We start from the raw sequence: 139742 nt of genomic DNA, 5'->3' as shown, positions 1-139742 counted from the left end.
AAAAGGTTACAAAAAGGTTAATAGACTTTGACGTACTCCGGACTTTAATATGTACCAGCAGGTTCCACCTAGCTAGTTAGTTTAGCCATAGTCTAACTCTGGCTAGATTCACTTCCCCAGCTGGCTCTGAACTGTGTGTAGAAAAGCCCTTCTTGAACGAACAGGCCATCACTGTAGCCGTCAATAGGACATATGTGTGCACGCGCATACCCTGTGTGCGTGCAGTAGTTCTGCATTTACCCAGAATGCGCTTGACTCATTTAGTGGCTGTAAACCTGTGCTGATGCCAGAAAGAGTATGTGCTGGTTGGAGAGAGAAATAGAGAGAGACACAGAGAGAGGGAGAGACACAGCAAGCCTGATTCTCGTTTTAACTAACTCTACATCTTCTCTTTGAGTGGGAGATGGAAATCCCGGCATGAGGAGACACGAGGCTTTGCTCTTGGTGGAGCTAGTGTGCTAAATATAATGGGTAGCCAGAGCAGCATGATGGGCTAGCTCTTCCAAGACGTGCCTAGCAGCTCAGCTGGGACTGTACTCAGTTAGCCCCTGCCACCACTCCCACCACCATGTCTGCACGCTATTATTAGCGCCTGGACTAGCGCTGCTTGAGCTAGAGTGCCTCTCCTCAAGCTGGAATTTACACCCCAGCTGGAAGCGTAGACATACCTGTAGGCCCCTTTACAGCCGTCTGGCTGAAGAAAAGGCCCTTAATGTTGTGTAGCTATAATTTGCACTCGCCCCCTTAAGCCCCTTTACACTGCCTGAGTGATGTAAAGTGGTTTTCGTGTCAATCAGAATTAGGCCCAGAGTGTAATACACACAAAAGGGTGTGTTTATTCTAGGCGTACGAAGGACATAAGTACCTGCAGAACTGGTTCTGGAATGCATCCTGAATGCATATAATGGTCATGGATGACTATTTGCTATACGATAGGTATAGATGTATTTGGAAACAGAACGCATAAGGGTCACAAGTACTTGGACCACAGAGGAAATCAAATATTAGCATCATGCTGTGAAGAGTGTGCAGGACTTGATCCTCCAAAATTGCCACAGATGTTGTATGGGTGCTCATCACATTTAGCTAAATGATGGTTGATTTTGGTGCGTTGCAAGAGGCAAACTTCCACTGATGTGAGAAAGTGAAGTCACTGAATCCTGCTATAGGCCGTGTCCTCACTACAGTGATCTGTTGACAGACATTACCGTCTTCTGACAAAACTTATGTTGACAGATCATGTTCACACACAAAAATGGACTGGAAAAGTAATCCACTCCATCAGCAAAGAGCGGCCAGACTGCCTAGCTGCTCTCTCAACAGAACAGCCAACTGGATGCTCAGCAGACAGGGCTACGCGGTGAACCAGAAGCCCTGTCTGTCGACAGAGGGCCCCCGCAGAGCATCTACACGGCCTTTTTGTCAACAGAAACTGTCGACAAAAGTGTTATTGCTCAGTGTGGAGAGGCAGAACACTGTCGGCAGAAGTGCCAGGTTTTGTCGACGGAGTGTTTACAAAACGCATTTTGTGTGTGGACGCTCCAGAAGTTTTGTTGACAAAACCCCAGTTTTGTCAGCAAAACTTTCCAGTGTAGATGTAGCCATAATGTGATCTGTGTATTTACACCATGACCATCTTTGTATTTGCACTTTGTACAAGACCCCAGTGAACCTCAAACTGAGACAAACTCAACTGCACTCAGGCAATGCCAGAAACTCCTGCTTAATAAGTGCCAGCCACCAAGAACAGCTGCCTTTGCTGCGCTATCTCCAGTTTTCCCATCATCCCCTTGCACTAGGGAAGAAATCAGAAGATCATCATCAGTAGGTTCCAAGCACTGCAGCGAATGCAGACTTAGCCTATCCATTTTCTCGAGGGCTTTTTGTGCTGCTTTCTCTGTAGTATTTGTGTGCTTTGCAGACATTTATTGTGGTTGTCCTCAATTCTACCAGAGACTTTCCCACTTAAAAAAATTTTAGTTCAAGTTTTTTTCTGCTCCATTTTGTTTCCCTATTCCTCTTTGAAATGAACTTACAGCTGCTAAACGAAAAATAAAAGTGACCAAGTTTTAAAATTGTGCTAATTCCAAAAGCTGTGATTTGTAGAACTTACTAACATTGGTCAAAATGCAGAACGCTGCCTGCAAAGTGGATATTAATCTCATTCCCTGTAGGTGAGACACAGGGAGAGTAAAGCTAAAATCGTCAGAAATGCCAGCTAATTTTGAATGTACAGTTTTAAACAGTTAGGTCCTGATTTTTCAACATACTTGTCTCATCGTTCAATCAGTCACCTTGGTCAGCTTTTCCCCTCTGCTAATTTTCATGCCCCCGGCATCTCTTTTCTTTTAAGGTCCTCAAAAGGGAGTGATGGTTGGATAACCCAGCCCCACCTTATTTTGGCCACTACCTAGATCTAATTGCCAACATACCAATTTTGGTTCATCGATTACTAGTCCTCTATTACTCTTGTTTACCAGTCATCGCAACACGGTGGTATTAGTAAAACCCGTTTCGTTTCAATTTGTTGTCTTTCTGTCTCCTTCAGACATGTTTTTTAAACAATTTTATGTCAGAGGGGTCCTTGTGACAATTTATTAACTCGCTCTGTTCTCTTGTTGGTCTTATAGTTAGGGTGAATGTATAGGGCCATTTTCACAACACCTTTGACCACATCCTTGCTGTTCATCAGCTAGCTAACAAACTGGTCAACTGCAAAATGAGATGGAAATATTGCTTGCTTCACAGATTTTTAGTAAGCTTTTCACATAATCTGGCTGCGATGGAAGAGAGGAACTGCCACAGGAGCTAGGGAGGGCCTTTGGGCCCAGCCAGTGGCAGGCTGGATGCGGAGGGTGGAGTGAGGAAGGAGCAAGCCCGATTTAGTTTGGTACTGACTGGTGAAGAGACGAAAGGTCACTAGCCTGCCAGCTGAGGTGGCCACCAGGAAATAAATGCTGCTACAGAGACCTAGGAGCCTCTGGCAACTGAGGTAACTGGGTGCCTGAAGCCCAGAGACATGGTGGGCTTGGATCACACCAAATAAATTGCTGCCCCACCGGAAGGAACTTGGGACTGTGACAGGATGCTGCCCAAGGTCTGTGAGTGAATGCAATTGGAGCCAAGCCGCCAGTGGATTGGGCTCCAGGGGCCATGCCCCAACATGAAGTGGCAGTGCTAGGATGTAGCTCAGGACCCTGGGTTTACACTCTCTGCTGCGAGGGGTCCTGATTCAGGAGTCAATTTTCACAAGGCCCTGGGCTGGGAACTGGGTGAGAGGGAGGGGCTAGTTCCCCCGTCCTACTGCCTAAAAGACTGAGGCACCTTGCACAGGAAAACAAGGTCATTCAGCTAATAGCCAGGAAATGACCTTGTGATTAAGTGGGTTTTTATTCACCTTGTAATGTTTCATGTAAGTCTTCAGCTATGTCTACCCGACAGCCTAAATGCCAAATAAGCTACGAGTCCATTTCAAACGAGGTTATTTCAGCACGTGGCGCTGTTTCAATGGCACCACATGTCGAAATAAAGTGTTATTTCAAAGCATCCCTTACTCCTCCTGAGGGTACAGGGATGCTGAAAGAGAATGTCTGTTACTTTGAACGATATTTCAAAATTACTAGTGCATTGCATAGACATGGGGCAGCTACTCCAGGGTACAGCAGTATCCTAAAATAGCTCCCCCTGGGTAGGCATAGCCTTACTGTCCTATACTAATAATGTGCGTGCCTCAGTTTCCCTGAGTACTGAACCAACATCTAGCTCCCACGGATGCCTGGAGTGGTGCCTAGAGCCTTCATGTCCTGGGGACCACATCCAGCTGGCCAGACCCTTCTGTCCAAGCTCCCACCTGGGGAAGCTAGCCCCCGGTCCTCCTCTTCTATCCCTGCCACTCCCCAGCCTGAGCTGCCCCAGAGCCTGGGCAACGTGCTCATTGTGTCAGCCGCTCCAGTGCTCTGGGCAGTGTGGTTGGGTGGCTGGGAGCAGCAGTGGTCCCGTGGGGGTGATCGGGGAAGGGGAGCAAGGGGCAAGGGGTTCAATAGGGCTGGGGGCTCCTGGGAGGTGGCCACGGAGCTGGGGGAGATGTTGGATGGGGGCAGGGGACCAGTGTCCCCCTAATTTTTCCCATCCAAAGTAAATTTTGTTATATGCACTGAGGCACGTGCAGATGTTTAGCGCCACTCGAACCCTACACTGCCGGCTGTGGGCCCTCCGGTAGCCAGCTGGGCAGTACCCGAATCTCTCCTGCGCAGCCACCTAAGAGCTCAACTTACAGGGAGCGCTGCTGGAGACCCTGGGGGAGGGGAGTGGGCTGGGAGCAGGCAGCTGAGAGCTTGGAGGGTTGGATGGGGTTGGAGGTCCCCAGGAGATGGTCAGGGCAGGCAGCGGGGGGGCTGGATAGTGGGCAGGTGCTAGGCCAGATCAGGCTGTTTGAGGAGGCACAACCTCCACTAGCCTGCCCTACCTTGTCCTCCGTACAATTTCCAAACCCCACGTGGCCCTCAGGCCAAAAAGTTTGCCCACACCTGGCCTAGGTCCCAGGCAATGCATGAGGGGCACGTGAGGGGGCACATGCCCCCCTCCCCATGCGATGGGCAAGAGCCCAGCCAGAAGCCATTAGGGCCAGAGCCTTTGGGGGGCTGGGGCCTAGCAGGAGGTCCTGGTGCCTGCAGCACGCTCTGGAAGCAGCAGGACAAATGGGACAATGTGGTCCCAGCTCGCTCTGCTCCTCTGGCTGCTCTCCGGAGGCGGGGAGGGGTTGGGACTGCCCTGAACCCCCCAGGGGCAGTGGAGCCATGCGGGTAGGGGAGCAGAGCGAGTTTGGGTCATGTTCTTCTGCTTCCCCCATCGCTGCTGGTGAGTGTGGGGAAGGCTGGACCTCTCCCCCACCAGTGCCAGACCCCCAGCCTCACTACTGCCCCCGGGGTGGGCTGGAGTAAGGTTTGTGAAACGGAGGCAGGAGCGGGCAGAGCAGGCATGGGGAAAGGCGCAGCCTGGGGCAGAAGGGGTTATCCATGCCCTTCCCCGGGGGGCGGGGGGAGGAGGGGTCGTGTGGCCAGAAGCGCCCTGTGTTCCCCTTCATCAGTCAGCCCTGGCCTAGGCAGTGATGGGAACTGGGTCCCTTCGGGGCAGGTTACGCTGCAGGTATTCCTTTCATACGTGGAGCCCCAGGAGGGGGTTGCAACAAGGTGACATCTTTGCTCAGCATCAGGGCAAAGGCTGGACGCGGAGCAATGGGCATGTCTGGGGCCAGGCAGCTGACAGTGGGTCAGTCTTGGCTGGCTTGAGGTGCAGTGGGGGAGGGCCAGGGCCCTGGCTCTGGGCTTCCCTCTCTCCAAGACAGATTTTACTGAACGCTCCTGTTGTCTGCGCTAACAAGCGCTGTTCTATGCAGCGTCTCTAGCGACAGATAAACCTTCTGTTCTACAATGTTGGCTGAGGCACTGCAGAACTGGGGTGCAGGACCTCTGGCTTCCCCAGCAGGCTGCCCGAGGGAACTCGTTCCAAGAAGTGCATAGTGTGGAAGGGAACGGTGAATACTCTGAGGTCAGACCCAGTAAAGTCAAACCAGAGAGGAAGCCGTGCTAGTCTATACACTATCAAAACAAAAAGCAGTCAAGTAGCACTTTAAAGACTAGCAAAATAGTTTATTAGGTGAGCTTTCGTGGGACAGACCCACTTCTTCAGAAGAAGTGGGTCTGTCCCACGAAAGCTCACCTAAGCTGTGTCTACACGTGCACGCTACTTCGAAGTAGCGGCACTAACTTCGAAATAGCGCCCGTCGCGGCTACACACGTCGGGCGCTATTTCGAAGTTAACTTCGACATTAGGCGGCGAGACGTCGAAGTCGCTAACCTCATGAGGGGATTGGAATAGCGCCCTACTTCGACGTTCAACGTCGAAGTAGGGACCGTGTAGATGATCCACGTCCCGCAACGTCGAAATTGCCGGGTCCTCCATGGCGGCCATCAGCTGGGGGGTTGAGAGATGCTCTCTCTCCAGCCCCTGCGGGGCTCTATGGTCACCGTGGGCAGCAGCCCTTAGCCCAGGGCTTCTGGCTGCTGCTGCGGCAGCTGGGGATCCATGCTGCAGGCACAGGGTCTGCAACCAGTTGTCGGCTCTGTGGATCTTGTGTTGTTTAGTGCAACTGTGTCTGGGAGGGGCCCTTTAAGGGAGCGGCTTGCTGTTGAGTCCGCCCTGTGACCCTGTCTGCAGCTGTGCCTGGCACCCTTAGTTCGATGTGTGCTACTTTGGCGTGTAGACGTACCCTCGCAGCGCCTATTTCGATGTGGTGCCGCGCAACGTCGAAGTTGAACATCGACGTTGCCAGCCCTGGAGGACGTGTAGACGTTATTCATCGAAATAGCCTATTTTGATGTTGCTACATCGAAATAAGCTATTTCGATGTTGGCTTCACTTGTAGACGTAGCCCTAATGTAGGGAATGTGGCAGAAGGAATGCAGTGCTGCTGAAGGCTGGGAGGAATAAGTCTCCCAGAGGTCATCTGCATGCGAATGCAAAAGGTGTGCATGTGTGATACCTTTTCAGGCAAAGCCTAATGGGTAGCAAGTAAGCCCTGAGATTTGGTCTATTGTAAACATGTAGTTGTAAAATCACAATTTAAGCTGACACTTAATGCGGGAGTTGTGAGATCTCACCAATGCTCTGGGTTGTTGTGGGGGACAGGGCAGTCGCCTTAGCTGTGTAAGACATTGATTACACAGGGCTCCCTGGTTTAAAGCATTGTAAGAGAAAAGGGAGGGGAGGGGTACTGGTTGAGCCAGCTTGCTGAGTGCCTTGGCCCTGCCTATGCCTTGGCCATATAGCTGTAAGCCTGGCTTGACTAACCCTCCCCATGTGTTAAAAGATAGAGCTGGATACTAGGGTGTTTATGAAACCCCACACTAGAGATACCAAGAGCTGAAATCACAGAGTGGCAGCTGAGGCCACACAGAGCTGAAATCACTGGGTTCTGCCTTAGGGCAGTCCCAAGCAGTGGGGTTAGGACCGGTGGACAACAGCAGGACCAGCGGGTGGCCGGCAGGAGGGGTGCTGGTAGACAACGGCGGGTGGCTGGTAGGAGCGGCGCTGGTAGACAACGGCGGGTGGCTGGTAGGAGCGGCGCTGGTAGACAACGGTGGGTGGCTGGTAGGAGCGGCGCTGGTAGACGGCGGTGGGTGGCTGGTAGGAGCGGCGGCAGCAGACGATGACGGGCGGCTGGTAGGAGCGGCAGCGGACAATGGCGACTGGCAGACGGCTGGTGACAGCAAGGGGAGGCTACAGACAAGTGGACAGCTAGTACTGCCCTGGTGATGTATGTGTGGGCTTTGAGTTTGGGACTGCACCGCAGAGAGTACACCCTGTAACTGTGTGTGTGTGTGTGTGTGTGTGTGGAAAAGGGCCAAGAGCCCCAGCAAGAGACTGCGTTCTGCTGCATATGGGGATGGTATCTGGGTAAAAGGGGTTTTGTCTCTTCTGTGCTGAGATATACTGCATCTGTCGCTGTAACCTTGGGGTAGGTTACGGTCATTAAACAAGCCATTTCTATCTCAGACTCTGTGCTTGCGAGGCCGGGGGCGGCAGAGGGGAGAACTGCCTTACAGGCACCCAGCACAGGGGTGAAATTGTCCCAGGCCACTGGGTGGGGGCTCGAGCCGGTTGGTTGTATCCTTGATAGGAAAACCCCACAAGAGTTGAACCCGGCCCTTCTGGCAGGCATCTGGCATTAACAGAAGGGTTACACTAATAAACTATTTTGCTAGTCTTTAAAGTGCTACTTGACTGCTTTTTGTTTTGATAAAGTCAAACCAGTGTAGGCATCTTGCCCTGGAGACAGCGTGCTCAGAGAGAGGAGCCGTGCTACTCTGAAGCCACTCAGGATTTGAGACAGAGCAGTCCCAAAGCATTGCCCAGTGGCTCGGAGACAGGCCTCGCCTCCGTCAGCTTATCTAAGTCTTTTCTTTAAACCCGGTGACAGTCTCAACCTTCACAACATCTGCTGACGATGCGCTCCAAAGGTCAAGTGTACATTGTGAAGAAGTACTTCCTTATGTTAGCTTTTAATCTGTTATCTATGATTTCATTGGGTGATCCCCGGCTTGTAAATTATGCGACAAGTAAATAACACCTTCTTCACACAATTCATCAATTTTTTAGAGCCCTGGAATTTAGTCTTTCTTAATTGTCTTTTTCCAAAACTGAACCGTCCCAGCCTTTCTAATGTCTCCCTATCCCCAAATCATTTTGTTTCCCTTTGTTTTACTTTTCCCAATTCTAACATAGTTCAAGATGTGGTGGGGAGAACCACATGCAGTGTTCAAGGTGTGGGTGTATCATGGATTTCTCTAGTGGCATTATGCCACTTTCTGTCTTTCTGATCCCCTTCACAATGGCTTCTAACATTCTCTTTCGTGTTCTGCCTGCTGCTCCACACTGAGCGTGTTGGCCTCCTCCGTCTCTCCTGCTGGGGCTGTTCCACTTCATATAAATAATTGAACATTTATTGGTTCAAATTCTGAACCAGGCTCTATCAAGGCAATTTCTTGCTTTTTCTCCCTATTTGAAAATGTCGTTCAACTACTTATTGAGCCACAGTGGTGGCAGGTCTAGAAGCAGAGACTGAGAGAACCCGCCCACCCCTACCTATGGTGCCCAATAGCCCCACTGGTTCAGGCGTTCACCACAGAAGTGAGTTCAAGTCTCTCCTACTGCACGTCAGGCAGATCAGAGACGTGGTCCTGAGTCCCCTGCGTTCTGTGGGAGTGCCCTACCTACTGCTACCCTTTGCGAAAGGGCTGCCTTGGGTTAAGCCTCTAACGCCAGGAGAGAACTGATTGCTGAGAATCCAGAGCAGGGGGAGAGGCTGTCCTTCAGCCCATCGTTTGGATGCCTGTGGCCCAGATCAACGGGAGTTAGGTGCCTAGGAACCTTCATAGAATCATAGAACACTAGAAGTGGAAGGGACCTCATTGAATCCAATCCCCTGCTCTCATGGCAGGACCAAGCACCATCTAGACCATCCCCAACAGGTATCTATCTAATGTGCTCTTCAATATCTCCACAGCCTCCCTAGGTAACTTATTCAACTGTCATGTTGCCCACATAGCACTTTCAGATTCCACAAAGTCAGTTACTTTTTAAGAATGTTTCTAACCCACATGGTTGTAGATTTAACTTTCCAGATGTAAGCTGTGCTGCATTGTCTCCCTGAACAGGCAAGCAGCTGAAGCAATGAGAGGTGTGAAATCCCCATTCTCCCATTACTATCCGAAGAAGGTGAGAACTAATAACAATGCTTCATATCTCAGCACTGACTATACCTAACTGATCATTTTACCAGGTTAGGTTGGGAGAGGGAGGGACACTGAAAACAAAGGAGAATGGGAAAGGGGGGAAAAAAGAGTGGAGCTAATTGGCAGTGGGCCTCAAGGTGAGCTTATTTTACTGGGTTTTGCTATATGCAATACATGAAAGTGTTTTTTCAATGGCAACTAAAATCATATTCTTACCCTTGATCTTTATACAAGCCTTCCATTGACTACAGTGGGAGGTCACATGTATCTGAGAGGAGTACGTGGTCCTAAAACTACATCTTGGTCTATTGACCATAATTAAATGTGGAACTGAATCCTCCTCACAGCATGAATGTGACACCCTTGAACTAGATACCTTTCAGTAAAACTATTCAACGGTCTAGTCCAACCTATTCTACCAGAGGAGAGTGAAGAATGGGGGCAATTATATTTACTAGAACAGAACCTCAATAGAAAGCCTACACCTGTACTTCTTCCAACTATTGCTTCAATACTCAGGAACCTCAACAATAACAGAACAGAGCTGGGTAGCATCTCCCTGCTAAGAAATAAATGAGACTCCTCTTGGTATCAACTCAGCCAAAGAGCCTAACCTGCCTCCATTCCAAAACATTAGAAGATCCAAAATTAAATTCTAGCGAAAGCATGATCCACTACTATGTATAATCTCTCCCCAGGCCCAACAATTCTAATCTCTTAGAACAAACAACACAAAACTGAACAATTCTCAAGATAGCACCTTAAATAACAATATGAGTCACTGGAAAGAAAAAAATCAGTAACAAAATCAGAATGGACTGGCTTAGATCCATGCATGATAGCAGATACATCACTACATTGTGATGTACCAAAGCTAAGGAATATTCTCACAAACCATAGAAACAGTGAATGACTGACTATAAGCTAGAAATGGAACTGGGAAGTAGCATAGTCCAAATCTACAACCACTAGGTGACAGAAGTGAGTAAGACAGACTTTCTTGATCCTTCATATTTCAGAGACTGGAGTGGAAAGTGACTTTGTTTCTGAGAATCTGACTATCAGACACTTAATTTCAAAGGGATATGGAGAGACAGTTCCTCAGTCCGGGAGACAGACAGAAATGATAGAGACTACATCACTCTATAGGGCAATCTGCCACTGTACCAGGGATGGATACTGACAACAAATGGACACACAGGATCAAACCCAAAGAACAGCACGAGGCCTAGAATAGGCAGTATGCAAACTGATGGACAACTGAATGATCTATTACACATTGCCAACATTACTTTATTGTCATGCCCATGAAGTATACCTAGATCTAGCTATCAGAGGGGCATCCAAGTTAGTTTGTATCTTCAGATACAACAAGAAGTCCTGCGACACCTTAGAGATTAACAGATACTTTGGAGCATAAAGGATTTTGATCAAGTGATTCCTCAGTTTCTTAGAGAGTGTGTTGCATAGATGCTTGCTGTAGTTGGTGTAGTACGTTGATTGTAATGGGTTTTTTTTTACTGTCAGTCCCTTGGGTACATAAGCTTTCACATTATCTATTATCTGTTAGTCTATAAGGTGCCGCAGGACTTCTTGTTGTTTTTTTCTGAGCTAGCTGAAAGTTTTCATTTAAGCTTTATTTTAATAAAAAAATTAATCTTGACCAAAAATGAACCTTTTCATTAAATCCAAATTGTCTTCAAATTTCCATTTATTTTTTGTAAAAATCTTGAAAAAAAAAACCTGAACGTTTAATTTATAAAAAAATCTGGCTTTGGTTTAGAAAAAAGGTGGAGAAACATTTTCATGGGTAACTTAGAAAAAGATAAAAACATGATAAATTTTCTGTCACAAAAATAATGGGCATTTTTGATCACGTCTTCCAATGCCACACAGACAGCACACACAATTATCAGAGAAAAGACACATTGATTTTTCCCAGGAAACTAAGGGGATAGGAAGAAATGTTTTAAGGTTAATATTTATCTGCTTTTCCTTTAGAGCAAGTATCGGAGGGGTAGCCATGTTAGTCTGGATCTGTAACAGCAACGATGAAGTGAGTCTGCGCTCACGAAAGCTCATGCTCAAAACTTTTCTGTTAGTCTATAAGGTGCCACAGGACCCTTCGTTGCTCCTTTAGAGCAGTGTTTCCACAGTGGAGTTCTGTGGAATCCCTGGGGTTCTGTGAAGTGAAAGTACGGGTTCTGCAAGAAAATTCCATTACAGTAGCTGACTCCTCTGTGGCTCCCTGCCCTGCCACTGCTGAAACAGCAGAACTAAATTTAATTGGTTTTACAGCTGGCAGGGCGGAGGAAGGGATTCAGCCGTTAAACCAATTGAATTAAGTTCTATTATTTCAGCAGCAGCAGGGCAGGGAGCCGCAGAGAGCCCCTCATTTGCCCCACTACCTGAGCAGCCACAACCCTTCAGTGGGTGTGGCTTGGCTCACCCCACCAACAGAACACCTCTGTGCCAGCCTTCCTGCCGCTGGGTGCACATGGCCACCCAGCACAGGCTCACCAGCCAGCGCCATGGATGGGTTAGTCCTGGGGGCCTGTTTGGGGCTGAGGTGGGCTAATCCTGGGGATGTGTGCGCAAGTTTAGAGCTGAGAGGGGTGAAGCCTGAGAATGTGGGGGTGGGTTTGGGGCTGATGAAGGGTAAAGCTTGGGGGATGGGGATTGGATTTGTGGGATGGGAGGTAAAGCTTGGGGATAGGAGGGCACATTTGGATCCTGACAAAAGGTGAGCGGTAACATACACACCCTCGATTTCAAAAGAGCAAACTTCGACTCCCTGAGAGAATTGATGGGCAGGATCCCCTGGGAAATGAAGATGAAGGGGAAAGGAGTTCAAGAGAACTGGCAGTATTTTAAAGAAGTCTTACCGAAGGCACAGGAACAAACTATCCTTCTGCATAGTAAGAAATGCAAATATGGTAGGCAACCAGCTTGGCTTAACAGGGAAATCCTTGGAAACGTGGACGGTTGACTAAGGAGGAATATAAACATGTGGCTGGAGAATGCTGGGGAGTAATCAGGAAAAGGAGAGCACAATTGGAACTGCAGCTGGCAAGAGATGTGAAGGGTAACAAGGATTTCTACAGGCATGTTAACAATAAGAGGGTGATCATGGAAGGTGGGGGCCGTTACTGGATGAGGGAGGTGACCTGGTTTCAGATGATGTAAGAAAAGATGAAGTACTCAATGCTTTTTTTGCCTCAGTCTTCACAGACAAGGACAGCTCCCATACCACAGCGCTAGACAATGCAATATGGGAAGGCGGAGGACAGGGAAGGAACTAATTAAGAGCTACCTAGAAAAATGAGATGTACACAAATCCATGGGTCTGGATTTAATGCACCCAAGGGTATTGAGGGAATTGGCAGATGTCATTGCTGAGACTTTGGCCATTATTTCTGAAGACTCATGGAGATAGGGAGAGATCCCGGGTGACTGGAAAAAGGCAAACATAATGCCCATCTTTAAAAAAGGAAAGAAGGACAATCCATGGAACTATCAACCGGTCAGCTTTACCTCAGTCCCTGGGAAAATAATGGAGAGGGTCCTCAAGGAATCCATTTTGGAGCACTTGGAAGAGGGGAGAGTGATCAAGAGTAGTCAATGTGGAGTCAGCAAGGGCCAGTCATGCTTGAACAATCTCCTTAACTTCTATGACAAGGTAATAGGCTCTGTGGACATGGGGAAGTCAGTGGATGTGATATACCTTGACTTCAGCAAAGCTTTTGATACAGTCTCACATAACATTCTTGCCCATAAGTTAAGGAAGTACGGATTGGATGCATGGACTATAAGATGGATAGAAAGCTGGCTTGATGGTCGGGCCTAATGGGTAGTGGTCAATGGCTCAATATCTGGATGGCAGTCGGTTTCAAGCAGAGTGCCTCAAGACTCGGTTCTGGGGCCGGTGTTGTTCAACATCTTTATTAATGACCTGGATGAGGGACTGGATTGTACCCTCAGCAAGTTTGCAGATGACACTAAGCTAGGGAGAGAGGTAGATATGTTGGAGGTCAGAGATAGGATCCAGAGTGACCTGGATAAAATTGGAGGATTGGGCCAAAAGAAATCTGATGCAGTTCAACAAGTAGAAGTGTAGAGTCCTGCACTTGGGACGGAAGAATCCCAAGCATTGTTATAGGCTGGGGACTGATTGGCTAAGCAGCAGTACAGTGGAAAGGGACCTAAGTGTTATGGTGGATGAAAGGCTGGATATGAGTAAACAGTGTGCCCTTTTAGCTCAGAAGGCTAATGGCATATTAGGGTGCATTAGAAGGAGTATTGCGAGCAGATCTAGAGAAGTGGTTGTTCCCCTCTATTCGGCACTGGTGAAGCCACGTCTGGAATATTGTTTCCAGTTTTGGGCCTCCCAATATTAAAAGGATGTGGCTGTGCTGGAACAGGTTCAGCGGAGGGCACAAAAATGATTAAGGGGCTGGAGCACGTGACCTATGAGGAGAGTCTGAGGGATTTGAGCTTATGTAGTTTAAAGAAGAGAAGACTGAGGGGTGATTTAATAGCAGCCTTCAACTTCCTGAAGGGGAGCTCCAAAGCGGATGGAAAGAAACAGTTCTCAGTGATAACAGATGGCAGAGCAAAGAGCAAAGGTCTGAAGTTACAGGTGGAGAGGTGTAGGCTGGATATTAGGAAAAACTACTTCACCAGGAGGGTGGTGAAGCATTGAAATGCGTTGCCTAGAGAGGTGATAGATTCTCCATCCTTAGAGGTTTTGAAGTCCCAGCTTGATAAGATCCTGGCTGGGATGACTTAGTTGGGTTGATCCTGCTTTAGGCAGGGAGCTGGACTAGAAGACCTCCTGAGTCCCTTCCAGCCCTAGGATTCTATCATTCTATGATTTGGAGTCTGAGGTAGGTAAAGCCTGGAGATGGGGGATGAGCTTGGGGCTGAGGGGAGGTAGAGCCTGGGAATGGGGTTCTGCAAAATTCTTTCGAGTTTAAAAGGGTTCCATGGCCAAAAAAATGGGAAACACTGCTTTAGAGAGTGAGAGATTCCTTTTTCTGTCCTCCCCTGAGCCACCTGTATGAACTGGGACTACAAAGAGAGACACAGGCAGACAAGACAGAGCAAAAGAAAGGTTTCCTACACAGAAACCTTCCTCATAAAGGGGCCTGTCTTTGGCCTCTGTTCCAGATGCTGATGTAAGTGACTCCTCAGGTTGTGAAAAACAAAAGTTCAATTAGTTCTAAATTTACTGTCTTCCCACTTCAACATACCCTTGGGACCTGAGTGGTCCCACACAAGGAATTTTGCCAGACCAGGGGAGGTCAATGCTCTCCTGCTGTCCATTGGCCCCACTCCGCTGCTCCACTTTCGGTGTCAACACGCTCCCAGCCACCAGCCCTGCTGGCCCTCCAGCCTCTGGCTTCCTGGCCCAGGTGAGGCTCCTGTTCCTGGCCCTGAGGTGCCCCAGCTCCCAACCCCCTGGCTGCTGCTCCCTGGCCGTGGCTCCTGCTCCCCTGCTGTGACTCTCCAGCCATGGCTGAGGCTCCAGCTCTCTGCTGTGCTTGCAGCTCCCACTCCCCAGCTGTGCCAGCAGCCTGGCCCTGCCTGGCCCAGCCCTGGCTCCTCAGAGGCTTCCCAGCTGCTGTGGACTGGCTCCCACTGGTTTCCTGGCCCCAATCAGGTTCCCAGCTGTGGCTGGCAGCCTGCCCCTGCTGGCTTGCTGGCACTTGCCAGCTTCCTGCCCCAGTTGCAGCTGCACAACAGGTAACCACTCAGAGCCCCTGGAACTTCCTAGTCCAGCAACATCTGTGGTTCTGCTGGCCCACAGATGTTGCCAGACCCCAGAGAGTTCTAGATTTCAGAGGCTGAACCTATAGCATGCAATGAGGGAGCGGCAGGCAGCTCAGGACAGGAGGGATGGGAATTGGCGTTTTCTGTGTTCTGACCAATCCGAAGCTTCCAGTTAGGGATGTTGTAGGTCACATCATGTGTTTCAGCATCTAGTGTCTCCAAAACTAAGGAAGTGGAAAAGCAGCAAAAGGCCGTTTCTTCCCTCACCCTCCTCAAAAGTGACACAGCTCAGCATGCTGAGTATACAGCCCAGAATCCTTTACTCATGCTGCAGGCTCTTTTGTTGTTTATATCCTAAATCAAAGGACAGGAGGGTGGGTTTCTCCTCACCCTACCGCCCCACACTGGAGTTAGAACTGTGGCAAACAGGAGCAGCGGCTTGGCTTTTGCATGCTTGTGTGTGATATGTGTGAGCTTTACGGGAACAAAATGACCTCTAGTGGCCAGACTTAGTAACCTTCTTGTTGTTCTTGAAGCTACAGACTAACGGCCGTCTCTCTGATACCTGTTAAATTCTGTGGCAACACAGCCTTTCCTCCAGGTGTTGAATTGAGCCACGTTGTGATGGGTTGGCCACCAGTTTTTTTGTTTTAAAGGCTTCCGTTGTGTTCTTCATAATGTCAGGTTGCATTGAAGACAATTAAGTTTCTATCCTTTATGTGTAGGAAGTAACCTTCAATGTCAGCCAGTGCAAGTGACGCAGTGATGGCCGTCTGGGCTTACCATCTTGGTCCTGTCTTTTCTGCTCACCTCAGCCTTTGTCACACAACCACCCCAGTAAGGAAGAACATTCTTCATCCCAGTTCCTCCCTCCCACACCCACCCACACCTTCTTGTCCCAATCTCCACTGCTCAAGCCCTGGTCCAGCAAGAGCTAATCTCTCCCTGGTCAGTTGTCCACCCACAACACAGACATCAGCCCCGGCTCCTCAGCCAGTCTCTCACCCACAATTTTGTCTCAGTCTCTCTGTGTAGCTCCCCCTGAATTCTCCCAGTCTCTCCCAGCTCCCCCTGAATTCCTTTTCTGGCCTGTCTTCTTCATTCCACTAGCTCCCAGTTCCTCACTCACACCTCTGCCCTCCCCAGCTCCTGCTTCTCATGCCCAGTCAGCCCCAATCTTTGCCCACCGCTTAGCACCCAGTCCCGGTTTCTCCACCTCTGGCTCCTTGTCCCAATCTATTCCCTCCGCCAGTGTCCCCTCTCCTCCCTCCAGCCAGGTGGCTTCCAACGTCTCACTGCCTGGGAACTAGTAGGGGGAGGACAGAGAGCACAGTTTCCCTGCCCAGCACCACAACATCCCTCCAGCAGTGGGGAAGACAAACTGCAGTCAGTCCCAGAATTTAAGGGCAAAAGGAGCCGCCAAATCATCTAGCCTGACTTCCCCTTACATCATAAGCCACCACCACCAGCTCTAGCACATTAAACCCACTGTCCCTGGACTGCAGCATGCTCAGTACAGACAGACTCTTTGGAGAATTTAGCTTGCAAACGCTACCAAGTCTCTATGGAGCATGTGGGAATTGTAATTTCAAGTGCTTAGAACCCAGCCAGCATTGGGTAACTTTTCACAGGAGCAGCAAACAGCACATCCCTGACACCAAGGCAACCTCCCTGACAAACACTACAACCCTAAGAGCTACAGCTTCTCAACATGATGGTTGTGAGCATGTAACATGGCAGAATAGCATTTCCCCTTAACACCCTCTGAGAAGCAACTGAACCAATTTTTTTTTCTGAATCTGTTCAGACAAATTCAGTCCGAGGCACACAACTGGCATGCGAAATTTCAGCCAGAAAGGTTTTAGTTAAGTAACATTACAGGCAACTGAAACCAGGTTTTTACCACTGGAAATGTCAGGGAACCTTAATGAACCTTAACACCACCAGCTCTGCCTATAAGAAGCATCTCCCTGATGCACTCTGTGCTGGCCGCCATGGATGTTTGAGCACCACCACTGTCATGAACCTTTGGGAAATCTGGGAGCCTGTGGGGAGCTAACATATGTTGACCATGGCCTGGACGCTCCGGTGTCTGTTACATGCTTCAGCACCAGCGTACAGCATGGTGTAGTGACTGTGTTGAAATTGTACACTATCACTTTAAGACTGTTTTTAAGAATGTATGGGTCAGCAGGGGGCGGGCTTGGTGCTTAGATCTGCTTGCAGGCTGGAGGGGTGCTGTAGCAAAGCATGCCCCCAGGTCAGAGTGGCTTGGAAAGGGATGGTTTAAAAGAAGCAGGAGGGAGTTAGGCCTTGCTGCCTCACGGAGCAGGCTGTTTTGGGGCTTTTGTGTATTGTTGATCTGAGTTCTAGCCTTCCAGCAAGAGTGTTTATGCTTATATGTAACTTGCTGGTGTGTTACATTCACGCAAGGGAGCTTTTGGCATTGCACCACACGATCCAGAACTCCCTGGAGGGCACTGAGTCGCTGACCCCAAACTGCTCCCCTAGCTCTGCAGCTGACTTTGGTTCAGACGGAATGGGAAGGCAAAGGCAGAAATCCAAGCATGAGCCTGCGTGACAGTAACACAAGGCATCCAGCCTCTCTGAGCCTATGTCTACAGTACCACTGAAGGTCGTCCACTTGTGCTACCCAACTCCAGCCATGTGAATAATGTAGCTGGGGTCAATATACCTTAGGCTGAGTTACCTCAGGGTCTACATCACAAGGGGCATTGATGGGAAAACCCTCCCTTGCTCTTCTCATTGGGACAGAGGAAGAGGCTGGACTGAACAGTCCATTTGGCAGGTCTTAACTCTAGCGATCACAGAGCGCGGATCTCTGCTGTAGTATAGAACCCTGCTGGGGTTCTAAGACACCTTATCGCTGCAGACAATACGCATTGCTCCCATATGCCCCTGGGTGGGAAGACCTGCCTTTTGGGGTCATCTAACTCCATGGAAGTAGATCCCTTCCCCCATCAGCACCTAGTTCAGGTCATGCTCATAGGCTAAGATGTGGAAGCCCAGAGTGATGGGACTCTCTGGATGGACAAGTAATTAGAATATTTAAATGAGTCCCTGAATAAGGGAGCAATCTCCCTGTGTGTTCGATGCCGAGACCCAGACCAAATCCCCGCTACGAAACCCAGCCAGGATAATGCCCGCCCAGGTAAGTTTCTGGACTCCGCCCTGAGCCTCCTGGAAAGGAGTAGCTAGCAGGAACAATGAGACAAGGACAAGGGTGAAAGGACCAAAACAAAGTAACTAAGATTTTTATTAAGGAACATAACAAGATTAAAACTATAACAAGTAACAGTTTCTTAAATGCAAACTTTTTTATGCTCTATTGATACCTACATTTACTTTTGCAACTGTATCCCTTTGGTAACTTGTTTTCAGATCTTGAATTGATTTTATTTTACCTCAAGATAAAAGGATTTAGTCACTGGAATAAGGGAGGAAGGATAGAGGGATTTAGGGATGAGGGTTGTCAGGGTTTTAGAAATCCCTGCTGTCTCCTTCCAGAGCCGGGGTGGGGGTGCTAATCCCCACCTCCGTGCAGGGTCGGGTTGCTAGCCCGACCCAAGAGGTTGGTACCCGAAGGCCAGTTGGGACTGTCCCTTTATGTTGTGGGGGTCCCTGGTACCCTCTTAATGGGCCCAACTAAGTGATCCCGGGAGGCTTATGCTCTTCCTCAGGTCACTGGGGTAGGATTGACAGTTAGGGAGGCAGGGTGGCAATGCCTTCTCCTGCAGTTTATTGAGAGGAGGTGGGCAAGGGTAAGAGGAAAAGGTTAGTTAGAGTATTTTACCTTATTGTTAGAACGTCGAGGGTAAGACAACTATAGCATCTATAACAATTTAAACTTACTAATGAATATTAATTATTAATTACACATGCCGAAGTTTGGCTACTATAGTAAACCCTGCCTGGGATGTCCAGGCCCGGCCTCAGGGGGTCGGGCCCCCGGACACTTCCCTCCTCTTGTCAGGGGAAGGAACAACGAAGGAGCTACCCCCCATTCCTCCGTAGAGGGTCCCGATTACCCAGGTGGGAGTAGATATGGATTAGGTATTAAAGTAAGTTTACGTGTCCAGTCCGGTTATGTGAGGTCCAGTCCAGTTAAATTCCAGTCCGGTGGTAGTGAAGTGATGACAAGATGGCGGGCGGCGGGAGTGTAGGTGCTGCAGTGGTGGCAGGCCCTGGGCTTCAACAGTCGTGCATGCAGTACCTCACCCTAGGGGTGAGGCCAGTTCGCTGCTCGCCAGATTCACCTCAGAGCTGCTTGTTGGCGGCGGGATCGAGGCTGCCGCTGTAATGGCAGGCTCTGGGCTTCAACAGGCGAGCACGCAGTACCTCACCCTAGGGGTGAGGCCAGTTCGCCGCTCGCCAGATTCACCTCAGAGCTGCTTTTGCTCTTTTAGTGCTGAGGTAAGGCTGTCACCACAGCAGGCAAGCCCTGCTGGGCGATGCTGGCGTTGACTCTGGAGCTCTTCACAAAGTCTTCGCTGCTTGTAAGGCAGCTAGCCTAGGGGCTGGTGGATGCCTCAGGGGCCAGCACCTCCCGGTACAGGTAGCGGAGCCATATCCGTGCCAAGGGCCGGCAAGCGCTGTCCGGCGCCGCCTTATATTCTGTGATCTTATGCATGATTCACGAAGCTATTTACATATGAGAGTTCTAAGTGCATGCTTTCAAACAGGTCCTCCGGGCCAGGGAAGCTTCTAGAAGCTGCTTCACCTGCATCCAATGAGCAGCCTGGATTTCAAATCCACGATTCTGAGGTGTTTGTGAGTTCAGGTTACCGGGGAAACCAACTGACACAGAGTGACCGTTACAGGGGACTGCTAACTGGCAGCCTATGTACCTTTTAGAGTCTACCTGCCCCTGTAATGATGTTTAATGGCCAAAGGCTTGTTTCCCCTGGCCCACGGGGACAATTATGCCCCAGGGGTGAAAAATCCCTGACACAGAGGAGATCTGTCCCCTTAAGACCCAAGGCCCTAGGGGATAGTGAATGCCAGCAGAGAATACCTGGGACTTTTACCGCCAAAGCAAAGCCTTCTCCTGGGAGAGCAACTTCACAAGCAGCCTAAAACAGGGCATGAAGCAGACTGTGCCTTCCGATTTCACCAGCTGACCCCTCCTCTGCCTTCCTGGGTTCCATCATCCTGAATTGGAGGGGCTCCGCGTCATCTCAGGACCCTTCCAGCCTGGGCTTGGCATGAAGACAGTGTGGAGGCTGCTGATAAATAGGCCTATGGTTTAGCTGCACTGCACTCCTGCTTATGGAACTGAGCTGAGCTAGCTGGGGCCAGGCTAGGTTTGACGGACAACTGCTGTTCCTGCCCAGACATTTCCCCAGTCTGCTGAGTCCTGCAAGACAGTCTGGTTACTTCTCCTGTTTACCATGTCACATGGCTGAGATGTCAGACTACAATGCTATTGACGTGCCGGTGATGCCCGACTCAACATATATTTCTCAGCAAGGGCTGAACATTAATGTCGTTATTCAGGTAAAGTTTCCTTCCATCCCAGTACCTGAGGGAAATGGACTCAACCTCCTGGGCAAACTGCAGAGGATGTTGCTCAGTTGGGCTGAACAGTCAGAGAAGCGGGAATTGTGACTCTCCATAGACGGCAAGATTGTCCCGGCCATGTCTCTGTCCAGGGTAGCTGGTTAGAGGCAGTAGCCAGAAATGCATGGAGCCCTTCTCCTGGCTGTGTCCTGCATGATATCTGGGAAGCAAAGGGAGAAATATTTCCACTTTGAGTAGGAAGATGGTGGAGATGGAGCGGCTGTTCGCTGTCCTGAGCAGCCACAAAGCAGGGCTATCAGAATTGCTCAGTGTGGAGCTATTCCGCTCAGGGAGGCTGTGAAGAAGCATTTTAATAGTGAGCTGGAATAGTGCATGTTGCTGCAATGTGCTTGTGCTCTATCTGGCCTTCCTCTTTTACTGCCCCGTATGAACACTTTAAGAGCTATGTGTGCAGTAATACAATATTGCCAATGCAGACGTTAATACTGCATGTGAGTGTCATCACCACCCGGTATGTTGTGCTCTAATAAAGATGAATTATTTTCAAGAACAGATCTCTACTGCATAACAGCACAAATAGTAAAACACTAATAGCTTGAGGGGAAAGAACCTCTAGCCAGAAAAGAAGTCATTTCCATTTCAGATACTCGGACACCAAGTGTGCCTTTCTCAGGCCAGCGTGTGCATGAATGTCTTGAATGGCCCCAGGGAGTGCAGTGCCCTCTGATGCCACGCAGAATGTCTGTGGGGCAGGGGAGATCCTGGCAGAGGGAGGTGTGCAGGAGCTTGTTGAAGATCCACTAAAGCATGGGTGTCCAACCTTTTGGCTTGCCTGGGCCGCATTGAGTGAAGATAGTCTTGGGCCGCATACAAAATATATAATATAGTTAATGTGTATAAATCACATAATAATGTTAAAAGTTTACGATCTTGTGGGGCCGCATTACTAGCTGTCCAGGGCTGCATGCGGCCCGCGGGCCGCAGGTTGGACATGCCTGCACTAGAGTCTGCTTGTTTCCTCATCCCGCATCTTTTCCCCTTTCTGCTCCACCTTTGTACATGGTGTCTGCCAGGCTGATCCTCCAAGCCTATCCTCATTATCTGAAGCACTGGAGACTTGCAGGATCTCTGGGAATATGTTATCCTCAGTCCTCCTTCTCCTTATCTGGCTCAGCTGCTCCAATGGCAGGCACTGACCTAGCCTCTTCCCTGGGGGTGTTTGACTCCGTCCCCATTCCATCGCTTCTCTCAAATCCCCAACCTGCCTCTTTCCCACCTCCGCCTCCTCCCTGAGTGCTCCCTGTTTCCCTCCCCCTGGAGCCTTCTGAATACTGCCAGTCACCTGTTAGCAACACACTAGAAGCACTGGGAGGATGATGGAGGAGGTGGTAAGTGGGGCTGCAAGCACCCAGGGGGGAGGCTTGGCTAATGGGGGTGGGCGGGAGTCCTCCACACCCACTAATTTTCCCTGGGGTGCTCCAACCTGAGTGTGCCCATGGAGCCTGCACCTAGGGTGTGTCTATGGACAGACTCTCCAGGCCCCGTTTGCAGCCCTGAAGATACAATACACAACGGTGTCATTGTCAGTGTATTCATGAGAAATGGAAACTCGAGGATACTGAACTCACTGCCCTTGATCCACACAAGCTGTAAGCACACTATTTTCCCTTCTCCTCGGGATCTGTACAGCACAGCGGCTGTTACCGTATCAGCTATGGTTTGTATGACCTAGTGCAGGAGGTAAGTGAGAGGGGATAGTTCATGGGCACGAATATATGTGCCCAGAGCTACTGAACTGCGTACTGGCCCTGGTTTCCAGAGGCCAGGGTGCTTTAGCCAATATCTCATTTCTGAGGGTAATGGCTGAAAGGGAACAGCTCCTGTATACATGTGGTTACCTCCCAGAACTATGTGCTCCTAGCCTGTGCGCTGCAGTGCTTCCTGTGAAAGTAATTACCCAGTGGCACAGGAAAATGCCTTACTGCCTCACGTCTGGTGCACAGAGGGAAATAGTGAGTGCTTAGCCCCACTGGAAGCCCCCCGCCAAGTCAGTCCCTCATGCCTTCTGCCCATTGGCAGCCCTGCCAGTCAACTCCTCCCCCTTCTTCCCAGAGCTTCCTGCCTACTGCGACCAGCTGTTCTATGGCATGCACCAGGTGAGGGGGAGGAGGGAAGGTGAGAGGGGTGGTATAACTGGCCAGGAAGTAGCAGGGCAGGGGTAGACTGGGGAGTGGGGAGGGAAGGGCATGGGGGTTAGAGAAGGGTGGAAGTAGCAGGACCTGGTGTAGAACATAGAATCACAGGGCTGGAAGGGACCTCAGGAGGTCATCTAGTCCAGCCCCCTGCTTCAAGCAGGATCAACCCCAAGTAAATCATCCCAGCCAGGACTTCGAGTTTCCCCAGCAACTAAGAAAGGTGGTGCCTCACTGCAGCAAAGTTATAAGGCAGCCTTTCCCAGACACCTTTGGCAGAGGACTGCAGAATACCCGAAGGAGAGTTTAACTGAGATCTCTGTAAAGGCTGTACAGGAATCCTGAGGCAGATGAACAGTGTTCTGCAGGGCCCGCTCTGCCTAACTCCAGAGGAGGATGCCAAGCAGATAGCAACTCTGAGTCTATTACTCATGTCACTACCTCTTCTAGCATTAGTACAGAAGTCCAGCCCTGTAATTTCAGGGCAAACGGTATTTACCAGAGGGACCTTCCCCTGCACCAGGCTTGCTCATGCTGAACGGTAGGGACTGGCTCAACTGCTCTGGAGTCAAAAGCAGGTTGTGGCCTGCCAGGCAGTTGCATCCCCTGGTCACCTGTCCCCCATATGCCTCTTCCTCTTCTTCCTGGGTCTACACCTCCTGGCTGTTCACAGTAGAGGCCTCTGACTCAGGCTCTCCCAAAGTACCCACAGGCTATTGGGAGTGGCAGCTCAGCCAGGGATGGTATGCAGCCCTGTCTGAAAGCAGCAAGTCTGGCAGAAGGGTTTCCAGGTGGTGGGTTTTCACTAGAATGCCCAGTCAACTTGGGACACTGGCGGCTCCACTAAAAGTCCAGTTGGTGGTGCAGCAGGCTAAGGCAAACGCCCTGTCTGCTCTGGCTCCATGAGGCTCACAGGAAGGGTGGCATGTCCCTGTGGCCCCTAGGTGGAGGGGCTGCCGGGGAGGCCCTGTGTGCTGTCCCCACCCTGAGCACCAGCTCTGCTGCTTTCATTGGCTGGGGTCCAGGGCCAAGCAGCTCTGTGAGTGCATCATCTGTGGGCAAGGGCAGCGTGTGCAGAGCCTCCGTGTCCACTTCTGTGCCTAGGAGGCAGAGGACATGTTGCTGATTTCAGAGGCCGACTCAGGTAAGTGCTGGTTAGAGCCCATCCCACACTTTGAACACCTGCCCGCAGCCAAACCCCCTCCCAAAGCCTGCCTCCTGCCCCCTGAACTCCTCAGTTCTGGCCCCACCCCAGAGCCTGCACCCCTAGCTGAAGCCCTCACCCTCTCCTGCATGCCTGTCCCAGCCCAGTGACAATGAGTGAGTGTGGGGAGAGTGAGTGACAGAGAAAGGGGGATGGAGTGAGTAGGAGTGGGGCCTCAGAGATAGGGCAGGGGGTGGGGCAAGAGTGTTCAACTTTCTGTAATCAGAAAGTGGCAAACCTAGGCTCTGCATGAGAGTGACTGTTAACCTCCCTTGCCTTCTGGTACATCTACTTGCAGCTCCTTGGCATCCATGCGGTGCGGCTGCTGGTCTCTTGTAGCCCTTCTCCTCCACGACCCAAGCCAACAGCTCGGAGGTGACAGGTTTCTGCAGCTGGACTGGAACTGTGTCTGCACAGCCTTTTTTCCCTACAGACTGAAGAGATCCACCACCTCCTGTGTATTCCAGGCAGGAGCAAGTCCGCAGTGGGTAGCTGTTGTGGTCAGCTGGGCCATGCTCTCAGGTTGCTAGGAGTACTTTTAAACCCAGTAACCAAGAAATGGGATTTCAAAAACTGTCAGGGCTTTAGGTGGAAGGGGAGGTTTCCTGATGAGATGATGGCAACCAGAACAGTCATTGTGGGACATCTTCTGGAGGCCAAAACAGTTGATGTAAGTAGTGCAGCGTTTACACTGACCTTGCTTTAGCCAGACTGCATTGACCTTCACTCTGCTGCTCGTGGAGATAGAGTAGTCATATCAGCATCGTAGGGCGGTCAAGTCAAGGGTAAAATTTAAGACACTTCCGTAGTTAAGCCAACATATTCTGCCTTCCGTTGACCTAACCCTGTAGGTGAGATCGAGCTTATGGCCAAAAGGGATCTTCAAGAATGTATAGTCTGAGCTGCACATCAAGACTACAGAACTTACAGAAGGAAGGGAAAAAGGAAAGAAAATGTATGGAAGCAGAGACATACTTGCATGAATTGACATTGTATCTCTAGTAAAACTATACAGACACAAAGAGAGCAGATAGCAAACATCTGAAAGGACTACAGTAACCCTGTAAAGAAGCAGAAAAGCACTGACATGAGCAGCGACTAAATCTTAAGCAAAAACCCTGTACAGAAATACAAAAATAATGTGAGCCGATAGTAAGATTAGAGTAATTTTTTCTAGCAGAAGCCTAGTAATAAAGATGTGAGCAGATACTAAATGTCTACTAAAGCTATAGTGACCCAGCAGGCAGTACTTTCAACTACACTGATGTGAGAAGACAAAATACTACAAGTAATAGCTAAATATAAAAGTTGCAGGCCTTTTGTAAGAGGGTAGAGGTGCTGCGCATGTTATGGATGTCTTGCAGTCAGAGCAAAGTGCACCCAAATGTCAGTGGTAAGAAATGGGGTCGGTATCACACCCAAACAGGAGGAATGCATGGAATTTATAGACGATAAGCATAGCATAAAGCTCTAGTTAAGTCTAAACTCTAGCTTGGAGCCATCTAGAGCTTTTTTTGTGAAGAATATAACAATAAATTCAAATAAATTATCCAGCCCAAAATTTTAGCGCCTTATGGAATTGATGTGGTTGAAATGCTATGGAGAAGGTGTGTATCAAATAATCCATAGCCCATCACTAAAAGGACAGAACCAAAAGGAATGTCAGAAAGCGAGCAAGAAAAAGAGACAGCGAGCACAGGAAAAGAGAGACAAAGAAAATGTGAAAGGAAGAGAGTGAGAGAGGGACAGGCAGAAAGGAAAGAAATGAAGCCAGGGAAAAGAAGATATAAACAGATGGAACAGTAGAGTGATATAGCCTGGCCAGTGCCGGGAGGGTTTAGTGCTTGGAGGCAGACTCAGCCACTTAGGAAATATCTGAGCTAAGCTGGCTAGGGTTCGGCCCACAGGGTCAGGCCTCTGCTGCTGTTATTATGGGATAGGGAGACCTTGGGGGGGGAGGGGAAGGAGAAAAGTATTATGGGATGGTGAGGCCTTCTGTGGCGGGGGAGGGACAGCAATGAATATTATGGGATAGCAAGGACTTATGTGACCAGAGGGGGGCAGGTGGGTGGCAGGGAGTATTATGGGATGGCAAGTCCTTCTACAGCAGAGGGAGTATTATGGGATGATGATGATGCCCTGTAAGAAGGGGAAATATTATGGGATGGTAAGGCCTTCTGCAGCCTGTGCGGTGTATGTGAGCGAGAGGGAGTAATATTATGGTCTGGCATGAGTCTCAATGCATGTGACACATGGGAGATTATTATGGGATATCTCTCTGTATCTGCTGCAGGTTGCCTCCCCGTGAAATATTATGGGATGTCAGGGGTGGGAGGAGGGAAAGAATTATTATGGGATGTCAGTGCAGATGGGCAGGCTACAGCCAGAACCATGCTCCCTAGCTGTGCCTGTTGGGACCCTTTCTGAGCTGCTGCCTGGCTCTCTCTCCTGCTGGTTTGACTCTTTCCCTGCCTCGCCACTGTCCCTTTCTTACGCCTGCCTGCTCCCATACACCATAGGGGCTCCCTCCCGTTTCTCAACAGTCATAACCAATGTAGCAGGCATATTATGGGATGGCTGCTCCACAGTGTGGGGGTGGGGGTGGTTGCTAAGGAACGTTTCCTGTGGGTGGCTATTATGGGATGGACTCGCCTTTGTGGACTATTATGGGATGTGCCTGGCTCTGCAGGGTGGGGCTGCCCAGGAGGGTTATGCAGGGACCTTAACAGTGCTTCTGGTAAGGGGGAGGGGAGAGAAGTGGGAAAGAGAGGGAGGGAGAGAATAACAGACATACATGCAAACGCACTGACATCTATTTAAGAGATACACACAGACAGTTAGATAGGCATAAAGGGACACACATACAGAGATAGAGACTCAGTGTTGCCATCCCAGCTGTTCAAAAATCAAGGGTCAGGCCCCCAAAAGCCAGGAGACTAAAAAGGGGCAAAGGTTTTTGTCTTTTGGTTTTGAAGCTTTTGGATGCGCTGGGGTTGTGTTTTTTGAAGCTTTTCTCTATAACCATGAGGGCTAGAAACTTACTTAATAAAAAAAAAAGCAAGAAAAAAAAAGCTGAGATTCTCAAATTGTGCACCTATTTAGATGATTCCAGAAAGTGAGGCTTAAAGAAAAAATGTCAAATAACACAAAACTTGCAAAAAATTGAGATCTGGAAACACCCGAAGGCGTGTGTGTCCATCCGTCTGTCTGTCTGAGAGAGAGAGAAAAACAGCTAGAAAGAGAGAAATTCACAGCGATACAAACAGGTTATTTTCCCTAAGTCCCACTTAGCAGCAGTTTATGCCTTGAAGCATGTGAGTTTTTTGATCGTGGCTGGTTCCTTGTGTTTCAATGAAACGTTTGTGTCCCCCTGCCTCTTTCCCCCATGCACCTGGTATGTTATCACCAAAGGTGCATAGGAACATATCACACACACCCCACCCCCCGCTTCCTGACACTACTGTCTCTTGGAAGCACTTACAAAACTCTGGCAGTTTGTGCCCTGACCTGTGAGCTGGGGCTGGCTCCTCAGAAACAGTAGAAATCACTCAGAGTAGGCACGAATAACCAACGTCCTGGGATTAACCACTCTCACCAAAATGACAAGGGACCTTTAATGCCCAGGAGAGGTAAGGAGGACTTCAGACTTACATCCCATTTAAGAGATTGCACAGACGAGCCCTCAGTGCTGACACCAATGGAAGCACAACCCTTACTGAGTCATCCTACACCACTCCTGCAGCAAACTCCCCCCATAGTTCCAGCTCGATGTAGATTCCTTCTTCGCTCCATCTTAATGTGTTGTGTATTATTATCTATTACTGTAACACCTAGTGGCTCCAGTCATGAAGCAGGATCCCGTTGTGCTAGTCTCTCTGCAACCACAAACTAAAAGAAGGGTGTGTCTACACTTAACTGGGAGATTGACCCGTTCAGGGTTGATCTTCCAGAGTTTGATTGTGCACCTCTGGTAAAGACATGCAAAATCAATCTCTCTGGGGTCAGCAGTCGACCCCCTGTACTCCTCCTCTTGCAAGGAGTAAGGAAGGCTGACAGGAGACACGCTCTCATCAACCTCCTTCAGTGAGGACAGACCTTACAGTTGACTGCAAATACGTCGATTCTAGCTATGCAATTGCTGTAGCTGGAATTGCTTAACTGCAGTCGACTGTAAGGTACCAAGCCTTACAGTGACACTGTTAATCAGCTGTAAGAGGGGCGGCATTTCAATGTGTTTTGTCCTAGGTTTAGTATAGGGCACTGAGGCAACTAATACAGTGGCATCATTGCAGCCTCTGACACTGAGCTCACACTGTCTGCACGTATCTCGGGGGTCTAATGTATCTGAAAATAGGACATTATAATGGAATGTGTTAAAGAATCAAAACTGCTGGTTGGTATCAGCTTTGCTGATAATTACATACAACCAATTAGGATAAAAGACTTAAGGTTGCAAAGTCAAGCCCATGAAAGTTAGAGAAAGCAGAATTAAGGTTGCCTGTACAACCTTAATTCAGCCCCATTGTGTAGATGCATTATGATACAGTCTGACAGTAAACTCTTTTATATCCAGCAGCCCTGGGACTGGGAGGCTGCTGGATATTCAAATATTCTGGATAATAGAGAGGTATACCAAGCAATGCATAACACTAAAAAAAAAACAAGATTAGATATTAAGAACCAAACAAAAATGCATGCAGCATACTTTATTTACCAACAACAGTAGTATTGTACACTGTAAGCTTGTATTGCATTTGCTGTATTTATTTGAATTTACTTTCACTATTCTGTACTTATGGAAAATGTAATTAAAATTTACTTAGGGTTAAAATGTCAGTTATTTGAGAGTTTACTGTAATTACATTCAGGACCATCCCTAGGGGAAGAGGGACTGAGGCCCTGTGTCACCCCCGACCTCTGCCCCAAGCCCTACCCCATCTGGCCCTGCTCTGCTCCCGCCCCATCCCCACTCCATCCCTTCCCCAAGCGCTCACTCCAGCTCTGCCCTGCCTCTTTCTGCCCCTGGCCCCCATTCATTCTGCCCCTTCCCCAAAACTCCCAACTTCTCTCCTGAGCAACACCGGGTCTGGTGAGGTGGGACAAAGCAGGAAGGCGGCAATACCAGCAGCACCTGCACCATGAAGCAGGTAGGGAGTGGAACAGAGTGGGGCTGGTCTCACAGCGGCCAGCCCCTGCGCTGTCCAGGCTCCATGTCCTCATGAAGTGCAGAGTCCCGCAAAATGCTGGGCCTGGTTAAATTACCCCAAACAGTCCAATGGATGAGACAGCTCTGATTACATGATTGCTTACTGATTTTTCCACATCCCCTACCTTGCCTCATTCAGTGCAGGATGGACAGCGCTCACTGCACATATACATACTGAATGTATGGCCCTGTACATTATTTATTGCCCACCATCCAAACCCTGCACGAATATGAAATTAATTTCCATGATGGCTTTTTATGGTGCTTCTTACCATAGGTTATAAGTCCTGTAGAAAATTAATGAATTTATCATCATAGCCTCCTTGAGAGGTAAAGTAATGTTTATAATTTCCATTTTGCAGGTGGGGAAACAGGTAAAAAGATATTATGGCCAAAATAGTCAAAATTTCTGTCAATGTTGGGTGTGGTAAATAAAATATAGGTTATGTATTTGTTTGGGTTTCACAAGGACAGCAAAATATACCTGTGACCCTGGGACAAGCCCTCAACCAAATTTCCAATCTCTGGTCACGAAAGCTTCTCCATGAAATGGTTGTAAGATTTTTGTAACATTAGCAAAAAAAAAAAAAATCATACTTTTCCTTATCACATTCTCTGAGATTCTCTGGCTCAATAGTGTTTGCCAAATATTTCATATATACAAAAATGCAGACACGAGGCATGCGAAATTTCAATCCAAGTGGTCAAAGTTTGGTAAAGTTTTAAGCAACTGAAAACAGAATGTTATAAAGGAAAGTGTCTGTCAATCTTAACTACAGGAGCTGTTGCCAACAATACCTGTAATATATTTTATAATGATTAGTTAAACTTTCAAACATATAACTCAACAAGTAATGCATATGGGGTTAGAGGTTACCACTGCGTTACACACCATGGGGAGCAGTCTTTGCCATGGCCCCTTTATTGCGTATTAGCCCTGTAGTCATGCTGGCAAATAAATAGTTACACAGGGGATGTTGTTTGAATCACAGAAATCTCTGCCTCAATTAGTACATTATCCCAGCACTGTACCCCTTAGGATCTGTCTACACTACAGCAATCCTTTGGAAGACGTTCTTCCAGAAGAGATTTTCTGAAAAAAATTCTTTCAAAAGATCGTGTGCACACACAAAAAAGCAGATAGCAAAACCGATCTGCTCTTTCGATAGAGAGCGACTACCCAGCCCCTTCTCTTTGGAAAGAACGGGCCAGGAATCAGAAAATCAGGCGCTATGAAGACTGCCCTTTCGAAAAAATGGCCCGCAGAGCGTCTACACACACTTTTTTTTAAAGAAGCTTTTGAAAGAAGGCACTATTTCTGATCTGGGAGTGGAAGAAGAGCCGTGTTCTCTTGATTTTGGAGTGAAAGAGCACATTTTGTGTGTAGATGCTCCACATCTTTTGAAACAGGGCCAGATTTTCTGAAAGAACTTGCTAGTGTAGACGCAGCGTTAGAGGCACCAAATGGTTCTTGGTTGCACCTTACTATATATTGTACGTGTCATACTAGAGGTTTGCAAATATCTCTTACTTTAGTAGAATTTGTTTCCTGCAGAAATAAACACTCGACATGACCTGAGGTTCTCACAGCTTTTCTCCACAAGAGTAGGCCATGCCTGATGCCAACCAACAACCTTATGAAGTGTTAGAAATGCCTCACTGAGACAGTGAGGGTGGAGGAGAGGGAAGAAAAAAATGCAACAGAGAAATAAAGAAAATGGATGATTTAAAATCCCTAGCCTAAGGTGGAAACTATGCAGGAAACTGTGCATAGCAGGATCAATGTTTCAAGCTCTCCTTGGCAGCATCTGGACCCTAGGCAAAACCCCAGAAAATGCAAGTAGCAATCGTTTGATATAGTATTAGGGAAGATGCCTTTGAAATATTTGGTATTTTTGTTTTCACTAGTGGTTACAGCCTAGAGCAGTGTTTCTCAACTAGGGTACAAGAACCCTTGAAGATACACCGAGTTCTTCCAAGGGGTACCTCAACTTAGCTAGATATTTGCCTAGTTTTGTAACAGGCTACATAAAAACACTAGTAAAGTCAGCACAATCTAGAAGTTCATTCGGTCAGCGACTAGTTTCTATTGCTTCACATGCCTTATGCTGAAAATGTAAGTACAATATTTCTATTCCAATTAATTTATTTGATAATAAGATGGTCAAAAGTCATCAATTTTTTAGTAGTGGTCTCCTCTGATAGTTTTGCATGTTTTTGCATGTAAATAGTTTTTAAGTGAGTTGTAACTTGGTGGTATGCAAAACAAATCTGACTCCTGCAAAGGGTACAATAATCTGGAAAGGTTGAAAGGCACTTGTTCCAAGACCTCAGATTACTTTAGGACCATGTTTCTCAAAAGGTGCCACACATACCTTTAAGGTTAAGTGAGAGAAGTCTGGGGGTACTTATATTTTTTAAAAGGGGATACTTTAAAATAACAGAGGTTGAGAAACACTGGGCTAAAGGGCATAGCAAAATTTATGGAATACAGTAAAAATATTGCATGGTGTTCTGAAGATATACATTCTGGGATTAAAAACAAAGGGAAAATTATAGAACATTTTCTTATTGATCTTAAATAAAAGTTAAGTGTCTGTGAGTTTGGCCCATAATGAGATAAATGGTTGAGAATTATCTTCTGTGTTACAGACAGAAGATGAAAGAAGCTGACCTCACATTTCAAGAAATCATAGAATCATAGAATACTAGGACTGGAAGGGACCTCGAGAAGCCATCAAGTCCAGCCCCCTGCCCCAATGGCAGGACCAAATACTATCTAAACCATCCCTGATAGACATCTATCTAACCTGTTCTTAAATATCTCCAGCAATGGAGATTCCACAAACTCCCTTGGCAATTTATGCCACTGTTTGACCATCCTGACAGTTAGGAACTTTTTCCTAATGTCCAACCTAAACCTCCCTTGTTGCAGTTTAAGTCCATTGCCTCTTGTTCTATCTTCAGAGGCCAAGAAGAACAAGTTTTCTCCCCCCTCCTTATGACACCCTTTTAGATACCTGAAAACCGCTATCATGTCTCCACTCAATCTTCTCTTTTCCAAACTAAACAAGCCCAGTTCTTTCAGCCTTTCTTCATAGGTCACATTCTCTAGACCTTTAATCATTCTTGTCGCTCTTTCCTGGACCCTCTCTAATTTCTCCACATCTTTCTTGAACTGCGGTGCCCAGAACTGGACACAATACTCCAGCTGAGGCCTAACCAGCGCAGAGTAGAGCGGAAGAATGACTTGTCGTGTCTTGTTCACAACACACCTGTTAATGCATCCCAGAATCATCCCAGAGAGTAAATGGTGCTGCAAAGCAGAAGCAACAAAAGCTTAACTCCACCTCATGACAAAAGCAGTACAATAGAGAGGGAACTGCATGGTAACTAATTGAGAAAATGCTCTGTGAGGATTCTCAACCCAAGAAAGTTAAAAACCAAATCAATCATAGAGAGATGAAATGTGTTTGTGCAAGTTGTGCACAGCCCAGGAAACTGCCCAGCATATGAACAGATTTTTCACAAGCATAGTAGTAAAAACCACTGTGCCAGATTAAGTGTAGGTTGAACACAGGTGCTAACAAAGAGGACAGAAAACTCCTAGCAGATGAGTTGGATTTGAGCAGTCTATCCACAGTGCTGGCTGGAGACCTGTACTAACTCCAAGCAGGCCTGAACCTACCATTAGGCATGATCTGTTATCTAATAATAAGGGAACTTCCTCTCAAGTGAAAATGGACAGGAGCAGATTAAGATACATTTAATGAAATACCAGAGAGCAAACAATTCACTAAACCAAAGTATGGTTTTTGAATGGTGGTACTACAGACTAGAGTTAAGGTTTCTGCTGAATGAGCAACTTTAAGTTATGAAGAATGATGGGGGAAAGGGAGACATGACATTCAGACAAAGTCTAACTCCCTTAGACAAAGGGTCAATGGGCACAAAACAGACATCAAAACACTCCAGATCCACAAACCAGTTAGTCAACATTTTAATGGCATGGGGCATTCTGTCAATGACCTAAAGGTATGTGTGTTACTGAAAAGGAATTATCGCACCGTTCTGGAAAGGGAACAGCCGAGCTGGCTTTTATATTCAAATTCGGCACATTAACACATGGTTTAAATCGTGATGGGAACTTTCTGAGTCACTTTAGGGGCTTGTCTGCATACTTGGCTCAATCTAATTCTTGACCTTCCCTCCCACCCCTCCGCTCTCGGCTTTGCTCACCTTGATTATCTTTTTCTGATTTGTCCTCCTTGCTTACTGTTTTTGGTTCTCTGTGCCTTAAATATTGAGTCTGTTCTGGTCTGGCTATGGTCTGAAGAAGTGGGTCTGTCCCACGAAAGCTCACCTAATAAACCATTTTGCTAGTCTTTAAAGTGCTACTTGACTGCTTTTTGTTTTGATAGGGTATAGATTATAGGGTATAGATTAGCACGGCTTCCTCTCTGTTACTATTCTAAAATATCTGTGACAGAGCCACCACATCTGCTGTATAACTGGCCTATGTTACATCATAGCCGTATGTAGCCCTCCCAAGATCACAATCCTAAATGGAAAAGTAGTACAGTATACAGAGAGAGAACTTTGTTACATGGCCTCGTTCCAGAGATTCTGCCTGCATTAACTTTAACCACTTGCTCACACCCATAAAGATGAAATTTTATGGGGTATGTCTAAGACTCTATAATAGCAAACTATGTGGACAGTTGACCTGTTTACTATGGAGCATCACAGTTATCCCCTAACAGCCACAACCCTAACAGCATTATGGGATGTCCTTGTATAAAGAGGGACTGGAAAGCTTTGTGGAACACATGCATTTATAGTCAGGTCAGGGGAGGGAACGGTGGGCCCTACATGTCTGCAATGGCTGTTAGAGAGGATTACAGGATGTCCATGGATAGAATGAGGGCTGGATAGTAATAATAGTAATAGTAACACCACTCACTACTTATGCAGCAATTTTTATCTATAAATCTCAGATGGGGAAAGGACAGTATAATTATCCCCACTTTTGAGTTGTGGGGGTAAGGAAGAGGAGATATATTGTATAGTGTACAGTTGGCTGGAAAGTGGTGGTGAGTAGTGAAAAGTATTTTAAGGTGGACAGACGGTCTGGTTTGGATAACAATGTTAATACATGTACTGAATGTGGAGTATGTCAATGGCATGTGTGTATAGGTGAATAGTAATATGGGATGTTGATGTGTCCAATGAGAGGTGTATTATGGCATTTCTTCTCATATAGTGAAGAGAAATCCATAGTTTTATGGTATAACTATAGTTAACAGGCAAAGGGGGAGTGGACAGTATTACAGGATGACTGTATAACAAAAAATAGGTCATATTATGGGATGGACATGTGTAATAGAGAGGTCAGCATTATCCTGGGATATCTGTTTTATAACCATGCATGGATACTCTTGTGGGGTGGGTGTGTATGTAACGTGAGGGGATGGAGAGTATGCTAGGCGCCCCTGTATAATAGAAAATGGGTGGTATTACATGATGTTCATGTGTCTGCTGGGAGGGATGGACAGTGTAGGATGTGTCTTTATAATAAGGAGATTGGTAATGTTATGGAATGTTATAGCAAAGTAGGGTAGATGGTATTATGAATTTTCAATGAGGACTGGAATATATTATGGGATGTCACTGTATAATGTGAGACTAAGTATTATTGAATATGCATATTATAATTGTGAATATGTATAGCTGGAATATTTTTATTTTTACGAAATGCCCAGGGTCAGTATAAGGTAATGCTGTCATGAGATGCTTGTGGTTATAATGGAGGATGTATAGTTCTATAAGCAGCCCAGATCTCTAATGAAAATAATGGGTAGTAATATGGGAAGTCCGTGTATAATTGGGGTATGGATAGTTCTATGGGTGCCTGTAATGGAAGGGTGGATTGTGTTGTGGACTGTGTGTGTGCACAGACAGGGATAGGTACTATTGTGGGATTTATGCGTGTATAGTAAGAGATTATTGGTGATTGTATTGTGGGATGTCGGTGTGTACAAGGGGAAGGACAATATTATGGGAGGGTTAGATACTATACTAATGTGTGTAATGGGATAGTATAGATATTATTATGTCATGCCCCTGTGCATAGTAAAGGAGAATGGATTGTAATATATAATGCCTGTATATATAATGTGAATAGTATTATCGGATGTCCACATGTACACGTACACACAATGGGAAGGACACAATTATAGAATATCTGTTTGTATAAAGAAGGATAAATACCATTAAAGGAAGTCCATGCGTATAATGAAGGAGAACTAGACTATTTTTACCATGAAGAGGTGTAGCATTAAGAGATGGTCATGTCTATGATCTGGAATTGGGAGATAGATAATATGTCTGACCTTGGTAGGTTGGTTTAGTATCAGAGTTGTTCAGGTGGATTATTCTTCTGTCTTGAAGGATGGCATTCCCTAATGGGGTTTATCTGCAATACTGGATGCTTGATTCTCTTTTAAAAGTGGGGAGAGGAACGTTATTATGGGATGTTTGCTTAGAGGTAGATTCTAGTGAATATTATGGGCTAGCTGCCTGAGTGTTTGGTGGGGAGGTTTGATCATTATGGGATATACTGAGTCTGTATCATCTGGAGGAACAAAGAATCCTGGCAGTCTGTGCCAGAGTATTATGGGATGCCTGGCTGGCCCTGTGCCCCATTGGTTATTATGGTCTGGATAGAAGGGATGTGGGGGTGGGGTGGCTGGAGAGTGTGGCTGATGAGGATTATTAGGAGATTTTCTTGAGAGTTATTGGTAGGTAGTACTACAGGGTGCTTGTCTCCTGCTTGAGTATTGTGGGCTATCCAGAAGGCACCCTGTCCCTTCTGGTCCGTCTGGGTGGATGGAGGAGAAATGCTTGAATGTGATTATTATGGGCTGCCTGGCTGGAGAGGGCAACCAGGCAGGCAGGCGGTAGGAGTATTGTGGGTTGTGGCTAAGAACTGCTGAGAGTATTATGGGATGTCTGGCTGGACAGTGGCTCCTGGCAACTATTATGGGATGCCTGGCTGAGAGGGGAGGCTGAGAAGGGTGACTATTATTATGGGATATATGGCTGGGGTATGACTATTATGGGATGCCATGGGGGCTGTTATGGAATGTCTCAGTGGGGGAGCTGAAGAGGGAGTAGTGCTTATTATGGGATGCCAGGTTGGGCAGTGAGTGTGTGGCATTATGAGCTATTTTAACAGGCAGGGGGATTATTGTAGGATGTCTGGGTGAGGGAGGGGTACTGGGGGGAGGGGAATATTGGGGGATGCTGGGGGTGAGTGTATGTCAGAGTGTATGGGGAGAATGCAATTATTATGGGATGTCACAGTGAGGGAGGGGGACTACTATGGCAGGTTTTAGCAAAGGATTAGTATTATGGGATGTTTGAGAGGGATGAGTGTGGAGACTATTATGGGATGTTTCTCAGAGGGAGGGTTGTATTATGGGATGTTCCTGATGGGAGGGGGGATTATTATGGGATGCCGGGTCGGCCAGTGAGTAGGGAGTTCTAAAGGGAGGGCAAGTATTATGGGATGCCTCAGCTGGGGAGTTGCCAGGGTGACGGGGGCGGACCCATTGCCGAGGTGTCGGGACATATTATGGGCTGGAAGCGGGAGTGGGGAGGGGCCTGGCCGGGTTTTTTCCCCTTTAAGAGGTGGTGCTGGAGCCGGGGCCATTTTCCCTTCAGCGGCGGCAGCGAGAGTGAGGAGCCGGGGGCGAGCTGGGTGAGGAGAGGGGCAGGGACCGGACACAACCCCCCAATCCCCTCCGATTGCTTCAAGGGCAGGAAGTGGGGCTGCGCCCTCTCATGGCGGCCCCATCTGTCGCCGCCGCCGCCCCCTAACCTGGGATCTGCCCTTCCCCGGGGTCCCCGACCTCAGCCCGGCCGCCTTGTGCCCCGCCGGGCACGGAGCTGCCGCGGCGCCCGGGAACCACCTCCCCCGGTGCTGCCGGGCACCAGCGACCGGCTCCCCCTCGCCCCGGGGAACGGCCCCGCTCCCAGCGCCGCCGCCCCGCCCGCCGGCGCTGGCCGCGCGCCCCGAGCCGCAGCTGCGCCCGGCCCCGCGAGGGCCAGGGGTGGCCGCGTGCTCCCCCTCCCCCGCCGCGTGTGTGCGCGCGGGGGAGAGGGGCGGGCTCGCCGGGAGCCCGCGCGGTACCTGCCCCGGGCTCGCTGCGCCTTTGTTGTCTCTGCGGGGAGTCGGGGGGGCCCCCGCCCGCCGGGGGCGTGGTGGGGCCCCTGCAACGGGCGTCTGTGACTTGTCCGGCCCGCGGGGCGGGGGCGCGAGTCCCCGGCACTGAAAAGGGGCTTGGGGCGGGGGCCGGCGCGCGGGGGCTGCCATGCGGGTCTCGCTCCGCTCGGGGCGGCCCTCGCTGGAGCGGTTACCTCCCGGGGACTGCTCGCCTGCTCGAGGCAGCGAGCTCTCGGCGAGGGCGAGTTTGGCTGTTCCCCACGCGCTTGTGCCCGGCTGCAGCCGCCTGTAGCTCCGCGGGCAGCCGCAAAAGTTGGGCCAGGGAGCATCAAGAGTCGCTTTGACGGAGGCGTTGACTAAGCTGGTGTCAAATTGTGACCCTGTGACTCAAAGTCCCCCCAACTCCACGCAGCTGTGCCCTGCAGCGCTGGCATCGGCCTGGGCTCATGTGGCAAGGGTTGGGTAGCTGTTACCCACCACCCCTTTGCCTGAGCTCGAGTCAGGACATGCTTTCTGTCCAGGACGTACAAACCCACCTCAGCAGGACCCTAAACAAGTGCCCAGGCTCAGCATTGCTGTTCTTTTCTTTTCAGCCTTTTTTCCGGGGGGGGGGTGCATTTCTCCCTTCCCTACCAATGTGATTTAAAGCTGCCTAATCTAGGTCACCCATTGGCAGGATTATTGCATAGGGCTGTGGCTGCGTGTCCATTATCATAGCTAACTTTTTGTGTTTTTTGTTAAGTTACTGGCCCGACTGGTGGGAAGGAGATAAGGCTGCAGAAGCTGTTGGAACCCAGGTACCCCAGTTTGGAGAAATGGCATCGGGCATTGGATCCCCGTCCCCTTGTTCTGCTGGCAGTGATGATGAGGAGATGGAGATCCTGCTGAACAACAGCATCCCCCAGCTCCAAGGTAGAGATGGCACCATAGGATGTCCAGGGCTGCCAGTATGTAAAAAGAAGTGGTAGGGGGTTTGCTCTATTTTGTTGAATGGTTGATGCATGTAGAAGATGTGTGAGAAAATTTGTTTTATTAGAAGCTTAGGTGTTTGGAATATTTGGGCCTCCTTATTGTGGCCTTTTTAAAAGCTGTGGTCCGCATCTCTTGGTGCGGTAGAACTTGTTTTGTTTTAAGCTAGGGCAGACTGTGGGAGGCCCATAGAGCAGGGAGTCTGGTTTTCATGGGGCACCTGAGTGCCTGCAAGGTGTACGGACCGTGACTGGGAGCAGAAACAGTATGTGTGAGGGCTTTCCTCCTACCCATCTGGGAGCTCAGCCCTGTTGACAGTCCAGAGGAAACTGTGCCTTGGGCTATTGCATGACCCACTTTTTCTTCACCACACCCTACTCTCCAAGCTTCTCGTGGATCATTCTACACTGTTCCCCTTATCCCTGTTCTTGTATTGTGTGTGTCAGTGGCTTTATTATAGCTGCTCTCAGTCAGGAGTACTGGACCCTTCTGGGAGGATGTGAGCAGGTTTCAGGGTGCCTGCTAAATAGGGTTGGCATTAGACTTGCTGAGACCAGTGCAGAAAGTCAGAGTCCCACTGCGTGGAGCCCTGCTACTCAGGGCTGAAGCTAAAACCTGGCCAGCTTATCTTTAGGAGGCCCCTTCTGGCATGGGGCCCTTGACAACTGCCCTGCTTGCTACCTTCTATTGCCAGCCCTGGCTTTTATATGCAAAAATAGGTAGTTGGCAAGGATGGGCTGTGGAATTTTTATAGCATGTTGGGGAGAAGTGGAGCTCAGAAGGAAAGGTTGAGAATACCTACCTTAGTATTTGCTTCTTCAGGCTTTATACCTGGCTCTCACTGTAACTGCAGTCTGTGTGGAGAATGAGAATCAAGTGAGAGCCCTGTGGGTCAGCTCTCAGGCTGTTTCCAGTTCTGTTGGTGTTTTGTGTGGATGTACAACTCATTTTGCTGCTCTGTTAACTGGGAGTTCTAGGAAGCAGCACTAGACTCACCCCCACCCCATCTGGGTAGAGGGAAGTCACTTAATTCCGTGGCTGTCGACCTGGAGTGTGCCCAGAGTACGCATACCCTGAGGGGTATGTCAGTCTTACATGGGATATCTCAGCTCACCTGGATATTTGCTGAGCTTTACAACAGGCTGTGTGAAAAAGCACAAGTGAAATCAGTTCCAAACTAAAACTTCATACAAACAAAAGGTTGTTTATACTATACCCTGAAAAGTAAGTACAGTGTTTAAAACAAATCAATTGGAGTATATAATTATGTGGTAAAAATGAACACAATTTTTCAGTAGTAGTCTACGGTGACGCTTCTGCATTTTTATGTCTGTTTTGTAAGCAAGTAGGTTTCTAAGTAAGGTGTGACTTGGAGGTATATAGGCACAAATCAGACTCCTGAAAGGGATACAGTAGGCTAGAAAGGTTGAGAGCCACAGATTTGAGTCACTGGAAATGTCAGACTCCGGGGAATGTTACTGAATAGGGTGGGACTTGACAAGGTCCTAAATGAGAACTGATTGCAAGGAAAGGATACAGGACCTTTCCTGGTACATAAGATACAGGCAAATATTGCTGGAAAGGGATCTGTTTGAGTTCATTGGGAATGTGGACCCCCCACCCACCCCAAAGCAGGTTCCCCTGTGCACCTTTTCCTCCAGTGCCTGCATCTGCTGTGAGCTGTGGCTTCTCCCATCCTGCCTCACTTCTGTGGTCTGGAGGCCATTTTCCCCTGGAGGGAGAATGAGTAACTTTAGCTCTGTAATGGGTGGGGTGCCTGGGGACAGGAGAGAGTGTATGTGGTTGGGCTGCAGTGGATCTTGTTACAAAGGAAAGGCCTTTCTGGCTGTCAATTCCTCTCTGGGCTTTGTGTGGGAGGCAGGGGGAGTGAATACAGAATGGTGTGTGTTTGTGGGTGCGGGAGAGTTGGCATGCCTTTTACAGCAATAAGGGACTGGGTGTGCTGGCTGTGGTGCAGGGAAAGAGGTGATTGTGGGCTGGCCGCTGATGGCGAGATCTTGAGCTGCCCTAAGCAGAAGCTGTCAAGGTGGGTGGGGAAGAGCAAGTTGCAACAGATTGCTTTGTTCCATGATTGCCACTATAAACCCCCTGTGCTAGAGATGTTTGTTCTGGGAACTCTGGGATAGGAGAACCAGGTGATCAAAGATGAGGGTCTGAGTTTTCTGCTATACTCACAGGCTGTCTATCCCAAAGGCCAGCTGGGGGTTTCCTGTGTTGCTCTTTTCCTTCCTTACTAATTGAGGCTACTCTCCTCTCTGGCTGCTGAGTCCTCTGCATGTGGCTAACTAACTGCTAACACAAGTTTTGCTATGCTTGCTGGGCTAAGGAACTTCATAGTGTGTTAAATAAAATGTGTGGCTTTTCCTGGCAAAGGGCAGTGTGATAGCTGAGGTTTGATAGTGATGTGCAAGGTGTGGTGGACTACAGGCTTTGGATTTGTTTCTGCCCCCTGCCCCTTCAGTATGGCACAATCTGTCTGTTACTAGATGCTAATAGACAGGTCTAAGATGGAATGTGTGTGGCAAGGAATTGAAGCCGCAGTTTAGCTGTATGCAGGCGTGTGGAAAGAAGGATATGCTGTGATGCATCACCCCTGGATTGTGCAGCATGGCCCACAGAACTTTATGGTGGGGGATTGGATGTGGATCAGTGCTTCCTAACTAACATTCCCTCCAACCTTTTCCATCTGTTTGCTGAATAGTTCTTATGTGCACTGAGGCATGGGCAAATGTGCTCCACCAGTAGAAACAAACAAAAATAGTGGTAGGCATTCTGCTGATCAGCTGGGCAGCACTTGAAACTCTCCTGAGTGGCTGCACAAGTGCCCAGCTTACAGGGAATGCTGTTTCTAATGCTTCTGCTCTCCTCTGCCTACATATCCCACTCCAGAGCCTGAAGAAGAGCCAGAGGAAGAACTTCTATCAGAGGCTGAAACTCCCAAAATCAAGAAGAAGAAGAAGCCCAAGAAACTGAAGGAACCAAAAGTGCCCAAGCTTAGCAAGCGACAGAAAAAGGAGGTGAGGAATGGAGGGCTGAGTGTGTGGGGAGGTTCTGCCATGGAACAGGCTCTGAAGGTTGGGCACATAGGGAGTCGCTCCTATTTCTGCATAGCCTGAGGCGGTGACCCCTGGTTTGAGACACCTGGAATGTGCGGGAGGGCGCGGTGAGTGCTTCTGTTGGGTCTCTATTCACAGCGACCTGATCTTCTCTCTTCCCCTTTCCCCCAGCTGGGGGACAGCTCTGGTGAGGGGAATGAGTTTGTGGAGGAGGAAGAGGAGGTGCTGCACTCAGACAGTGAGGGCAGTGACTATACCCCTGGGAGGAAGAAGAAGAAGAAACTGGGGCCCAAAAAAGAAAAAAAAAACAAAGTCAAGCGCAAGGAGGAGGAGGAGGAAGAAGAGGAAGATGATGACTCAAAGGTGAGAGACAGCTCCTTTGTCCCACTTCATCCCCCAGATCTGACCTGCAGAGACCATCACATTGTCCCCTTACAGTGGCACAGGGGGCTGCCCTGCTTTCTCCTCAGTCCTCTAGACTTGCCCACGTGGGCCATATCGCCAAATTACTGACCCCTCATCCCAGCCCTTGAAGGGGAATTCCCTGCCCCAAAGTTGTCACCTCCCATTCCTCCCAAACTGATGGGCTCACCTGCAGTATACAGAGGCTAAGCTCTGTTCCATTCTGTCTGATCATGGTGGGACTTTCTGCGTGTCCCTCTTTGCACAGGAACCCAAATCATCTGCCCAGCTCCTGGAGGACTGGGGTATGGAGGACATCGATCATATCTTCACAGAGGAGGATTATCGCACTCTCACCAACTACAAGGCTTTCAGCCAGTTTGTTAGGTAGAGTCTTGAGCTCATGGAACTTTTGGCCCTCTGGAACAGAAGGGAACAGGATGAAAGAGCTGTGTTGCCAGAAACTCAGAGCATTTTAGACACTGAATTCCCCACTTCTGATGACTGGGCAATAACAGCAGGAGAGAATAGTCAAGTGATCATCCCATGATTTTGCTGTCAGTGATAAACAGTGTTCCCTCTAACTTTCTCCATCCCTGGGGAGAATAAATTTTATGTGCACCAAGGCCTTTGTGAATATGCACTGCTAATAGAAATACATGCTGCCCACTGCGAGTGGCGGTGGCCACTCTGCTAGTTATCTGGGTGGCACCTGAGTCTCTCTCATGGGCAACTGCCCAAGCACTCAGCTTGCAGGGAACACTCGTGGAAAAGCTGAACCACAAATCTACGTTTCTAGATCCACTTCTGCTCTAATGCAGACCTCATTCTCTTCCAGAGCCAGAAACATTTCCCTTCTCTGGAGGGTGGCAGCTAGCATCAGTGGGGTTAGGCTGGATTATAGTTCCAGGAATGGAGGGTGCGGGTCCAATACCGATGTCCATTTAGTAATTCTCTCTCTCTCTCTCTCTCTCTCTTTGCCCTCCCGCAGACCACTCATAGCTGCCAAGAACCCTAAGATAGCTGTTTCGAAGATGATGATGGTGCTGGGGGCCAAGTGGCGGGAGTTCAGCACCAACAACCCCTTCAAGGGCAGTTCAGGGGCCTCTGTGGCAGCTGCTGCAGCTGCAGCTGTGGCGGTAGTGGAGAGCATGGTGACTAATGTGGATGCTGTCCTGCCACAGCCCCCTGCTGATGTGCCACTCCGTAAGGCCAAGACCAAGGAGGGCAAAGGTGAGACACTGAAGTCCAGATGAGAAGTGGAATTAGAGATTGTGATGCCCATTTTCTCTTTCTCTCTCTCACACACACACAATCTCTCTTGCTCATAGGACCCAATGCCCGGAGGAAGCCCAAGGCCAGTCCTCGTATTCCTGACATCAAGAAACCCAAAACCAAGAAGGTGGCTCCTTTGAAAATTAAATTGGGAGGATTTAGCTCGAAGCGTAAGAGATCATCGGTGAGTGACTCTTCCCTTTTCTCCATTAGCGGATACTGATCCTACTGGCAGTGGCAGGAACTTGCAGTTGACAAGCTCCATGCTTCTAACACACAATTCAAGGATGTTGAAGGCTGGTAAACCATAGCTGCATCTCTCACCTTACTTTTTTACTGTTTCTCCAGAGTGAAGATGATGATCTGGACGTGGAATCAGACTTTGATGATGCAAGCATCAATAGCTACTCCGTCTCAGATGGGTCCACAAGCCGCAGCAGCCGCAGTCGCAAGAAACTCAAGGCTGGAAAAAGGAAAAAGAAAGGTATCGAAGTATAATGTCCAGCTTCAGCTGGAGCACAACTAAGGGGATGAAAGGGGAGCTTTGAGAACTGTGTGCTTGTTGATGTCTAAAGGCTATGAACCCCTGGGCAGAAGAATTATTTAGAGTGCTCAGGATGGAAGAACTGCTGAAAGGGAAGGGAGTTTAAGTCACCCACAGTTAGCACTGCGGAGTCTAACTGCTGAGGAAGGAACTGAGAAGCAATCCTGCCTTGGGTCTCATAGGTAGAATAATAGCTTTGCCTTGTCCAGGATTCACCTTGGCTGTTGTGGAACAGCACTGCCTGCCCTCATAGCCTTTGTTGTCTGGATCTGGATCAGTGTCTCTAACCCTATGTAGCCTTTTGGTGTTGCAGGGGTATCCCCTCTGCCGCAGGAGGGACTTTGGCTGGTGCCAGTGATTTGCAGTGATGTAACGGTCACCTCCACCCTCTCCAGGTGAGGATGACTCCACAGTTCCTGTGGATGGCTATGAGACTGATCACCAGGACTACTGTGAGGTGTGTCAGCAGGGAGGAGAAATCATCCTGTGTGACACCTGTCCCCGTGCCTACCACATGGTCTGCCTGGACCCAGACATGGAGAAAGCCCCAGAGGGTAAATGGAGCTGCCCACACTGTGTGAGTACCAGATTTTATACACTCAAAAGAAGAACCAGGGAGAGAGGGGTGTCTTTGCTCTCTTTCTGGGGAAGGCTACCTGGAAGAGGTGGTGGGAGGGTGGAGGCATCAGGAAGATGGCGCTTTTGTTATACCCTGGGCTTATACTTTTCTGCTGTAGGAGAAGGAGGGGATCCAGTGGGAGGCAAAGGAAGATAACTCAGAAGGTGAGGAGATCCTGGAGGATGTTGTGGGAGACCCTGAGGAAGAGGATGATCATCACATGGAGTTCTGTCGGGTCTGCAAGGACGGAGGGGAACTGCTCTGCTGTGATGCTTGTCCTTCTTCCTATCACATCCACTGCCTAAATCCGCCACTGCCTGAAATTCCTAATGGGGAGTGGCTGTGTCCTCGCTGCACTGTGAGTCTCTTCTCCCCCATTTGCCTACCCGCCCCACTTCACAGGGACAGCTGTCTCAGAGCTGTGTAGTACCTCAGGGATGTAACTGCTCTCCTAGTTTCCCATTTCTTTTGTTTGCCTGGGGCTTCCCTCCTGCAGTCTTACAGCGCCTCATAGCTTGGTTACCTTATGTAGCTTCAGGAAGGGCCTCTGGCTATGGACCCCGGTGCTGGGCAGCCTTGTACTGCCGTGTGCACTCTTTCCATGGACATGTCTCCAGGGACCTGAAATCCCAACTTTTCCTGGATCCTGAACATATCTGAAAACAAAGGCTGTGGTTAAAGCTGTTCAGTCCTTAAGTGTTAGAGCTGACAGACCCTGTTTGTTTGTTTCATTGGTTCATTATCGGTGGGGCAGAGGCCCTGGCATTAGGGTTGTGGAGGGTGCTGCAGTACCCTTTTGGCTCAAACTGATTTTCCATTCTATCCAGGGTTTACAGGTTGGATCAATGGCTCTCAGCTCTCCTGCAGTGGGATGTGATTACCTATGTGGGGCTGCAGATTGGGTGGCAGATGCAGAGGTCTCCATCCCAGAACAGAGTGGGGATAGACTTAGTGCCACAAGACGACTCTAAAATGATGTTGAATTTATATGTAGGTATTGAGGACATCTGTAGTCAGAAGAATAAAAGTTGTTCTGCTTCAGTGCATGTTCCAACATCTGACCAGTTAGGAAGAAACTTCTGTTATGGATGGGACAGTATCAGTCAGACGGGATACTGGACTAAGCAGACAGTCGGCTGATCCAGTCTACTAGTTTCTGTGTTCCATATAGAATCTACCTGGATTTATGTGGCTATGCTAAGGCATCTCCCAGTCCCCCGGGAACACTGCTCTGTGCTACAGGCTCCTCAGCCCTGGAAAAATGACAAACTGACAGAAGTTCAGAGAAAAGCCACAGCTACGTTTGAGTACTAGAGACTTTTTGAGGCGATGGAGATCAAAATCCATCTGAATCGGTTAAACCATGACAGATGAAGATGTGAAAAAAATTATTGGCATGTGTCTCCAGGACATGAATACTGGAGGGCAGTGGGGGGTTGTTTTATATTAAATTCTGGCATAAGCATTTGTTTCCCTCTTTCCAGTGCCCATCCCTGAAGGGCAAGGTGCAGAAGATCTTGATCTGGAAGTGGGGCCAGCCCCCACTACCCACCCCAGTGCCCCGACCAGCTGATGCAGACCCTAACACTCCCTCTCCCAAGCCCCTGGAGGGCCGGCCTGAGCGGCAGTTCTTCGTCAAATGGCAGGGCATGTCCTATTGGCATTGTTCATGGGTGTCTGAGCTCCAGGTTAGTGAGCTCCCAGCTTGCCTAAGGGGTGCACCGCTACCCTGTGTGGTGGGAGGGTGCCTGATGCCACTCTAACTACGTATTTCTATTCCGGCTCCAGCTGGAGCTGCACTGTCAAGTGATGTTCCGAAATTACCAGCGCAAGAATGATATGGATGAGCCACCCTCGGGGGACTTCGGGGGTGAGGAGGAGAAGAGCCGCAAGCGAAAGAACAAAGACCCCAAATTTGCTGAGATGGAGGAACGCTTTTATCGCTATGGAATCAAGCCTGAGTGGATGATGATCCATCGGATCCTCAACCATAGGTGAGAGAGGGAGCAAAGATCTGTCACACCAAGAGCCAGTGGATGCCATCCTGTAGAGAGCATGGGGCTCTTTAGAGTGTCAGGCATGATTAAAGGAAGGGACTAGGACCTACCTAATTCTCAGTCATGGGAGAAGGACCATTGTGATGGGAGCAATTGAGCCCCTAACCACAGATATCACTCATGTGGCAGAAAGGTGGGTCATCCACTACTGGTAAAGGTAGCATTCCCATTATGGTCAACTGAATCTCCTCTGGGAAAGGGTGGGATTGGAGCTGTCTTCCATTATTCTGGAAATCAGAGACATGGCTGCTCCTACCCCTTCCCCTTCTGTTTCTTAACCCACCCATTGGCTCTATGCAAGGGGAGAAAGCTGTTTCCCATGGTTGAGATGTATTGTTGTCTCTGCAGTGTGGATAAGAAGGGGAATGTCCACTATCTGATTAAATGGAGAGATCTGCCCTATGACCAGGCCTCCTGGGAAAGTGAGGATGTGGAGGTGCAGGACTATGATTTGTACAAGCAGGCCTACTGGAATCACAGGTAAGCAAGGCTGGCAAGGCAGAGATAGGAGCTGCTACCAATCCCTGGGCTCTGCTGGACTGGTAGGAAGAAGGGGATCAAAGAATAGTTCTGTCCTACTGACTCCTTTGCCCTTCAAGCAGAGGCTTTGGTCCAGCTTTTGCAGTGTCTTAGGGTTGGCTCGTCTCTTGGCCTTCTAGTGATTTGCAGCCCCTCCCTGATTGGTGTCTCCTGCAAATTCACTAAAATTCCTTAGCTCCACCACTCCAGAGAATGTCTGCATGCGTTTGTACAGGGAGCTGATGAGAGGTGAAGAAGGTCGGCCTGGCAAGAAGATAAAGAAGGTGAAGATGCGAAAGCTGGAAAGGCCTCCAGACACACCCACAGTGGATGTAAGTTACTGCTTCCTGGTAATGAGGCAAGTGTGTTCTGAGATGTGTGTGAGACCTGCATCTTCAGGGCAGAGTGAGAAGCATGTTTCTTTTAGTCCCACTAGTGATGCCATCTGGTGCTTTTGGCTCCAGTTCAGTAAACTGCTAAGCTTAAGGATGCTGGTTTTTAGCATCTTATTTGGCGGAAGAGGATACTGAGCCTTCACACTTGTCCTTGGGGAAGGAACTGGCTGGCTTGTCATAGGGAGGGTTTAGTTTCCAAAGCTGAGCTCTTCAGATGGGATGCCATTCAGGACCAGTTAAGACACATGGGGTATTGGGAGCTTGTCCTGCCACTGCCTCAACTGTTCCTGAGCTAGGGAGGCACAAGCTGGAGCCTAATGCATAGGAAACAGTCCTGATGGCTGATCTTGTGTGATTTGTGCAAAAGGACTCTGCTATTTTCTTTTCTTCTCTTCCCCACTGTAGCCGACTGTGAAGTATGATCGGCAGCCAGAATACCTTGATGTAACAGGAGGAACCTTGCACCCCTATCAGCTAGAGGGGCTGAATTGGTTGCGCTTCTCCTGGGCCCAGGGCACAGACACAATCTTGGCTGATGAAATGGGGCTGGGCAAGACAGTGCAGACAGCTGTGTTCCTGTATTCTCTGTACAAGGAGGTAAGGGCCAAAAGAGGATACCCACCTTTCTGCGGTAAATGCTCTCCTATGCTGGTGGGATGCAGTTCTGTCTATAACGCTCCTGACTTTTTTCCCTAGGGCCATTCAAAGGGACCCTTTCTGGTGAGTGCCCCACTGTCCACAATTATCAACTGGGAGCGGGAGTTTGAGATGTGGGCTCCGGACATGTACGTTGTGACCTATGTTGGGGACAAGGACAGTCGGGCCATCATCCGGGAAAATGAGTTCTCCTTCGAGGACAATGCCATACGTGGGGGCAAAAAGGCATCCAGGATGAAGGTACAGAGCCTAAAATTCATTCCAATTAAACCCTAGAAGCCTGGCAGGCTTCTAGAAGTTGAGAATTCAGGGTGTGAGGACTTCAGCCTCTAGAAACTGACCGTGATCTGGGCCTTAATAAGTGAAAGTCATTTTTAGTTTCTGTTGGGAAATGCTCAAGTGAAATAAGTTCTACAGCAGATTCCCATTAGGACAGTTGTATGAGTTTTCACTCCCAATTCAGCAGTAAATAAGGGATGTTGTGAGCAGGGCCTCCTGGCTCTGCTACTGACTCACTGCATGACTTTAAGCAAGTCGCTTTTCTTTGCCTCCATTTCCCCATCTGTAAAGCAGATAACACTGACTTAACTACATAAAAAATTGAGATCTATAGCATGAAAGAAGAGTGAAATATTTAGCTCTGGCTCCATGTAGAGAGCCACTGAAGGAGCCAGTTCCTTTTGATGTTTGTCACCTCACTAGTAAGCTGGAAGTCTGCCCACCCCACTCCCCCCGCCCCAGCACACTTTCCCTGATGGGCAAAGAACCTTCCTTACCATAGCCATTAGTTTATGCAGCATTCCAGTTTTCCCAGTAACTTTTTTTTTTTTTAAATATTCTAATTGAAAAGTGCCTTTAAATCAACTGCTTGTCTTGTCAAACCTACAGACAGGCAGCTTGGTATGGGCGGTGCTGCTTAAAGCCTCCACAGAAGTATAGGGAAGCTAGAACTCTGCTTTCACTGTGAGTGGTAGTGAAAATGGGAACCATGTTAACTACTCCTACTGCTCCTTGAAACTCCAGGTAGCGCTAAGACAATTTCAACTAATCGGAGTTGTATGGAGTGGATTTAGTTCTCTGGCTCACAGGTATCATTCTCTCACCTCCCTCCCCCTTACATGTTCTTCAGTAATTGTGTTTCCTTAGCATTCCTCTTGCCTCTCTCCACCCATTTCTAAGCTGTGGACTCTTTTTTGAATGAGTCTTCACAAGTATTTAGCAGCTTTCTTAAATATTAACATGTGGAGGAGAATCCTAATCTAACTGGTCAAAAGTCAGGGCATTAATATCAGAAACTGCAGTCTTAAATGATAGTGAATGGTCAGGGCAGCCTGACGCAAAGGCTTGCTACTCTGGACTTGGGCTGATTCTGTCCCTCCCTGATCCCCTATGGCTAAACTCCCTCAGTTTTCTTTGCAGAAGGAAGCATCTGTGAAGTTCCATGTGTTGCTCACCTCCTATGAACTGATCACAATTGACATGGCCATTCTGGGTTCCATTGACTGGGCCTGTCTCATTGTGGATGAAGCTCACCGTCTCAAGAACAACCAGTCTAAGGTACAGAAGGAGTGCTGAAGTGATAGCAGGAAGTTGAAACTGTTGGAATGGATAGCCTTTTTTGAAAAGCCAGATGATTGTTGTAACCTAATCTCCTGCATAACACAAACCAGAGAATGTCACCCAGTTGTTCCTCATCTGTCTTGATTTAAGGACTTCATGTGCTAGATTATTTTAATATATCCATTAGCATAGCTTACCAGAGGTTCATTTGTTTAAAAACTATTTCAATATGAATTAGCTTGCTTTAACTTCTAGATTTTGTTGTGCCCTTGGCTTTTTGACTGATAAATATAGCCAGCCAGCCAGCCAGCCCTCTCTTACTGGAAATCTTGTATAGGTTCTTACAGAGGTGATTTCATCTCACAGATTCTCTCTCTCTCCACTAAGCGAAATAGACTTAGTGCCACAAGTTTTCAGTGTAAGGCAGGTTTTCCAGCCCTCATACTATTTGTAGGTGTTTGCTGAATGCTTTCCAATTTTTCAACATCTCTGCCTAACCAGCAATCTTGAACAGATGTGGACAGTCTAGTAATACTTCTCTATGCGAGACTGGCAAGAAGTCATTTCCAGCTTCAGTGTTCACACTTTAGCAAAGGATCTTGTTAATCCTCTTAATCACTCATGGGATTGGTTTGTAATCAACCATGACCCCCAAGTGTGTGTTGGTTGCTGTTTTCTAAGGTAGATCATGCTTACAGGATGGGGGACTGTAGTCTCTGACCTTCCCTTTGGCTATGCAGTAATTCTTCGGTATGCGCGACTTCAATTGGCGCTTAACTTGCATTAACACGAGTTAAGTGCAATTTGGAAGAACTCCGGCCCCTGGCTTCCTCCAGCTGGGGGAAGTAGGGGAGAAGTGACTGTTTGTCCCCTGGCTTCCCTCAGCTGGGAGACACCCTGGGGGACAGACAGCTGTGCCCCTGTGCATGTTCATCCCCCGGCTTTCCACCAGCTGGAGGAGGCCAGGGAGAAGGCTTGCCTGGCTTCCAGATCCCCTCTGCTGGTGGGAGCCTGGAGCTGACCAGAAGGGGTGCTGGTCAGTTTCCAGCTCCTACCAGCAGAGGGGATTTGGGAGCCAGGATGCAGCCTGGTCCCCAGCTCCCCTCCACTTGCTGGGGGCAGGAAACTGACCAGGGCTGGTGCCCTCATCAGTTTCCTGGCTCCCCCACTTCATGTGGGAAATTTGACTTATGTGGGTGTTGCGAGAACACAACCCCCAGGTAAGTCAGGGGTCTAATGTATTAAAATGCATCTGAGAGCCTAGTTTACCAAGCAATCTAGATTCTCTGAGTGACATTTACCACTCCATCTACAGACTTAATCAGCCATTTCATATTTCCTCCCTGATGATGAAGGTATTAAATAGTGACCCAACAACAGATTCCTGTGGGATACAAAAGAAATCCCCATCAGAGTGACCCTGCACTTAACTACCTTTTAGTGGTCTGGTTTTAGACCTGTTTCTGACCCATTGTAGATGAGTTACAGTGACTTGTTACAGTACTAACTCTAAACAGTGCATGTGGTACTTGGTTAAAGGTGCTATATCCTTTTTATCTTTCACCTCTCAAAGTACTGGGTCCGCCTGTCAGATCTGATTCATAGAAACACATTGATTGGCATAGATGTGCGTGTAATTGAAGTGCCATATCACTATTCCCATGCTTTTGCCAGGGATAGTTGGTGGTTAACCAGCCTGTTAGCTGGGTTGTCCCATTTTTATGGCGTATGTACTGGCACAGCCTTAACTTCCCCTTCCAGTTCTCTGGAACTTCCCTAGTGTTGGCAATTTGTTTAAAAATTGCCAGTAATAGTTACAAAAGTTGTTTAGCTAGGTCTCTTCAGCCTCCCTCCCTCTCAGAGTTTAAGGTGTGTGACGCTCCAGGTTAGGAGGAGGTAGAGTGTTAAGTATGCCAACCTGGAGGAGACTGGTTGGCTGGAAGAGTCTGCAGTTTGAAAGGGACAAAGGAAGTGCTCACAAATCAGCTGTTTCAGAACATTTGCTGCAGCAGGGTCTCACCCAGGCAAGTCTCAGGAACGTGGTAGACAAGGTGTGAATGAGATAAGCCTCCATTACAACACTGGCCAGAAGGTTCAGTGTGTAGGATTCTTGAAAAACCCTAGTTCAAAGGGTTGGTCCTGGAAGGAATTTTCCTCTGGTACAATATGTGTTGGGAAGCTGGATCTACTTGGATGAGTCCATTGACTCCTTTCTTCCCTAGTTTTTCCGGGTGCTGAATGGATATTCCCTCCAGCACAAGCTACTGCTCACAGGAACCCCTCTTCAGAACAACCTGGAGGAACTGTTCCACCTGCTGAACTTCCTGACACCTGAGAGATTCCAGTACGTCTTACCATACAGCCCCGGGCTAAGTCTGCTTCCTTGTTACCTTACCCTATCCTGTTCCGTTTCCCTATGGACCTGCATCTCCTTCCCTTCTGGCTCCTGTCCTGAGTGCTTGTTTCTTTTGCAGTAACTTGGAAGGCTTCCTGGAAGAGTTTGCTGATATTGCCAAGGAAGATCAGATCAAGAAGCTGCATGACATGCTGGGCCCACATATGCTGAGGCGACTCAAGGCTGATGTTTTCAAGAACATGCCCTCCAAGACCGAGCTCATTGTCCGGGTGGAACTGAGCCCCATGCAGAAGTGAGCATGGGAGGAGGGTGGAGGAGCTACCTGAGCTTGTACCTTCTCTAGGTCCATGTGCTTTGGGCATGCTAGGTGGGATCAAGAACTCTTGCTGCCACAGCCAGGGACAAATAATCTTATCCCCTCAGAGGCAATGGAGGGATGAAGGCTGACATTGGCAGAGTGAAGGTTATGCTAGCAGAAACAAATTTCTCAGGTAGTTCCAAGAGCTGGGCTAAGGCTAAGTGGTGTGTGGGGAGAGGGAGTGTTATCAGCCCTTTTGTGATCAGGGCTTAGTGACTCATTCTCTCTTCACAGAAAATATTATAAATATATTTTGACAAGAAACTTTGAGGCACTGAATGCACGAGGTGGTGGGAACCAGGTCTCCCTGCTCAATGTAGTCATGGATCTCAAGAAGTGTTGTAACCACCCCTACCTCTTTCCTGTTGCTGCTATGGTAAGTTGTAGCCTGGCGGCGTGCAGTTGTTCGCCACATGTGGAGAACAGGGCAGCATGGTGTGGTGAAATGCAGCTCAAGAGAGCCACGCACTTGGGATACCTCTTCAGCTGCTCCATGCATGTGTCCCACTACTTAGTGGGGACAAGTGTGTGGTGGCAGTGGTGTAGCCAGCTCCACGCCTCAGATTCCCGTGGCCCTATACTGCTTCTGTGGCAGTGACTTCAGCCACAGGGCAGCTCGCATGGTGGTGACTCTAGCCTGTCCTGGGGTGGGAGGGGAGAAGGAGGTGATTGACATATGGGGATCCAGTCAATGTCTTTTGGACACCTGTGTTCTAGCCCCTCAGTCCTCCTTTGTGCAAGGTCCCTTATAATTCATTTTTGGGTAAGTCTGGACTTTCACCACCAGCTATCCTTCCCCTTAATTTGGGTTTGTAGGCCCTTTACTTCGCTCTTCGTCCCCTTCCATGTCACAAGCAGAGCTTCTCCTCCTGAGGAGACCACAAGAGAGGAAGGCACAAAACACAAGTATAGAGAGTGATGGGGGGTGGAAAAAAATTAAAGGGGAAAAACTTATCTCCTCTTGAATTCCTCCCCTAGGAAGCTCCAAAGATGCCAAATGGGATGTATGATGGTAGTGCCCTGATCCGGGCATCTGGGAAGCTACTGCTACTCCAGAAGATGCTGAAAAACCTCAAAGAAGGAGGTCACCGGGTGCTCATCTTCTCACAGGTAATGTGACTGCGTCTCCAGAGGCTGGGGGCCCCATGTGTTGAGTGGGGAGGAAATCCAGGTGGTATCTTGCTGCTCAACTTTCTTATCACCTTGTCCCTAGATGACCAAAATGTTGGATCTCTTGGAGGATTTTCTGGAACATGAAGGGTACAAATATGAGCGGATTGATGGGGGGATTACGGGCAACATGCGCCAGGAAGCTATTGATCGTTTTAACGGTATGGACCCCTGTATGCTCCACAGAAAGTGAGGGACCCCTCTCCCCTCACAAAGGCTCAGGGCCCCACACATCTGTTAATGCTGATCTGCAGCATGGCCTTCTGAGGCCCCTGCGGTGATGCTGCCTCCCACTGTGTGGGGCTGGATGTGGTAAGTCTGGAGAAGAATCTAATGCTCTTTACTCTTGGCTCTTCTTTCTCTGAAGCTCCTGGTGCTCAGCAGTTCTGTTTCCTGCTTTCCACTCGAGCAGGGGGGCTTGGTATCAACTTAGCCACAGCAGACACAGTGATCATCTATGATTCAGACTGGAACCCGCACAATGACATTCAGGTGAGGCTGTGGGGTGGCACTAGTCACCTATGGCAATGGCTGACCCTTAGGAACAAGGGGTGGTGAAAGAGAGTGGAGGGAGTGGGACATGGAGTATGTGTGAGGTTGGGCAGGGAAGGGGAAGACCCCACTGTGGTGAAACACAGTGCTAAGTGCGTGGGGATTTTGGAAGGGATTTGGCTGTGAAGGCTGCTCCAAAGGGTAACCTGCAGGAAATGGAAGCGTAGTGTGAAAGATCACAGGGAGGTCAGGATTATATAAATAAGATCAGATAGTTGAAATAGTGCAGTGTGCTTGGGTTGTTCTCAACACGTTATCTTCCCCTCAGGCTTTTAGCCGTGCACATAGGATTGGACAGAACAAGAAAGTGATGATTTACCGTTTTGTGACACGGGCTTCAGTAGAGGAGCGTATCACCCAGGTGGCCAAGAAGAAGATGATGCTAACACATCTGGTGGTGAGGCCAGGGTTGGGCTCCAAGACAGGCTCTATGTCAAAGCAGGAGCTTGATGACATCCTGAAGTTTGGCACTGAGGAGCTCTTCAAGGATGAGTCCACTGATGGTGGTGAGTGCCTTAGCGTCCGGTGGGGATGCTGCTCAATGGGTGGGAATGGGGCTGTTCGCTCCTGGTGAATGGCAAAGGGTCTGAGTGCTGCCTCATGTGTGGCTCCCCCCGAGTCAACACCAGCCGACAATGCCCCTCCCCTTCAGGTGACAGCAAAGAGGGGGAGGACAGCAGTGTCATCCACTATGACGACAAGGCAATTGAGCGGCTGCTGGATCGAAATCAGGATGAGACTGAAGACACAGAGCTGCAGGGCATGAATGAGTATCTCAGCTCCTTCAAGGTGGCCCAGTATGTGGTGCGGGAAGAAGAGATGGGGGTGAGTGTCCTTCCCCTTCCGTTCCGGGGTGTGGGAGCTGAACAGGATCAGAACAGGGTGCGGACATGGGTAGAGTGCCTGTGGAGGCAGGGGGAAGGTGAGCGGCAGCGTTCTGCCCTTCTGAGGTGCGCATTGAGAACGCAGGACTGTTACCTTCCCCTCTCTCCCTGGAGCAGGAGGAGGAGGAGGTGGAACGGGAGATCATTAAGCAGGAAGAATCAGTGGACCCTGATTACTGGGAGAAGTTGTTGCGTCACCACTATGAGCAGCAACAGGAGGACCTGGCTAGGAATCTGGGCAAGGGTAAACGTATCCGCAAGCAGGTCAACTACAATGATGGCTCCCAGGAGGACAGAGGTACAGAAGGAACATCCACAGGGATTTTTTGTGGGGCAGGGGAGGATAGGACCTGCTAGGTTAAGATTTGTCAGGCTCTTCACCATTTTGTTTTCCCCACTTCTTCATCCAGATTGGCAGGATGACCAGTCAGACAACCAATCCGATTATTCAGTGGCCTCTGAGGAAGGAGATGAGGACTTTGATGAGAGATCTGAAGGTAGGTACCCCTGCAGCCTCGGTAATATTATCTCTTGAAGGTGACCGGTCCAGATACCTGAGCCTGGTACTCCAGTCCGTCTTCATGTAGTGCAGAATGCTATGAGTGAATGAATGTTCTCACTTTGGGATCTCTTACCTATGTGTCTCCTTCCAGCTGCTCGCAGACCAAGTCGCAAAGGCCTGAGAAATGACAAGGACAAGCCCCTGCCTCCCCTGCTTGCACGTGTGGGAGGTAACATTGAAGTAAGTGCTTCTGTGGGAAGGACTCTTGAGCCCATGCTTGTCTGTGCCTGGGGTCTCGCTACCCCTGTTCTTCCCTTTTCCAGGTGCTGGGATTCAATGCCCGCCAGCGCAAGGCTTTTCTTAATGCCATCATGCGCTATGGGATGCCACCCCAGGATGCCTTCACCACCCAGTGGCTTGTCCGGGACCTGCGTGGCAAGTCCGAGAAGGAGTTCAAGTGAGTCTGCATTGGGCAAGGGAAGGAAGGAGGCAACATCTGAACCCTCGGGGAAAGGATGAGAATGGTAGCAGAGGGCTCGAGGGTAGAAGAGGCTGCACACTATAGGGGCAAGAAGCCTGGCTGGGGAGGGATAACCAAAGGGGAAACTGAACCAAGGGAACTGAGCTCAGGAACCATCATGCAATACTTAAGTCAGACCCAAGTGCCCATTGCTTGGGTCACAGGGGACTTGTCGTCCCAGGGCAAATTCTCTCGTATGATAGACCTTAAAGCTGATCTAATACTGCTACAGGGCCTATGTCTCGCTGTTCATGCGTCACCTATGTGAGCCTGGAGCAGATGGTGCGGAGACCTTTGCAGATGGGGTCCCACGGGAGGGGCTGTCCCGCCAGCATGTCCTCACCCGCATTGGGGTCATGTCACTCATACGCAAAAAGGTGGGTGCTTAGCAGTGCAATGCTGAACCCTCTCCCCTCCTCCCCTGCCCCCATCATCCCTTTCTCCTCTGAGATCCTGTTATTACAGGACACCTGAGCTCTTGTGTGAAGTGGACAAACCCAGTGGCAGCTCTCCTCTTTTCCTATCCATCTTTGGCACAGGAGTTTCCCCAACCTGTGATGGCAGAAAGAGACCTCTCTGAAGACTTGCTTAGAGGGCAGCTTAATGTGACCTCTCCCATCATGTATCTTTCACTTCCCCCACCAGGTGCAGGAATTTGAGCATGTGAATGGGCGCTGGAGTATGCCCGAACTAGCAGAGATAGAGGAAAACAAGAAGCTTTTGCAGCCAGGCTCACCTTCGCCCAAGACCCCCACACCTTCCACGCCAGGGGACACGCAGCCTAACACACCTGCCCCTGTCCCTCCACTTGGTGAGAGCCTTCCCCTTGCATTGCCTTCCCGTCCTGCCTCTACCAATGCTGTTCTCTCACCAGTGCTGTGGTGTGGAGGACCTTGGGGCGGACGTAGATCAACATGCCTCTCAGTTTAGGAGGACTGCTCCCAAGAGCTGTGCATGCCCTTAAAGGCATGAGAGAACATTTCTTTCTCTGGGTGGGTTGGGGCTATTTGACACCTTCTGCATCTGCCTCGGGTCTGTAGGCTCTGGTCTAGTTGCGCTTTGGGTTGGAATGGGAGCTTGGGGACAGGTACATCATCGCAATGGGATCAGAGCTTACTGATGGTCTCCCTTCACTTTTTTTTTTTTTTTTTTATTTCTGCTGCTCTGGGGTGGGGGAGGTACAGAAGAGGGAGTGAAGGTTGAAGAAGGAGCTGGCACTAGGGAGCAAGGGGAGCCCCTGGAGTCTGAGAAGGAACCTAGCCTTGCTGCTGCTGAAGCAGAAGTCCCCATGGAGGTGAGTTAGTGGGTGCTTGTTTCATACTGTTATTGGTATAGCTCTTCTGCTTTCACTACGTCTGTTCCATTCCTCTCCCCCTCTGCCCCGGGACAGCTGGACTCTGGGGATTCTTGGGAAGAATGCATTTCCACCGAGACTTAGAGAACTTTGTAGAGATGTGAAGCAGCCTTATTTTGTGGTCTCCAGCACTCTGTTCTCCCATAGCTACCTTTATGAAGCACTCCCAGATGCCTTTCCTCCTGTCTCCAGCTTCTGGTGGTGGATGGATTTCACAGACTTCTTCCATGGGTTGCTCCTTCTGGAGTTAACATGCTTTCCCTCATCAGCAGTGTGCCCAGCCTGTCGAGACACCCCCACAAGAGGCAAAGTCCCCAGTGAACCCCCCAGAAGCAGAGGAGAAAAAGCCAGAGGAACTAGAGGTGAAGGAGAGACCAGAGGAGCCAATGGAAATGGAAAGCAAAGGTACTGGAAGTTGTAAGAGGTTCAGAATTGTGCAGAAAACCCCCGTTTAGAATATTCTCAGAGCTATATGGACGCTATCCTTTAGAATCAGGGTGAGGCTTTACCCATAAATGGGAATGGTGATCAAAAGAGCTATAACCAGGGAACAGGCCAGGTTTCAGACTGAACAGGAAACTGCTCCTAGCTACCACAGTTGATCTCGTGTTTTTCCTCTTACAGCTGATGTGGAGAAGGTTGAAGACAGAGGGTCTTCTGAGCCTTCTGCTGAACTTCCAACCATCAACCTGGATGAGAAGGGTGAGTGGCAGCCACATGCTAGGTGGTGGTGGGGCTGTCATTTAGGTGTGTGGGTTTTTGGGTTTCTTCCCCCGCCTCCAATGTGTCCGTGTCTCTGCAGAGGAGAAGAAGGATGATGACAAGAAGGATGTAGTGATGCTGCAGAATGGGGAGATTTTGAAGGACTCTATTGATGAGAGGCACAAGAAGGCAGTGAAGCAGCGCTTCATGTTCAACATAGCTGATGGTGGCTTCACTGGTAGGAGGGGCTGGAGTGCAGCTATACTTATTCTACCTTCACCCATCTTCGTGAAATCCCTTCTAACTTTCTCTTCTCCCACGCTCAGAGTTGCATTCTCTGTGGCAAAACGAAGAACGAGCTGCGACTGTCACCAAGAAAACCTATGAGATCTGGCATCGGCGCCATGATTATTGGCTGCTGGCTGGAATCATCAAGTATCCTTCCCCGTGTCGAGCACCCTTCCCTGTGCAAGGGATCTTATCGAGAGCTGGATGGAATAGAATTAGTGGGGTGGCCCCATATTTGCCTGCTCCTGCCAGAATCACTGCTTCCTTCTGAGATCTTAGTTTGGGTGGCTAGGGTACAGTGAGCAAGACAGTCTTTCTCCCATCTTCCCCACCCGGGATATAGTCCTGTTTGATCTTGTTTGCATTTCCTTTGTTTGTTTGCCTGAGCTCCTGTGTCTCAGTCATGGCTATGCCCGCTGGCAGGACATTCAGAATGATCCACGTTATGCCATCCTCAATGAACCCTTCAAGGGAGAGATGAACAGGGGCAACTTCTTGGAGATAAAAAACAAGTTCCTGGCCAGGAGATTCAAGGTAGGAGCTACAGAAGGAAAATAGAGGGTGTCTGCCCCGACACTATTTCTGATGGATAAAGAGGGCAGTCTTTCATGATTTCACATGTCAGAGGTAGCCATGATAGTCTGTATCTTCAAGAACAACAAGTCCTGTTGCATCTGATGAAGCAGGTCTTTGCTCACGAAAACTTATGCTCCAAAATAGCTGTTAGCCTATAAGGTGCCACAGGACTTCTTACTGTTTTTATGATTTTGTCCACTTTTGTATTCCCTGATTGGGAGTGCTCTGGCATCAATGGGGTGGATTTTTTTCTCTCCCCCACATTTCCTGAGCAACTGTTGTTCAGCCAATACCTCCACCCTCAATTTCCTTGGTGGTACACACCACTCGTATGTCTAGACTAAATTTTAAAAAGGTTATTTTTAAAACACATTTGAACACAGAATCCTACCATACCAGCAGATTTGTGCTGCTATAGCAGGGTGCCGAAACAAGTTAACTCTTCAAAAACCCACCATTTTATTTCCAGTTCAAGCCCATGCCCTTGGAGGCCACCCAGGAATGGGGTTTTTTGTCTTTGCTGATTTACATTACTGGGAAAACTTGTCCCCGACACCTCGGCCTATGGAAAAGCAGCAAAATGGCCACCTTTTTTTTTTTTTTTTTTAAAGGTTCTGTGGCACCTTTTTATAGACTAACATTTTTCTGAAGGCCCTCTTCCTTTAGGGAACGCCTACTGTGAAGGAGTCCTTATGGTTTGTTTGCTGCTTCAAGGATGAAACAGCAGTGGTAACCCAGGGAGCAGTTCCTGAGAACATGAGCTATAGTTACATGTAAGAGAGAATACTTAGGATACAATTTTGTTCTGGGACAGGACTCCAGTTTTTCTGTGCATGGTGTCTAGCACAGTGGAGACCTGATCCTTGACTGCAGGTTCTAGGCATATCCCAGTATAAATAAAAGCCTGGGATATGGGTCGCGGAACAAGGAGCTGCACTACCTCAGGCCTGAGAAGATAGGGTGGGGCTGGCAAGTCTTAGCAGCTGGAGCAGTAGAAAGGTAAGACACAGGCTATTCTACAGGAAACCTGGCAAGGCTCTAATGCTTATCTTTTCTCCCTCAGCTGCTGGAGCAGGCTCTTGTGATTGAGGAGCAGCTGCGGCGAGCTGCCTATCTGAACATGTCGGAAGATCCATCACACCCCTCTATGGCCCTGAACACACGTTTTGCTGAGGTGGAATGTCTGGCAGAGAGCCACCAGCACCTGTCCAAGGAGTCAATGGCTGGGAACAAGCCAGCCAATGCTGTTCTCCACAAAGGTGAAGGGAGTAAATCGTGACAGTTGTCTTGTGCTGCCTTCTCCCCTGCATGGATGCCCCTCCACTTCTAAGCACACGCTTCTTTCTCTTTCAGTTTTGAAGCAGCTGGAGGAGCTTCTGAGTGACATGAAGGCAGATGTGACTCGGCTACCAGCCACCATCGCCCGCATCCCACCGGTGGCCGTCCGCCTCCAGATGTCAGAGCGCAACATCCTCAGCCGACTGGCCAACCGCAGTAGTGAACCGCCCCCCCCACCTCCTCCCCAGCAGGTAAGCTGCCTCCTTTAGCCCAGCTGATGGAGTTTATTTCACTCCACCCCAATCCAGTTGTTATCTAGAGGGAGTAGGACCCATGGGGAGTATCCCAGCTGGATGGGTGCTGTTAGTAAAGAGTCCTAATATATGGTCTGTCTTTCGTCCCACAGGTGGCCCAGCAGCAATGAGTCCTGGGCTTTGTACTGTTGACTTCAGCCAAGCTGAAATGATCCCTCTTCACACTCTACCCCCTCCTCTGCCTGCTGTTCTCCCAGGATGGATGTTGCTACACAGGCCTCCCTACGGGAGAGGAGACTCTACCTGTGCTGCCAGCCTGCACAAACAAGGAGTCTGCCGGGGCTAGAGGGGACATGATGGACTCTGTACATAGTGACTGGAGGCCACAGCGCCACGTCCTGTTACACAGAATCCTGGCTGCACTGCTCACTGCCTCAGCCTGGAGTTCCACGTCTTTTTTTTTTTTTTTTTTAATCTTATTTTGAGTTTGTTTACTGAGATGAGTGTACAGATGAGACCAAGTAAAAGCCAGGACAGACACAGCTACCTCCATCAAGATCGTTTTTAGTATAAAAACTGACTGGACTTGTCCACTAATAAACAGCTAAAAAGACAGGAAAAAAATCTTGATAAACTGAAAAAATAAAGGTTTCCTTGTATTTTATTCTGCTGTCTCTTAGGGTGTGTCTATCTCCTGCTATTTCCTCTCCCCAACCTCTTTGCGCAGTTAAGAGACATTGCCTACACTTGCATGCCTCTTTTGAAATAGGTATGCAAATGAGGTAAATAAAAATGCAAATGTATAAATTTGCATATTCAGCACCTCCTTTGCCTATTCTAACTTCAAAAGACCTTCTTTCCAAAGAAGAAAGCCAATGGAGACACTGCTCTTTCGAAACTAAACCCCATCTTCGAAAGAATCCTTCTTCCCATTAAATAAAGGGATAGAGGGATGCAAGTGTAGACACGCCCTTAGGGTGTGTCTACACAGGCACAAATCTTCGAAATAGCCATGTTTCAAAGTTACTAATGAGGTGCTGAATTGAATATTCAGCACCTCATTAGATTAGGACACTTCCAGCTACAGCGCTTTGAAAGCATGTGGCTACACAGGTCCTTTTCAAAAGGACCCCACACCTTTCGAAATCCCCTTATCCCGCTCACTGATTGGAATACAGGGATTTCGAAATGGGCAGGGTACTTTCGAAAGGACCCCCATATAGCCGACCCACAGCTGGAAGTGTCCTAATGCCAAGTAATCATTAGTAATCTTTGAAATAGGGCTGTTTTGAAGATTTGTGCCCGTGTAGACACAGCCTTAGTGTTACTATGTCTTTTGTTCTTCGGCATAGCCCAGGGGCCAAGTGCCTGGTATGCTGTAACACAAGGCTTGTCTCTGAGGAACATAAAGTAGATAAATGGTCAGAGCCTTGTGGCAGCAGCTGCTTGTACATGCTTCCTTTCCAGCCAAACTGTAATTCGTGTGATCTGTCATTCCACATTGTTGCTCAAAAGAACAGCCACAGGGGGTCAGATCAAAGTCCATCTAGCAATGAAGACCAATGCCAGATGCCCTAGAGAGGGAACAGATCTGGTGATCACCAAAGCAATCCCTTGCCTGACCTCCCTTTCCATCTTCTGGCAAACAGAGGCTAGGGGCACTATTCCTACCTATCCTGGCCAACATCCTTTGATTGGACCTAACCTCCATGAATTTACCTAGTTCTTTTTTGACCCTGTTTTTAAAGTCTTTGGTCTTCTCAACCTCCTTTGGCAAGGAGTTCCAGAGGCCTACTATGCGCTGTGTGGAGAAAGATTCCCTTTTGTGTAAATCTGCTACCCATTCATGTCATTTGGTGACTCCTAGTTCTGTTTTGGGGAAACAAGTAAATAACTTTTCCTTATTCACTTTTTCCCCATCAGTGATTTTATAGACCTCTGTCGTATCCCCTTAGTCTCCTTTTTTCTAAGCTGAAAAATCCAGGTCTTTTTAATCTCTTCATATGGCACGTGTTCTAAAGCCCTGATCGTTTTAGTTGCCCTTTTCTGAACGTCTTCCAATGCCAATATCTTTCTGAGATAAGGTGACCACATCTGTATTCAATGTTCAAGATGTGGGCATACCATGGATTTATATATAGGCAGTAAGATAGGCTTGTCCCTTTTTTAATTATTCCATCTTAATGCTCCAGTAAGGAGTGACCAGAGCTGGCTTGAGGCCTTCCTGCTTTGGGGGTTGGGGCAGGTGTGTGCTTGTGCCTTTATAAATGCTGAGCAGTGTAAGAGGCCTCTCACTGCAAATAAAAACCTGTAGCCATCAGGTGCTAGCTGAATCACAGGAAGGGTCTGCTTAATTGCGGTGTAGATATTTCCTTCAGGAGACTGAGCATGGGAGATGGGGTCAGAGTTTGGACTCTACCTACCTCCATAACATGGGTCAGGTGTCTCATTGCAGTGTTGACATATCCAAGGTGACAGTAAGAGAACCTATACAGACAGCTGTACACCTACAGCCGTCCTCTAGTCTTTGCCAATGCCCTGCAAATGGATTGACCCACATGTTGCTGTCAGCATAGGCCTGGCCAGAGCTACCTGTTTGACTCTGCTTCTAGCAAGGCTCCACCTAGGGTAGGGAGTTATCAAACTCCTGTCATTTTTATAGCAGAGCATGCTCATTCCTCTGACCTGGCCCATAAATAGTAAGAGTGCATATACAGCCCTCTCCCAAACTTTGGAGCAACTGCTTGGCCAAAAGTGCTATCTCATGGCCATGTGATGTTTGGATACAAGTAAGCACAGCCATGTCATCTGTCAATGATTTTAACTCTACAGCCTGTGAAGAAAAACAAGGTATTTCTTTAAGCTACAATTTATACAAGTCTAAGTTACAGTTGAACAAACCATAAGGGTCTATGCCGTGGAGCCTCTGCCAACTTAGGTGGAGCAGCAGTGCCCTCTGAAGATGATGTAGCCTGTGCTGCTGAACTCTGGGCATAGTACCTCCTCCATCCCTTGACTTGGGTGTGGGTTTAGCCTCGCCAACGAGGTCAGCAGGGGCTGCTCTCTCAAGGCTTTCCTGACTACTGCACTGCCATATCTCTGAGGGCAGACCCAAAGTGCAGCCTTTACAGCTGGGCAGTCATGTGGATTTGCCTTAAGGGCTGTGTCTACACTAGCCCCAAACTTCGAAATGGCCACGCAAATGGCCATTTTGAAGTTTACTAATGAAGCGCTGAAATGCATATTCAGCGCTTCATTAGCAGGCAGGCGGCCACGGCGCTTCGAAATTGATGCGACTCGCCACTGCGCGGCTTGTCCCGACGGGGCTCATTTTCGAAAGGACTCCACCTACTTCGAAGTCCCCTTATTCCCATCAGCTCATGGGAATAAGGGGACTTCAAAGTAGGCGGGGTCCTTTCAAAAAGGAGCCCCGTCTGGACGAGCTGTGCGGCGGCAAGGCGCATCAATTTCAAAGCGCCGCGGCCGCCTGCATGCTAATGAAGCGCTGAATATGTATTTCAGCGCTTCATTAGTAAACTTCAAAATGGCCATTTGCGTGGCCATTTCGAAGTTTGGGGCTAGTGTAGACGTAGCCAAGGTGACCATCCCATTTTTACTGGGTCAGACTCTTATTTAAGGTGTGTCTCAAACTTTTTTAAAAGAAAATTGGCAAATTGTCCCATATTTTGTAGGGCTCCTGTTCCCTGGTGTCTCAGGACAGCAGCTCCTACTGCAGGGGAGCTCCTCCATGAGGCAGTTGCTCTGTTCTGCAGCGCCCCATGGCAGCAGCCCCTGCTGCAGGTGAGTACACAGGGCAGCTGCCTCCTTCCCTGGTACCCCATGCCTAGAGGAGGCAAGTCCTGCTGCCAGGGAACCCCTGCATGGTGCAGCTGCCTCATTCCCTGGCGTCCCCCACCTTGGGGAGGCAGCTCCTACTGTGGGGAAGCTCTACTGTGGGGAAGCTCCTCTGTGGGATGGCCTCCCCAAACCCCCTTGCCAGCAAGCAGTGGAGCCCCTATTCTCAGCACGCACCTGCCAGGAGGGTCCGGAGTCCCTGCCCTCCACTCCCCCTGATCAGAGGGTTGCAGAGGCCCCATCCCCGCTCTTTTACTATGGGGCAGCAGCCCCCATGGTCAAGGAGCCCTGCCAGGGAAGACAGCCAGGGCCCCATCCCCAGAGGCTGGTGTCCCCTATTTGCCATGGGGCAATGGGGTCATCCTCGTTCGGCTACACATGGAATTACTCCAGAATCGCTCTCGCACCCTGCATTCGCACGCGCCTCCCTTAATCCGAAACAAATCAGACCGGGTCCCGGAGACTCCACCCGCGCCGCCCCGTTCTCGGCGCGAGGAGTAGACGCGTGCGCGTTGAGCGAGCCAGCTGGAGCAATCATTGGCTGAGGGGGGAAGAGTGGCCAATGGCGGAGAGCGAGGCGGCTGGCCAATCGCAGGGCGGGGGAGGAGCCGAGCTCAGCTGAGCCTGCGCAGAGCAGAGCGGGGTTACCCCGGGAAGAAGCGGTGGGCGCACGTGGGTCGGAAGGTAGGTTGGAGGGGTGGGGGCTGTTTCTCGCCCGCACCAGGAGCTCTGCCCACGTGCTTTAGCCGCGCGGTAAGGGGCGAAGGGGTGAAGCGGCAGCGGCTTGCGGGAGGGGGAAGAGCGCTAGAGCGGGTGGCGGGCCCCTTTGCTCCTGGGGCGGGAAGGGCTCTGAGCCTGTCTGGGGCTGAGGGCTTGGGGAAGACCCTGACCTCAGTGGCTCCCTAGAAGAGAGAGTCGAGATCTCCGAAACGAGGTACAGGGGCTGGAGCTGGGAGTGTGTTACATCGCTGGCTTAAATCTGCCAGGCTGTCGGGCCCCCTTCAGCAGGCCGGGGTTCACCACGCTTAAAAGCTGCTTGCTTATAAAACTTGACATCAAAGTAGGAGAGCGTCCTAGCCCACGAGCGCTGGCAAATTGCTGCCTTTCGCTTCGTACCCTAGAATTATAAAATCGTAGGAAAATAATTTGCATGTCCTTAGTGTATGCAGAGTAGTGTAAACAAGTAGCTGCATTTTTAGTTTGCACGGACTTCATTACTGCATTTTATGTAGCCTGCTGTAAAACTAGTCTAGTATCTAGATGAGTTGAATGGTTCCCCACAACCTCTGAAAAATGCTGTACCCCCCCCCCCGGGGGTGTGCCAACCCCTAGTTGAGAATCATTGTATTAGACAAAGGCAGGCAGGCAGAAGAACTGTGGCCCTAAAGGAATCGCCCCTGAGTTTTCCATGTGATCAAATGCGTGTGTAAGGTCTATTATGTTTTCTTTCATCTCAGTCTTCTTTGGCTTACCCCACAGGGTGAACAGTACTATGGGGCGCAAACTTGATGTATTGAGGAAGGAGAAACGTGGCCCAGGGCGCAAAGCCCACAAACAGAAGGGGGCAGAGGTAGAATTAGCCAAATTTCTTCCCCCAGGTAAGTGTCTTTTTTTCCCTCTATCATTTTCTGTACTTCCTTCACCACACACACACTTCTCCTGCTCCTGCATAAATCACACCTACATAGGCTTCTAAAAAGGGCATTATCCCATTGTTTGTACTTTGTTTACAGTTCCTTAATTTTCTGTCCTTTTTGTTTTTAGCTACTGATAACATCAGAAAAAAATTATCCAGCCATGGTCGAAAAAGGTGAGTGTACAAGTACACCAATTAAATTCTCCTCTAGAGAGGGTAAATTCTAGGTTACTAGCTGCAATCTGGCTGAACCAAGTCAGAGTGATGTGATGGGCTAGAGGGAGTTACTAGGGCTCTCTGAGGTAAGATTTGTCAATTCACTTATTTTGTTTGCTATTCCATGTGTTTTCAGGGCTGCAAAGAGACGAATGAGATCAGAAAAAGTCCAAGCTAGAAAGAATCCGCTTCAAGTAAAGAAGCTAACAGATGAGGAGGGGCTGGATGGCACCAGCACAGGTGTGTGTTTAACGAGTTGATTTTGGTTATTTTAAAGCATTTCCCCAGTGAAAAGTTCTGGATGTTCTAAGTGCTTTGCTCTAATTCTGCAGTGTGTTGATGCTATTTTCTTTGCTTTCATCCCCAGCTGTGAGCAGAGTAACACTCTGGTATAGCTTCAATCCTTTCAAGGAGTGAGCATCTCTTTCTGCTGCTGTCCTGTGACCTCCAGAGTATTGTGGGCATCGTTAGTAGCTAGACCTTTAAACATGTGCTTTGCATAGCACTAAGACTTGGCTCAAATTATGTTTTGTAAAACCTGGATTTTTAAAACCATCTCTTCAGTAACACTGGGAGCACGTCAGATTTGTTTTCTGTGCTGGTTCCCCATAAAAGCTTCAAATGCAAAGCTGTTAGCCCTTTACTGTGGGGTGCACAATAACCTGGGCCTACTGAGGTTCTGGCTGTGCTTCTCCCCACACCTCTTGATCCTGGCACACCCCATCCGTGGTCCCACTAAGTTGCGGGACCTGCTTGTCAGCTTCCTCCTGGCGGTGGCTAAAGTAGCCATCTATAATACCAGGGAGAGGAGGCTGGCTGAGGGGGAGACCTGCGACTGTGGGGCCTATTTCCGCTTTGCCCTCCGCTCACAAATTCGGGCAGAGTTCCTCTGGGCGGCGTCCACTGACTCCCTTGAAGCCTTTGGGGAGCAGTGGGCGCTGTCTGGGGTTCTCTGCTCGGTGTCTCCCTCTGGCTCCCTTGTTTTGAACCTTTGACCCGCCCCCCCAACTCCTGTCCTGTTCTCTTTTTAGTTGTCCTCCGAATTTATTTGGAGCTATGTTTTAGTTATGGGCGGGCTGTGTCTGCCCCCTCCATGGTTTCCCAATAGGACCGTGGGGTGCACAATAACCTGGGCCTAATGCAAAAGTACAGATCACTTCTCAGACTTTAAGAACCACTGAATGATAAGAATGCTGAGTTTGTATTTATGGGCAGGCTTATGTCTGTGCTACAGCTGCAGTTGAGCCTCCCAGCCCAGGTAGACAGACTAGTGTGAGCTCTGAGAGCTCTTGCTTTCTGAAAATAGCAGTGTAAACACTGCAGCACAGGCAGTGGCTCAGGCTAGCTCCCCAAGTTGGAGATTGCCTGCCTGCCTGCCTGCCTGCCTGGGTCCCCGTGTGGGTAGCTAGGCTGGGCCTCTACTGTGTGGCACTGGGGTGTACACTGATGGTTTTTACTTCAGCCTGGGCTGGCAGGTGCCCTTCCAGCTTTGGCGTGGACCAGTGTTCCCTCTAACTTTTTCAGTCTATGGGCAGAATAAATCTTGTGCGTCGAGGCATGTGCAGATGTGCACCACCCAGAGACACGTGCTGCCGGCTGTGGGCGCTTTGCCAACGCACTGGGCAGCACCTGCATCTCTCCTGGGCAGCTGCCGAAGTGCTCCCCTTTCAGGGAACGCTGGTATAGACTTCGCTAACGGTCCTAACCAAGATCACAGGTTCATTGCACCAAATGCTTTGCGACATAGTGAAAGGCGTTCCTGAATTCTGAGGCTCAGAGAAAGGAGGTGTCCATGAGTGCTGGCACCACGCCTGGTGGAAATGAGACAGGTTCCCAGACACACAAGTCTATGGAGATGTCAGGCACTGGACCCCGATCTGTATAGTCACAGCCCATTGCTGCCTTCCACAAGACCTGCTTCTCTTTGACTGCTGTAAGGCTCACGGTTTCCATTAAAAATGTAGAACGCTGTTCTGTGACCTTCCTTCACTACTAACAGCTCCTAGCACACCATGCGCTTAAGACTAAAAGGGCTGCTTCTCCTCCCTGCCCTGGTAAACGGAAGGGCAAAAGGAGCAACTACATGCAACCAGTGTTAGCTTCGGGAAACTGAAGGACAGAATTAACTGGCCCTCCTAGCTGGAAGTTAGAATGCATTCCCAAGCCCTCCCATTTTGCACAGTATAGGATGAGATGGTTCTGAAGGTGGTTGTGAATCATTAACCTTGTATTCTGCCTGCAGCCGCAGAGCCGCCATCCCCACAGAAGGGAAGAAAATGCAGGGGGGCCGAGGAAGTGAGCAGCTCCCACATGCTGATCCCAGCCAAGAGAACGCAGCCTGCTGGGAATCGTGAAGAGGAGCTTCTGGAGTCCATTGACAGTGAGGGAGATGGAGAGGCGGATGACTGGGAGAGCATGGGAGATGACGACGGGAGCAGTGAGGAAATGGTGGATGATTACGGAGCCTTGTCCTCTGAGGAAGAGGAGGTAGGAGAGGACAACTTTCACGTCACTGCAAACACTTGAGGCTTCCCCATCTGGAGGTTTTGTGGGGCTCAGGCACCAGGACCCAATCTTTGCAGATGGAGGAGGCCTGGAGGGTGTGGGGGCAGTTGAGGCTTTATTCCCATGGGCGAGAGACCTTGAGTGGAGGTGGGTCGAGGCATAGGATACCTTCTCCTGCCTGTGCCTGCTGCTCTGTTTGGGCTCTCATGTGGTGTGAGTGGATTTTACTGGGACAGGAACAGAGGTGGCAGGAAGCTGCCATCCTGAAGTCTCACTAACTCTCCTGTGATTCTTTTAGCTGTTGCCCATTGAACAAGCTGCCCGGAAGCAGAAGTCTGGCAGGTGAGGCTTTCAGGAACCTGGAGGTCAGCAGGGTCTTCCCTGGTCCGAGGTGAGACTGTGTGTCTTCCATGTCCCCACGTTTCCATTTGGCCTACATTCCAAAGCCAGTGGGGACCCTGGTGATCAGCTGGCCTGACTTCCTGTGTTATCACAGGCCAGAGATCCGACAGCATCTTCCTTACCCAAACAACCACTCTTGATTTAAATGTTGCCTGGGAAGAGAGTCCAACGTCGCCCTTGATACATTGTTCCAACGGCTAATTATTTCCACCCTAGGTTTGTCTAGTTTCAGCATCCAGCCGTTGGGTTGTGTTGTGCCTGTCTCTGCTAAGTTCAAGAGCCCATTGTTAAATATTTGATCCACTTGTAGGTATTTATAAACTGTGTCATCAACTCACCTGTCAACTGTCTCTGAGTCTACATATTTAGCTTAACAATCACTAGACAGCAGTTTCTCTAATCCTTTCCTCGTTCTCGTGGCTCTTTGAATCCATTCCAATTTATCACCATCCTTCTAGAATCGTGGGCACCAGAAGTGCCCACAGGATTCTGATGGGAGGTTCCCATGCTTACATGCAAACCCTTCCCTCTCTTGGGCGCAGGGACGGTCTCAGCGAGGATGACAGTGAAGCAGAGGAGGAGGAGGAGCGGGCAGCAGAAGGAAGGAAGAGCCCGAGCGAGGAACAGGAGGACACAGGCCTGCAGCTCAATTTGGAGGCAGATGAGCAATTTGTGTTGCCCAGTGGTGAAGAGATGGAAAGAGAGAATATCCTTCCCTCTGGTGTGTGTGGCGCGCACACGCTATCTCCGTGGCACAGCTGGGCACGCGCCGGCTTGCAGAGAACCATGCTGGGTTACGCATATGTTGCACAGCGGAGGTGTTTCGGTTCTGGTAGGCCGCACTAGTGAATCACAAGAGCCGTAGCACCAGCGTGTGTGTCACCTTTTCGAGCACAGTTGTGCCTAATGGAATCATTTGTGACACCACATATGTAGCCTAAAAGCTGTGCAGTAAGAGCAGGGGTGGGCAAATGTCTGGCATGCAGGCTGGTCTAGTACACCAGGGTTAGTCCCTGACCAGCCACCACTGCTATATTTATCTGCTCCTCCACAGGTATCAAGTGATCACACCTCTCGTTGGCCACAAACAGCATTCCTGACCAACGAGGGCTGTGATCACCCAGCACCTGTGGCAAAGGTAAATATAGATAGTAGCCATGAGCCTCGGCCTTTTTCTTGTCCACCCCATACTGATGGTACCAGTGCATGGAATGGCATGGTGTGCCCACAATATTCACATTTGAGCAATGCCCAGGATCGTGCCTTTTTTTTCTTGATTCCTTAACTGCCTTGTTACCTGCTGAGCCCCCTGACCTGCACCTCATTTATCAGCGCATCAAGGACAATGTGGAGGTGCTGCAGGATTTCAGCGCAAAGCGGGAGGCGGGGCGTGCCCGGCAGGAGTACCTTGCTCTGCTGCGCCGTGACCTGGCTGCCTACTATTCCTACAGTGACTTCTTGCTGAAGAAACTCATGGAACTCTTCCCTCTCCCTGAGGTATGAACTGCACTAAGGCTCATGTATGCCTGTGGAGTCACTTGGCCTCTATCCACAGTGACTGGTGTTCACTCATCTGCCCACCCTCCTCCCAGGTTGTGGGATTTCTTGCTGCTTTTCCCTGTTCTTCATCTCGTTCTGCTTCCTCCCTTTCTTCCCCTGGAGAAAATAGCTACCTTACGCACATGTAAGAAAGGGCGAAGAGGTGATCTGGGTGATTGTAGACCTTGTACTCTGATCTTGGTACCATGCAGGGCTTTAGAGCAAGTTGTGAAGAAGACAGGAATTACATTGGTGGGGGGTCAATAAACGGTCAATTGGATTTAATGCAATGTGGGTTTTAGCAAAGGCAGATCATGGCAAACTAACCTGATTTTTTTTCTTCTTCCGAGAAGATAACTGTTTTCTTCAAGATGGGGGAAGTACAATAGATTATACCTGAGCTTCAGTAAAGCATTTAACATGGTACCGCATGCAACGTTAGTTAAATTAGGGACGATGCCAAGGTTTGTACAGGTGTATAAGGAACCGGCTGAAGCAGAGACGGCAACAAGTTGGACTGAGAGAGGGGTTACAGGTGCAATTTCTCAAAGATTGGACTTGGGGCTTGTGGTAGATATTTTTACTAATGACTTTGGTGCAAAGAGTGCTAATGAAATCAGTATAGAGGCGTTTCAGAATGTTTTACAGAAACAAGATGACCTTTAAAAACTGGAGGAATAGAAATGGGGTGGAATTTAATGGTATGGAATGCAAGTTTACGCACATACAGTCTGACAAGAATTTCTGCTATAAGCTAGGAACTCATCACATGGAAGCAGTGGCAGGAGCAGAGAGACTTAGGTGCATAGCTAGATCACTGGTGACTGAACCACCAACATGACGTGGCTATGAAAAAGGCCAGCGCAATCCTCAGATGTCAGGCAAGGCATTTCCAGTAAAGATAGATGTTGTAATGCTGGTATACAAGGAACTAGTGAGATTTTCTTTGGCGTGTGGGCAGATCTGGTCACCCATATTCTGAAAAGATGAATTCAAACAGGAGACGGAGGGCCTAGCTTAGGAAAGGAGAGTTGAAGAGTTTGGCTTGTTAGCAAAACAAAGGCTGAGAGAGAATATGATTGTGGTACATAGATGTTGAGGGGGGTAGACCTCAAGAGGGGGTGAAGAGCTGCTTAAGCAAAAGGACAGTGTTGGCCCAAGAAAAAATGGATATAAACTAGCCATGAACAAATTCAGGCTGAAAATTAGCAGGAGGTTTGCTGGAACAGATTCTAGAAGCTGAGAGGGGAAACAAGGGAAGTAAATTTATTACTGGAATTATATGGCGGGGTACCAATGGATACCTTCTGGTTCGTGTCAGATGTTTCTAAAATGTATGCTTCTGGATTCAGCTGATCTTATGTAGGGATCCAGGAGGGATGCCCTCCTTGGCAATGTCTTCTAGACTGTTTTTGCCTTCCTCTGAGCAGCAGAGATTGCCACAGCTGCAGAAGGGGCGGTGGATGAGAAGGGCCAGGGGATCAGAGGTGGCTTTGATTATTCTCTCTCTGGTGCTTGGCTAACTGGCTCTTGCTACGTGCATTCAGTCTAACTGATCATCTTATGTAAGTTTGTGAAGGAATTTCCCCCAGATTGGGAGTGATTTGAGGGTGAGACGAGGTTGCCTTCCTCAGCAGCACGTAGGTATGGGTCATTTGCTGGGTACATCTCCCTTAATTGCTTCACTGCCACTGCTCAGACCTCTGGCGTTGGTGCATCTTGGTCCCTCCTGTTCTGTCTGTGGCCCATGGTAACCTGGTCTCCTGACAGGTGTAATATTTTGGTTGTCGGGCGTAGCATGCAAGTCCTGGGAGGTGTTTGGCGGTCTGTGAAGCACAGGACGACAGACTGAGTGATCTGGTGGTACCTTCTGGCCCTGAGCTCTGACTCTGTCCACACAGCTCATCAACTTCTTGGAATCCAATGAGGTTCCTCGCCCTGTGACGCTTCGTACAAACACGCTGAAAACGCGGCGGCGAGACCTGGCACAGGTGAGCGATGCATCATGGTCCTTCAACCTCTGTCCCAGTTATGGAGCAATGTTTTCACCCTTGTGTCTTCATCCTTCAGGCCCTGATTAACCGTGGCGTGAATCTTGACCCCCTGGGGAAATGGTCGAAAACTGGGCTTGTCGTCTATGACTCCTCTGTGCCCGTCGGTGAGACCCTAGCTTCACAGGGCTGAGCTGACTGACTCATTTTCTTGGCTGCATCTCATGGCTCTGTTCCTTGCCCCCCCCCACCCCCCAAACTCCCCAGGTGCCACCCCGGAGTACCTGGCCGGACACTACATGCTACAAGGAGCATCCAGCCTCCTCCCTGTCATGGCTCTGGCCCCCCAAGAAAATGAACGCATCCTGGACATGTGCTGTGCCCCAGGGGGCAAGACCAGCTACATAGGTACCTTGGTGGAATAAGGGAGGCTGTGGAGTGTGGGAGGAGAGCCTGTGAAAAAGAAGTCAAGGAGTTGCCTGGGGGCAGGAAAATAGGGGGAGATGGGGGATGGGTTGCCCAGTAAAAGGAGGGGCAGCAAGGGGTCCCCTGAGGAAGCGGGGAGGTTATTTTTCTTGCTAATGGGAAGCAGGGGCTGCGCAATATCTGGCTCTAGATGTGACCTCTTCTTCCCCTGGCAGCTCAGCTGATGAAGAACACAGGTGTGATCCTGGCCAACGACAGCAGCGCCGAGCGGCTGCGCAGCGTGGTGGGGAATCTGCACCGCCTGGGAGTCACCAACGCCGTCTTGAGCCACTGCGATGGACGCCAGTTCCCCAAGGTACACGCGCGGCCGCTGGGAAGTTTCGCTGCTTGCCCTGCGTGCATCAGGAGGCTTTATGGAACCCGGCTGGGGCTTGACTGGGCGCGGCGGGTGGGTGACTCCTGAGAAAGGAGCGCCCGTGGGGTTGGGGAGAAGGCAATGAATGGGTCATCCCTCTGACAGGCACCCCTCCCCCACTTTCCTGGTGTCATGTTGTCTTGCTCTCAAGTTTCACGGACAGGACATCTTTCTCCACCCACCTCCAGGTGCTGGGAGGCTTTGACCGTGTCCTGCTTGATGCTCCCTGCAGTGGCACTGGGGTCATCTCCAAGGACCCTGCTGTCAAAACCAACAAGGTGAGTACCCTGGGCAGGGTTGCTCAGTAGAAGATGGGAAAGGAGCTTGGGTGATGCGGAGGATAAAGAGTGAGATACGAACTTGGCTACAGGATATGGAGAGGGACTTTGACTCTTGGCCTTGCACTAAGATGCCTGGGCCATAGAAACCTGAAGAAACTGGCCGGCCTGCCTTGCATATGAGACCAGGTTTAGGGGGTAGAAGCCCACCTCCGTCCTGCTACCCTGCCACCCTGCCACCGGTGGCACCTCCTCCCCATATTTGCAGCAGGCCAGGGTGATTCCAGGTGCTTGGCTAGGGGAGGGAGAGGGCTGGGACAGTGCTCTAACCCCCTCTGTCTGTCTGTCTCAGGATGAGCGAGATGTGCTGCGTTGCGCTCATCTGCAGAAGGAGCTGATGCTCAGTGCTATTGACTCAGTCAATGCTGCCTCGGAAACTGGGGGCTACATAGTGTACTGTACCTGCTCCATTCTGGTGAGTTACCTCTGGGTGCCGGGCCGTGTGCCGAGTGACTTCTCAGGCTGGGAGGCTCCACAGTCAGTCTCTAATGCTTGGTTTCCGGCAGGTGGAAGAGAATGAGTGGGTTGTAGATTATGCCCTGAAGAAACGCAATGTTCGCTTGGTGCCCACGGGGCTGGACTTTGGCAAGGAAGGGTTCACCAGGTGTGTGTGTGAGCACCTCTGGGAGGAGGGAGGCTTGTTCTGAATATAGCCTCAGGCTTCTTTAGGGCAAACTAGTATTTCCTTTCTTCTCTCACCCCAAGGTTCCAAGACCGACGCTTCCACCCATCCCTCAAATCCACCCGGCGTTTCTACCCTCACACCCACAACATGGATGGATTCTTCATTGCCAAACTCAAGAAGTTCTCCAATGCCATCCCCAAAGTGCAGAAAGGTAACCGAATTACAGAGCCGCCCCAATCTACTGTGCTCAGGTGCTGCGCTGGCTGGCTGGGAGCAGTGGAGCCCTCACCATCTAAGCAGCACTGCTTGTTTTACCAGAGCGTCTGCTGCTCCTTGCAGTCTGACTCTTGTTTCTTCTAGATGAGGAGTCTGTGGAAACAGCAAGTCTGGCGTGTGCTCCAGAAGTAGCAGCAGAGCCACAGGCTAAAAGAAAGAAGCTTGAGAAGTCGAAGGGGCAGAAGAAGCAGCAGCCCTCTTCAAAGGGCAGTTCTGTGCAAAGAGACAAAAAGAGGCCCTTTCCCCGAAGTCTGGGAGCTCGGCCACCTGCCAGGAAGCAGCACCGGCGTGGACACTAAGATACACTACCTCTCTGGACTTTGGTGTCTCCTTGCATGAGAGCTGCAGGAACAGGGTGCTCTCCTTGAAGGCTAAAGGTGAGGGACTCTCCGGCTTCCATCCCTGGAGTGTTCTTTTTCCTCCTCCTTTTGTTGAGATAACTGCTTTAGCATAGTGCATCTGCGACAGCTATTGGCCCTGCCGAGGGAGTATTTTCTTTGGACCGTCTTCCCTCTATTCTGGCAGCCCAGTGTATTTCCCCCAGCTCTTCTGGGGGCTGTGGGGATGGATTGTTAGCTCCTGATTCATTAAAGATTTTATACAGTGATCAAATTCTTCCCGCCCTACCTGCATGTCTAAAGCAGGGATTTATTGCAGCTCAGTGCCCTGGAGCTGGATCCTCTAGTAACTGTTCTGTGGCAGAAACCACTTGTTCTTGTTTTGCAGAAGAGGCTGCTGTGGCCTCTCCCTCCCTGTTTGGTTTCTGTTGTCCTGTCCCCACGCCAGTTTCCCTCTGTGCCTCTTTGCTTTGTGTCCTGCCCTTATACTGACCTATTTCCCAATCTCCAGCCTCTTTACCCTTCCTAAATCCCTCTCCTCATCCCCCTTCTTTCTCTCGTGGGCCAGCAGTAGGGCTGCCCTGCAGTTGGGTGTGGTACAGCTTGGTTGGTTTGCCTCCTCACCCACTTTTCAGCTTACTATGACTCAGTAAGCAGGGCCAGCAAAGGATGGAAGGGAGCTGCTTCTGCAGGATGGCTGCAACCCCAGGCAGCTGCCCTTGGTCAAGTGCCTGTCAGCCCAGCTCCCTGTGCTCTGGGACCCCTTTCTGCCAGTAGACCTGCAAAAATGGGCTGATGACCGAGGAGGGGAAAGTAGCCAGTGTTTCTCCAGTCACAGCAGCAAACAGGCCTTGTTGTGGCAGCAGCTTTACTAATAAACTTTCTTTCTCTGCACTGAGCAGCATAGATAAGGCTGGCCAGCCCCCTCTCTTGTGTACCTGCATGGGCTTGGTGTAGAGAAGCCGGAAGGTTAATTCCTAGTTCTGCTTCTGCCTCGTTGTGCAGTTTTCAGTGAGTGCTGGCACCAAGTCTCTATCTCTCACTAAGGCTAGTGGGAGGGACTGACCTGGTGACCTAAAGTTCATCAGTGTTTGGAATGTCCCACTCCCCTTCCCCACCTACTGAGCCTTCAACAAGTCAGTTTTCAATGTGGGAGCATCCTGTGGGGTTCTAGTGCTTTAAGCAGGGGGTTCCAGGACCTTCCTTTGGGACCTGACCCGACCCACTCTCCAGCATACAACACCCTGCAGCAGTGACAATTTGGTCCTGAGTTCCTGCCGGAACTTCCCCTCGGCCAGCTCTCCTGCACTAGGTCCTAGCTGCAGTCAGGGCTGCATGGTGTGATGGCAGGGTCCTGTTCAGGAAAACAAGTTTTTGGCTTGGTGCCCACCTTTTGGTTCCAGAATCTTTCTCTAGCACACACAGATGCCCCCTGGGATTCAGTGCCACTTCATTGAAGAATTCATCTAACATGTCTAAGTTCTGGTCTGCACTACAAACTCAGGCCAGTAATCTGTAGTTCTCAAGGGAGTTGAAATCCTACTCACCTGAATGATGCAGTTACACCTGCCTGACTCTTGGTGAAGTGGAATACCTACTCTGAAAGGAGAAGCTCTTCCAGTTGCAAGGACAGCATCTTTACTAAGTGCTGTGCTGGTGGCCCTGCACTGCTAAGTGTAAGCAGGCCCTCAACAGTAAAATCTGAGAATCTTCAGCACTTGGAGACTCCTCTTTATCCTTCAGGCGGGCACCCCCCGCCCAAAGATCTGAGACCTCCCTGCTGTAAGTGATTCTAAGCCTTTGCTATCTCATGTCCTTTTCATGTGTGAAGCTCCTACATGGTCTTCCGTTCACTGATGGAGCCTCAGCCTCACCAGGCAAAATTTGGAGAAGGGGAACGGTCTTGCCCAAGATCACTGTTCATTTTAGGATTCAACTCTTCTAAGGCCCAGTCATCTCTGAATTAATCCAGTAGAATCTTCTTCCCTTCAAGAACTGGGAATAAAATGCAGAAGTCCTGACTCCACGACAAAACTGAGTTTGTCTGCCCAGCTGATTATCTCCCCTTCAGTGATCCCTGAAAACTGTGCCCTGCTCAGAAGAAATTTAAACACCGTCCAGCTGACTAGCAGAGTGTCCACATCTAGGTATTTAAGCTTTCGTGGGCAAAGACCCGCTTCATCAGATGCATGAGTTCATGATGCATCATGACTCATGCATCTGATGAAGTGGGTCTTTGCCCATGAAAGCTCATGCTCCAAAAGATCTGTTAGTCTATAAGGTGTCACCAGTCGTCGTCTTGTTCTTGACGCTACAGACTAACACGCCTACCTCTCTGATGTTTATCTAGGTTTTTGTTTCTACTGTTGTTTTAGATTTGCACATTTCTGTGTAGATAAAATTTATTCTGCAGACAAGATCAAAGGGAACACTGCTCCCCGCCCATACTCAGGAATCTCTGCATGCATTTGCCAGCAACTTCTGTGCTGCTGTCACTGCCACATGAGTGAGTGAATCCCTGTGTTGTGACTCTGGTTCCTCTTGGAACAATGGGCAGCTGAATGAGGTGAAACTGAGCAAAGGGAAACCAACTGAGCTAGCCATAGCCACGTAGTCCAGTAGCAGCTGACTTCCACATCTCTTGTAGGGATGCCGTATCTGACCTTTCAAAAAAGTGGACACCCTTGGGAGGGAGAGCATTAGTATCTACCTACTCACACTGCAGTAATGTTATAGCAGATGTTGTACATTAACGCAATGTGATTTGGTAGACACCGATACATTCTGTTCGGTGTCCTTTTTTGGTATAGAAATCCTAAATCTCTTGTATAAACTGCTCTAAGGCTAAGGTTGGTTTACTGAAGCAATTTCTTGACACCTTAATTGTTTCTTGGAACAATTAGTGATACAGCATTCAAGGGATGAGGCAGTTAAAATTGACATACAGGGCTCTGTGCAAGGAGAAGCTGTATTTGAACAAAAGAGTGACTGCATAATTAGTGAGATTTAACAGCCACAAAAGTCTTTAAGAGCCATGGTGACATGGTACTATAGAAAAAAGTGGGAAGGGTTAATAAAATGAAGCTAATCAAAAGGCTTACTATTAAAAGTACAAATGAAAGCCTTGGGTTCCTCAGGGAGCCCCCCCCTAAGTAGCAAGCTAACCCCTAAATAAGGCAGGATGGCTAAAGGGTCATGTATTTTTTGAGCTACCCAGGTCTATTTCAAGAAACAGAACTCGAAGCCCTGGAAACCAGCAGAAAGGCATTGGAAGTGGTGCAGGTAGAAGGAAAGTACAATAGCCAACTCCTCCCCAAAGGAGAATTGTTTTTCAGTATACAGTGAGGGAGCCTGGTAGGGGGTGGGGGGGAGGGAGGAACTGATGGACTAGCAAAAAGTACAGATTATGTATTCTCCAGCTGTGGCCCGTCTTGGGGTGCCCTCCTGTGGCAGACAGCACTGGGTTTCCCTCCTTTAGCATTCCCAGCAATAGTCCAAATGTTTTTAGAACAAGAAGAAGTCTGGTGCCACCTTATAGACTAACATTTTGGAGCATAAGTTTTCCTGGGCAAAGACTAGCTTCATCAGAGGCATGAGTGGTGGTGGGGGTGGTTTCAGAGGGGTATTTAAAGAGGCCCTCTGGCCCTCCCTCTTACTGGGACCCCACTCTTTAAATACCCCTCTGAAATCACCCCCCCACTCATGCATCTGATGAAGCGGGTCTTTGCCCACAAAAGCTTCTGCTCCAAAATAGCTGTTAGTTTATAAGGTGCCACTGGACGACTTCTTAGTCTGTAGCTTCGAGAACAACACGACTACTTCTGACACTTGTCACCAAACGTTTTTGTGTACAAATCGACCTGAGCGGGTTACTTCAGAAGCCGCTCGCTCCCATGCATGTTAAACCATGTCCCATAGCCAGAGTCCAGAGAGTAAATCACACAGCCCTCTAATGTCCCTCAGCAGCTCTCTAATGTAGCTTGTGTCCCTCACTGCTACTCCTTCCCGTTTCAGCTTCACACAGCCTGCAGGCAGGGCCCTCTGCCATGTGCTGTGGCCTTGGCTCTCTAGCGAGCCATCCTATTCACTGGCTTCCTAAGCTGTAGCCCTCTTCATCTCCTGATTACTCTGGCAGGCTCGCCCTTTTCCTGAGTCCCTGTGAAAATCTCACCTTTCCCCAAAAGGGCTTGCAGAGAACTCTGTAGCGTGCCACAAAGACTGACTAAACTGCCTGCCTTAGCTCAGCAAGGTCTCCCTAGTAGCTCACAATTGCTGCCCTGTTCTCTCAATGGTATGTGTTCTGCTTGCCCCAAACATGGCAGATCTGCATCATTTACAGGGGCCAGCTGCGCTGGGATGAAGACATTGCGGAAATGCATGTGCTTTCTTTGGCTCAGTCCTCACCACAGAGGATGTTGCAAGATACCTGCTGTTTTATGGTAATAATGCTGATGATCTTTCAGAGCATGAAGTTGCAAAATAAAATGTCAGAGCAAATGGACAAATAAACAAACTAGTCAACTGAAGCAGATGATACATTAAAAGAATATTGTTAAGGCTACAAACTTAGGAATCCTAAATTAAGAAGGGACATAATTAAAGTTGCCTGTGTGACTTTAACCCCACTTTTAGGCTGCTGCAGTGTGGTACAGTCTGTGATCACCTACTGTTCTTCCTAGAAGTACCACTGTCTTATTTAGTACACACAATGGAACTGTTCTGCAGGGTGAGGGAGACTGCTGTCTGCAGAATCCGCTCTCATTTGTTGCAGAAATTATGCGTGTGAAGAAGGAAAAGGACAGAAGGAAGATGATCTCGTGGTAGGCAGTGGAATGCTGCCCTGGACAGTTTTGTCTGGCCTCCATGCTGCTGGGCACCTCACAGTAATCTGATTTTTCACAAGTGGCTGCTAATTGTGTGCGCCTCACCTTCTGGGACTCATTTGCAAAAATGTTGGCTTTTGAATTGTGCAGCCTTTAAGCACTGTGAAAAATTATCAACATTAGTGGGCACTTCTGACCTTAACCTCTCAGGCTCCTGTTTGTCCAACAGGGGATAAAATCCCTTCAGCTCACAGCAGTGCTGTAACGTTGGTGAAGTTTTTGCATACTATAGCCATAAGAGCTGCCGAAAAGTCCCTGAGGAAATAACAAGAAGTCTTGCGGCACCTTATAGACTAACCGAGATTTTGGAGCTTATGCTCCAAAATCTCGGTTAGTCTATAAGGTGCCGCAAGACTTCTTGTTGCTTTTGAAGCTACAGACTAACTCGCCTCCCTCTCTGATACACGAGGAAAACACTCGTCCTCGGGGCGGTGTCTGAGCAGGATGCAGTGAAGGAAGACGGGGCTTGTGCGGTAGCAGGGAGTAAAGAAGGAATAGTGGTTCAGTTCATGAGCACCACTCCTGGTGTCTCTGTGTGACAGGGGGGTCTGCGGGCGAAGAACGCGCGCGGCCCCGTTCCCGAAGCCTGGATCCCCACTTCGCAGCTGGGGAAACCGAGCTGACCCAGACAAAGGGGCGCTCCCAAGCTCCCCCAGCAATGCAGCGGCAGAGCCGGACGTAGCCGCCGCGGCCTCGCTCCTCCCAGGGCCGGTCTGTTAAGGGCGGGGGATAGGGCCGAGGAGCGGCAGCGGGTCACTGCACAGGCGAGCGGCGCCGGGCGGAATCGCGCCGGGGGGGCGGGACCGGCTGCGGCCGCGCGGGCGGGTGAGGAAGGGGACGAGGCTCCCCCGCATGGCGGGGCGGGCGTCGGAAGGCGCAAGTCGGCTCGCGGCTGCCCCCTGCCGGCCTCGCGGCGCAGGCGGACCCGGCTCAGAGGCCGGCGGGGCTGCGCGGGGTGGAGCCAGCGGCGGCGACGGACTCCGCCCCCGGCCCTCGCCTGGCGGAGCATCTCCTCGCCCCGCCGGCCGCAGCCCGCCCGCGCCTGCTGCATCCCCCCCGCTCCGGTGCGGCGGCAGCCGCCCGGCCCCTCCTTCTCGCGCTCCCCGCCGCCGGCCGGGCCCTGATTGGCCCCTGGCCCCGCTCCGCGCCCGGCTCCGGCCCGCCGCGGCCATGAACCCGCTCTTCGGGCCCAACCTCTTCCTCCTGCAGCAGGAGCAGCAGGGCCTGGCCGAGCCCGAGCCGCCGCCGCCGCCGCTGCCCTCGGCGCCGCTGGGCGACTTCTTCGGCGGCGAGCTGGGCCCCGCGCCGGCAGCGCCCCCCTTCCCCGCGCCCCCGGCCGCCATGGCCCTGCGCAACGACCTGGGCTCCAACATCAGCGTGCTGAAGACCCTCAACCTGCGGTTCCGCTGCTTCCTGGCCAAGGTGCACGAGCTGGAGCGCAGGAACCGCCAGCTGGAGAAGCAGCTGCAGCAGGCGCTGGAGGAGGGGGGAAGCCGGCAGCGGGGGGTGCAGCGCCGGGATCAGGCGGTGCAGACCAGTTTCGTCAGCCCCATTCGCCCCCTGGGGCTCGCCCTGGGCAGCCCCCGGCCGGCGGGGCTGTGCGTCCCCTCCCGGGGGTTGGGCTCTCCCAGCTGCCACCCCGGGGGGCCCTTCGCACCCTCCTGCCAGGCGCCCCCCTTGTCTGGCAGCGCCTTTTCCTCCTCCTCCCGCTTCATGCCTGGCACCATCTGGTCCTTCTCGCAAGCGCGTCGCCTGGGCCCGGGCCCGGAGACCACCCTGCTCCAGGGGCCGGGGGTCTCGTGGGTTCACCCCGACGGGGTTGGCGTGCAGATCGACACCATCACCCCCGAGATCCGGGCCCTCTACAACGTCTTGGCCAAGGTGAAGCGGGAGCGTGACGAGTACAAACGCAGGTGAGAAAGGAGCAGGGGGAATCCAGCCCAGGGGGGAGAAAGGGGGCAGTGGGCTAGTGGCCTGGCAGCCCCAGGCCAACTGGGAGACATGGAAGTGCCCCTGAGGGCAGGGAGCTGGGCAGCAGAGGTATGAATACAGCAATAGGTAGAGAGGACAGTGGTGAACGGGGGGGGCCACTAGCGCAGGTGAGAGAGCAGAGGCAGTGACATGGGGGCAAAGGGACATGGGTGCATGTAGATTAGATTCCGAGTACTCAAAATCACTAGTCTGGCCCCAGAGTTCATGAGATCAAGAAACAAATCACAGAAATGTTAAAAATGATACGTGCCGGTCTCGCTTTGTTTACCTTCTGGCTTTTGAGCAGTCATGGTGCATTAAGGTGACATTTTTCATCTTTTAAATGCACCAGGGAGGGGCTGAAAGTTTTTTTTTTTTTTTTTTTTTTGGTTAATCAAAGTTGAGATTCTGCTGAATTAACGTGACTCCAGCAGTGGGGGGCTGTCAGAAAATGAGTTAGCAATGAGTGAGATGATACGGCACATAAGGAGATTGGGCTTGCAAGGGAAATGAGCAGGGAGGTGAGTTGAGTGGGAGTCAGGGAGAAGATGCAGTTTGAAAGTCAGGATAAAGAGAGAGACTCCAAGACTGGCTGTGCTAATACAGTATCAAAGAGGAAGGGACATAAAAAATCCGTTGTAGAACAATCTGTTGGCCACCTAACCCAATTTCTCCTCGTCCTTCCTCTCTGAACCTCACACAAAGCATAGCCTATAGCCTGTAGCCTATGTAGTGCTAGTAATCCCAGCACCAACTGTTTCAGGGGTAGGAACTCCTGCTGAGGCAGTGATGGGATAACCTGTCCCAAGGAAAGTTTCCCCTGAATCCCCATGAGCTAGCAGTTGGCTTGTGCTCAAAGTTCTTGTGCAGCCTTTTAATATCATTGGGAAGTTCTTGTTTTACAGTAGTTAAGTGGCACACTTCAGTTTAAAACTTCACTTTAAATTTAAGTTTTAAACTGCTCTGAAGCCCACATATAACAAGATCAGACTGAAAACAAGTAAGTCTCAATTCAGGGTGTGAAGTAGAGCTGGGTGCAGATCTGAGGTAACTTGGCTAAAGGACCCAGGGACGGTAATCTTTCTCCTCTTCCCCCACAGTCAAGTGACGTGATTTTGTTTGTTTTTGGTTTAATTGTTTGCGATGCTTTTGGGGGATTCTTTAATTGAAAGGGGAAAACTATGGCCCTATTTACATAAAACACAGAGTTCTGAGCTGCCCGTGTTAAACCCTGGTTCTTAAGTGCCAAGAGTTAAGTAACATATACGGAGATACACATCTCATAGAGCTGGAAGGGACCTTAGAAAGTCATGGAGTCCGGTCCCTTGCCTTCTTGGCAGGACCAAACTCTTTTTTAAGCCCAGTTCCCTAAATGGCCCCTTATACGGTTGAACTCACAACACTGAATTTAGCAAACCACTTACTCAAACCACTGAGCTATACCTCCCTGCCACTCTCCCAATAATATAATAAAAAGAAAACCTGATTATTTATTGTCTTTGTGCAGCAAGATACTGAAATGCTGTGACTCTGACCTATGTACGGAACAAGAGGGAACTGTTTATGAAATACCTGATAGTTGGAGGAAAACAAACCAAGCAGTCCTGTAGCACCTTAAAGACTAAACTATTATTTATTAGGTAATGAGCTTTTGTGGGAAAGACCCACTTCAAATTCTGGAACAGAACTGAGAGGGAACTCAAGGAAAGTGTCACTAAACTAGGAAATGGATGCTTGGGAGTTCGTCTCTTATGGACTGCCAGTATTACTTTTCTGTGCACTTGGTGCCTATTGTTGTTAAGAAGCGCAGGCTTAAAGCTATTTCCCAGGGGCAGGCAGCCGCCTTTGTACAGACCAGGTAACAGAGCTACAGTCACACTGGCTGGAATGTCAGTGTAATGGCTACAGTTGTGAAAGATGCACAAACTATAAGAAGAAACGCAATGGTCTTATGGTCATGTTAAGGCAATGGAGAGTCGGACCCAGAGAACTGGCTTCTGTTCTTGAAGTCTTTCCACAGACTGGTTATGTGGTGGTTAGCAGTCACTTGCACCGTACATCTGGAGCGGGTCATCTTTCTGAGGTGTTTTTGGTTCTTAGCCCACCCCTGAAGCCCGAAGAAGGAATCAGGAGACCTCGTGTTTAGTACTGAGCTTTGCTACAGATTTCCTGAGTTCCTTAGCCAAGTCACTTAAACCCAAATTCTGAAACGTATTTAAGGGCCTAAATCCCAGTGATTTCAGTGGGAGTTAGGGGTATCAATACCATTGAGGGTCTAAGTTTTGAGCTGTGTGGCTCTTCAGATGTGTGACCAGCCTGTTTCGGCTTGTTCGCAGTTCAAGCTCATTTTAGCTGGTTTGATGCTAAAGAGCTTCAGAGGCTTTGGAGGAGTCCCACGTTCACCCAAGCCCTGGGAGGGGCAATGTGTAACAGGATCCCTGGAACAGTTTTCCGAGTGGGGGTGCTGAGAGCTGTTGAACCCAACTGGAAACCCTGTATATGTTGGAAACCACTTCACGGCACTCCTAGTTGCGTCACCTACGCTGTATAGGCGATTCTGTAGGTATGTTGGGAGGAGACAGGTTAGAGACGCTGCAGGCGTGGGGACCAGTGGCATGCTTGATGTAATATATTTTTACGTAGTTTTCCTGGACTAGCAGGAATGGGAGAAAGAGGAGCCTCACGACCCCCTTCCCTGCATGAGTAACCTTCTGAGATGTGCAGCTGCAGCAGTGAACCTCCTGTGGTCCTGACTGGAAGCAGGGGGATGTTGTGGGGGTTCTGCTTTTCCCATTCCCTTCTCCCACACCAAGGGGAAAGACTTCCTGCCCTGGGATTCCCCATTTCCCAATCTGGGGACGGGGGTCAGGCAGCAGAGACCCTTCCTGCTACATGGGCATCAACCAGACTTTAGAAATTCTTCCCCCACCCCTCTCGCACACACTGCACAGTTGTTAGCTGTTCACTCATTTTCTCAAGGCACCTCCATTACCTGCTTCTTCCCTCTCACTGGCCTTCTGACCCTGCTGGAGGCTAGGAGGAGACGGGAGCTAATGCCTGAGGAATGCCAAGGTGTGCCCAAGACCATATCCCCATTCCCTGCTGTAAAATTTCTCTTCAGCCATGGCTTCTCGCTTTTCTCAAAACCAGGGGAAGTTGGTATGCACAGTGGCATTCAGGCTGTAGGTGATCAGCATGGCCTTGGGCCCCTCATGTTCTTCATTAAGAGTCGAATTCCCTAAATTTCAGTGCTGCAGAACCGGGGAATTCCTTGTTCCCATTGCCATCCCAATAAGGATAGAGCTATGGTTGTGGTTCATAGGAAAAGGTGTTGCTAATTTAGTATTTCCTGGGTTGTGAATAGTTTTAAGTTTTGGGAATGAAACCGTTGAATTCGGGAAGGGCATGGGGCAGTGCTGAGTATCTGCGCCTTGGCTAAAGAAGCCCCAAACAGTGCTGAGCTACGACCAGTGCGATGAGGAGAGTTTCTTCTCAAATGTGCAGAGCTGTGAAGCAGGGCACAGTTTTCAGGGGATTGGGCATATGGGCAGGAAGTGCATCAACAAGAAATTGGGTGGGTGGTACCCACGCTTGCAGTGGATAAAATTCAATGATGGGTCAGTGATATTAGGGGGGCAAAAAATGCGTGCAGACCTCCAAGGGTCATGCAGCTGGGAGCCCAGTCACATCCCTTTCTCCCAAGTGCATATATATGTTCCCAGACAAACTATGGTAAGATGTTGTTGAGGTGGAGAGTCCACATAATTAATTTAAGATAAACTAAATCACAGAGATGACATGATTATCCCCAAGCTTTGTATTACAAACCCAGGAAACCCACACTTTCACAGACTTAGAAGTGTCATGTATACATGTTAATGTTGGAAGTACATAGTTCAAAACACCCAAACAAACTTAACTTTTCCCACTAATGACACCACAAAATATGGTGATAAAAAGGCACTTAGGTAGTGGAAATTTGAAAGACAGGTTACATTTTTATTTCCATATTGCTGTCCTCATAGGCCGTGTCTACACTAGCCCCAGACTTCGAAATGGCCATGCAAATGGCCATTTCGCAGTTTACTAATGAAGCGCTGAAATGCATATTCAGCGCTTCGTTAGCATGCGGGCGGCTGCGGCACTTCGAAATTGACGCGCCTCGCCACCGCGTGGCTCGTCCTGAGGGGGCTCCTTTTCGAAAGGACCCCGCCTACTTCGAAGTCCCCTTATTCCCATCTGCTCATAGGAATAAGGGGACTTCGAAGTAGGCGGGGTCCTTTCGAAAAGGAGCCCTGTGGGGACGAGCCGCGTGGCGGCGAGGCGCGTCAATTTCGAAGTGCTGCAGCTGCCCGCATGCTAATGGAGCGCTGAATATGCATTTCAGCGCTTCATTAGTAAACTTCAAAATGGCCATTTGCGTGGCCATTTCGAAGTTTGGGGCTAGTGTAGACACGGCCATAGTGTGATGAGACTGGGAGGGCTAAAGGGGCTGGGTATTGTCCTTAGCCTGGGAAGGGGTGGTTGGAAATGCTGACCTTAGTGTTGCCTGGTCTGTATGGGGCTGAGGGTCTCCCAGGCCTTCTGTCTTCCTGGGTCTGGACTGGAAATTCTATAGATCTGAAGAAGTGGGTCTGCCCCACGGAAGCTCATCACCGAGTAAATCATTTTGTTAGTCTTGAAAGTGCTACGTGACTGCTGGTTTGTTTTGCTAGAATACAGGCTAACCCGGCTCCCTCTCTGTTACTATTCCTCCCCTCATGGTTTCTGGTGTTCTGGCAGGTTACTGGGCTACGGCAGTGCTGGAGTGAGGTGTGTGTGTACTTAAACTGCATACAAGGGAAAGGCCTTGGTGCCCCAGGGGGAATTTGTTGGAGGTGGGGGTGAGCAGAGGTCACACCAGGAGCATCCGGGATGCTGGCTGGAGCCTCTTGGCTCGTTGGGACTGCGTGGGGGAAGTGGCTCAGGGAGGTTATTATTAGGAATGGTGCATTGCAGATAGGAATGATCGCGTAGCTGAGAGGAGGAGAGAGTGTGAGCATGCCGGGGAAAGAGTAAGCAGGATGGTGGAGGATGGAGAGGGCACACAGGATTATTGCTTTTGCCAATTATCATCGTCATCTTCTGAGCCAGTGTTGCAATCTCGCTCTGTTCTACATGAGCACCTAGCCCATTTTCCATAAGGGTTCAGGGGAATCGCTGCTTAAAAACAGTTCCAGTAATGGGTCACTTTCCTAGTACAGACAGGGCTGAGGAAGCAGGGAGCGATGGCAAGACAGCCAGAGATCACGGCAAACCAGCTCTGGAGGGAGAAGGAGGAGGAAGAGGGATTGAAATTATATCAGGGAACGCATTTTTCTACTCAGAAGTGAAAATCTAGCTTGATCAGTTCCCATGTAAGATACGTCCTGCCTGTGTCTTTTTCTGCTCCCCTCTTTCCTGTGCTCCCCATCACAATAAGAGGAGCCCTAGTGGCGTCTTATCCCGCTGATGGAGGATGGGCTGTCTGTTTAGGAGAGCGATCTGGGGTTATTTAAAACAGGCCTGCATGCAGCCTTAGGGCTGGGCATTTTCTAACAGTGAGCAGTATTGCCAACTTGAAGTGCTCCAAAGCTATGAGTCAGGCGCCAGCCACAGGAGATTGGCTTAGAAATCATGAGGTAATAAAAATGGGATTCTGTTTATTTGCTGTCTGGTTTCTGAGCTTTTAGGATTCATATTTGCCAAACTTTTCTGCCCAGCCATGAGCACTAGAAATGTACTTTGCTGACAGTGAAAGCTGAGATTCTCCTGTCATCCTACAGCTCTAGGGATTGAGGCTTTAAGAAGAACACCAGAGATTGCAAGAATCATGATAAAATTGTGAGAGTTGGCACTTCAGTTGAGTGTCCTTCCCAATGAGAAAATTCCACTCCCCCGGAGTAGCTGGAAGTGGAATACCAACAGCCTAGGGCTGCTCTTTTCAACACAATAGAGTAGGGGCCAATAAAGTACGCGGGTCCCAATTAAGCTAGGGATGTCAAATTCTGTTTTACTGGTTAAACGTTAGGTTTAACCCATTAACCGATTAAACAGGGAGAGGCAGCTGGGGAGGCTGCGTGCAGGGGCTGTTCTGGCCATGCTGGAGCACCTCCCCCTCCCACTCACGATGGCCTCATGGAGCTGGGGGGCTGATGAACAGTAACCGGTAAGCCTCATCTATTTAGGGTGAGGTTATTGGTTAACTGGCTACGTGTTAACATCCCTAATGTGAGCTTTGCATGTAGGGAGGCAGTTAATTAGCCCAGCAGAATAGAGCCAAGCATGGATCGACGTATTGCAATACGACACACAAATGGACCCCACGATGCAGTGTAGCGCGCTGCTCGGTGAGGAAATGCAGCTTAGAGTATTGTGCTGTGACGGGCTACAACCCAACCGTCCTAAAACCGCTGGTCACCATGCAGTAGTTGCAGCATGGCCAGCATGCTGCAGAGTAGGACAGCGTAATGTCGCATTCTTTGGCAATGCAATTCAGCCTAAGTATAGAACAACCTGTCGAAATCCAGCACGGCCAGGCCAGGTGCAGTGTAACCTGTGAATAAGTAATGCAAACTAGCTGAAAACAGCCCGGTTCAGTGCTCCTCAGCACGCTGTGCAGGACGGGGGATTACAGCACAGCCTGTGACGCCACACGGCTTAGACCGTCACCACCCATTCCAGCCTCGGGTAGAGGAGCCTTTCCAGAGCTTCGCTCTCCCACACAGCAGATCAACACAAAGCACAGGACAGGTTGTTGCAGCCCCTCAGTGCCCAGTACAGGCCAACAGCTGCTGCTGCCAGTATAGCAGAACCCCGGCGGGAGGCCGCGTTTCCGAGTGGGCACAGTGGGGGAGGGGGAGGGCAATGAGCTACCTCTGCCAGTTGAGCTAATCTGGGCCTGGGGGGGGAGCGTGTTTCAGCTGCTCCATGTAGTTTGCGGTGGGTGCCCTGAGGTCCCTGCACAGGCAGCTGGTGAATTCTGAGCGAGACCAGTGGAGCCTGTGGGAGGCGTGACATGGCTCCAACAGCTGTAGCTGTCTGGGAAGGCAGGGCAGCAAATTCCAGAGCAAATTCTCTCCTCTGCTGCCAACACCCCGTGCATGGCTGGAGTGGGTCCCCAGCGCCGCGGGTCAGTGGTGAGGAAGGCAGCCTGCAGCTGCCAGCCTTGTCCTGCCCAGCAGAGGGCGCTGGGGCTGGGGGGGGGTGCAGGGTGTAATTGGCACGTTTGTCTCGCTAGGTGGGAAGAGGAGTATACTGTGCGTGTTCAGCTGCAGGACCAAGTGACTGAGCTGCATGAGGTGAGGGACCCATCCACCCTGCCCCGGGCCTCCGCCTCATTTCCCTGGCGCTGACTCCAGCGTTTCCCTTTCTCCCCTGCGCAGGAGGCCCAGGAGGCTGAGGCGTGCCAGGAGGAGCTGGCCCTGAAGGTGGAGCAGCTGAAGGCAGAGCTGGTCGTCTTCAAGGGACTCATGAGCAATGTGAGTTCCCCTGCCCACCCCACACACGCCCTCAGCCAGCGGCCAGGACGCTGTGACCCCGTCCCAGGGCTCGGCGAACTGCCGTGCGTTTCCTTGTGGGAATGTCCGCAGGGTGACGCGGCATTGCCCACCTGAGTGCACAGGGGAAGGCCTCCAGCGTGAGCTCCCTCGGCATTGCCGGGACAGTGCTTGGCCTGGGCGTAAAGCAGGGCAGGAACCTTTGCCAGGTCAGGGGCCACTAGCCTGTAGACAGATCAGACGGGAGGCACAGAAGAGAGAACTGACGGATGTGGCCCCTGACTGTAGGAGGGTCTGGGCGGTCGGGAGGGTGCGGGACTGGGCTAGTGCTGAGTAACCTGGGCAGGAAGGAGTACAGGAGTGGCTGCAGGTGAGGAATCTGGGTGGGAGGGGGTGCAGGAGGGTTTGGGGCATGGGGTTGGGAAGGGTCAGGGTGAGGGGTCTGGGAGGAAGGGGGTAGGAGCAGGGTGTGGGTGGGGAGTCAGGGTAGGAGGGAGGGTGCAGGAAGGGAGTGCGGAGAGGTGACACAGGAGCAGTTGAGGGGTGCAGAGTCTGGGCGACTGGGGTGCACTTACCTGTCCTCCCCTGGGTCTGCATGGCTGTGCACCCCCCTCTCCTGCTGCTCTGATTGGCTGGAATTTCCAGCCAATCGCAGCAATGGTATGAAGCCTTGGGGCAGCGCTGCTGCGGCTGCTGTTGTTTCCCCTCCCCTTCCCTCGGCTGGAGGCACAGCAGCGGGTGGCAGCAGTGTCTGGAGCTGCTGCCTGGCCCCCAGCAGAGCCCACAGTCTGGATCTGGCCCCAGCTTACCTGATACAGCCCACAAGGCTTGGGGCTCTGCACTCCCAGCACCGCCACAGGCTGGAGGCCATGGAGGGGAGCCCTGAGCCTTGGGACCTGGATCCAGACACGCTGCCGGGCCGTGGCTTCCCCACCCCAGTATAACGCCTCCGGTGTGATGCTCTCCCTCACACAAGGGCTCTTGCTGTGCCTGTGCAAATTCCATGTCCAGGGTCTGCGCCAGAGCCAGGCTTCCGTATGCTTCGTCTGACTGTCCTTTTTCCTTCCTCCCCCTGCCACCGTGTGCTGGGCTGGATCTCAACGGGGTCAGAACCTCACAGAGCTGGATACCAAGATCCAAGAGAAGGCCATGAAAGTGGACATGGATATCTGCCGGCGCATTGACATCACAGCCAAGCTGTGCGATGTGGCACAGCAGCGTAACTGCGAGGACATGATCAAAATGTTTCAGGTGAGATGCACTTGTTGCTGTCCAAGGTGAAGCAGCTACCGCTGGGGGGAAGGAGCTTCTAGCCGAGGGGAGAAACCACAGCACCTGTCCGCCTCTTGCAGAGGGGCTCAGGCACCGTGAGCCTTGTTCCGGGAGTTCACCTACTGGGCTTCGTGCACTGGGGAGGGGAGCAGCAGGCAGAGAGACCAGGGGAGGAGGCTGACAGCTTCAGACATTACTCGAGGCGTGGGGAGCACTCGCCCCACTCCGTATACGGAGACATTGGGCTGTGGGACTCCTGAGTAATAGGGGAGCAGCTGCAGAAGAGGGGGACATGGTGCGAAGTGTCTGTCTCTAACCCCTTCTCTCTCCACCCCTCCCTTCTCTCTGTCTCTGCCTTTCTCTCTGTCCCTGTCCCTCTCTCGCTCTCTCTCTATCCCTGTCTCACTCGCTCTCCCTGCCCCCTACAGAAGCAGCTGGTTAGTTTCATTCAGTTAAGAATATGTACGGGTTAGACACTTTCTGTAAGGTTTGACTGTAAATACTGGTCTCTTTCACACAGACTCTTTCTTCTTCCTCTTTCTGCCTTTCTGTTTCCCTCTGTCTGCGGGGGGAGGTTTGAGTTCTTTATTAAACCACCTTCTCACCAGGTTCACAGATTTCATCTTCAGTTGCATAGTTTTTAATTTTAAAATATTCTAAAGTCACATTTTAGCCATTGCACCATCTTTAACCTGATCATAATGAGCCCCTCTCTCCCACTCTCTCTTCTTCCTTTTCTCTTTCTTACTCTCCCTCCCACTCCCTGTGCCATTCCTTTCCCGTCATCTCCTCTCAACAACCCGCCCCTGGACCTCGGACCCGGCCTCGTTTCTGTAGTCTCTGCACTTGTCTCCCATTAAGGTCCCAGCCACGGCGGGGCGGAAGCGGGAGCGGAAGCTCGTCTGTGACGAGGACAGCTCTCTGTCTGAGAGCGATGCTTCCAAGAAGCCCGACGAGGAGGAAGATGAAGAGACCACGGCCATGAGCATCAACGAGGAGATGCAGAGGATGTTGAACCAGCTGTGAGTGCAGCCCAGGTCTGACTTCTGCCCTGCGCCTGATGGGACAGCCTGAGACTGGCCCCACTATGAGTTCTGTCACAGCCAGCGCTGCTGCCCTGTTCCCTACAGCTCTTCCTGCTATTGGTGTCACGGAAAGCTTCCCCCACAGTCAGTGGCCCTTCTGCATTCATTGCAGCACCTTCCTGCAGGGAAAGGCCAAGACTGGGAGTTCCCCCATGATTAACATTCAGGCCTCACCCTTTGTAGCTGTCTGTGCTGGGAGAGTTCCCCTCTCGTGCTGACATGCGCTTTCCTTGTGCCCAGGAGGGAGTATGATTTTGAGGATGACTGTGACAGTCTCACGTGGGAGGAGACGGAAGAAACGCTGCTGCTATGGGAGGATTTCTCTGGATATGCCATTGCAGCTGCGGAGGCGCAGGGGGAGGTAACGGTAGCTTCATGTTCCAGTCATAGCCCATTTCCAGCTGCCCTTCTCTCTCACTGGTACAGCATGGGACCCTCATTCCTGTGTATGCTGATTCCTACCCTAATACCTGTTTCTAGTGGATTGGAAAGTTCCCTGCTGTCATGCAGACACGAGTGTCATCCAGGAAGTTCTAATTCAAACAAGCAATATTCACAACCCCCCGGCTACGTCCTATGTGGCCTTCCCCCTTCCAGTTAGAGGCACCCTCCTGCCTATGTAAAGTGCACCCACATCTCCCTTTCAAACTGACCTACAAGTCTCTTGTCTGTTGTGCCGCCAAACCCAGCAAGCAGAGACGAGTCTGACCTAGCTGAGAAGGTAACATCTGCTGCCGCTCTAGTCTCCAGCGAACCCTCGTTCTCTTGCTTAAACCAGTCAATGAGACTATCACGGTTCAGCCCCGGGGGTGTGAAGGAAGCCCGTTCTGCACTGCTTAAGATGAGGTCCACAAGTCCAACGGGCCGAGGCCCCTACATAACCAGTGCTCCATCTGCTGACCTTGACCCTGGTGGGTTGAATGTTTTGAGATCTCAGGGGAGCTGTCGTCTCTCTTCCACAATCCTCAGTGTCTCTGGGCAATGCCTTGAGCTGTCTGCCCCATCCCCTGCTGCTAGATGGGGGAGCTCTGGCTGATCGGGTGTCTGTAGGTGTAGCTGCACAAGCAGATACGGAGTGGAGGAAGCATGTGGTCAGGCTGTAGATGTGGTCTGTTAAATGGGATTTGCATGAGCTGGGAACACACCCACCTCTAATCCTGTGTCTCTGTCTTTGTTCCCTGCCCTGTCTTCACTCTCTCTGTTGCTGTGGGTCCTTCTCTGATGTCTCTCTCTGGGCTTTCTGACGTCCGGTGGCTGCCCTGTCTCCAAACCACGTGCACCCCGTTTCTCTCGCAGCAGCAGGATGACTGTCTGGAGAAGGTGATTAAGGACACAGAGTCACTCTTCAAGAGCCGCGAGAAGGAATATCAGGAAACCATCGACCAAATTGAGGTGGGAGAAGGACACCGTGGGAGGGAACGATGGGGGTTGGGTAAGGAGATGGGAGATAGAGGGATAGTTGGTGACCCCCGAAGGGATGAGGGGGTTGGTAATTGTAGCTGTCACACTGGGACTGGCCAGTGCAGCTGAGCAGTGTCTCCTGGTCGGAGGAGAGGGGAGCAGAGGAAGCATCCCCCTGGGGCATGGGTATTGTCACACCACCCTGTTCCGCTCCCCGTTGCTCCCTCTTGTGCAGCTGGAGCTTGCAACTGCAAAGAACGACATGAATCGGCACCTGCACGAGTACATGGAAATGTGCAGCATGAAGCGTGGGCTGGACGTGCAGATGGAGACCTGCCGCCGGCTCATCACCCAGTCTGGAGACAGGTGAGGGCCAGGATTCCTGGGTTCCAGGGCCGGCTCTGGGGGGTGGTTCTGGTGCTGCAGTTCATCCCTGCAGCATGTGAATGTCTTCCAGGTCAAGCATCACACCTGCCGGTTTGTTACGTTGTTTGTTCACACCCCCCCTCCCAGGGAGAGAAGCGTGCACAGAGCAGCGCTTTGGTTGGGCGGGGGACGTTGTGTTGAATGTACACGTTGCTCTGTGTCTTACGCTAGGCCAGGCAAAGTCACAGAAACGCGTCTTGCGCTTGGAGCAGAAGGGGGTGAGGTTTGTTCCATCTCCCACGCAGACCAGGGGCTCTGACTCCTCCCAGTGGTGGGAGAGCAGTGGGCGCTAGGGCATTGGCAGGTGGGGGCAGCCACAGCTGGATGGGCCTCTGAATGATCGGCTGTAACCGCCTTGCAGACTCCTCGCAGGAGTTGAACTTGGTGCCATGTGCCTATGGAAGATGAATCCTGCTCAGGTGTCAGCTTTGACAGGTGATGTCACTGTCTAAAGAGAACCTGGAACAGAGCCCCACTGATCGGCTGGGACGTGCTGCTGCTGTGTGGGAGTATGAAGTCAGTGCAGCCCAGGGCTGGGCCCTGATGGAATGTGCTCACGCTCATTTCCCTCCGCCATACCCTACTCTGCCAAAGCAAAGCCCCTCTTCCTTGTCCCCAGCACTTACTTCCCTGCCCCCCGAGTGGTGCCCGATTGTACCCACCTAAAGCCACATGTTCATTTCCCACTGTTGGCTGCAGCCCTTCCAGCACCTGAGGAGTCCGTCTGGCCCTACAGCACCCCAGGGGTACCAGTTCTGCTAGCTCTGCCCCCGTCCCAGCCAGCCCGGTGCCCACGTGACCCCTGCCCTTTGTTCTCTTTCAGAAAGTCTCCTGCTTTCACACCTCTCTCAAACAATGAACCAACCCTGAATGAGGAAACCGAGGAGCCCAATCACGACCTCCCAAGCGATGCCTCTATCAGATAATTCGGGAGGGCCTGCCCCCTCCTGGCAAGGCAGAGAGCAGGGGTGTCTGAGCTGTGGCTGAGAGACAGGGAGTCACCATCAGAGCTCTCGTCCAATCTTGCCTCCCTCGGGGCGGGGGTGGGGAAGTAACTGAAAAGGACACGTTGTAAATGAGACCAGTTAGCTAGAGCTGAGGACCCACATACACGGTCCCCCTCCCACTCCCCACCTCTGTGTTCCCTTCCCCCACTTGGATCTTACTGGGGTTCAGACGGGGAGGAGCCCACCTTACTACAGCGTCCCCTGGGACCTATCTGCTGGGGACTCCCCAGCTCCACTGCCTCCGTCCTCTGTCCTGGTATACTTGACCTGTCTCCCTCTACCCCCCTCGTGCTGCTCAGAAGTAGAACAGGAGCTGTGCCCCTCTCAAACATTGGTGCCAACCGGACTGAATGCCAGGCTGCCCCTGTGCTTAGTGAACTCTCGTGGTCCCTGCACCACGGCGCACAAGGTACTGGGAGCCTCTTCTCGGGGACAGGAAAGGGCCATTGGCTCCTGCCCCCTTCTATGCACTTTGCTTTGCTGCGCATCTGTGATGTGTTGTGTGTATGTGTTTGCGATGGAAATGAGGAGTCATTAAATGGGACAATAATCCCCTTTTCTACAGCTGTGTGGGGCTTTATTTAGCTGGCCAGGCAGCTGCAGGGCACCCCTGAGAGGAAGGTTCCTGCCGGCAGCCCAGATCGGGCAGTGACTGGGTGCTGCTGCAGGTTCTGCTGGAATCTGGGGGGGGGTTAATGAGGTGTCTACCCCTCAGTCTGGGGTGTCTCTACACTGGGGAATAAAGTTGAAAGTCGACTTTGTAACACTAGATTTTATAAAGTCGAAGTTGTGTCCGCACCTGCTCACGAAGTCGACTTGGCGTGTCCCTGCTACGTTGCCTAAGTTCGGCTGCTGCAGCAGTGCATTGTGGGCATCTCTCCCACAGTTCCTCCAGCCCCATTGCACTTCGGGTTTTTTGCCAGTGTCTTATGGGGAAAACTGGGCCGAGAGTGGCTGTGGGGGTGTGACATCATCCCAGAGTGCATTGCCCTCACGTCCCCTGCCATTGGAAACAGGGCTGTTTCCCCAGAGCCTCCCGCTCAGTCGGGACGCTGTGCTGATTGCCACCCTCAGAGCCTGCCTATCTGTGTGCTAGTCTGCCCGGAGCTCAGTAGCCTGGCAGAGCTGGGGAAGCAGTAGAGGACAGCAGAGCTGTCAATCTGCATATTAGGGCGTATGCGCTCCAGCTGCCACTGCCCTGTTAACAGGTACCTGTTCTCCCCTGGTGAAAACACCTTTTGTGGGGCCGGGCAGCACATCAGGGAGCTCTTTTCCCCTAGTAAAAATGCAGCAAACAGGCCACTGCAGTGGCTATGTCTATGTGGCTCCCCTGATCCACAGGCAGTGGGAAGGGGGAGTATCTGTGGTGGTGGGCCCAGGAAGGGGCCAGCCCAAAAGATAGATGCAGCTGGGGCTGGGCCAGCTGAGGCACCTGTTAACACAGTGCAGTTACCTTGCAGGAGCCAGCCAGCCCATGAAATTTGCCATGGGGGTGGGGGCCTTTACCCCTTACAGGCCAGGACATGTTGGTAGCTGGAAAGGATGGTCCGTACTGCACCACTGGCACATGGTGTGGTTGGGCAGGGGCTAGATCCCCAAATGCATGTGCCTGTGGGGGATGGGGGGGCTGCATCGTGCAAAGTGGAACAACAGTAAAGATGTTTCTCTGCCTCTCCTACAAGCACCACCCCCACACCCTAGCCGGCACATGGTGGGGTGGGGGCTGGCCCACCGCCTGCATGGTGACTGGGTGGGGCTAGTCATGTGGTGAGCTGGGGGCTAAACCCCCAACTGCCTCGCACCTGTGGGGGAGGGAGGCTGCCACATGCAAATACGAAGCACAGAAAAAAGATATCTCAGCCTCTCCTGCTATGTCCTGTGCAGGGAAGAAGCCTTCACCCCCCGCAGGACATGCCACCCTGTTGTCTCATGTGCCGCTGTCTGATCCTCGCGGCCAAGCCGCCACGTGGTGTGGTGGGGCAGGGGCTAGCCCAGCAGCCGAACCGAGTCGCTGACTCTCCCGACGGTTCCATGCTTGGGCTGCCTAAAGCGGCTAGATGCAATCGACATGCTGATCATAAAACTATGAATTCAAAGTGCCGGCGTTTGTTTCATACTTCCTGCCTATCTGGAGAGCAGTGGGGGGAGTGATGACCAGAAAGGACACCTCAAGGGGCATTGTGGGCTAGTTTAAAGGCTAATAAAATCGAACTTAATAGCGCTGCAGTCTCCACCTGTATAGTTTGACTTTGCAAATTCAGTCGCTTGAGTTACTACGGGGCAGGGGAAACCAGTATTACAAAAGTCGACCTTAGGGTATCTCAATGTCAACCTGCTGAGCGCTGGGGTGTAGATGGAGAGATTTTAAAATCGAACGTAGACCTTTAAATTCAACTTAATCTCCTCGCATGGACCAGGCCTGTCACCCTGCGTGTGGAAGAGGGCTCCACAGCTGGGGCCACACTGCCCTCCAGGGACTGTCTGTAGTATTTCAATGGCAGTAGCATTCAAATGGCTCCGTCCGGTGTAGGCTGTGTGTTCCAAAGAACAAAGAAGTAGACGTAGGCCCATCTTTGCTTTGCTTCTTTTGCTCAAGGACCCTGGTGGAGCCTACGTTACTCCCCCATCCCCCCGTACGCTCTGAGCACCCTCTTATCCCCTACTGGCACGGGGAGTTCCTGCAATCCGATGCGCGGGGGTGATGGCTGCTTCCATCGTGCGTGTGGAATTAATGCCTGTCTCCAGTACACCTTACTTGAGACTTCCCTGCCTGTCTCCTTGCAAACAGACACGCAGCAATTTCTCAAGGGGCTGGGTGACGGGCTACAGGATACTAGAAAGCACATGCTCTCGCACCTGTCATGGGATGGGGTGGCAGGACTCTGCCACAGGAGCACAGCATGTTTAGAGTAGTGCTTACCAAACCCAGTGGACTGGGATCTACTGGTGGGTCCTGGAGCCTCTGGCTGGTGAGCCTGACTGGTCTGGCCAGGAGCTCTCAAGTGCTGGAACTTCAACCAGCTCTCCCACACTGCTGTGCTGCTCCTACCCTCTGCCTTGGAGCTGCCCCCTTCTCTTCCCTGCCCAGCACCAAACCGCCTGCTTATTGTGCAGGGTGGGGCACACTGATGTCAGGATGTTCCCTCACTCCTGTACCCAATCTGCACAGAGTGAGGAGGTAAAACACAAAGACCTAGCTATACTATTTGTTTTAAATTACCCCTCTGGGCTAATTACTCCAGCCACAATAGCTTAGGCATGTTAGAACTCGCTCCTCAAAATTAAAGGTAAGTGTAAGAGAATATGACAGGGTATGACAGGTCTCAGGGTGGAGGTAGCTTGCTGGCAGCTCTGGCTGAACATGCTGAGCCTATGTAATGGGACAATGTGCATCTCTGGCCCTCACACAATGAGCCTCTCTCTCTCTCTCTCTCTCTCTCTCTCTCTCACACACACGCCCTCGTTCACATTCACCTCCCAACCCAGTGCATGCTGGTGGTATTATTTTCACTTCTTTCAAAGTCTGTTATTTTAGGGGGTTGACTGTTCTGTGCCTTTTGTAATTTTTGTTCTCTTATGCTTACGTTTAATTCTTTCAAGTAGTGAGTTCTAACATGCCTAAGCTATTGTGGCTGGAATATTTAGCCCAGAGGGGTAATTTAAAACAAATAGTATAGCTAGGTCCTTGTGTTTTATCAGTGGTGCACATAACAAAATGCATTTCACCTATGAATGGAAAAAATTGAGGGGCACACTGGTAGGGAATGGCCTGGGATTGGGCTTGAATTCCTGGATGCTCCTGCAGCCACAGTTTGGCCACTAACAGGCCAGAGGCTCAGCTCGGCTAAGGCTGGGTCCGCCAGCCCTGACTCTGCATCACCCCTGGAAGCAGCCGGCACCTCACTGCAGCCCGTGGAGGAGGCAGTGCAGGGTGTCACGACATGATACCCTGACCTGCAGGCACTGCGCCTGTAGCTCCCACTGGCCAGGAATGGAGACCCACCGCCAATAGGAGCTGTGAAGGCAGTGGCTACATGGGGGTGCAGCACACAGAGCCACCTGCCTCCGACCCCCACGGATTGCTGCTAACCGTACCCAGCTGATTTGAGGAATGGTGGAAGGCCAGTGTGGCGGAGGTGAGTCTGCTTCAGCCTCACTGTGCCACCATCTGGGAGCCACCTGAATTAAATGGTGTTTGGGCAAAGCCCCATCCTGAACCCCTGTTTCAGTCTTGAACCCTCCCTGCCCCATCCCTTAGCCTCCCACCACGCAAACTCCCTTCTAGAGGCTGCATCATGAACCCTGTGTACCCCAATCCCCTGCTCCAAGCTTAGTCCCGAGCCCCTGCTGCACTCTGACCACATGGCCTAAGAGCAGAACCTGCATCCCCCTGTATCTCCAAACCCCAGTCCCAGCGCGATGCAAGAGAGGGCAGGGGTCTGGCAAGGGTAGTGTGGGGTGGGGTGGGGTGGGCCACAAAGGAGGAGACTGGGCAAGGATGTGTGAGGTAGACCATGGAGTGCATGTACATTCAGAAAGCAAGGCTGTGCTGAGAAAGCTTGGCAATCACTGCCCTAGAGCAATTGGGTGCTCTCCAGTGTGCTTCACATTGCAAAACATTCTCTTTTTTTGGCTGACTCAGGCTACACCAAATGAGTTGCCAATTCACATCAGGCTTTTGACTGGCAACCAGAACACCTTCATGTCACTCACCCATGTTAATCTTGTTTGGTGTTTAGGTATGTTCCCAAAGAAAGAGTGATTCTCATTGACAGGTACCCATTAAAACATTGATTTGCCACTAATTACAGCCGTTACTCTAAATTGGGTGCTTTTGTTTGGTAACCAGGCAGGCATACCATAGCTGAGTTTGTTTAAATGTGTATATTGCTTAATAGCCATTTATTCAGCAGCTTAATTTTACATTTTGTCAGGTTAGAAAATTGTGAAGGACCTATATCTTGTTTACTAGATGAAAGTTAATTTTATTACTTGTGATTGAAATTCAAAAAAAAATGGCACAAGAAATGCCTTTTTCTTAGAGAACAAAGATTACCTTAAATGTGCTGGATACAAAAGCGGAGGAAGTATGTTTATTGACACGTGTTTCTGTTTAAAACTCATTGATTGTATGGCAGCAGTATGGCCAGGCTCTGACCAGGGCTCCCAGACACTAGGTCTGTGTCTACACTTACATTTCTCTTTTGAAAGAGGTATGCAAATGAGGGAAATTGGAAACGCAAATGAGGTGCTGATTTGCATCTCTGGCATCTCATTTACCTATTCTTATTTTGAAAGCAGTTCTTTCGAAAGAAGAAAACCAGTGTAGACACTGCTCTTTTGGAAGTAAACCCCCATCTTCGAAAGAACCCTTCTTCCCTTTTTTAATGGGTTTTCTTCTTTCAAAAGCAGCCATTTTGAAATAAGAATATGCAAATGAGGTTCCAGATATGTAAATCTGGCACCTCATTTGCATTTTTTAGTTTCCTCAAGTGCATGCCTATTTCAACAGAGCAATGCAAGGTAGACGCAGCCTAGGCTAGCACAAATAACACAATAATTATCTGAAGTTAGTTTTTTTTTTAAGTTTAACCAGGTTTATTTAAAAAAATTCTGAGCTTTACATTGGAAAAACTGACCCACCCACCTCACACACACACACACACACACACACACTGCTTGGAGAAGATTGTAACCGGTGACATCCTGTGTTTGCCTCTGTGCAGCCCATGTGCCTGAGTCTTTGATCAGCCCTGATGTTTTTAAGTCCCCGAATGGTTAATCCATCCCCATCAGTGAAGGGTAGGGATAAGCATAAAAGGTATGACAGTTTCTGACATTATACTAGATAAACCTTATTGAAGTACATTTAAGCATTTTAGAAATTTGTGCTATTAAAAATTAAGATATTTGTGTTATTGTGTGTAACATCTCTAGGAGGACAACGTAACGCAGTTAAACCCTGGGCAGCATTATGAGCATCAAAGGACTATTTGAAACTCGTTTTCTTCTTCGAGTGTCCCCGTGGGTGCTCCACAATAGGTGTCGGGCTCGCCCGGCGCCGCAGATCGGATCTTCCAAGCAGTTTCTGCCGGATCGCGCATGCGCTGGTGCGCGCCGCTCCCTTGCGCGCTCCTGGCCACGTGTGCGATCCGGTCCCCGCCAGTTCCTCTTAACCGCCATCGGCTGCAGACGGAGTCCGACTAGGCTACGGCCAAGTTAGCGTATACAATGGTTTTAACTGTTTTTTCTTTAAAGTTTTCAAGTTCTTAGGCTACTGTTAAGTTAGCCAGTTGTTGTTATTTAAAAAAAAAAAAAAAAAAAAAGAAACAACAAGCGGGACGGCATTCAGTCCAGTCCTAGTAACAAGCGGAGCACCGGAGGCCAGGAGTCTAGGGCCATTAGCCCTCCTGCCGCGGCAGGCTATCCGAGAGGGGGAAAACAGCATAGGGAAGGTGCTAAGTACCCCATTAACAACTAAAAGACTCACCAACAATGTCCTTTTCAGGATTCAAGAAATGTGAGTCCTGCCGAGAGGCAATGCCAGCGTCTGATGGGCACAGCCTCTGCATAAGGTGCCTGGGGAAGTCCCATGTCACGCAGAAATGCTCCTTCTGTGCAAAATTAACAGCCAGAGCAAGGAAGGACATGGAGATGCGGCTTAAAATGCTGCTCTTCGACAAGGCCCTCCAGCCAGACGTGCCGGAGCAGCCGCAGCAGGAGGGACCCTCCGGGGCCCATAAAAGGAAAGCTGCCTCCCTCACCCCATCAGCGCAAAAACGGAGGAAAGCCTCCCCAGCCCGATCCCTGCCGGCAGCAACAGCGAGCGGGACGGGAGGAGCGCACAGCCCCCAGCCGCAGCAACAGCTGATCGGCGGCGGCACGGAGAGCCATGTGGCAGCGGCTCAGCCTCCGATGATCAAACAGCCGCCCCGCACCGCAGGCAGGGCGGCGGCTAAACAAGCGCCAGTACGCACTGGCACCGACCCCCGGGGAACCGGCGGTGCAGAGCGCGCAGGCACGCAGCCTGCAGGCACCGGAGGACACCGCCCGTGCGGCACCGCCCATGAGCATGCCGAGCACGGCGCGGATGGGGCCGAGATCCCCTACACGTCAGGGGGCGGAGCCACCTCCTCAAGGGAGGGGGAAGTCTGCACACAAAACAAGGCACCGCAGCCCCCCTCCAGACAGGGCTGCAGAGTTGCTTTCTCTCAGCCTTCCGCTTATGCTGCAGACGCCAACCAGAAGGCAGGGGTCCCCCCTAGCCTACCCGGAGCCCCCGTCTCCATTTTTACAACCGGCCTCGCCCTGGCTGGGACCACCCTCACCCTTCTTGGGGTTTGAGCCGCTGGAATACTATCACAAATCGCTCTCTCCAGTGTCCCATGTCTCGACGATCTCGCTCCCCCAGACGCAGGGGGTACGCACCAAGGGAGTGGTCCAGGTCACCTTCCCAAGAACAGTGCCCATGCTGCCATGGTCGTCCCTATCACGCGGGGCATAGACACCACCGGCAATCTACCAGGGAAAGATCCCCACTGACGGTCCCGTATCCCCGAGGGCAATCGCGAACGGGGACAGAGACTCAAGTATCTCAGGGGGAACTGGTTATGGAACCCCGAGATTTTCCCTCGCAAGCTTCCAGCGAGCGGATGTACCATCGCCAACAGGAACCGGAAGGGTCCAGAGAGGCATATCCTAGGGGTTCCTCGCTCTCCTCCCCGGACGAGGCTACGGCCCCGGGGGACGTCCATCCTCCGGACGATCTCAAACAGTTTCAAGAGCTGTTTAAGAGGGTGGCCTTCAAGCAAGGCATCCAGACAGCAGAGGTGCAAGAGAAACACCATAAGCTCCTCAAAAATCTGAGACCTCCGGCCTCCTCCAAGATAGCAATACCGCTTGATGAAGCAATCTTGGAGTCCGCCACTATGATATGGCAGACCCCTGCGACTATTCCTCCTGTCCACAAGAGAGCGAACAAGAAATACTTCGTGCCGGCGAAGGGCATGGAGTTTCTGTTCAGCCACCCACAACCAAATTCCTTGGTGGTGGAGTCATCGCAACAAAGATCAAAGACATCTCAATTCAAGACAGGGGGAACAGACAAAGATGCCAAGAAGCTAGAGCTGTTCGGCAGAAAGGTCTACTCCTCCTCCACACTACTGTTGCGAATGGCAAATTACGCAGCGCATTTAGCCAACCATAATTTCGACAACTACACTAGGTTAACCTCCCTCATGGACTCGCTTCCAGAGGACAAGAAACCGGTGCTCAAGGCCATCGTGCAAGAAGGCTACGCGGCCTCGAGGACGGGAGTTCAGATCGCCCTGGATGTTGCGGGCACAGCAGCACGCTCCACAGCTACGGCAGTGGTGATGTGAAGGGAGTCCTGGCTCCAGACTTCGGGTATACCGAGGGATCTGCAGGCAAAGATAGTCGATCTTCCCTTCGACTCGCAGAAGCTGTTTGCTGAATCAACTGACTCGATCCTTCATTCCAGTAAAGATTCAAGAGCCACACTTAGGACCCTGGGGATTTACACCCCTCCATACAGAAAGAAAAAGTACTACCCTCAACAAAGACAGTACCAGTACCAGCAACAGCGTCCCCAGTACCACAGGGGTTACGAGCAAGGGCGACATCAACAGCACCAGCAGTACAGAACTCCCAGGCAACGTTACCAACAAAGCCGTGCGTCCTCGGGGCAGGGCCAAAGGCCACAAGTTTGACACACAGATCCAGGGCTGCACCATCACTACCATCGCACAAGGTCATCCGAAGCAGCTATTCCACCATCGCCTCCGACCATTCTACGACCAGTGGCAAAGGATCACCACAGACAAATGGGTGCTGGAGATCATAGCCACGGAGTACGCCATCCCCTTCCAGTCGCTCCCACCGCCACGACCTCCACCCAGGCCCCACCTCCAGGAGGCCTCCCACGTAGCGAGGCTCAAGCAGGAGGTAGACCATCTCATGCTCATAGGGGCGGTGGAAAGAGTGCCGGAGCAACTGCAAGGGAAAGGGTTCTACTCGAGGTACTTCCTCACGGAGAAAAAGACAGGAGGCTGGAGGCGCATCTTAGATCTTCAAGGCCTCAACCGGTACCTGCGCAAGCAACGCTTTCGGATGATCACAATCGCCTCCATCCTTACGGCACTGGACGATGGAGATTGGTTCGCAGCCCTCGATTTACAAGACGCGTATTTTCACATAAATATCCATCCGGCTCACCGGCGATTCCTCCGGTTCATGGTAGGCAAAGAACATTTTCAATACAAGGTCCTACCCTTTGGCCTGTCCTCGGCCCCCAGAGTCTTCACCAAGACCTTGGCAGTGGTGTCAGCCTACCTGCACAGACAGGGGGTATTTATATTCCCGTATCTGGACGACTGCCTACTCAAAGGGGCCTCGAAGGAGGAGGTACTACGCATGATACGCGTCACTGCAGGCACGTTCTCTTCGCTCGGCCTGGTTATCAATCTGGCAAAATCAAAGATAGACCCCACACAGGACATAGAGTTCATAGGGGCACGCATAAATTCTATTACAGCGAGAGTGTATCTACCAGAGACTCGCTTTCGGGCCATCGGCTCCCTCGTGCAGGTCATCACCTTCAGCCCTACGGTGCCGGTCCTGACGTGCTTACAGCTGCTGGGCCACATGGCAGCGGCGACGTTTGTAGTACAGAACGCCAGGTTACACATGCGCAGCATGCAGCACTGGCTGGCGAGCGTATACAAACCGGCAGCACACACCGTTCACAGGGTGGTGTCGCCCACAGCAGAGGTGCGCAAATCCCTGCAATGGTGGGTAAACCCCAAGAACTTGCTAACAGGGGTACCCTTCCACCAACCACAAATATCGGTTTTTCTTACTACAGATGCCTCCCTCATAGGGTGGGGAGCACACATGGGCGAAGAGGTGACGCAAGGACTGTGGTCCTCCACGGAACAGTCACTGCACATAAATATACTGGAGCTCAGAGCAGTGTTCAACGCCTGCAGACACTTTCGAGACCATATACAAGGCAAAGTTGTTGGGATCAGTACAGACAATACCTCCACCATGTTTTATATAAATCGGCAAGGAGGAGCTTGGTCCCGTGCCTTATGTGCGGAAGCAGTCCGGTTGTGGAACTGGTGCATCGCCAACAATATAATCTTGAAAGCCTCGTACTTACCAGGCGCTCACAATGTGAAGGCAGACCAGCTGAGCAGGCGTTTCGCACTCACGCACGAGTGGCAGATCCGTCCCGAACTGCTACGACCGATTTTTCACGCATGGGGCTTTCCCCAGATAGACCCTGTTTGCCACTCAACACAACAAGAAGTGCCCACAATTCTGCTCCAGGGCAGGACTGGGACGGGGGTCCCTGGGGGACGCATTCGCGATCTCGTGGAGGGGCCTCCTGCTTTACGCTTTTCCTCCCACAGTGCTGATCCACAAAGTCTTGCAGAAAGCCAGGAGGGAAGGAGCCCGAATGATCCTGATAGTCCCAACGTGGGATCGACAGCAATGGTTCCCCCTACTCCTGCGCATGTCGGACCGTCCACCGATGCCCCTTCCGGTGGCGCTGGATCTGCTCACGCAAGCCCAGGGGTCCATAGTGCATCCGCACCCCCAAGGCCTGCGACTGCAAGCGTGGTTAATCCATGGCTCAGCTCCCTAGAGAGCACATGTACGGAGGAAGTGCAGCAAGTCCTAGAAAGTAGCAGGAGGACTTCCACCAGGAAGACCTACAAGCAGAAATGGACTCGCTTCACGGCTTGGTGTTCTACCAAACGGCTAGCCCCCCTTTCGGTGCCTATACCTGTGATATTAGAGTATTTACTGGACCTCAAGAGAGGAGGACTCTCACTATCCTCGTTAAAGGTCCACCTTGCCGCCATTTCGGCGTTCAGACACGAGGAGGAAGGGCACACGGTGTTCGCCCATCCCATGGTTACCAGGTTCCTCAAAGGGTTGGTAAACCTATACCCCCCTCGGAAACCGCTTCCACCTTCGTGGAACTTGGACCTGGTGCTTAATGTGCTAACAGGACCACCGTTCGAGCCCTTGGCCATGGTTTCCCTCTGCCTCCTTACGATAAAGACAACCTTTCTTCTCGCAATCACGTCAGCTCGCAGGGTGAGCGAGCTTGCGGCAGTTATGGCAACGCCACCCTGCACTGTTTTTTCCAAGGAGGCGGTAACCATACGGCTGCATCCAGCCTTTGTTCCCAAAGTTTCTTCTGAGTTTCACATTAACGAACCTATTGTTTTACCCTCGTTTTATCCAAAGCCTCATAACTCTAACAAAGAGGTGCGCCTACACCTCCTGGACATGAGGAGGGTGCTAGCCTTCTATATAGACAGGACCAAGTCCTTCCGGAAAACGGATAGACTCCTAGTCTCTCTCGCTCCCAAATCAAAAGGAGAAGGTCTCTCTTCGCAGAGAATCTCGAAGCACATCGTATCCTGCATAAAAATGTGCTACGAACTCAAAAAGACTCCTTTACTGGCCACTCCCAGGGCTCATTCCACTAGGGCGGTGGCGGCATCAACAGCCTTTTTCAAGGGCGTTGCGCTAAAAGACATTTGCAGAGCGGCAACCTGGTCATCCTATGACACCTTCGCCAAACATTACGCCCTTCACAGGGTATTCCAAGAGGATACCCGTCTCTCAACAGCGGTCCTCTTGGGGACAAGCTGCACGTGATCCGATTACCCACCTCCTATCTTGGGTTACTGCTGGGTAGTCACCTAATGTGGAGCACCCACGGGGACACTCGAAGAAGAAAGAAAGGTTACTCACCGTAGTAACGGTGGTTCTTCGAGATGTGTCCCCGTGGGTGCTCCACTACCCGCCCATCCTCCCCGCTTCGGATCTCTGTTAGTGTTTTGCAGGAGCATCCGAGGCGGTTGGTCAAGGAACTGGCAGGGACCGGATCGCGCACGTGGCCAGGAGCGCGCAAGGGAGCGGCGCGCACCGGCGCATGCGCGGTCTGGCAGAAACTGCTTGGAAGATCCGATCTGCAGCGCCGGGCGAGCCCGACACCTAATGTGGAGCACCCACGGGGACACATCTCGAAGAACCACCGTTACTACGGTGAGTAACCTTTCTTTTCCTTTCCCAGGAAATCTCTCGGGGGAGATGCATGCAAATGTACAGCCTCCAGTTACGCAAGAACTCAGCCTTCCCAAGCTTTGCCGTTTGCCTGCTGATCACCTGTTACGTAGGACAAGATCAGAGGCTCTGCCATCTGAAAGAGTATATCAGATTCTCGGAGGTGCTTGTTCGGAGCCAAAGTGGTTATAACTACACAAAAAAACCCTTGACAGGGTTTGAAGGGCTCTTCACGTGCCCTTGCTGGGATGACCTCTAGTATGCTCATTACTATGTGTATGTGTTCATTTTCTGGGTTTTAGTGTTTCTTCTGTAATGCTTTCGCTTTGACTAAATATGCTTGCTTAGGGAAAGCTGTGTGGTACCATATACTTGGGCAACATGGTTTACAGCCTCAGAGGAGAAAGCAAAACAGGCCGAAAGAAGTAGTCTGCCTGGCTAGTGAACTCACAATGTAGACATTGAACTGCACGGTCTGGAAAAATCTGTGGTCAAGAGGGAGAGGGATGGTTGTCTGCACCCAAGAGAGGTGATGCCTAGCAGCAAGAATCTGAAGAATGGGTGTCCTCACGGGACCATAATGGGGGAATACAGATCAAGTTGTCCTGAGCAGTGACTCTGAGAAGCAAGTCTTTGTATATCAGTCAAGGGAACATTTAATTAGAAGTGGTAAATGGGAGTTTGAGGCACTGGGGGTCCTCCTGTTTACATTTAGTTCTGCACACACCTGCTTGAGACCTGCCTTTTTGTACGCTTTGTTTTCCGTTCTTCTGGAAGATAGATGAGGTGTAGGACATGCAAGATAGTAGCTGTGGGGGAAGAGAAGATATGTGGTTTAGATGGGCAAGTTTCAACAGTGGGTACCAGCTGAGAAAATGGAGCGAGTATAAAAATTGGGGCATGGGACTGATGATTTGTGACTAAGAAAGGAAGCAGAATGAGAAGCCAGTTGACCTGCCTAGAAGAATTGAATTGCTGTCAAATACTCCGTGAGCAAGCTGCTGAGGAACCTGTTTCTGGAGGACCAAAACAGGAGTTATGCTTTAAGGGTGGCCTTATGGTAGGAAATAAGCAACTACCAAGAGAGTTTCTACAACCAGCCTGCGAAGGCAAGTATCGGTGACTCCATATCTAGAAGGCAATGGACAGAGAGTTCAGCAAGAGTCACAAGGATAGCAAGACCAAGTGCTGTCTCCTGGTTACAAGGTATAACTTCAAGATGGGCCATACTGTGCGGTTCCCTGGCAAGTATCATTTGTGATGATTGTCACAGTTCAGGACAACTGCACCTGCATTCCTTTTCAATGGTCTGCCAAGGACACTCACCAATAGGCTTTTGGCTCCCCAGCCATAACCCCTCTCCATCCTGATTGGGATATTCCAGGCTGCACAACGCTGCCTCCACCATGAGTTTCCTAGTAAGGCCAGATTTTCTAAGCAGGTCCGCCTCGCTTTTCACCTCGGATACAGTAACAATGTAATGGCCACAGTCAAATCACCACCCTGCTCCTTCTAAGCAAGCATATTTATTCATAACAGTACGACAGAGGAAACCTGTTAATGCAGTACAAGGATGTATGCACAAGCTAACAAGCTTATCAGAGGCCACCTCCTAACCTCAGCAGTGAACAGCCCTTCAAACCCCACAAAGGGATTTTTTCAGTGGCTGCAGTTCGTAACAATGTCGGTTCAGAACCACCACGCCCATGAGTTTGTGTGTTACTCCTTTGTGCCGTGTGAGCCTGTTGATCCTGGGACTAGGTAGTTCATAGATAGAGGTCCCCTCAGCAGCAGGAAGCTTCAAAAGATCCGCTCTGGAGGTGGGTATTTGTATTGCACTCATCCCAAGTATTTCCTAGGAAACCTCCTTAGCTAACAATTCATTCTCATCTGTGTCCATTGTTTAAAAGAGTCCTTTGAATCTCATAACACTTTCCAACATTTACATTAGTCATTTCTCCTAGACAAGTTACCTCCAATCGTATGAGTGCCAAAAATCTTGCATAACAAGTGCCTAAGACACTTGATTGGGTTTGCCAACTTGGTCGGACCAAACGCCAATGCAACAAATGGTGTCCAGTCCCTTGAGGCTGGGAGAGTTGACAACCTTACATTTAATTCAGTTAGGTTTCACCAGAACAACACAAGACATTTCTCAGCCTTGCACCATTATAACATATTACATAATTATGAGTGATAACAATTTGCTCATATTGAATTAATCATGTCGCGATCACTGGACCCTAGGCAATGGCATCACATGGAACTACACAGATGATAGAAGATATGCGAGATCTTGGAAGGTGAAATGAAGATTTTTCCAGTCCTATGAGTGCAAGAAGGCAGAAAATATTGGAGGTGAACCACTGGCTGAACAACAGGTGCGAAGCTGAAGGTTTAAGCTGGGCAGTGCTCTAGTGGGGAGATGGCACAACCTGCGTCTCATGGCCAGGGAAGCTAATCTTCATAGACAGAGACTTGCTAGAGTGGCCAGGAGAACGTTAAACTAGTGGCGTAAGAGAAAGGTACTATGGAGGCAAATACAATTCAGACTAACTTAGTGTGTCATGAACAAATTGAATCGAAGTAGCAATGTGTGAAGAGAAGACATTTTTTTCAACTGTGTTCAATGCTATGTGTCTATGTAACAAGCAAGAGGACTTGGAAATTTTTATTGATGGAAAAAATGACTATATAATTGGCATTCCTGAAACCTGGGGGATGATTTGCATGATTAGAATGTTAGAAATATTAGTTACAAATTGTTTACGAAGGGTAGAGATGGGGGGGAAGGTAGTGGCTGGGGGGTGCACTCTATATGAGTTTTGAAGTTACTGATAATTCGGGAGCATTGGATCTTGAATAAATGAGGATATATGTACTAACAAACCCCAAGAAGAGGATACTGGGGCGGGCGGGGTCTGTTACAGATATCTCAAACCAGAGGACAAGCGTTTCTTTCTCAGCAGCTGTCTGTAATATGTAGAAAAAGAAAGTGTCCTGTAGGGAACTTCAGTTTGTGAGACACATGCTGAAATTCTCAAGCAAACAGAACTAAAACATCCATTAGAGTTTCTAGCAATTATACTTTTCGAATGCAAAAGGTATTGCATGCAACACAGGGTCCACTTTATTTTAGACCTCATTATGAAAACTGAAGAGGAATTAATCACTGGATTGAAAGTTGGGGGGTGCCTAGGGTCCTGTGACCATGACGTGATTAATTCAATATGAGCCAACAGAGGACAGTCCTAAGCAATAATATGTATACTTGGAGCTAATTTCTCAAAGTTGAAGAAAATTATTGCAAAAATTGATTGAGAGGATTCATTTAGACAGAAAAAAGAGATCACTCAAGAAGACGATTGAATGGTGACTTGATTACAGTGTATAAGCCCCTTCAGGGAAATAAAATACTGGGTGTTAAAAGGCCCCTAAATCGAAAGGAGAAAGGGTAACAAAAACAGTGGCTGGAAAGTGGAAAACCAGATAAATCCAAACTAGAAATAAAACAAAACAAAACAAAAAAAAGTTAAATAATGGAACAAAGTGCTAAGGGCAGAGATGGCTTCGCTCTCTCTCGATATCTTCAAATCAAGACTCGATCCTTTGCTGAGTTAGTAAGACACAGGTACTGGATTCAATAAAGGGGTAAGAGAATAAAATGTAATGACTTTTAATGTGCAGGTCAGACTAGACAAGATAATGGGCCTTTCTGTGCCTTAAACTATATGACTTAACACATGTTGTCCAGTCAGTCTTATTATACAGACAGTGTGGAAACAACAGTCACCAAGGTAACAGCCAAAGGCTCTTAACGCTACCCTCTATTGAATGTTAATGTTCCTGCAGAATTAATCTTTGTTTTCCACTGTTTCTGACCTTAATCCTGAGCAAAACGATAAAATGGCTGATGCAAGATTTGATTTATAAAGAATTAACGGAGGGTAATATAAGTAAAACCAATTAACATGGATTTATAGAAAACAGAGCCCATCAAACTAAAAACATATTTTGATGAGATTACAAATTTAGTTAATTAAGGTAATAGTGCTGAAGTAATATCCTTACATTTCTGTAAGGCATTTGACTTGGCACAGCATAATATTTTGATTAAGACGCTAGAATGATACAAAAGTAACCTAGTACAAGTAAAAGCACTAAAAACTGACGAATGTGCTGATCTCGTGAGGAAAGCATTATCCAATAGGTTTGCGTGAGGCCCACAAACCTACTAATGCCAACTGGGCAGATGGTTACAATGATGTCCTAATTCTGATATGTCCATTCAGCTTCACCAAATAATGTCCTGTGAGGTATTAAAGGAAAGCTGGGCTCACACTCATCTTTGATAACATTATGTGATAGTTGCACAAATACTATGGAAGTATATATATATATATATATATATATATATATATATACTTAAAATATTTTTTTAAGTCTATATCAATGTAATGCTGAAAATTGGTTTTCCTCTCAACGGGACGACTGTAGGTCTGCAGACACAAACTGAACATTGTAAACTAACAGTGGAGGTCAATTTATCTGTAAAGTCAGAGTTTCGCAAAACCTGGAAGTTAACAGAAAAATAAACCACAGATAGTTAGTTATTCTGGCAGTTGTATGCAAAGACAAGGAACTTTGAGGGTATGTCTCCACTTGGGAATAAAGTTGAATTTATTAAAGTTGACTTTTTAATACTCGATAAAGTCAAAATTGAGTGTCCACACCTGCTCACAAAGTTGACAGTGTTTCCCCATTAAATTGCCTGAGTTTGACTGGCATCTATCCCACAGTTCCTGCAGCCCCACTGCATTTCGGGTTTCTGTGCCAGCGTCTAGTGGGAAAAAAGTTGCCTCAATTGCTTGTCGGTGCCTGATGTCATCATCCCAGCGTGCACTTCTCTCACTTCCCGCTGACAAAAACTACCGAGGGAGTTTTCGCACTGCTTTTATATTGCCTGACACTCTCCATTACAACGATAACATGGATCCAGAGATGCTTCAGTCTTTTGTGGAGTAATTTATCACAACTCTCCCCACTGCACTGCAGTATCTTCTGAATGCAGTGAGCCAGGAGGATGAGTACCTTGAGGCAGGGGGCATTTTTGCACATCAAAGGCAGGAGATGAGGAATGCAGACTTGGTGGCAGCGCTGGGTGCATTGCACACCACAAGGCGCAGATTCTGGTCCCATGTAACCAGCTCAGATGGGTGGGACAGCATCGTTTTGCACGCATGGGCAGATCAGCAGTGGTTGCAAAATTTCCACGTGCAAGGCCACTTTCATGGAACTTTGTGAACTGTTGTCTACCGCCCTGAAGCGCTGTGACACCAGACTGAGACGTGCTTTGACAGTTCAAGTGTGACAAGTGCTCTGTGGAAGTTGCGACACCAGACAGCTACCGGTCAGTGGGAAATCAATTTAGAGCAGGCAGATCTACAGTGGGGGCTGTTGTCATCCAGGTAGCCAAGGCAATCGATACACTTCTCCTGTGACAGACAGTGCCCCTGGGGAATGTGCAGGACATTGTGGATGGTTTTGTTGCCATGGGGTTCCCTAACTGTGGTGGCACCATAGCTGGAACGCACATCCCCATCCTGGCACTGGACCACCTGGCCTCAGAGTACATAAGCCACAAAGGGAAAAACAGCTGAGGAGAGTTGGCAGTTTTTCAAAGGGACATTATTCAGGGCCCAAAAGCGAGCTATCCCACTGCATAGGAAAGATAGAAAATATGGCAAAAGATCACCTTGGCTTAACCAGGAGATCTTGCATGATCGCAAAATAAAAAAGGAATCATATAAAAAATGGAAACAAGGACAAATTACAAAGGATGAATAAAGGCAAACAGCACAGGAATGCAGGAGCAAGATTAGAAGGGCTAAGGCACAAAATGAGCTCAAACTAGCTACAGGCATAAAGGGAACCAAGGCGGCTTTTTATAAATATATTAGAAACAAGAGGAAGACCAGGGACAGGGTAGGGCCGTTGCTCAGTGAGGAGGGAGAAACAGTGACAGGGAACTTGGAAATGGCAGAGATGCTTAATGACTTCTTTGTTTCGGTCTCCCCAAAAATCTCATGAGGAGAATCCAAGAGTGCCTGTCTGAGACCTTCAAACAGGATCAGCTCCCCAACCTCAGAAATATTAACAATCTATTCTAGGGGAAATGGGCATAGATCCACTCCACCATGCTCACACGCTACTATTACCAGAATAAAAGAAGCACACTTACCAGAAGTGCTCTCTCCAGCATCAGGGTTCGCCTCTGAAAACACGTGGGATGAGGGGACTGGCTCCAAAGCTAAAAAAAGCTCTTGGTTGTTTTCAGGCTCAGCTTCTCCACTGGACTGTAGACAGCTGTCATCCACTTCAGATCCCACTTCATCCTCTTTGCTGCGGCCAGAGGTCTGCAGAGCAGTATTTAGTCAGAAGCCCAGGCGTTTTTGGGGTGCACTGGTTGACTCTCTCCCCAGAATAAGATGCAGCTGCTCATATAAGCAGCATGCTTGGGGAGATGTCCCAGACTGAGCCCTGGCTTCTTTGGTCTCGTGGTGTGCCTTGATTTTAACGCAGCTCTGCTGTGTGCCCCTGGTGCGCCCTCTCCGGGGTATCTTGGCATAAATGTCCATATTTCTTTAGATGGTTTTGAGCTGCATGAGGAGAGATTCCGCCCCCCTCTGCCCTCCTCCACACAACAACGAGGGCCTGGATCTCCTGATAGCACCATGCTGGGACTCCTTTGTGACCCTGTGAACTCATGGCTAATAGGTATGCTGCCGAGGTGTGCTCCTGAGCTCTGCTATCCGGGTTGGCCAGAAAAGAAAGGAAATTAATTCAGACCTCCTGGGCTGATGATCTCTGCTTCCTGTCACCTCCTTCCTATTCACCTAGAGAGTAGCAGAGGTTAAAGCGATGACCAGAAAAGACACACTGTGGGCATTGTGGGCTACTTTTGGAGGCTAACAAAATCAATTTTAATAGTCTGCTGTCTGCACTAGCGTAAGGTCAACATTGAAAAATTGATTTTGTTGTTATTCCTCATGGAATCAGGTTTACAAAGTGGATCTTAGAGCCCCGTAAAATCAACCTAATGATGCCCATAGTGAAGACTGATGCTTTATAAAATCGACCCAAATCCCTTAAATTCAAATTTATCCCCTAGTGTAGACCAGGCCAAAGTAAACAAACAGCACCCTCCTCACAAAACCAGGATCACAACTAGCCATTGTTGAAACCCTGCAGGATGCTTTGGGGTTGGAGACTAACCTGGTGGTTTAGTCTCTAGAAAGCATGTTTTGATTTTGTCCCTTAAACAGTTTCTAAAGATGGTCTAAAGGGTTAGAAAACTGGCTTTGGTGTGCTAGACTCTAGGAGCTCAATCTATGTAATTTAAGGAACAGAAAATTGGGAGGCGGGGGGGGCTTGATGACTTTATAAGTAGCTACAAGGTGGACAAATATTTAATACTGGATTGTTCAATCTAGCAAGACAAGCAAAGTAAGATCCAATGGCTGGAAAGTTCAAGAAACACAATTCAGACTGGAAAAAGGTGCAAAGGTTTAACCATGAGGTTACTTAACCAATGGAACAATTGACCTAGGAGCATACTAGATTTTCCATCCCTGGAAATTTTTAAATAAAGAGTCTGTGTTTTTCTAAAAGATCTGCTCTAGTTCAAGCAAAACAATTCAAGGAAGTCAATGTCCTCTGCTATATAGGTAGTTAGAATATGTGATCAGAGTGGTTCCTTTTGGCCTTATAATCTAGCTGTAATTCCTATTTAGGAACCTTCACCAGGTTCAACAAATGTGTTTGCAATATGATTGTATTTTGTTTCTGTTAGTAGTTTTGCCTAACAAGCTCATTAAAATCATTATTTTGCTGTGCATATTAAAGTGTAAGAGGCAGGATCTTTGTACACTGATTACATGTGGCAATAGGATAGCTATGAAGGTTATGCTGTTTTTGGAGCTAGTGTGATATAAAAGCCACTATGTGTATATCCAGCTCACACACATAGGCCACAAGCTCATTTTCTAGTTTATGGTGTATATATAATTCCAGAGTGTATTCATGTGCACTGGCCTTAGTTTTGGCTTTCAAAATGAGTATTGAATGTTCAGTAAAAATTGCATCATATTAATGTTTGCACACAATGACTCTGTAAATGAGCACAGGTCATGTACGCTGTCCATTGTATGCACTGCCTGGTATACAGAACTATTTTGATGTATAAAGGTTAGTTTTGGACAAACAACATAGGTTCATTTGTCTGAGTGACATTAGCAGAATAGTAGTGGTGATTGCTCGGTATCCAGTCCTTTGAATTTTCTAACTGGAAGACACACACGTTCTTTCACGCCACATTTCATAGGGGAAAGTGTGTTACATTCCACTCTCTACTCATCACCGTGGTGTGCTAATGATGCATTTTGTGCAAGATGTGTCAAGAGAAGTGTCAATGGAAAAGTTATGATTTACTGAATATGAGTGTGTGTGTGTGTGCGTGTGCATGCGTGTGTGTGTCACTTTTGTATCTGAAGTTATGAACTTTGACTATATATCTCTATTTCAAATGTGCTTACTCTGGGTAACACATGCAAGCAGCCTTTCAGGAACCACAATCAAGAAGCTACACAAAGTTAATGGCTCATCAGCAAAGTCACTGGACAACAGGAAAGTTTAGCCTTGCTGTGAATGGCTCAGCCAGCTGGTGAGTAATGGCTGCTATAACTCAGCAAGCTATGCAAGGGGATGGGACCAGACCACAGGGCACTAAACTCCATTTGGGAATGTCTATTTTTACACAGACTGGAGAAGGAACTCAGCTCGGAGCAAAGGGTATCCGCCATATGGAAAAAGCTATACAAAGTAGGGAGTGACATCATCTCTAGGCCTCATTCACAACACAAACAACCTCCTGAAAACCCCGAAGAGCAAGGGCTAAACTGGGGAAGTGCTGAACCCTGATAAAAGGGATTTCTAACCTGTGCATGCAAAGTTGGTGCTCTGCTTGTGCCAGGGTAAGACACTGATAATTCACATCCTTTCTATGTAGCATGTTAAGCTTAATTTGCATTTCTGTTTCTTTTTCTAGACAATAGAATCACAGAACACTAGAACTGGAAGGGATATCCAGAGGTCTTCAAGTCCAGCTCCCTGCCCTCACGGCAGGACTAAACACCACCTAAACCATCCCTGACAGATATTTGTAATATACCCAGAGAAGCTGGGGAGCAGGGGCAGGACAAGCATGTTCAGATTTATGCAAGTAGAAAAATGGTGATACCCACCCCTGGGGTTATAGCCTGTCCCACAGCCATCAAGCTGGCTGGGCTAAGCGGTCAGGCTGTTTATGGCTAAGCAGGTAGCTTTGTTATTGCAGTGGAAAGCGTGTAGCCGCACATATCATATGTATTTGTCATTGTAGGTGGCAAGCTACATGGGCCCAAGATGCTCAAGCAACATGAATATTGAGGATTGGCGGCCCAGCTCCAGCAATGCTTGGGGCCAGGTCTCTGCCCTAGCTGAGGGCAGCCACTACCTGTGTCTCCGGTGTGTTTGACAGCTGTAAACAAATTGCAAACAAGAGGTGTGCCCAGGCAGAAGGCTCCCAGGGGGTGGCCCCTGACTGCTGTACCAGTGAGTGGAAGCAGGGTAAGGGAAGAGGCTGGGACACAATTACCCCATCCCCTCCTCTCCCAGCCCACCACCCCAGGTGAGAGCGAGGGGGCCTCCTGTGGAGCAAGAGGAGAAGTAGAGCCTCACACTTGACCGGCTGCTGCCTGAGGGGCTTCTTGGGTGAGTGTCCAGGCAAGGGGCAGCCCCCATCCCCCCGACCAGTGTGAGGCTGCAGTGACGGGAAGCTTGGGTGTTGGAGTCAGACCCCCGCGGGGAGGGGCAGGCGGTGGGGGAGGAAATGGGCAGTCAAGCGAAGGCGCGGCAGGAAGGGAATGATGTAGAGGGGGGTAGGCCCAAGGTGGGCCTAGGAGAAAATTTAAAACCTCAGACAGTCTCACAAATGGGAATGCTAAAATCTGCCAGCCTGCGCGCCAGGCTCTCACCCCACACTGTAGCGTGTTTGGCTTGCCCTGATTTAAAATAATTATAAATTGAAGCTTCAATGGGGTTTAAGGCCAAATGAGACGACTGGGTCACTGTCTTATCACCTGTGTGTCACAAGCCATTAACGCTCACGCTCAGGCCCTTGTATCACGCCCAAATACTTTAGTTGGCCCACAGACACACCTCAGAAGTCTAAACTGTTGTGTGCCACAGGATCGGGTCTAGAGCCTGAGATGCTGCCAAAGCCCTGGCCATGGCAGGGGAGTGACTGGGTGAGAGATGTCCAGGTGAGCCCAGCAAGGAACCCCTGCCCCATACAGGAAGGCAAAACCTCCCCAAGGGCTCTAGCAGTCTGATTCCTTCCTGACCCCCAAAAGAGACAGGCCACTGCTCATTGACCTCACTGATACAGGCGTGGTTTTACCTGACCCTGTCACTCATATACAGGGGTGGTCCTCTGTGGTTGCTGTGCGCCAGCTATGCCATGTGAATGGCTGTAAAGGCACCTTGAGTCTCGCCTTTGGGTGAGCTACTCCCCCTCCCACCCAGCAGCCTGTGGTATGTGCAGAGCTGACAGGGCCAGGCACCCCTGCAGCATCCCCTGTCCAGGGGCGCCCTTTCAGCAGGGGTGTGCTGTGATGGGGGCGGGGGGCAGCGTGAGAACATGGGGAGCAGACTGAGGAAAGCAGCTTCAGCCGTGTCACAGAGCATGATTAGTTACAAGTCAAGCAGTAGATCGGGGGCGAGGTGGGTGTCAACTCTTTTCACTCTCCACACGTCACCACTTTCCAGTGCTACTAAGGCATTTGACAATGCTACATTTTTGTCAGGTAACACAGCAATTAGCTGACAGGAGCGCAGTCGCTAATGCCTGCGTGAAAGAAAGAAAAGTCAATGAATATTACACCCACTCAGCGCTAATACTGACATACTCTGACATCTTGTGGCCTGTCACTTACGGTCCACTGGTCAGGCTTCAAATTTTAGGCTATATTCTTACTTTGTTACTAACTCTGCAGAGGGCATGAGAGACAGAGCGAGCGTGTCAGGACTCCTGACTCCAGCTCAGCTCTGGCAGGGGAGTGGGAGCGAGCGGGTCACAGAAGGGGGCGGATGTATTTGGTTCAATATAAGAACATCAGAAATGGCCATAGTGGGTATGGACCAATGGTCCATTTAGCCCAGTGTCCTGTCTCCCGACAGTGGCTCATGGGAGGTGCCTCAGAAGGCAGGAACAGAAGAGGCAATCGGCAAATGATCCATCCCCTGTTACCCATTCCCAGCTTCTGGCAAACACAGGCTAACGACACCACCCTGCCCATCCTGGATAGTAGCCACTGACGGACCCGTCCTCCTTGAATTTATTTTGTTCGTATTGGACCCCTCTTATAGTTCCGGCCTTTCCACCATCCCCTGGCAAAAATTCCACAGGTGGCCCATGAATAAATAATTTCTTCTTTTTGTTTTTAAATCTGCTGCCTGTAAATGGCCTTGGGTGAACTTCCTGTGCTCTGTTAGCGAAGGAGTAAATAACATTGCTTTAATCTGTTTTTCCACAATATTCCTGGCTTTCTGGACTTCCAACTTATCTCCCTGCCCTTTAGTCATTTCTCTTCCAAGCTGAAAAGTCACAGGCTCTTTAATCTCTCCTCATGTGGAAGCTGTTCCTTACCTCTGATAATTTGTTACCCCTTCCTGTACCTCTTCTGACCCCAACGTAGCTCTGTAGGTGGGCCAACCAGATATGCCAGCACTATTTCAACCTATGGGCATGCCATGACTTTATATAGAGACAATATGATTTTTCTGTCTTACCTTTTCCTTTCCTAGCGATTCCAACCATTCTGTTAGCTTTTTAGACTGGTGCTACACATTGAACAGATATTTTCAGGGAACTACCCACAGTGATTCAAAGAGCTCTTTCTTGAGTACAGTGGTAATAGTTATTTTAGACCCCCTCATTTTTGTATGCAGAGTTGGGATTATTTTCCTCAATGCATATTATTTTTCCTTTAGCAGCACTGAATTTTGTCTGCCCTTGTGTTGCCCAGTCACCCAGTTTTGTGAGATCCCTTTTTAATTCTTTGAAGTCAGCTTTGGACTTAATGATTTTGAATAATTTTGCATTGTCTGCAAATTTTGCCACCTGAATGCTTACCCCCTTCTCAAAACCATTTATGAGTCTGTTGAACGGCAGCAGGCCAAAAGCAGACCTGTGGCGCGCACAGTTGTTTTGGTCTCTCTTTTGTGGACTAGTTAGCAACGTTTTCATGATCAGATAGTAATCCCTCAATTACTTGAATGACAAGCCCTTTGTTACCTTAATCACCCTACTTTACTCCATTTATAAAGAAACTCCTTGCTGGAGATACTGCAGCCATGCCCTCAAGATGCCTTTACAGCTATTCCCATGGCGTAGCTGGTGCAGGGCCCACCAACAACCTCCCTGCCCCCACAGGCAAATTCTGTTGCAGTTAAGAGGTGCCTTTGAAGCTAGGGCATGTGCTTTAAGACCTCTGGCATGAAACCCAGGAGTTCAAAATTTAGGGGTGCTGCAGACCCCCTAACTCCTTCACAAATGGCAGCCTTGCCCCTGTCAAAGGCTCTGCTCAGGCAATAAGCTGTGCAGAAGAGGCATAGTGAAGGCAGTTGTGCACGTTAGCGATGTCCCAGTGCTCCTACAGGCCTAGGGGGCCGGCAGCAGGGAGCATACATTGTGGAAGTCCTCAGCTTGTGGGTCCAATGCAGCAGAGTACGGGCACAAATGCTGATCAGTTCCCACGCTAATTTAGGAACCTTGATGTACTGCTCTTTGCTTTTGCATTGCTTTCTTCTGCAGAGAGTCACTAGAACACAGCCAGCATGCACTGGTGTAGCCAGACAAACCCCCCTGTAACTACTTTAAGGCACAGATGTGCTGAGTTGTCAAAATCATGGGAAGCACAGCAGAATAGACAAAAGGGGTAACAGGCTGTTCCTGGAGCCAGGGGCCTTGGGCTACCCTTGAACAGTACTGATAGTGATACGCCCACATAACGTTCCATGAGAGGAATCCTACATCCATGTGAAAACAATGTTCTGTCTTAATGATTTGGCTAACATTCGGCTATCTTCACCTAACAAATGCAAATTAATCTAGTAACCATCTTTTGAGACTGGTGTCACTGAGATGTACCAGCACAACTGGTGTTAAGGAAGATGTGTACATGACCCAAGGGGTATAAAGTAGGGCCTAGCAGCAGACATGAGTTGAGCTGCAATTGCCTGACCTGCTGGTCAGAATGGGCCTTTGCCTCCTGAGGTAAGGGGACGCCCTCCTCGTACTCTTCTTCCCGAGGGATTGAGTGACATGCTAGCAACGCTGGCGTCGGATGATGCAGGGGTGAGAATTATACCTGCTATGTATTATTTTGCACTCATTTAATAGGTTAAGTGTCGTTGTTGTAACTAAAGTTAAGTTTAATAATCTAAATTACCTGTAAGTTTACACCTCTTACATGCTAAACTTTTCACTGTAATAAATCATAGTAACCACTACCCTAAGCCTGACTCCTCCAGTAATTGCGTTGAGCCATACACAACCAAAGAACCCTCGCCAGCTTTTGGCTAATTAACACCTTAGGGTCGGTGGTGCTAGTGTGCTGGAAACTGGGTGTTGAGTTTGGCTGCCTGCCAAGGGGCAAACTCCTGGGGCATCTGTCAGCCACCCTGGCTGCCCACTGCAAAGGGACTGTCTGTCCTAGCGGTTAAAGACTCGGATGTAAAAAGGACTCCTTCTAGCACTATCCTGATCAGCCACCCCTTTAGTGTCGGCTAACAGCTGGCCTCAGGAAAAATTCTTAAAGGCAGGCTGAGCAGGCCAGGAAGCAAACGCTTCTCCACTGTCAGGATCTGTACCAGCACTGGGTCTGGGACAAACATGCTGTTCTTGGACAGAGCACTGGAGGGAGCTGAAACAGCTTTGTCCTTTGTTAAAGAGCCTGTCTGGGCCTTCAGCTCTGCTCCAGTGCCACCTACAGGAACAAGGCTGCCACCATTTGAAACAAGACGAGACAATAATAGCCCAGGTGTTGGTTCAAGCATTAGAGGTCAGTTTGTTAAAGCTGTGGTGTGGTCAGTTCAAATTTGTGCGGTGGGGTGAAGCTGCTCACTCAGATTTGGCCTGTCTGCCATTCTCATACAGGCTCAAAAAATATGGGGGAAGAGCAGTCACTGCGGATGCTTCAGTGACACAAGTCGAGCCATTCAAGCCTCTTAATTTCTCTCTGTTTTAGCTCTGTGCTCAACTAATGTCTTTTGGGTTGGGATTTTTTTGTTTGTTTTAAAAACCTCTTGAGTTACTGGCCTTGTCAGTGGAGGTGGTGTATTTTCAAAAAATTGCAGTCAGAGTAAACCACTTGAAACATTGCGTCATATACCCCGTGAAGAAAACTGTCACAGTAACTCTGGGTCATGAAACATTGTGGAACAGTAATTCCTCTCTCAAAACCCACGATTTGTCACCATGCAGCGATGCTAACTGGTGCCCTCCCCCCATTGTGCTGCTGCAATAGGCAATAGCTTTATTAGCTGATGTGAATTCTTTGCTGTGTACAAATTTTCAGAGGCCTTTGTGCTGTGGGATTTAAAAGATGATTTTAAGCTTATCTGAAAAAAGTGACTTTTGAAACACTAATTTAAAAATGACTTTTTCCAAATATGCCTTAGGAAAATCAAAATGATAATGGGTGAGTCTACACTAGCACCTGACTTGAAAGGTAGGTGCTACTTTGAAGTAGCCAGCAGAGTCTCCACACATTTTCCCTGACTTCAAAGTTAACTTTGAAGTCCTTACTCCATGCCCAGGAACGGAGTAGTGCCTTACTTCAAAGATTAACTATGAAGTAGGGTGGGTGTAGGTGTTGAGCTTCAAAGTTATTTTTGTAGTGGAGACAGCCTGTCGGTAATGTCAAGTACTTTAAAAACACTTTGACAACTAGAAGAGTGCAAGTATTTCATTAAAATTATAATGCTGGTACAATCTTCACTACATCACCTCTATCAGCACCTCTGTAGTACTGGCAAAGCAGAAGGCACTCAAATGCTACGTGCAGGAAAGCGGTTAACACACACACACAGAGCTAGCTTAGCAGGGGAGGCAAGTGTAACTGCCCATAGGCAGACTAGAAGGTGGGACCTCTGGAGCTTCATGCAGGTTCCTCTACAGCTTGAGCTGAAGGCCAGCTGGCTCTCAGCTTGGGCTGTAGAGAACACATTCTTTCTCTGTGAAGTGGTCTAGGTACCACCACATGGGACAACAAGAAGTCTTGTGGCACCTTATAGACCATGGCTGTCCAACCTTTTGGCTTGCCTGGGCCGCATTGAGTGAAGAGGAATTGTCCTGGGACGCATATAAAATACATAATGTATATAAAACAACAAACTGCCTTTTTTATTATAACATTAAAACAAAAGAGGGCCATATAAACATAAAACTAGTGGGATATTTGAGCTTGTTTTTGTGAAACCAATGCATCAATGTCTGGTTCGATGGAAATCACATAACGTTAAAAGTTTACAATCTTGTGGGGCCGCATTACTAGCTGTCCTGGGGCACATGCGGCCCGTGGGCGATGGGTTGGACACGCCTGTTATAGACTAACATTTTGGAGCATAAGCTTTTGTGGGGAAAGACCCACTTCATCAGATGCATGACTGGGCAGGTGGTTTCGGAGGGGTATTTAAAGAGTGGGGTCCCAGTAAGAGGGAGGGCCAGGGCTGATAAGGCCTGTTCAGCAAGGTGGAAAAGGCCTAGTATCAACAGCACATATCAAAAGCAGAAAAAACAAGTCAGATCAGATCAGACAGGGGGATGTGAGCCTTTGTCAGAGTCTAATGGAGAGATATCAACGCCCAGGGCAGAGAAGCTGCCTTTGTAAGCTGCGAGCCACTCCCAGTCTCTGTTTAATCCTTGGTTAATGGAGTCAAATTTGCAAATGAATTGTAGCTCAGAGATTCCTCTCTCTGTTTGATTTTTGAAGTTTCTTGACAGTTAACCACACATCAGGCTGTGGGTTACAGGAGCATCATAGGCAATCATCTGCAAGAGACTGAAGGACATGGGCTTGATCTGTGGTTTTTAAGCTGACCAGCCCTACTGGCTTCTGACAACCTCTTAGATTCCCCAGCCCTCCCCCTGCAGTGTTTGAGGAGCTTGGTGCCTAATGCATTGTCTGATGGACAGTTTAGTTTAGGCCTGAATGAGGCACATGGGCTGAGGTGGGAAGATTAGGGATTCTCAGGTACCAGCAAGCTGAGCAGGGACCCACATCAATGAGCCAACAGAAAAGTTCCCAGGATTGGGGCACAGCAAACTAGACCAAATTCACAAAACAGCAAAACATTAAGTCCCAGAGAGCTGGGCGCCTTCCGTACCTGTCTCCTGTTTGGCTGTCATTCTGCACCTGCTGACCCAATAACTGAATCTTTCCTTGGTGCTGTGGAGGTAGGCACAGCTCTGTGCCCCTGGGGAGGAAGGAGTAGGCTAAGGCCCCTAGGATTGCTACTGTTATTTCAACACTGCCAGTGGTAGCTGACGATAGGAAAAGCCCCTCTTGCAGCTTTCTGAATGGTCCACTGTTCCTTATGCACTTTCCCTGACCAGCCCACAGTATCAGTGACGCACAGAGATACCCACAGCCTTGAGCAATGTACTTATGCTCTCTCTTGCAGAAATGGATGAACAATGCTGCTGGGAAAGTTGGCTCCCAGGAGTGCAGTTATCTTCATTAAGGTACCACAGCTGCAAGCAGTCAGCATTTTAAAAGTAGACTTAGAAACAGGATCAGAAGAGACCTCAACAGGTCATCTAATGCAGATCCCTGCACGCATGCAGGACTATTTACATCTAGATTACCCTTGACAGGTGTGTAATCTGCTCTTAAATATCTCCAGCTGATGGAAGTTTCCCACAACCTCCCTCAGCTAATTTATTCCATTCCAGTGCTTAGCCACCCTGACAGTTAGAACTTCCCCCACAGACAATGCACTCATACTATGTAAAATCTATTTCCCATGGCTTATACATTTGCCAGTTTTTAATTGTTCAGAATTGTTCATGCCTGAAGTTGAAGCACACTAAGCCATTTCAGCACACAATTCCAACATTTTGGGGATAAACTGTCATTGTTCTGACAGTAAGGAGTCAGCTCTTTTAAAAATAAAGGTGTCCACAAAGACAAAGCACTGTACTATTAGATTTGTAAATTCAAAAGCCAGATGGACCCCTGACCATTGAAGTAGACAGTCCATATGAACACAGGGCCCTATACTCCTCCCCCACCAAATAATTCCTCTTGCTATAAAGCAACTTAAAAGAGACCATCCAACCATCATTTAAAAAATGCCTCTATAAATTATTCCAGTGCTTTACTCAACAAATTTACAAGTTACTTGTCTAGCTTCATCTGCCTTGTATACATTTGCTCAAGTGAAGAGCCGTTATCAAATATTTGTCCCATCCAGCCCATGGCCACTTACAGCATGTGATCAAATAATCCCATATCTTTTGTTAAGAGGGTAGTTATAGATTGATAGAACTCTAAGGCATGTTTTTGAATCCTTTAATCTCTCTCCAATGATCAATATCCTTCTTGAATTATTAGCACCACAACTGAACACAGTATTCCAGTAGTTCACACCAGTGCCAGGTTAAAAGCCTCTAAGAGTTCCTTGTTCATGTATCTAAGGATTCCATTAGTCCCTTTGGCTACAATTTATATGGGAAGCTCAGGTTCAACTGATAATCTGTGACTCCAAACTTTCTTTTAAAAGATCACTGCTTCCTAGGATGTTCTCTCTTGCACAGTGCAGTTGTTCCTTTAGCTTAAGGGATAGAGGTCTGTGCTGTGTACAGCTCATCATGCTGGCTACAGCTGTCAGACACTTCCCATTATCATAAGAGCATTGTCAGTTATTCATTAACTATTCAGACTGAAACTTTCTATGACAGCAATCTACCCAATCTGATTTTTTTTTTTTTGGAAAGTTTTTAACAAGTGATACACTTCTCAAAAATGACTAAAGTACAGAAAACTAGTTTTTACTCCCATTAACACTAAGGTGAAAACTGGAGCTGGGGAGAGTGGGGTTGAGGTGCTGGGTATTGCTGTTTCTATTAGAAAAACACTTGTGACCAAGATCCAAGCTTCTTAACAAAAACAAAAAAAAATCTATTCACAGCTGCTCAGAAGAGACTTGTGGCAGTGATTATACAGAGAATCTAGCTGCTTCAGGGATGCTCCATCCCACACCTGCAAGGGACAAACAGGCCCTTGCTAGCTATTGCTCACAGGCCTCCAGAGCAGGAAAACTACCTAACTAGAATGAGGTAGCGCATGATATAGGAAGAGAAACCCAAGGGATTCTGGGGTAGACTGGAACACCAGGCCAACCAAGGCTCAGGCAGAAAGCAGAACTAGCCAAGAATGAGGGCAGGGGAAGGAGCTGGGGGTTGTAGGGAAACTAGAAAAAAAAATGGGTAGAAGGACCTATAGCTGCTATGTCATGCTGGCTTCCAAACACCCAAAGGAATCCAGTAGTCAAGTCTCTATTCCTCTGCCAGGGAACATGGGTCCTTGCCCAGTAACAGCTTGTGACTAACATCGCTCACTGTTACCTCCAGTGATAGTACCTTTTAAGCCACCTGGACTGTACTACTACATCCTAGACCAGAGGGTCTCTCCACACACCTAGTAAAACTGCAACACCATTTCCCCACTCTAACAGTATCTATATAGCTATACACACACACACACAATTCTAAGTTACAAACACTCCTCCCACTGCCTTATGACCAGGGCTTGAATTTGGAAAAACAAGTGGCGCGCTTTTTTTTTTTTTTTTTTTACAGAGCCCCACCTTAAGGATGCACAACAGCTAAAGAATCACAGGTGGGTGATAATGCAACTAGGCTGTGGAACACCTTTTCACAGGGCAGCCCGTGTCCCACCAATACCTAATAGGAGATCTTCAGATTTGCTCAAGTGCTAGGCGCTCACTTCTGACCAGACCTGTGGCTGGGACCACAAAGCAAAGGGTAATCTAAATACTCCAAAAATTCAGGACAAAGATGAATGAGATCAGGTACCCACAGTTAGTGGCTGTCCTGCCTGAAGCTGTGCCCCACTTGCCCCCTCTAACTTGAGCATAGCAGTGGGCCCCTAAGCTCCAAAGGGAGTTTGAAAATAAGTTCATGTCCATGCAAACTCTGCCCTGGAAACAGTGAGGCCAGAAGCTCTAACATAGGTGACTTTCTAGTTCAAATGATTTACTTCATAACAATACTGTAACACTTCAGTAGCCTAGTTATATGATCACTTCATTTCTTACACAAGTTAGATGTGGACTGAGCATAAAATATTTAGTGGTTTGTTTCCATTACAGCCACCCTTACTCATATACCATTCCAACCTTGCACCGAACACGTTGTGTTCGGGACAGCCACAGGATCCCAATCCTTCACACCATTAAGATATTAAAAAAAACAAGAACTATCTTTGAAGAAAATAAGCGAGTCAATACAATGCATAACACCCGTAAAGTAAGTGCCAACTGGGCAGACAGACCTACGAACTCCTTTTCCAGGACTGCTAAGCCCCTGCCGTTCTGACTTAAGTTACAGTTGTTCAGTCAGCAAATAGGCTGTAGTTGTCAACTGTGACAACACAATTAGGGCCACCATTCATCAGGACCCCACCTCACACAGCAAAAACTGCCTCTTATGTGTGTACTCTGGATTGATGAAGCATAGAATCCTGTGGATTTTTAGGAAAAGGCACTGTAAGATGATCATGTAGCTTATTTCTCAAGTTCTGACTTCTTGGCTTTAATCTTTGAAATAGTTTTAGTTTACATCAAATATAATTTCCTAGCTGGTAGCTACCATTTTTGGGGGTGAAGAAAATCCCAGGCTGGGTCAGTGGCCATAGCAAGCTATGCTATGAGCCCTTTGGGGTTTCTTTTCACAGACAGAGACAGGAATATTTTAGGATAACTATTGCTTTATTTGAGAAACGTGTGGTATGGAAACAGGCCACATTCTGTTAAGCTCTCCATCTCCCCCAGGCTTCCCAGACAAGGTAGATGAATGGAGAAGACAGATGGAACAAAACTGGCTTCTCACTACAGGCTGTGGAGCTGAGTAGTGGGGAGAGAGGTGGGGGAGGAACATGGGTCTCCAGTAAGATTTTTTTTCCCCCACACCTCCTTCCCCAGGCAGACGATGGATCCATGCACCTGGCTTATTCCTTAGATGCCATGTGAACTAACAAGTCCACAACACGGTTGCTGTATCCAAACTCATTGTCATACCTGGTGACAGAAGCAGAGAAAGGGCAGTTAGGGATGGAAAGACATTTGTATCCCCCCCACAGGAGCTCCCCTACCAAGCCACAGAAAGGAAAGCTCTCTTCCCATTGGGAATGATTGAAGGCTGTAATTTGTTCAGCTACTAGGGGGTCAACCTCACTGAGGTCTTTCTAGGTCAGAAAGTTGCTTTCCCTCCCCACCTCTGGCAACTGAACTCTGCTGCTACCTGCAACTGTCTTCCACCTAACCTCTGCTGCTTCCAGCTTGAATTTTAAGAATGCAAAGTTTGCCAGGAACAGGATCCTTGCCCTTAAGTCTCCCCCCCGCACCCACACCACCCTCCAAACCCTCCCCCAGCCCTTCCCCCACTTCCGCATACCAGGAGACCAGTTTGACAAAGTGGTCACTGAGAGCAATGCCAGCAGCTGCATCAAAGATAGATGAGTGGCTGTCCCCATTGAAGTCACAGGAGACAACCTGGAAGTGGGGAGAGAAGAGGGGAAGATGGTCACTCACATTGCCCTCTGTCCCACTCCTTCCCACATCCCAAAGAGAAGCTAGACACCCTGCTCTGTGAACACCCCCCAGGGGAGAGGGGAACAAAGAAGATTAAATGCTCCATAAGGCTACTTCCATGTGGAAACTGGGTCTCCCCCACCCCCTCCCCATACTGCTGAAAGGATGGCAGGAGATTACCTGGTCCTCTGTGTATCCCAGGATGCCCTTCAGAGGCCCCTCAGATGCACTCTTCACCACCTTCTTAATGTCTTCATACTTGGCCTGAAGGGATGCAATAGGAAGTTTGACACTTGTGCCTGCTTCTTACACTAGACAGAAAAGCCCCACAGGCCTGCTGCCCCACCCCTTCAACCACGAGACAAGCAACAAGGGCTAGTTCTAAGTAGGACAGGGGCTGAAAAGCAGCTGTACCCAACCCTGCATGTTGAAGAGCAGACAGAAGCCCCAGGGAACACAGGGAAGTTGCCAATTCCTTTCTTGTAATACTCACGGGTTTCTCCAGGCGACAGGTCAGGTCCACAACAGACACGTTGGGAGTTGGAACACGGAAAGCCATTCCAGTGAGCTTCCTGTAAAAGAACAGATTAGACCAGGCTCCCGCTTGCCCCCAGCCAGGGTTTCTGTGCACCCTGCTCAGAAGAGGGCAAAGTGTGCCAAGCTGCAGGTCCAGGTCCTTCTGATGCAGCTCTTGCTTGGGCGCACTGGAACAGGAACAGACACTCACCCATTAAGCTCAGGGATGACCTTGCCCACAGCCTTAGCAGCTCCTGTGGACGCTGGGATGATGTTCTGGGCAGCACCTCTGCCATCTCGCCACATCTTCCCAGAGGGGCCATCTACCGTCTTTTGCGTGGCTGTGACAGCATGGACAGTGGTCTGGAAGATAGGGGAAAACGAGGGAGGTTGTAACAATCATATGTAGCCTCCCCTGCTTAATCAAAACTGTCCCCCAGTCCTCCTTTGGACTCCATCCCAGGCAGCATAGGGCAGCTCTTTCCTGCTCTGTGGTTTCACAGCCAGCACCTCTCTGCACCCAAGCCTGTGGGCTGAGGAAAGCAGGTATCCCAGCTTGACAGTGTGGGGCGAGAGGCACACCCCAGAACTCTGGCTCTGCTCCACAGAAAGCTGGAGTGAGATTTCATGAACAAGGAGCCCTGTGCCTCTAGATCACCTACCATGAGACCTTCTACGATGCCAAAGTTGTCATGGATGATCTTGGCCAAAGGAGCCAGGCAATTGGTGGTGCAAGAAGCATTGCTAGAAGAGACAAGAGGCACAGATAGCCAGAGGCATTCAAGGCTCACCCCTCAGAAGGCACTCCTTCCACAAGAGGGCCAGCTTTCCCCACCCCACAACTAGAGGGTGGGGCAATACTCTGTTCTGCATCTTAGAGTCAATGCCAAGAGGTTCCTGCCCACCACTACCTCCCCCGCCTCACCTGACAATTTTCTGAGACTTGTCATATTTCCCATGGTTGACACCCATCACAAACATGGGTGCATCAGCCGAGGGCGCAGAGATGACAACCCGCTTAGCGCCACCTTTCAAGTGAGCCTGAGGGAGAGACACCAACACCAATAAACCTCTACAGTTCTAGTAAAGCAGCACACTGGGGACACCTCCCCCCCCAACTGCACAACAGTCCCAGAGTAGGAAAAACCTGTTCCTATCCACTTGCAGGACAAGTGCCCCAGCTGCTCCCTCCTCCCACGAGCACCCAAGGGAAACGTGACCCATCACTCACGCTGGCCTTCTCTGTGGTGGTGAAGACTCCAGTGGATTCAACAACATATTCTGCGCCGGCATCTCCCCACTTGATGTTAGCGGGATCACGCCTGACAGGAGACACAGCATTTACCAAATGCAGGGCTGTCAAGTACCCTGACCCATTGCTACAAAGGAGCGGGGAGGAAGAGTCACACTCACTCCTGGAAGATGGTAATCGGGTGTCCATTAATCACAAGTTTTCCATTCTCAGCTGCGACAGTGCCATGAAAACGCCCATGAGTGGAGTCATATTTGAACATGTAAACCTAAGAGCAGAAAGAGACTCCAGTGGAATACTGGCAACATTCTCAAAGCTCCCGTTTCAACTCTCACGTGCAGGGTTCCCTGCAAGCTGAGTGCTTGGGGGCTGCGGAGCGCCCACAGCCAGCAGCATGTGTTTAATGGCGGTGCACATGCACTGGCATGCAGGAAGTTTATTCTGCCCTCGGATGGGAAAAAGAGAGGGAACATTGCTCACAGCCCAGTCTGCGCCCCTCAACCCTAACGCCAAGATCCTGTGGGCATAACCTGCAGGAATCTTGCTCATCTGTGCTCGGCTGAAATACAAGTTCGCAGGACAAAGTCCGATCGCTCATGCCCAGTGCAAGGGCAGGCAGGAGAACGGTACCATGGACAGACAACTGGCCTTCACCCCTCTCTTGCCCCACACAAGACACAGACAAAACCCAGCCTGACAGACCCACTCACCATGTAGTTGAGGTCAATGAAGGGGTCGTTGATTGCTACAACCTGGACTTTGTTAGAGGTGAAGGCAGCTCTGGTGACCAGGCGGCCGATACGGCCAAATCTAGGAGAGGCAAAGAAGCGTCGGGCCGCAGGCAGGGGAGGGGAGCCGAGCCCCGTGCCCGCAGCTCAGACCCCGCTCCTTTCCCAGCGGCTGCCGGAGGCGGAGAGCCCGAGAGGAAAGGGAGGCCCCGCGCCAGTCCCTCCGCCCCGCCAGCCGGCGGCAGCAGCTGCTCCCAGCCCGCAGGCGGGGCCACGCCACAGGGGAGCAGAGACTGGGGAGCAGACAGGAAAGCCCCCCCCTCCCCCCCGCCGGCTCCGCCCCGCGCCCCCAAAGGTCGGGCGCTAAATTTACCCCGCGCCCCGGCTCCGGTTACTCGGTGGCGGCGGTGGGAGAAGGTCACATTCCCCGGCGCGGCGCGGCGCTTCCAGCCCGGGTGATTCAGCTGCCGCGGGGGGAAGTGAGTCACCGGCCGCCGGGACCGGCCGCGGGCCCTGCTCCCCACCCCCCAGTAACCTTGCCACGCCCTTGGCGCGGAGCAGAGCCCGGCCCGGCCCGCCCCCACTCACCCGTTAACTCCGACCTTCACCATCGTGTCTCTGCCGCGACGCTCCTGCGGGGAGAACAGGGGTGAGCAGGGCGGCGGGACCAGCCCCAGCAAACCCCACCCCCCCACGTGCCCGAGCCCCGGCGGGCGCCCCACGCGGGCAGCACCCAGCGCCATGCCGGCGCGTCCGGGCCCCACGTCCCCAGCACACTTCTCCCGGGCGACTTCCTGCTCCCCGCCCAGCCCGGCTGCAGCGCGCCGCCAGCAGCTCCCGCCAGCTTGGGTCGCCCAGCACCGGCCGCAGAGCCCCTCGTCCCCAGCGCAAAGGGACCTCCGGCTGCAGCCCCCACGTGCCCCCCGGCCCAGCGAGGTGCTGCCCCTGCCCACACCCACCCGAGCCCAGGCCAGCCACCCCGCCGCCGCGTCCTCACCTGGGCACTGCCTGCGAGCCACACGCCTGTAGTAGGGAGGAGGTGAAGGGAAGAGCGCCCGCTGCCCCGGCCTTTATAGCGCCCTGTATGGTAATTACTGGGCCCCGCCTGCTCAGCGAGCGTCCAATGAGAGGCGGCGGAGAGCGCCTACGTGCGGCGCGGCTGCTGCAGGCCGGCGCGGCTCCCTCCGCCCACGCCCATTTTTGGCTGTTCTCTCGCACTCCCTGGCCTACAAAGGAGAAGCGGGGGGGGGGGGGGCGGCCCCCCCCCTTCCTCCCCCCGGCCAGCCCCACACGAGCCCGTCCCTCGCAGGTCTGGGGGGGAGGCAGAGAGAGGGGAGATTCAGCCTGGGCTCCCACGCAAGTGGGTGAGCAGCCGCGCGCACGAAGTTTCCCAGCTCCATCCTTTCTGTAGCCACGAGCTCGCCGGGCCGGGCCCAGGGCCAGCGTGCACGGCGGGGGCGACTGGAGCAGAACTGTGGCGCTGCTCAGTGCCCAGCACACCGGGCCCACGGTCCTGGCTTAGGTGCTACTGATGCAAGCGGTGCTAGGCGCTGGCCGTGTCCGCCCAGGGCCGGGGAGGGCGGAGAGAGAACTGGATGCAGGACTGTAGCTTGCAAGAGGCGGGCGCAGGCTGGGGGAGCGGGGGCTCCACAAAGCGGGACCGAAGGGCTGCAGCAGAGGCGGGGCAGGGGATTATCACTTTGCTTAAGGGGGTTTCGGCCCCGGCGAGCCGCCTGCATGAGCCGCTCTGCTGCAAGGCGGGCAGGGCCGGCTGCGCCGCGGCAGAATCGCAGCGGAAGCTGGCTGCGCGGTGGGGAGAAGGATGGGGGGAGGGGAAGCGCCCAGTGGGGGCATCAGGCGTGAGGGGCTGCGCCATTTACACCCTGGGAGAGGGCAGGAGGCCCCTCCCGCTCCCGCTCCCCCTCACGGGGCCATGCACGGCGGGGGGCTGCTGTGAGCATGAGCTACAGCTCCACTCAGCCGGAGTCCCAGATGTTGCCGGCCGGAAGGCGCGCGCACGGCTACCACAGACAATACGGTACCGGGACAGGCCGCGCGGCGGCGATGGAGGCTGGACTGGACTCGCACAACCGCCCCCTCCCCCGCCCCCGTCCTTGTCCCCGTCCCCGGCGCCGAAAAGGGGACAATGGGCCGAGCGCCGCGAGGCTCCGATCGGCGGCGGCGGGCGGCAAACAGCCCCGCCCCCACGGGGCGCCACTGGGGCCTCCCGGCGCTGTGGGCACCGTGCCCTGGGCCGGGCTCCCGCCCGATGGCCGCGGCGCGCGCAGCGGGGCCCAGTGTCCAGGCGCCACCCCCACACCCCGCGGGTGGGCCCCAGCCGGCGGCGGCGGCGCGCGGCCGCCCGAGTAACATGCTAATGAGGCGCGAGGGGGCCGCTACCCGCGGGACGTGACTGCGGACATCCTGCCTGGCACCTGACCGGCCGGGGGCGGGGCCGCGCGGAGCGGGGCGCTCCCAGCGGCTGGGCACAGGAGTGGGAGCGCCCGCCGCAAGTTTGCCGGGCTGGGCCCTGCCTGGCTACCAGGCCGCTGCCCGGGCTAGCCCAGGTGGGGGATCCTCGCAGCAGGCGCTTTCTCCCGGCTCCGCCCAGCCCCGCTTGGGCTGCCCAGCCTGCCAGCTTCATCTCAGCAAGCAGGGGCAGAGTCCGGCCTGGGACTCACGCCTCTGCGCCCACAAGAGCTTTTGCGCCAAACTCTGTTAGTGTGTCGGGCCACAGGACTGCTCCTTGTTTTTGCAGATAGGGACGCGGCCGGCTACCTCTCTGATGCGGCCTGGGACGTGATCCCACATCAGCTCTCCCCGCAGCACCCACGGGTAGCGGGAGCGGGGAAGGAGTGTTTGAACCACCACATTTTTGAAAGCTCTGGGGAGTCCCCCTTTCCTGAGAATGTGTGGGACATGGAGAGGCTTAGATACTAAATGAGGAATGAAATTTTAGCCTTCATCCCTCAGAGCTCAGTTTAGCAGGGCCCTGGGGGACAGCAGAAAAGGGGCAGTAGGAAGAGAAGGTAGCAGGGGAAAGCAAAGTGCAGATAGGAATGGGTCGCAGAACAGATACCAAGGGTGGAGGGCAGAGACAGGACACCTGGCTGAGGCGTAATCTAACTCCCCTCATCCAGCTGCTATTCCCAGTGCTAGGAAAGGGGGAGGGAGCTAAATTTAGCTCCAATTGAAGTTATGACCTTTAATTAAAGGTCATAGGGATGGTGTATACCCGCAAGAGTGAAGGGGAACCAAGGGAGCGGGAACAGTTGGACACCAGGAGATGGGCCAGATCCCAAGCAAAACCCTGCAGAGAAATTAGGAAGAAGTGGACACAGACTTGAGACCTACGTGAGCATTTGCACAAAGACAAAACCATGTACTTACTGAGCAAACAAACGTTGCTGAGGCCTCTGTGCAGAGGGAGAAGGCAAAACTAACTAAGGAAACAGCTGCAACCTGCTTCACCCAGAGCCTGGCAACCGACACGGTCCCCCCAGGCAGTACTTCTTCCCTGCTCCCTCTAATGCCTCCTGTTGGGGAAAACTAGAACTGAAATAACTTAAGAAAATGCCACAACCAACCCTCCTTTTAGGAAAGACCAAGAATAGAATACACAGGAGATACATGTGGTTTAGAATACGTCTCCTTATCTTCTGTGTCTGTACCATAACCTCTGGGCCTGGAAAGCAGTCTCCTCAAAGGCTGGAAGGAGGGAAGGTTTGAACATGAAGCTAATGAACTGGCACAGGGAGATGGAGGGCTTAGTTGCCAGGCAGCCCAGTTAGGAGCTGACAGGGTCCTAGGTCTGAGAGTCTAACAGGGAAAGCAGCAGCAGCAGCAGCCAGTTTATTAGTCATCTCTGTAGGACTCTGGCTTTTCAGTGACTTTATTGCTGTTGGAAAGGGGAGATGAGATGACAGATTCAGATGTGACGTTTGGAAAAGGCAAGACAGTTACGAGACTTGAATGGCTGTTACATAAGTGTTAGGTCAGGCTGGGACAGCTGGTAGGGTGAACTCAATAGAACAGTGTCTACGTGAGGCTAACAGTGACAGACGAGAGAGAGAGAGACAGAAACACTGTGGAAATACAATGCTGGCAAGTTTTTTTCCCCTGTAAATAATGTGGCTGAGTCCAGACAATCTCTCAAGCTGGTGGTGGGATGATGGGCTGTGGAATGATGGATGTGAGAATTATCATGATTAGTACAATGGATCTCTTGAGTGAATTTCAAAGGGGAAACTGAAGCATGAAAGAACATGTCAGTAAACTGAGACTGCAGGAGCCTGCACCATACCCAGGATGCTGTTGCCATCTGCTGGCAAAGAAACACTAACCCTGCTGAAGATTCATGGAGCAAAATAAAAATGAACATGGAAGGCTATATGGCTTTTTACTTTTAGGGTCAGGGGTTGGTTCCCATCTGGCTCCACAGCAATGGGGACGGGCTGTCTCGGGCTTGAGGAGCAGCATATACTTCCTTCACTTCCATGGTTCCTCCTACCCTCACTTCTTTTTATACCACTTCCTTTTTTGTGAATAATGCCAGTCAAAAAGGCTGCTTCCAGAGGTTTAACTGCTACAGTGTTGGGCTAATTTAACCCTCCAAGACAAAGTAATTATACTTTTTAATTATGAATGTGTCCTTAAGCACAAAAACTACTTCAGAAACTAAAACCTAGCTCATAACTTCAAACAGAACAAGAAGGGCATGGGGATTTATGTAAGGGGGACTTATGTTGAGGAGCACTGGCAAAACTGTAGGACAGCAGGTGAGGATTGAGGAGTGCTGACCAAAGGGCAGGACCACACAAGAAGGGGGGTTCTATGAGGTCAGGCTGAGAGGCAGCAGCAGAGTTGGGGAGCAGTTATACTCAGTCATGTTTCATACACACACACACACACACTCTCTGTGACTCTCAATAGCTGCACAGCAACCTGGAGCCAACTTGCCATAATACATTTAAAAATAATGACCCACCTCTGTAAGGTCCAACCTCACCACATCTCTTGCCTCCACATCCTATGAATAGCAAAATTATCTCCATAACTCCTTATCACTCTGCTCCCCCCCCAGCACTCATGTGTCCTCAGCTTCAGCTCCTAACACACAATGCATGACCCTTTCCCCCTGCCCTTTCGTGTCACCACACCTCCATGCATCCTAGCTCCCACTTCTGCTCCTATTTCCCACCCTCACAAGACTCCCCTCACCTGCTTGTTCCCCTCATTTCAATGATCCCTCTGTTGTTTCCCTCCAAAGCTAGCATCCAAGGCCACTGAAGGTTCCAATCGGATCCAGCTTCAGCCCAAAGCAGATGCTGGCCATTGCTTTCCATGTCCACTCTCCAGATGAAGCCCACTTGCAGTTAGCCAGTGTCCAATGCCAAAGGGGTACCCAGACAGCATCTGCTCTGTCTGGAAGCAGTGGAGAGGTTCAGGGGAGCAACTGAGGTCCAGAAGAGGACCCCCTCTCTCATGTTATTTTCAGCCAGCCTGGATTCAGAGTCCCAGAGCAGGAGCTGGGAAAGGAATGTCTAAAAAGATAGAAATAGAGATAGAAAAAGACAGTAAGGAGACAGGGTGAGATCCAGAGTATTCTATCCCATACTGCTTCACCTCCTTTTCTTCCCTGCCCCTGTCTTTCAGTTCACGTACATGATTACCTGCTTCCTACTATCAAGTGGTAGAAATGTCACTGCCCCTCTACCCATCCACACTAACCCAAACCCAGCTTCCAACAGAGCCAGGTTTGAGAAGAATCTGGAGACAGAGAGAAAGAGAACTGGTGCCTTCAACCCAGTAATTGATTAGGGAACATGAACTTGCCCTCTGCTCCAATAAGGCATTTTAATGTGTGTGGATTCAGATTAGATTAAATTGAGTTTTAAAAACACACTAGATCGTTTTTCACTTTTTTCTTCTGCCTTCTGACATCAATACAGGACAAAGGTTGCTTGTGTGACAAAGTTCAAAGAAATCCAAACAAGCAAATTCAACGCGAGTTTAACACTTAGATTTGAGAATATTGCAACATCTGTCTCTACCCTAAATTGCTGATATTGTACATGTTCCCAACTTTGACTTCATTTTAATGTGTTTTGTCTCAGATTTCCCTTGTCAGTTGTTAAACTAAATTCATAACAGTACAAAAAATTCAAAGGATGGTACCATGCAATGTTTTAAATGGTCAACAAATATGAAATTCTACCTCAGATGACTTCAATTTTAACTGTTAATGCCAGATTCTCCCATGCTTTATAGATACTTTCCTTTGCTCTGGAGGATCACAACAGAACTGGAACCAATTGGCTATTTAAAGTGAGTTTACAAGACTTTGGTTTTTGACAGAACAGCACAAAACAGATGGATCGCATATTCTATTTTCCCCTTCCTTCTCTTAAAATCCTGTTTTTTGAACCTCCCGGTAGCTTAAACTATGCATACATTCCTTATACCTCCAGGTGTTACCATGGATGCACTCATCCCCCACACTGTGCTCCTGGCCTGACTGCTCAGTGGTTCTCATGCTAAGGGCGACTTGATATTCAAGATACTGTATGCAGTGTAGTTGTAGGTGTGTCAGTCTAATCAAAGATCTTACCCCTTTTATCAGAAGTACTGGAACAAACTTTAGGGTGGGGATGCTGAGTGACACCCCCCTCCCCGCATTCTCCCCTACCTGTTGGTGCCTTCTGATGGTTGTCATCTCTCCGCACCAGACCGACCAGATGCCATTCACAGCAACAGAATCCAGTCTGTCAGGTCTGGGAGAGTTGGTGATCCTAGCTGCTCACTGCCCCATTCTGGGGCTGCGGTTGGTGGAGGCTGCCGAGACCTGGGTCAACAGCAGGACCCTGGGTAGGAGCAGAGCTATGCAGCCGATAGGCAATAGGACTTTAAGGGCTGGCAGATCTGTGGGACCTAGCAGGGACCTAGAGGATGGGACTCAGGACTGGCTGACAGTGCAGAGCTGCTGAATACCCCAAACCCATCCATGCCACTCCTATGTTCTTTCCCCACTTGGTGTCTCTATGATAATGGGCATTTTTTTTCTCTTATTTTTCATATTTAAAAAGTTTAGCTGTCGTGAACCATCTCACGTTGTTCTCAGCTGGGCTGAAGTTACAGCTGCCCTGAGTGCGAAGGGTAACCCTCTATTTTGTGAGGAAATGGAAACACTCAGTTCTACTGAAGAAAAATGAGAAGTGGGCAGAAGATTTCTCAACATGGCCAACAACGGAGGGCTGCTGTCGCTTCAGTCTCACTGAGAAGATGGGGAGACTGGCAGCCATTTTGAAAGAGAGTAGTTCTTCACACAGTTCTAGCTTAACCGGTGGCCAACACCTCTTCACAGCCTTTGCTAAATGAGGAACTTCCCATTATGAAACTGAGTGGGGAAAATGACTGTTAATCCAAAAGTAAGTAAGACATTCAAACACAGCCTCCCTATGCACTAGATTTCAGTGAATTTCAACTATAGGAGAAATGTAAAGACTGTGGCATCCTGCTGATGAGATCACAGAGGAAAAACCCAGCTTGACGTTGGATGTTAAAAAGCAAAGTTACTCACCTTGGGGCAATAACTGTCATTCTTCGAAATGTGTCCGGCTGTGGGCGCTCCACTGTAGGTGCTCAGCTCGCCCCGGCGCCGCAGATCAGAAACTTTTCTAGAGCCGTAGTCAACTCCAGTTGGCGCCTCAGTGTTCACACCCTTTCGATCACGCGCATGGTCCGGCTCCCATCAGTTCCTCGAGACTGCCCTGGAATCTGAAAAATATAAGAAAGAGACTCTGGAATGGGGAGGAGGGTGGGTAGTGGAGCAACCAAGGGAAGACACATCTCGAAAAACAACAGTTACTGCACCAAGGTGAGTAAATTCGCTTTCTTCATTGAGTGATGTCCTCATGGGTGCTCCACTGCAGTTGACTGTGTAGCAGTACCCTGAGAAGTTTGGAAGGTGGGAAGGAGTCACCATTTGGTAGACAATGATAGCACTGCTGATGCCAATGAGGTATCCATGACCCATCGATGTTGGATTCCATAATGCTTCACAAATGTGTCATGAGATGACCAGGTTGCTGCTCTGCAAATGTCTCTAAAATGGTAACACCCTTGAGAAAGGCTGTTGATGCTGCCACCACTCTTGGGGAGTGAGCTCTTGGTTATGCTGGAAGCAGTACCCTACTTGAGGAGTAGCACTTGACTATTCTTGAAGTTATGATCTTTGCTACTCTGAGGTGATATCAGCTCACCCTTGGATCAATCTGTGAGTGATACCACCAGGCGATCAGTCTTCTGAAATCGTTTAGTTCTTTCTATACAACAGGCAAGTGCCCGAGAACATCAAGGGTATGGAGTAATGCCTCCCGTGGTGAGGCGTGTGGTTTAGGATAGAAGGAAGATAAGACAATTGGTTGATTTGAGTGAAATTCAGAGCAGACTTTGGGGATAAAGGCTGGGTGATGTCTCCAAACTACTCCATCTCTATTGAAGATTGTGTAAAGAGCGACTGCCATGAAAGCTGAAATCTTGCTGACTCTATGGGTTGATGTGATGGTGAGGAGAAAAACAACTTTCCCAGTCATCCTCTATAAGGAGGTGGTTCAAAGGGTAGTGCCATTAGAGTGCCTAGTACTATGTCCAAGTCCCATGGATGAGGGACAGGTCTTCAAGGAGAGTTCAGATTTGTAAATCTTTTAATGAACCTCTGAGTCCTGGGATGGGCAAAAACACCGAAAAAAACCATCAAGATGCACCTTTAGAGATGCTAATGCCAAGCCTGACTCTTTTACTTTTAAAATGTAGTTGACGATTGCGTGCAGAGGAGCTGTGTATGGTTGCACGTGATATAATGAGCAACAAGCAGCACATCTCCACCGTTTTGACAGGTAAGTAGTTTGTGTATTCTGCCTTCTACTATGGACTTAAATTTCTTTGAGTTGTGTTGAACAGAGATGTTCAGATGCATTGAGCCAACAAGGAGCCATGCCACGAAATGCAGGTTGTGTATTTGAGAATGGAGCAGAGATCCCAACTGTGAATCAGAAGCTTGGGAAGGGCAGAGAGGGAGTAAGGAGAGTGTGGGAACATCTGTTGGAGGAAGGGGAACAAATGCTGGCGTGCCTAAGGGGGTGCCACTAGTATGATGATGGCTCGTCTTGATCTCGTGCAAGACTGTGGGTCTGAGCATTGTGGGAGGAAAGGTGTAAAGGACAGACCCCTTCCATTCAAGGAGCAATGCGTAGCCCAGAGATCCATGGCCCACTCTTGCCCTGGAACAGTAATAATGACACTTCTTGTTGTGGTAGGTGGCAAAGAGGTCTATGAGGGTAGTTCCCTAACATTGAAACAGGAGATGGAGAACCCTGTCATGAAGCTCCTACTCGTGGTCTGATGCAAATTGTCTGCTCAGACAATCTGCAGCAATGTTGTTGATACCGGGTAAGTAAGACGCCACAAGTGTGATGGTGTTTTGAATGCACCAGTTCCAAAAGTTGGATTGCTTCTACACATGGGGAGCAAGAACATGCTTCTGCCCTGATGACTGAAGTAGTACATCGTCACGATGTTGTCTGTGAGTATTTTGACCATAGTGTTGCAAATATGCTTGTGGAAGTACCTGCAAGCATTGAAGACTGCTCTGAGCTCTAGTTGGTGTATGTGAAGTAACGCCTCCTGAGGGAACCAATGACCTTGAACGGACAGAGTGTTCATGTAGGCTCCCCAGCCAAGGAGGGATGTGTCTGTGGTGATATACCAGGAAGG

The 139742-nt window shown here is 49.9% G+C and overlaps 4 protein-coding genes and 1 non-coding gene across 9 annotated transcripts; 4 read left to right on the top strand and 1 right to left on the bottom strand.

The window, feature by feature from the left end:
- Positions 1–36883: 36883 nt before the first annotated feature.
- CHD4 (chromodomain helicase DNA binding protein 4) lies at positions 36884–60951 on the top strand. The gene is made up of 40 exons (XM_075001375.1): positions 36884–36970; positions 38178–38347; positions 41315–41442; positions 41653–41844; positions 42152–42270; positions 42875–43116; positions 43215–43342; positions 43507–43642; positions 44098–44279; positions 44440–44679; positions 45806–46009; positions 46110–46315; positions 46727–46858; positions 47133–47229; positions 47698–47889; positions 47989–48189; positions 49369–49506; positions 51732–51853; positions 51984–52157; positions 52458–52599; positions 53202–53333; positions 53437–53554; positions 53761–53885; positions 54214–54451; positions 54598–54770; positions 54947–55127; positions 55240–55326; positions 55483–55571; positions 55655–55788; positions 56084–56228; positions 56497–56662; positions 57036–57145; positions 57475–57610; positions 57830–57907; positions 58008–58145; positions 58234–58342; positions 58597–58729; positions 59835–60030; positions 60125–60300; positions 60456–60951. The coding sequence occupies exons 2-40, from the start codon at positions 38251–38253 to the stop codon at positions 60471–60473; spliced, it is 5754 nt and encodes a 1917-aa protein (XP_074857476.1). The 5' UTR covers positions 36884–36970; positions 38178–38250; the 3' UTR covers positions 60474–60951.
- LOC142007732 (small Cajal body-specific RNA 11) lies at positions 56691–56832 on the top strand. The gene has a single exon (XR_012644008.1).
- A 3849-nt stretch (positions 60952–64800) lies between the features above and the next one.
- On the top strand, positions 64801–78219 carry NOP2 (NOP2 nucleolar protein). Its single transcript, XM_075001315.1, has 17 exons — positions 64801–64842; positions 65638–65756; positions 65923–65968; positions 66147–66250; positions 68253–68497; positions 68814–68857; positions 69460–69623; positions 70215–70414; positions 72358–72447; positions 72527–72614; positions 72715–72855; positions 73089–73228; positions 73477–73566; positions 73919–74041; positions 74133–74230; positions 74332–74462; positions 74612–78219. Exons 2-17 carry the CDS (start codon positions 65651–65653, stop codon positions 74824–74826), a joined length of 2025 nt encoding a protein of 674 aa, XP_074857416.1. The 5' UTR covers positions 64801–64842; positions 65638–65650; the 3' UTR covers positions 74827–78219.
- Positions 78220–80701: 2482 nt separating this feature from the next.
- IFFO1 (intermediate filament family orphan 1) lies at positions 80702–94984 on the top strand. 5 transcript variants are annotated; one of them, XM_075001344.1, is made up of 9 exons: positions 80702–81661; positions 88978–89038; positions 89123–89218; positions 90347–90487; positions 91346–91530; positions 91834–91954; positions 92890–92985; positions 93230–93360; positions 93782–94233. In XM_075001344.1, exons 1-9 carry the CDS (start codon positions 80919–80921, stop codon positions 93870–93872), a joined length of 1665 nt encoding a protein of 554 aa, XP_074857445.1. In that variant the 5' UTR covers positions 80702–80918; the 3' UTR covers positions 93873–94233. The 5 variants fall into 5 exon arrangements, with proteins under 5 accessions (XP_074857445.1, XP_074857437.1, XP_074857464.1 ...); XM_075001336.1 differs by lacking the exon at positions 93782–94233 and adding an exon at positions 94244–94984 and having other exon boundaries at positions 80706–81661; positions 92893–92985; XM_075001363.1 differs by lacking the exon at positions 93782–94233 and adding an exon at positions 94244–94984 and having other exon boundaries at positions 80707–81661; positions 91370–91530; positions 92893–92985.
- A 31647-nt stretch (positions 94985–126631) lies between these two features.
- On the bottom strand, positions 126632–131070 carry GAPDH (glyceraldehyde-3-phosphate dehydrogenase). Its single transcript, XM_075001302.1, has 12 exons — positions 130966–131070; positions 130557–130600; positions 129951–130050; positions 129402–129508; positions 129220–129310; positions 128914–129029; positions 128651–128732; positions 128200–128351; positions 127966–128044; positions 127653–127736; positions 127336–127433; positions 126632–126959 (listed from the first exon to the last, which is right to left on the bottom strand). The coding sequence occupies exons 2-12, from the start codon at positions 130577–130579 to the stop codon at positions 126890–126892; spliced, it is 1002 nt and encodes a 333-aa protein (XP_074857403.1). The 5' UTR covers positions 130580–130600; positions 130966–131070; the 3' UTR covers positions 126632–126889.
- Between the last annotated feature and the right edge of the window lie 8672 nt (positions 131071–139742).

Source organism: Carettochelys insculpta, chromosome 1 (genome assembly GCF_033958435.1).
Source record: "Carettochelys insculpta isolate YL-2023 chromosome 1, ASM3395843v1, whole genome shotgun sequence".
NCBI classification, from domain to species: Eukaryota; Metazoa; Chordata; order Testudines; family Carettochelyidae; genus Carettochelys; species Carettochelys insculpta.
The sequence above is the reverse complement of the archived record's forward strand: the minus strand, read 5'-3'. Positions and strand labels throughout refer to the sequence as shown.

What these genes read in the sequence shown, in the direction of transcription:
- CHD4 (XM_075001375.1), top strand. Translation starts at nt 38,251, where the DNA reads ATGGCATCGGGCATTGGATCCCCGTCCCCTTGTTCTGCTGGCAGTGAT. An exon ending in GCTTTCAGCCAGTTTGTTAG is followed by an intron (nt 42,271 to 42,874) that starts GTAGAGTCTTGA and finishes GCCCTCCCGCAG; the next exon opens with ACCACTCATAGCTGCCAAGA. An exon ending in TCCTGGCCAGGAGATTCAAG is followed by an intron (nt 58,730 to 59,834) that starts GTAGGAGCTACA and finishes TTTCTCCCTCAG; the next exon opens with CTGCTGGAGCAGGCTCTTGT.
- NOP2 (XM_075001315.1), top strand. Translation starts at nt 65,651, where the DNA reads ATGGGGCGCAAACTTGATGTATTGAGGAAGGAGAAACGTGGCCCAGGG. An exon ending in CGGAAGCAGAAGTCTGGCAG is followed by an intron (nt 68,858 to 69,459) that starts GTGAGGCTTTCA and finishes TCTTGGGCGCAG; the next exon opens with GGACGGTCTCAGCGAGGATG. An exon ending in TGAAGAGATGGAAAGAGAGA is followed by an intron (nt 69,624 to 70,214) that starts ATATCCTTCCCT and finishes CTGCCTTGTTAC; the next exon opens with CTGCTGAGCCCCCTGACCTG.
- IFFO1 (XM_075001327.1), top strand. Translation starts at nt 80,919, where the DNA reads ATGAACCCGCTCTTCGGGCCCAACCTCTTCCTCCTGCAGCAGGAGCAG. An exon ending in ACATGATCAAAATGTTTCAG is followed by an intron (nt 90,488 to 91,345) that starts GTGAGATGCACT and finishes TCGTTTCTGTAG; the next exon opens with TCTCTGCACTTGTCTCCCAT. An exon ending in ATCACCCAGTCTGGAGACAG is followed by an intron (nt 93,361 to 94,243) that starts GTGAGGGCCAGG and finishes GTTCTCTTTCAG; the next exon opens with AAAGTCTCCTGCTTTCACAC.
- GAPDH (XM_075001302.1), bottom strand. Translation starts at nt 130,579, where the DNA reads ATGGTGAAGGTCGGAGTTAACGG. An exon ending in GTCATCCCTGAGCTTAATGG is followed by an intron (nt 128,045 to 128,199) that starts GTGAGTGTCTGT and finishes GTTCTTTTACAG; the next exon opens with GAAGCTCACTGGAATGGCTT. An exon ending in CCTGTCGCCTGGAGAAACCC is followed by an intron (nt 127,737 to 127,965) that starts GTGAGTATTACA and finishes GCATCCCTTCAG; the next exon opens with GCCAAGTATGAAGACATTAA.